Below are 144,179 nucleotides of genomic sequence, written 5' to 3' on the forward strand. Positions count from 1 at the left end.
AATGCAGCAGTTTTATTGCCAACTTCAGTCAAAGACCTTAAGAAAAATTAGTTTATTTATATTAGTTTCGAAATCAAACTTAATAATTGTTAAAGACTAAAAACCAAAGCCTAACTTTAAGGTTGGGCTGCCCAGGTTTTGGTTCGAGCCTTGGTTCTCGCATTAATTTATTTAATGATTTATAACAAATTGAAATTGTTTATATCTACTGAGTTTTAAGACCTGAACCCATTCAAAATGGGTACAAAAAATGTATGCGACCGTCAGAAGAAAGCCTTTGCGACCACATAAGCAATATATATTCATGATCAGCATCAATAGCCGACTTCGAGTCGATCTAGTCATGTCCGTCTGTCTGTCCGTCCGTATGTATGAACGAAGCTAGAAAACTTTTCGAAATTTGGAAGCAATACAAGTTTGTTTCCGATAATCGATCATCGATGTTCAAGCAATCGATAAAAATCGATATCGAAACCCATTTTATGATCAAATCTCTACTGTGTTAATGGCTAGTTACAAAATTTCTCATATAGCTTCTAGAAAAGTATTTTCAGAGCAAGTATCTTTCATTTTATATCTTTTGTTTAAGGTTTGGCTTAAGGTTTAGTTTGGTAGTCTAGTATTTGCCTGTTAAAAGTGATGTTCCTTTTAAAGAAATACGTTTTTTTCAGAGATTTGCTTAAGTTCAAAATTAAACCAGTAATAGGTTCTAGTCGGGAGCTCCCGACTAGGGGATACCCTGAACCCTCTTCTTCCAACATTAAATGCATATATATATTCTATTTTAGAAGCCATATGTCAAGTTTGGTGACTCTAGCTCTTATTATTTACCAAAATTGCCCAAAAAACAGGATATCGATATCGATTTTTATCGATTGCTTGGAAAGAGCAAGTTATCGATTATCGGAAACAAACTCGATCTGCGCGGGAACTAGGAGCATCTACATCTAAAATTTCAAGTATCTAAGCTCCTATAGGTTCTGAGATCCTTGCGTTCATACATACGGACGGACGGACGGACGGACAGACAGACGGACATGGCTAGATCGACTCGGCTATTGGTGCTGATCAATAATATATATACTTTATGGGGTCAGAGATGCTTCCTAGAAGGAAGCCTGTTACATACATTTGGATTTTGCACAAATACAATATACCCCTATACCCATTTTTAATGGGTTCAGGGTATAAAAAAAGGTTTAACGAACTCTACTTGTTTTCATTCAGTTTGTGCATTGAATGTTTTTCCTGTACCTTTGGTTATTTTTTTTTTTTTTAGAAAATTCCTTAATTAAAATCGTTGGCAAGCAATTCAAAATTCTTAAGATATTTTTTATCGGTAGCAAGAACCTTTCTCTTCGGTTTGCTTTGTGTCTTGCCCTTTTTTCCCTCAGCCCGTCTCCATCAAATTAACACCTTATGGCTGCCTGGGACTGGGAGCTATAAGAACCGACGCCGTGGCCACTGGGCAATTAACAAGCGTGGAAAAACAGCATAAAAAAAACAACATCAGATATGTAAATGTAAACTTTTAACTGGGCGAACTCTCATTGATGGCCAGGGGCGGGGGGAGGTCATTCCACGTGGCGGGGCATTCAGCTGAACGATTCCATGGTCCGTTATGTGCTCTGGCGGTGCTGGAGGTGCCGGTGGTTACGTCATTTAAAGACACGCAACTCGGCCAAAGGCGTGTGTGTGTGTGTGTGTATGCCGCTGTTGTTACTGTTTTATTGTGTTGTTTGTTTGTTGGACTCCTTGACTGACAGCAGTGCGTACGTCAAGCCAAGTGCCCAAATTCTTGACGCACGCGGCATTCATTCAAGGCATGTTACATGCATAGCTCTGCCTTTCCTTCTTTATATATGTATATATATATATATAAATATATATATATTTTGTAAATGTACTTTTTTTGTGTCTTTTGCTACCTTTGCAGCTGCTGTTGAATTGTTTATTTTATTATTTGTAATTTTTTAATATGTTGTTGCTGCTGCTCGGGCTTGTTTTTGTTGTTGTTTGGGTTCTTGTCGCGCTGCAGCTTTTAACACGCATACAAATGCGCATAACACGCATACCAGTGCAGCTGCTCTCAGTCCGTCTGCGTGTGTGTGCGTGGTGTGGTGTGGTGTGGTGAAAAGCTTGCTCGCTCGCTGCTGGCGCGAGCGTCTGCTGTGTTACGTCTTGGCGTGGTGAATTTGCTGTTCGTCCTGCGCTAGTGTGCGTTACATAAGTCGGTTATGAACCGCAGTCCGCCGCTTCACATGTGAGACACGCACCAACAGAGCGACGGCAGCAGCAACAACAACAACAAGAGCAACAATTCACCACGGGCCGAGTTGGCAGCTCCGTGCAGCCATTCATACAAGCCAGCACTTGTGTGTATGTATGTATGTTAGGTGTAGGTTCTTGTGCTTGTTATTACTGAACGCACACACAGACACACACACACACACACACACACACACACATACACAGCGATTGAGAGACTGGGCAACGAGGCACACACTCTCTCATCTGGCATGCTATTGAATGTTTGTCGGTTGGTTCGTTCGCTCGTGGAACGTGGCAACGCTTTCAGTCGTCGATTTGACCGCCAAACAAACGCAACGCAACACGAGTGCGCCACGTTGAACGCACACAAACAACAAGAGCAGCAAGCGCAGCCAACGCAGCCAACGCAGCCAACGCATCCAACAGCAGCAACAACAACAAATTGAAAGCCAAACGGCATAAAGAATATTTAAAAACAACAGTTTGTTTTTTTTTTGTACTGCAATTTTTTTTTTAAGTTTTAACAGTTTTTTTGCACAATAAATGCCTTAAAAATAAATTTAAAAAAAATTGATCGCCATAAAGCATAAAATGTAAGCAAAAACAAGTGGAAAGTACAAATATTTATTTAAAGCAAATAAATAAATATTAATATTCAAAATAAACACAAAAACAAAACAAAACGAAACAAAACAAAAGAAACGCAACAAATTGCTAATGAAAACATAAAACAGCCATTAGCATTATCAAAATAACGATAATAACACAACAATAACAATAAGAAACAAAACAAAAGTCCAGCTAAGCAGGCAATGATAAAGCAGAGACACAAAACAAAAGGACCAAACATCAAGTGTTGTGTTTTTATATTTATTTTCATGCTTGTTATATGAACATAAGAAATGTGCAGAAATGTGTTGCATACTTTTGTGATAGAGCCAAAGCCACAACATGTATTTGTTATTTTTTGTTTTTATATACCATATAAATTCGCATATATGCATATTTATATATCTGTGTGGGGCTTGGCGTTTGTAACGCTTACAAAACTTGACCCAAATTAACGTACTGCGGTCCAGCAGTTGCCGCTTTTCAAAAGCAGCACGCATTGGCTGCAGGTGGAAGCTGCGATTTGACTGCCACACACAGGGGCAGTAACACACATACACAGGCACACATGCACACACGCACACACACATACGCACACACTCTTACAGACACAAGGGGACAACGTGCAAGGATTATGTAAACAAAAATAAGTTGATTCGCTCCCGCTAGCGTAGCAGCTGCTACTGCCTGTCTGCCTGTCTGCCTGCCTGTCATTCAGTCAGTTTGTCATTTTGTCGTTTTGTCAGTCTGTCACTTTGATGAGATGTCTTTGCTCTGACCCCTCTCTGACCCCTTGCAAGTCACTATACCTCAATGGGTGCAATCACCCACACAAATGCGATGTAATCATAATAAACACAACGCGAAAAAAAACACCATCGCACAACTAAGAGTGTAGGTAGAATAGTGTGTGTGTGTGTGTGTGTGGGTGTGTGTGTGTGGGAGTGGGTGGGTGGGTGGTTAGTTGCCCTAATGCAACTCAATCTGTAGCCGCTTTGCAATCTGTTTGCGTGCCGAGCGTCAATTGCCGACTGTGAAGCAGTCTAAAAAGTAACAACAACAACAACAACAACAACAACAACAACAACAATAACGGACATGAAGTGCCTTTTAATTTACAACAATTATTTAATAATTGGTAATGCAACAAATCTCTGTAAATTAGCGCACAAAACGCAACAAAATTCCACTGACAGCGCCGACCAACTCCTGCCACACCAATTGTCCCTCAATCACATTTGCAATTAAATGCCGCAACAATTTCTATCCAAAATATTTTTATGATATTTATAGCTTCGCTTTACCTCAATTCCGTTGAACATTAGCTTTGAGCATTTGCCGTGGCAGCTAATTCCATAATTATTATTAAATAATAAAAACGCGACACTTTTGAATGTCTATTCATATTTCATTTGACCCCATTCTTGAATTTTTAAAGCGCAAATCAAACCCTTTTCACACACTCAAATTTCGAATTATACATTTCTCAAAATTTATTGATCATATTTTTAAATCCCTACTTGAATATTCTTGAAAATTAATTCATATTATAATATTTGTATAAAAAACTATAAGAAATTTACCATATGTTGTGACATACATTGCCAGTTCTATGCCATAACATATATTGGCATATATATGTCATAAATTCTCTCAATATCTGAGGAATTATTTTTCGTATTTCGAATACAATTTTTTTTGCAACTAATTTAAATGTTTTGAAGTAATAATAATATTGTTCAAATGGTGCCAATTTATACAGTGAAAACTCTTCTGGATGGACAGCGACCGTCGGGTGATTTGACCAAAAGTGTTTTAGTGAAATGTTTTTAGTTTACTTCGAGATCCTGTTTTTTGAGCAAATCTCCATGGTTTCAATGGCTAGAGCCACCAAATTTGAATTCTTTCATTTAATAACTTACTTTAAATGTTAGTAAAATAATATGCAGGGTATCACCTAGTCGGGCACTCCTGACTAGAGCTTGGAATCTTCTGTCTAATTTTTTTGGAATATTTACCATAGTTGGTTCGTGCTCCAATGCTGTCTAATACTGTTTATCTCTATACGACTGTTTGTCCTAAGTGACTGATTGATTGACTGACCGACTGACTGATTGACTGACTGACTCGGGGATCAAGTTTATATTTGTGCTCTTTATGCTTTAGACAGACTTTTGGAAATTATACCTGCAAGTGTGGAAAAGTCGTGAAAAACGTTTCAACGAAACTTTTTAGCTTAGGCTCAAAACTAATTTTTAAAGATCTTTGATTAAATTCATTTTCTGATCTCGACAAGCACAAAATTGAAATTCATTTGGGAAGTGTTGCACACTTTTTGCAAAATCTATTCCACTTTGGTCGAAATGAAGGTGAAATATTTGATGTGTAATGTTTCGGACTAAAGCTCATTTCTAAGGATATTTATGAAATTCATTTGAGACGTGAATTTTTCTCATAATCCAATCCTTTTCGATGAAATACTCGAGGCAACGAATATTTTCTTACAAACGGTTTCCAACTATTTTTTAAGCCCCACGTGAGCTTCTCAACGAAGCAACTATGTTAAATTGCCGAAAAATGGTTGCATAAAAGTTTTTTTGTTTACTTTATAGATTTTTGGTAAAAATTCATGTGAAACGTGTTTCACACTTAACGTAAAAAGTCTCCCCCCTTCTTGGATGAAACATATGCTATGTTTCGGGTGAAAGCTCATTTGCAAAGATCTTTATGAAAATTTGGTCCGAGCAAAGCTGTGTAGTTCCCGCTAGTATATGCATACAGAAGAATTGTATCTTTTAAAATTATCCTATTTAAACTTAGCCAAGCACATCTGTTGGGCGCAATCAAGTAAACAATTATGGCTATGTGGATCGCTACCATCGTGTAGTTATTTCCCATTGGAGCTTATACCTATTCCATACAAAACTGTATAGCTCTTCAGCAAGTCGGACTCGGCTGGCCAAAAATATTAAAAGATAGTGCGGGCAAATTGTGCAATTTTAAGGCGTGTCGTGTATAAAAATTAATGTGGCAAAGACACTTGAATACTCGTATTCGCATTCCTATTCACATTCGCATTCACATTCATGTGAGCCTTTGTTATGACTGACCTGTCAATCGAGTGCTGCAGAAATATAACTTACAATCCATTTAATACAAATAACTCGCTGGGCTATGGGCTAGAAGGCAGCAGCGGCAATGCGACAAAGTTGGCAATGCAATAGTTTTGTTGGCAAGTGTAGAAGCAGCAGCAACGGGAAAATACAAAAAAGTGTAGCATACGCGCAGGCTGCATCGTTTTAGGGACAGCCGCCGCTGCCGTGAGGCTAAAGCAATGTAAAAGATGAACACAGAAATGCAGCAATAAAATTGCAACAGCATGAGATATAAACGTTGCAGCAACAACGAAAGCAACACACACAAACACACATACAAACACACATACAAACACACACACAAACAAACTGTACACACACAAAGACAAAGTTAGAGAGACATTCATTCAGATAAAAAGAGTCGAGTTACACCTACAAGTCAGCATGAGGCGCGGATTTGGTTAGGTAAGTTTGCTGGCGTGGCGAAGGGGCTGGGTGGGTGGGTTGTGGGGCAGTGTGAGGTGAGAGGTGCTCTGGCCATCTATCTATCTCTGTCTATCTCTGTCTGGCACTGCATTAGCAGCCAGCTGTGAACGAAATAAACGTAAAAATATACGTAAAAATATTTTTAGTGTGAACAATTCCGCAAAAGCGAGAAGCGAAAACTGAAATGCTGAGAAAACTTTTCGCAAGGCATTACACACGAACGCACACAGAAAGAGACACACGCACACACACACAACCACACAAGCACACATATAAAGCTGACAAGATAACAGACACACACATACACACACACACACACACACACACACACATATATATGCACACAATAAGTCGTGTTTAGTTAGGAAATGCTATGTGTGCCAAAAAAAGGGCAGCCAAAGGCAGTGCTTTCATGTGTATGTGTATGTGTGCGTGTATGTGTGTGAGTGAGTCAGGTGCTGGTTTTGCTGTCAGTTTTGTAAACAAACAAAGACAAAGGGATTTTAAAAATAATAGTCTAGGAATGCAATTTAAATATATCGAATATATATATTTAACGCCTTTGTTCCCCTAATGCAGTCAATATGTTCTATTCAGGGATTAAACAAAACAATGCAACAACAAAGCACAGTATATATATATATATATATAGTACAAGCTAGCTTGCCATTTCGCGCCTAATTCTGTATACATCAAAAAGGTAACATACACACCGCCAACACTTTAGATAGCACCTCTGCCGTGTGCCTTTCCCAGTTCCACATGATGAAAAATGTACCTTTAAATAACTTTTGTGTTAATTGGCCGATAATTGTAAGATTTTTGGTGCCATGGAAATATGTGCATATTTATATATATAAAATAAAACGAATATGTTTATATAAAAAAGCCCACATAACGAGTCAGTTGTCTCGAGAACTTAAAGCTTCTGATGACCATGAACAGATCGACTTGGCTGTTGATGATCATTCGGTCTGAATTTGTCCATTATATACATTATGCTTGTATTGTACTCTATTCTATTCAAAAGTAGTTCGTTTAGTTTTAAACACAATTCTGATAGTCTATAGCTGACAGCGTAAATGCTTTCAATAGATTGAAAAATCTACAAAAACCAAAAGCAAGCAGACGTGCTCACAAAGATAGTGTCCCACATGGGAACAACTGGCATCCAGCTCAGAACAGAAGCAGCTGCTAGACGAGCTTTGAATATGGTTTTAAGCACAAATAAGTTGAGAGTTTATGTACGGCTGACTCTGAAGTTCGTATAAGTGTGATACACGAACTGCTTGTGGCCCATAAAAAAAGCGTTGCATACTTTTGTGGGCTGGCTGAGTGTGTGGTTTTGATTTTAGCTGTTGGCCCGCACTTGACACTTTTGTTACGGCTTTACGGCCATTTTGCATGCCACAACTCGGTGGCAGCCTCGCAAACTAGTTGTTGCTGTTGCTTTTGTCTGCGTCTGAAATTAACAGCATTTATTTCATTGCATTTTTATGCGCCTCATTGCGGACGACATTGTCAACGTCGTCGTCGTCGTTGTCGTTGTCGTCATTGTCGTCGCTCGAGTCTGTGCCTGGGAAAACAAAGGCAACTTATTTTTATGCTATGCGCGTCAGCCGCAGAGGCAATAGACAGAGACAGAGAGAGCGAGATAAAAAGTGAGCGAGAGGGAGAGAGAGAGATGAAGTACAGTCAACGCCCCTCTTCACCCAAATATGCAGGGTTAAGTTTCATTTTTATGCGCTTTTGTTAGCAGCAGCATCTCTTTCTGGCCATTTTTAGTTGTTGTTGTTGTTGTTGTGGTTGTTGTTGTTGTTGCCGTTGGCAACTGTCATGCAAAGTTCGAGTCTAGAGTTGACCTGAAATGTGAAAAGTGTGAGCTGTTTGGGCGTGTTGTTGTGTTATATTATGTTTTGTGTGTGTGTGTGTGTGTCGGTGTCTTCATTATTCGCTATTAGCCATGGCAATGCCGATTACTCAAATTGAACAGCCAACTGGCCACGCCCACAGTTCTGCTGCTATCCAGCTTTGCCAGAGTCATCAAAGTGTCGACTGTCAGCTTAGTGTTGGATATCATGCAAATTGCACAACTGTTCCACACTCTAACACAAACACACAAACACACACATATACAAACACATTCGTAGCAAATGAATTGTCAACAGAGAGAAATGTAATCCATTATGCCAGATGGATGCATCTACATACAACTGATCAATCTGAAAGCCATGTCAGTCCGTCAATTTAGCTTGGGTTTCGTGCAATATACAAATGTTTTGATTGTCATTCCCACAATTAATGTACTAAAGTATTTTATTTGTAGTCATCTATAAATACTAGTGATAGTCCGTCGACACTTTCAAATTTCCATTACAAATATTCGTATTGATATATAAATACGCATATCCATATTGAACAGGAACAAGAGAAAAATAGAGAACAAGAGAGAGAGAGAGAGAAAGTAAGAGAGGGAGAGAGAGAGAGGGAGGAACAGATTAACAGCTGACATAAATCTCTTTTAATTGCCAACAAAACTTGTTTAGATAATACTTAAACCATGTAAGTCCTCTTGAATTCATGAGAATCGCGTAGTAGGGCAGTCAAATAAAAATATTATACGTACAAATATACACAAATGCATACATACTCACACACATACCTACATTCATTATAAATTAACATCCATAGATGATGTCCACTGGATCGTTCACATATATTCAAAAATACAGCTTTTATAACAAGCCAACAACACCAATAATGAACCGTAAAGACCTTATTGAATTCATGAGAATCGCATAGAAAGGTACCATAAAAGAAGATGTTATTTTATTTAAATATGCAGCACAGCGAAAAGCGAACGTGATCAGCGCTTGGTGCTAGAGGTCATACATGCATACATACAAATATGTATACATTCTCACATATATACATACACATGTGCATACATACACGTAAATATATATATATACATAAAATCATGCACACATACAACCTATTCCCTAACTTATTAAGCTAGGCACATATTATCGTCCAAAAGATGAAGTCTAATCGACTAATAGTATTTTCCAGAAGGGGATCCGAGAGAAAATAGAAACAGGAGCAAGATAAGCTTATCAGCAGTCGTAATCTGCTAATCTAAGCATTTGACTGTCGGAATACCCGACAACCCGACCAGACATAGTATCAGCTCTTGGGGCTAACAAGCTGACATAAAAATGTTGTTAAAATTAGAGCTGACTGAAGTTAGAAATAATTTTGAATGAAATTAATAGACTTTGCGAGAATTGTCGCAAATTTTTCGTAATACTTTTTATAGTTTTTGTGTCTCTTTGTTGTTTTTGTTGATTATTTAAAGAAATATTATAAAGCATATTAAAAAACTTATGGAAAAGTTTTGAAAAAAAAAAACTTGTGAAACTTAAAAGTTTGGCACTAAAAAGCAATAGCAGTCAAGTGCAGCCAAAAGGTGAAGCTTCAGCGGTACCAACTGCAGTAAAAAAAGCAGCAACAGCAGCAGCAACAACAACAACAGCAGCAACAACAGCAGCAACAACAGCAGCAACAACAGCAGCAACAGCAACAACAGCAACAACAACAACAGCAGCTGTAAGAGCAACAACAACAACAACAACGACAACATGGGAAAAAAGAGCTCGAAATTGAAACAGGATACCATCGATCGTTTAACAACCGACACATACTGTGAGTATACACCCATCGATCAAGAATATTCACAATATTATAATAATATTTTCGGGGGCCTAAAATAATTATTTGATTGCCATTTTTATTTTGCACAAAATTTATAGCTCGCATCAATCAAAATAAACAATTGGAATGCTACACAAATCTTGTAGCACTTGTGGCACTTAAGAAGCTCTGTGGAAAAGAAAAACCATTTATTTAGCTAATTTGCCGAATTTTCCAGTGCCTATTCAAATGGCCTGGCACTCAATGCTTGACTAAGGAAACGCATAGACCTTACCTTGGCTGCTTGGCTCAATCCAAACAATGTTGATTGAGTTGAGTTGCCTGCCGCCTGTCAAGTGCTTATATTTTATATATATTTTTTGTTACTCTGCCGAACCGCGTTAAGAGTTCGCCCATGTTTCACAGTCTTTTGAGGCATTTATCTATTAGAGCCGTGGGCAGGACCAAGGCACAAACAAAAGATCCGAATCGCTGTGCATTATGTAAAAGCGTGCAGTCGGATGTTGCCACAACAACGCCAACAAGGCAAATTTCACTTTGTGTCCGCTTATAATTCGCAACTAGTTAAAGAGCCGACTTAGTCAAGTTTGCTGGCAGAGTGCAGTGTGAGGGTTGCCAGGACAGCTGTTTGTGCTGGATAATTCCAATTCAACCAACTTATTATGCTAATGAGTCCTGTTGCTCCTGCTGTTGCTGCCACGGATAAGCTGGGTCTTGTCTCATTTTTTTTTAAATACCCTGTAACCATAAAATGAACGTAAAGAGGATTTAATGCGCAAACAGTGAAATGCTTGCCAAGTTTCATTAATAGGCTTAAGAGTTGTCAAACAAGAGCCAAGGACTGATGGACGCATAGGAATGAATATATAAATCTGGCATATGTCTGTCGGTTCGACTTGTACAGTCCAGTGTAGAGGACATATCAAAGCTGCGCCGCAGTTTTAAATAGAATCTTCTTGCTTGCTTTATTTGTTTATAAGTACTTTATTTTTATTTCTAGTTTTATTCTCTGTGGGCTGCTTAAAAATGCAAGTCACCAAGTTTGCGCCTAAAAACTTTGTTGACTAATTGCTTTTTAAAGTATTTTCGTATTTCGTGCTCCGCTGCTGCTGCTGCTGCTGCCTTTTGCGGTCCAAGCGAGGAAGGCGACAGACGGGAACATAAATAATTACGCCGCCGGGGGGCATTCGGTGCACCTGGTTGGGCTTCAGCCAGAGTAGCTGCTGGCGCCCTCAAAGTGTTGACAGATTGCTGCCAAGTTGCCAGTTCTTAATGTCCTGGTCCAAGCAATTTGTCTTGGGCCCCTTGAGTCGTGCCTGCCCCTCGCTCCAGTGTTCTTGCTTTCCTTAAAAAAAATAAGACACACACACACACAAAATTTCTTGAGTTCCATTTTACACTTTGCTATGCAGCTCTATAATCTGTCCCATACAAATACTTAAAGCTGGGTATATATGGCTGGCTGATAAATATTTCATTTAATAGAGCTAGAAACGGCTTTGGCAAATGAAGAAGAAGCTAAATAAGTTTAAGCCGTGCTGTGTGCGGGCTTCTTGGAGCTTTTGTCTTTTGTTCGGCAAACTCAAATGCAATCAAATGCAGTTCTGGCCAAATTTCTTGGAACATAACTTTCTTATAAGCTGGCCACGCACTTGGCTTAAAGTTTGCTGCGCAAAACTTTGGCCCAAGACATCATTCGAAAATTTCAAATTACTGTCTGCACCTGATAGCAGCTGAAACAGCAGCAACCACAACAACAACAACAACAAAAACGAACAAAATTTTAGTTATTCGCCAAACAAATGAACTAGAAGTCAATTTATGAACTTTGTGGGACAACGGGTCGTATGCGCGATATGGAAAAGTTTCAGCCCTGGACGCGTTATCGTGCTGTTCATTGTATTTGCTGGCTGGGCAATCAATTGGGAATTACACAAATACATATTGTGCTCACATATAGTACATACCATATATTTTTCTGCATATCTTTGGCTGCAAGGGGCAACGTAGGGGCAGAGAGCCCCACGAATGAATAAATAAATAGCTGGGAATTTGATTAGTTTCGGATGGGTTTCGAAAATCGAATGACCCCTAGCAATAAAGTGCAAATCCCAAAATTGTGTGTATAAAATAGATACAAATTACGGTCAACGCAGTGACGGGCAGGGCAGGGCAGGGCAGCAATCGGTAAGGGGTCAGCGTTGGGTCAGCCGTAGCCACAATCTTCCATAAATAATACGTATGTATGTGTTTGTTGTGCGTACGTCTGTGTGTGTTTGTCTGTCTACCTGTCTATCTATCTGTCTGTCTGTTTGTCAGTTTCTCTGTTTGTCTGTCTGCTTGTCCGTCATGGTCTACAGGTGTTTGTCTTGGGCCATGTTTTACAAGCCTGCGTATTAACAAGTTTAATTGATTTTATAATTGTTCCACAAACAAAGCGACAGGCGCAAAGCACATTGACACACACCCACACCTACAGATGTGTGTACAATTTGTCAAGAAGACAACAACATGGTCATTAGTTGGCCGAACTACGATTTTATCTAACATATATTGGGCATTTGTACAATGATTGCCATTGCTTATTTGGATTGCAGTTGAATCAAGATTGGGCGCCTAATAGCCAGGCTTAGCCAGGGGATTTGAGGCCTATGTTAATATAAAGTAAAAAACATGTGCAGATGCCTTGCGCCAGATACAGCATATGCCCTGGAACTTGCTTTGAGTACAGAGTGGAGAGAGGTTTTTGAATAACGCTGCCTTCGGTAATAAATGAATCAAACTGGGTGCAAACTGGGAGTAATATACAGATGGCAGATGGAATTAAAAGAAAAATGAATTTACTTTTTATTACTAAATGGAGCCAAAAATTGAATCACTGTTTAAGGCAAAGCGAATTTGAGCACTTGATTTAATTGATATGACATATAAATCTGAACAATGAATCAAAAACGGATCAATGCGTAATGAATTATGGCTAGCCCCTGTTATAAACCAGCTCTGCAGCTGGGTTGATGTTTAAATTTGTTGCATTGTGTCTGGTGCACTTAATTTTCATTCTGTTACCATCACAAGCCAAATGTTTGCTTTTGACATCGCCTGCAACTTGAACTAATTTATATGCCATCAATGGCAGCCAACAATTGTTGATATTTAGCTCAAACTTAATTGGTCTAAATTTGCAAGGCTGCAAACATTAAATTGAAACTGGCCTATGCTATTTTTAAAATTTGAATAATTTTCATACGTTGTTCTAAATGCAATGGTCGAGTTTATATTATTTGCTGCACTTCAGTTTGATAGCTCTCAGCAATTAATAAAATGTGTCACACCTCGTCCGCATCGCTTAATTTGATTTTGTTTTATATATTTATTTGAAAAATTTGTTGGTCCTGGTTTAATTCTATCATAAGCTTTAAATATCGAGCTGTGTTACATAATATTTAAAAAAATTATGTGCAATCTGTAGTGTGAATAGATTGTACCTTAATCGTTTTGCAACACTTGTGCATAAAAGCCTTTACGCCTTTAAGCTCAGGTCTCACAATCCTAAACTGAGGCTGTGTTTGACATTTATGCTCAAAAGTTTTCTGAAGCAATTTGGTTTTTATTAATCTTTTGCACGGCCGACACTGAAAATATTGCAAGCCTTATATATGTTCTGAAAGCTGTTGCGCGTTAATATTGACCTCTACCCTAAATCGGGATTAACCATCCGTAGGTTGATAAGCTAAATGGTTGGAGCTCAAGGCATATAAGCTCTTAGGCTGAGTAAGATTCGATTTTATTTTTTATTTAAACTAAATTTTCTTCATTTTCTCTCTTCTGCTGTTTTCTTGTGCAACTGATTTGGTTAAAATATTGGAGTTTTATGTTCAGAGGGGTTTGGTTCAAGCCTGCTTTGGTCTCAATGAAATATGCCAAACTCTCTACCCTCCGTCGGAAACTTATTGTGACACACTGTTTTCGACTGTACTGTACTTTTGATTCAGTTAAAGTTGTCTTTAAAACTGGTAACACACCTGGCGAAGCGGTTAAAGCGTTCACCGCGACACGGCAGAAGCAAAAAAAAGACACAAATGTTGCCCAATAGTAAAATGAATGGAGATACAAGTATTACAAAAAATAAGCATAAACCGAATCTGAAACGTTTCCAGCCTTTACACAGACAAAATGCAATTAAAATCGCGTTGTAAGCACACATATTGATGGCGGCGATTACACAAATATTTCATGTAGCCGCTGCCCATGCCCGTATATCTCGTACATGATACATTCCCGTATATCTATAGATATGTACGGCCGTATGCCCAGGAGTGGGGAGTGTGCGTGTGTGAGCGTGTGTATTACGAGGCATGGCAATCAGAAATGCAGCGCGGCTCTCAGTTTCGCATGGGGCGCGGTTCTATTTGAATGCCAGCGACAATTGCCGCGGAATTTTCAATGCCCCATCAAGTGTGCAGCATGCGCCCGCCTGGGATTGGTTCCGGGTGGCGCACGTAGTCCATGCGCCTGGCATCCGCCTGGCCGCCCCAGCCCAGACTTGAGCTCTGCCAGTCAGACAATATGCATGAGTATCAATCGGAAGAGTTATTTCAACTATGCCACAACATGCCTCGCACTTAACATCAACAAATTTCATATACCAGAGGTTACAGTACTTATTGGCATAGAACTAAGTTTATGTTTTTCTTTTTTTGTGGTGCATTAACAAAATACTCTATGATTCAGAAAGATTCCACATGCAATGCTCATGGCAACGGTATTTGTATTCCAACTAGGGGGATTCAAGCTAATTTTTGCACAATTGCTAAAACCACATTTTAATTTTTAATTAACAATAATTGACTTTGGAAAATGACTAAATATAATCTTAGTCTTCTCTCTTCCAACTGCGATGCATTTTCCAAAATGTGCCTAAGGTAACTTTAATGCATTTTACATCTGAGTGAAACTTTTAATTTGAGCCGAGCCTTGAACCAAATCTCAATGCCAGGCCATTGAGACAGAGGCAAGGCATAAGAGACTTCAAAGTCAATTGGTTTCTTTTCACAGGAGAGTTGGTTCGCGCTGTGAACCCAACCAGAGAAAATATTGTTTGGACTGGCAGCCCTGACTTTGTGACAAATATTTGAAAATTATCTTATCGGCTGGTAAACAACAAAAGTGTTCTCTCCACACGCTCGGCTGGAATTTTCCAAAGCGAAACATGATAGTAGACATCTCTGATCCCATAGAGTATATGTTTATTCTTGATCAAGTTAAGCAGCAGTTATAGCCATATTTGTCTGTCTGTCTATCTCAGTTAAAAGTTATATGTACCTTATATCTCAAAGCTGCTTTGGAAACTTTCAATAAGACTTCGAATTGTGCGTAAGTCATATTCATGTAGTTGCTTTAGTAGGAATCTCTTTTAAATTTAGATTAATTTAGTTAATATATAATATTATATATTTACTGTCCCATCAAATAGCTTAAGAATCTAACATATTAGCACATACCGACGGAATTTTGGCCGCGTGGGTTTTGATTGGGTTAATAATATAAGCATTGCAGTTGACCAATGTTAGCTGCCATTAATTCATTCATGGTTTTCCTTTATGGTTTTTTTATATAATTTTTGTTGAAACAAACCCTAACACATTAAATAAGCAAATATTAAAGCTGACGAGACCCACTGAAGTGGAGCCGGCCCGGCGTCTTCTCTTTGACGCACAGACGAACTCCCTCATAGATTTCCGGAAGAGTATCTTCTGTACGGCATCGACAAGCGATGTGCAATGCATGATGATTTTTATTTTTAAAAGCGTACTTCGAATAAAAGCATGACTTGGGAAGCATATAAAAGGATATTGTATGGCAACCATTTGGCGGTGACAGTGGCGCAACTTTATCGACTGACAGCGACAGTCGGCGGTGGCAACAAGTCGTATGAGCAATATGCGCATTATTTACAATCCACACAAAACGCACACACATCGGTTCGGTAAATGCTGTTGTATTTTTACATGCCACACGTCAATAATAGACGCAATACCAGCGGACACAAAGCCCTGCGGAATAGATAGACGGGATGAATGTGAACGAGTTGTGGGTAGCTTACGCTCTCCTTAGCCTCTCCACTTTCCACATTGCGCCGGGCGCGCGCTATCGATTACCAATCAATTCCGTATCAGCTTTGGCAATTGTTGATTTTATTGCGTTGACGACGCCCCTGGGCCGGTGCTGGGATAGCGGCCAGAAGGGGTTGCTCACTGCACCACATAATTAATTAAAACTCAAACGTAAAAATCTGCTGCTTTTGCCATCAAAATGGAAAATTACAAGGTGGGCAGCAAGAAGCGAGCAGCGAGCAGCAGACAACTTCAATTTCTTTATTGACTGTGAACCAAACCTTAAACCTAGCCAAACCTAAGCCTAAACGAAACCAAACAACCCAAGTCCTTTCCTTTGGGCTGAAACTGAGCATTATTTAAGCTAACTTTGGAAAATGAGAAACATGAGCCACGAGGCAGTCGTATACATGGGCCAGCGGGAGGTCGCTGCTTCAAACGGGTGCTAACAATAATTAAAATGTTTTGTTTGTTTTGATTGTTTTGTCAACCACAAGACTGTCATGCGAATCCCTTGGCAAGCTCCAATTAATCACTTGCCTGGCAAGGTGGGCCAAGTTTGCAGTTCGAGCCCCCGTGAAGACAATATGTGTATTTTTGAATTCGAAAAGTATTTTTTTTTTGTTTAGTTAATAATAATAACAATGCCAATGGTAATGGCATTTGTGGATGGAGTGAATTATATATGGATGTATATTATGATATTGATATGGATATATAGTAAGATATTGAATATTAATATTGAGCTTGTAATTGAGACCTGGTTTCACACATGTGAATCACCAGGTTTTTCGAATCGAATCGCCCAGAACGTTTATGAGGCTTGCCGATGGTCACAGATGCGGCATTAAAGATGAACCACAATGGCATGAAAAATGACAGTGGTCGGCTTTTGGGCAGCCAGTTGAGCGTGCAAAGCAGTCAATACTCTAAGCCTCTGCCTCGCTGCTCTGCTCTGGTGCTCTGTTGCTCTGTGGCTGCGGTAGCGACCTCCCCCTGGGAGCCAGGCTGTGGACATTGGCCCCGGCCCCGGGCCCCGTTCCTGGCTCCTGCTTCGGCTCTTAAAAGCAATTCCAATGTGTGTAATTTTGCGTGAATTTATGTTTTGGTCTTAAACTTTGCTGCCGCAAAATCCCTCACTTGCTCCCAGCACTTCTCACTAGCCAGAGCTTGTGGGCGGGTCGGCGTAACATGTGCGTCATTCACACGCCCATAACGGTCACAGTGGGAGCTGGCCGGCCCGGCCGGGGATCGGGAGACCGTAGCTTAAACGTTTCATAAACGGCCATTAGGCCACGGTGATGGCAACCATGGCCGAAAATAATAATAATAAGAAAAACAAAAAAAAAAAAAAAAAAATAGAAAAAACAACCAGCCAGTATATAGAAATTGTAATGCATAGAGGTCAAAATTTGTTTGTCTTGGGCGTGGCCACTAGACAATGAGTAAAATGTAAGTACACACGCGTGCATCAGCTCCTCCGGCATAGCTCATAGGTAAGGGGCTGACGGGCTACGGACATGTTTCTGTAGAAGTAACACATGTGGCTTATTTTCAATTGTTTATGTGTGGAGTCTTTTAAGGAAAGAAAGTCAGCTTGGGTCCGTATACCTATTTAGTCAGGGATGAATTATGAACAAAATGAATACCTTGGCATTAACAAAAGTCATCAAAATGAACTTAATTAAAACTATCTTCAATATTAGGAATCGGCAATTGTTGCTCTGACTCAGAGAAAATCAACCCGAAATTGCTCTAAAATTTAGAAAAAGTGCGAAAATTTATGTGGAAAGCATGAATTGTTTTCTAAAAAGCAGAAACTTATTTGTAATATGTGGAAGAATGTTTTAGAAATTAAATTTATTTTAATATTCAGAATCAGAAATGATTTGTGGCTGAAAAATTGTTTAAGGATTAGATTCGACTTTTCTTGATTCAACTCATCCGGTTTGAGGTTCCTGACAAACAATTTTCTTTAAGAATAATTAAAACCTGATTTGAAACAATTCCGAGTCAAACTAATATAAATGATATAAAACGCGTTCTATGTGTGTTTAAATGTTACTAATCTCAGCTTCGATTTTTTGAATTGGCATCGCCAAAGCGTAATCGTCTAAGCCCAAGAAATGTTGGGGAACATGCAATACCCGAGCTATATGTCTGACAAACTTTTAGCATTAGCCAAATATTACGATCGGACCTCCGATTTGCAGTGCAACAATCGGAGCTCTGGTGCATAAGTGCATACATTTTAATATTAAGATATTGATTTGAAGTTCCTGTCAACAAATGTCTACTTTCGTTTCCTATTTCACATGATATTACGTATTGGTATTAAGTATATGTGGATATCTGTTCTTTGCCCATCCGCATACTCTATACATTAAATGTTCAAGCATTTTAATAGACATAATTTTTCCGTTTCGATTTCAGTTACAGAAAAAGAAATTCGTCAATGGTGAGTATGGAAATTGGAAATGAGCGTAAAATTAATAAATTATGCGTTCTAATTGTAAACATTTGCCAAACACAATTTTAGGCACAAAGGATTTCTAAAAGACTGTCCGAATGGTTTACTCACTGAGCAAGTAGGTAGCACACACGCACACACACACACACACACACATACACACACAGACATGCACACTAAGCACATGTTTAAGTTGATTCAATTCATTCAAGTCATACAGTTAATTAAGTTAATCTTCTCAATATGTGAACACTAATTTCTTAAAACAGCAACGGATCCAACAGCAACCAGAGTAACAGCAACAACAACAGCAGCAGCAACAACCACAGCAGTTGCTGCAGGATGTATAGATTCGCCCATTCCCTGGAGCCCTAGAGGCACATCCTGCTACCAAAATGAATGACAGGCCATTTCCAATGTGTTGACGGCAACAGTTGTTGTTGCTGTCTCTTTCGCTTTCACTGTTGTTGTTGTTGTTCTTGCTGCTGTCGACTGCTGTTCATATTAAAATTTATTAATGCGCGCCTCATTGAAAGACAACTTGAAATTCTCACACACACACACACACAGAGACACGAACACGAACACCTTATTGAGCCACACCCGCAACGTCCTAATTGTTTCTCATCTCTCTGCCAGGGTTTTATCAAAATCTACAAACAATTTTTCCCACAAGGCGATCCCAGTAAATTTGCATCGCTTGTGTTTCGTGTCTTCGACGAGAACAATGTGAGTATTAAGGCCATCAGCTCATGTCCTTGTGGCTGTACAGCTGCCAACCTGCCACCCCGCCACCCCACCATTCCGCCAACCCGCCATTCCGCCCTCCTGCAGCCATCACACAACAGTCAGCCAGTCAGGCAGTCAGCCTGCCAAGCAGTCGCTTTGACATTGATGAATTTGTACGCAACTCGAGCGCAAAAGTTGACGATTTAGGCCAATTAGCCCAAAATACTTCGAACAGTAGAGTGAGGCACGAATGAGGCACGTGTATGTGTGTGTGTATAAATACCCTGTAAAGCGTTCTAAGGTTCAATATTCAACATATATTTGAAATCTGAAATTAATTCAAATCGAATTATGAGTATGATTTATTCCGAATAATAGAAACCTGGGTCGATGTAACAAGTGCAAATGCTCAACGTTCTTTTTATACATTTAATCTTCTTCGTTTCTTTGATCGACCAGTGCTGGAAAACGCATTCTTGAAGAACTTTTGTGCTCATAGTCCGATATTTATAAGACTTGCAGGGCTTAGATATGACATCTGAGTGTATTTATATACCACAGCGCCAAGCTATATTTATACAATTTTATTTGTACTCTTTGGTTAAACGGGAAGATACGAAAAAATTTAAATATTATGGATGTGTGCCTACTATAGTAGAACCTAAATACTTTAATCGAATTTCTCTAACTCTTGTAATCTCCGAGTTGTTTCAAAATTTAATATTTATTCGTATTATCGAAAGGGCGAAGATGTTGAAATATATGATATTTGATTAAGTATGATATATAGGAATATTTTTGTAGCTTATGCAACCAAAGAATATACAGTCAAGGGATACGCTTCCTTATTCAAGAGATACAATATTCAAAAACTATATAAAAAATAAAAGAAAGTGTGGACTTTACTTCTTTTGGACACAACCAAAAACTTTTCATTATTAATAGAAGAAGTAGAAAAAGAAAGCTTTAAAAAATCTAACAGTCTGAGCGTCAGGTCGCGTTAGTTTGGATTAGATCTAGAAGCGAGTCGTAGCTGTTATCCTGTGTGCAAGTAGCGCTCATAGAGAATTTATTAGCAAGTTAGTCATAATACCCTTGCTTTGAGGGCAAACCCGCTGGAGACTCATAAAGATTTATTTATGACTTGTGGTTAAGACGGCGGCGGGGGCTAACGCGGTGGCTTTGGCGATGGCGATGCCGTCTTCGATGGCGCCCTAAACTTGTTAGCTGTCTGGGGTCTGCACTGATTTGCTCTGCTGTCGTTTCTCCTTCTGTTTCGCTTCTTTCTTTTGTATTTTGTTTCTGTTTGTGCTCCCCAGGATGGGTCAATCGAGTTCGAAGAGTTCATACGCGCCTTATCCGTTACATCGAAGGGTAACCTGGACGAGAAATTGCAGTGTAAGTATTTTGCTTCTGCCACGTCATGGAGTGAGAGCAATCATTCTGATGCCTGCCGGACTGTGGATACGGCCTCCAATTAATGCCGATTGGCATATTCCATTTGCTCTTTATCTCTGTAGGGGCCTTCCGTCTCTACGATGTGGACAATGACGGCTACATAACGCGCGAGGAAATGTATAACATTGTGGATGCAATCTATCAGATGGTGGTAAATACGATTCCCCCTCCATTTATTCATTCCATTTTGGTTTGGTCTTAACCCAGCTTTTGTCATATGTTGATATTGTTGGTAATTGAGCAACTTGATGGTATTATTTATGTAGGGCCAGCAGCCGCAGTCGGAGGATGAAAACACGCCGCAGAAGCGAGTGGACAAGATATTCGATCAGATGGATAAGAATCATGATGGAAAATTAACATTAGAAGAATTTCGTGAGGGTAGTAAAGCTGATCCACGTATAGTTCAGGCGTTAAGTTTAGGTGGTGGTTAAACAAATCAATAGTAACGCGCAATAACAACTCTAACAAAAAGAACAACAACAACAAAACATAGAAAAACGCAGCTAAAGCTATAAACAAAAAAAAAACAACTTCAACACCGCTTCTGGTTTTTGGTTACCATTATACACTCTCTCACAGAGAACTAAAACATATATACTTATATATACATAAATCAATGAATTACTAAAAATACAAAATCTTTAAAGCAATCAGAAATCAGACTCGCCCAAATCTTGCAAAAAATAAAAAACAACATCAAAAAAAGGAAAGAAAAGAAATCATTTTTTTTCTCGATTTCGCGCGTCGATTAACATTCAAAATGATAATAATTTTTTGATATATAAGAGTACGAAAAAGCAAAATGATGAAAATGCAATTAGAAAAAAAATATATATATGTAAATATTTCCACATATATATATGTATTTACAAATATATGTATGTGCATATGTATGCATACATACATATGCGTACTTACAAGATATGGCTAAAATCGAACCGAAATCGTGGCGTAAGTAGAACGCAGTTCATAGCGATAAAAACTTAAAGTAAATTAAAAAACAAAAAAAAACGAAGAAAACATAACAAGTTTATTGAGAGTAACGTAAATCAATATTTGAGCATACACCAATTATTAGTAAACAATATAAAAATCATAAAAAAAAAATAAATAAATAAAAGAAAAAACAACAACAATCACACAAGAAAACGAAATGCAAACTAGCGCAGCCTTCGAGACATTTATAAAAATTAATGAAATTTAATATAAAATATTTAAAAGTAATTGTTGATACACAAAAGCAAGAAACCAAATGGATTAAACTTAATACCACAAATGCTTATACATATATATATATATATATATATATATATATATATATATTTATATATATATATATATATATATATATATATATACAGCTCATATGAATATGCAGCATAAAGCAGCAAAATCAGCAGCAGCAGCAACAACAACAATAAGAAATTAATTAATTAATTAACAAAACCAGGCATTAATCAATGACAAGTGCAAAAGCCGCGCAAAACTGAACATAATTTTTTCAACGAGGCACACACACACAGACACACACACACTCACCCAAACACACACAAACATAGACACGCACAAGAGATGGAAGCGCAATATTTTATTTGCTTTTTGGAAATTGAACTTATTGATTTGCGCTTTTATACCTAAGTTAACGTAAATTTGACAATAGACGCCTCAAAAAAATATATATACAGTTTTTTATATAAAAAAAAAAAATAAATAAAAATAAAAAAGTCAAATGGAAACTAAATAAGTTAACGCACAAACCTTCAACAAACCAAACAACAAATAAAAGCCGAGTAAATAGCAGCACGAAAATGATACAACAGCCACAGAATATGCTACAAAAACAACAACAACAACAGCAACAACAACAACAACAACAATAGCAACAACAACAACAATAGCAACAGCTACAGCAACAAGAACAACTACAATAATAGTCAGCTCTCTCTCACATCTATCTTTCTGTGTAACTAAAAGTCCCGTTTGAGAGCCCCAAAAACAGATCCATCATGCGATTTAATTTCTATTCTATATGCGGTTCAGCTTTATTATTGCATTAATTTAATAACCCAGTTAATATTTTATTACAATCTATTTATATATATTTATATACACACATATATATATATCTATCTATATACTTGAATACATAGTTGCTACTTCTTATGGCTAATCATGCACACATACACACACAGACAGACTCAATTATTTTATAAACATAAACAGATTCACAGCAAAGCCCCGAAATGACGTACATAGTATATACAAATATATGTATGCCTATAATTATAGTGGGTCGACACATGCTTAAGCACTTCAAGCCAAACAATATGACCATACTCATATACCTATGCTCATATGCCATACCCATTATCACATATATATACATAGTATATAATACCATATAGCATATACCATATCCCATATATCGAACTTTTGGTCATGGCTCACACGCATTCTTATTGTTTATTTTGCTACTTTTGTGGCCTTGACTTACAATTTGTCCGAACACTTCGAAATTTTGTATCGGCACCTGCATCGAATCTATATATATTTCAAAATATTTATATTATTCAGTCTTATGTGCTTATCGGCATTAATAATCGTATAAAGTTTTCTATGCAATTGCCTCAATACTTTCCTATTTCATTTACTTTTTATTACAATTCTTTTCGACCTAGTAAAAGTGCACGCCAAACCAAGCAATTTGAACACAAAAATTATACCATAAATAAGAATGAAACAAGAATTAGATGTATAAATAGAGAAACACTGTCGCCTAAATTCAAAAAGCTATAAACTTAAATCAAAAAAATAACTTAGATATACATATACACACACATACATATATATCCATATAGATATATATATCTATATACATATACATATATGTATATATATTTGTATGCATATAGCTATATACCTACCTATATACTGACACACGCCAATATATATATATATATATATATATATATATATATATATATATATATATATATATATATTACTTATAGTAAGCACAACAAGAAAGAAACAAAACAAACGCTTCTAAGAACCTCACTGAAATTCTTCGAAAAACAAGAAATAATTATATACTAACATTTAAATAAATAAAATACACACACACAACAAACACACGATTATATTAATAAAAACAAAAAAAAAAAAACAAAGGATATAAAAACTTAATCAATAATTAAATAATTCGAAAGTGATATAGCTGACAAAAACAAATGTGTCTGTAGTTTAGTAGTTAAACGTAACAAAAATTGGGAAAAAAAGAAATATATAAAAACTAAAAAAAATTAACAAATATATGAGAACGAAAGAAAAACTTATTTTCAATTTTTTTTTTTCGAACACAAAGACGCATAAAATATTTATAAAAAAAAGGTGTAAATATCACTTAAGAACATGAAGCCACGCAATCACTGTCACACACACTCACACATACTGACGAGAAAATACACACACACACATAGATAAACTAAGGCTTGGACAAGAGCCTAGCCCAGAACTACAAAATAAGTTTGTTAACACCAAATATGACGGGTCTTAAGTAAACAGTAAGTAAGTTATTTTTTTTTTTTTGGCATCAAGCAAGGCATTAAAGTCAATTGTAATACAAAGAATGAGTAAAACATAGTTAAAATACGAAATGAAAAACAAATACAAAGAAAATACTCATAAAAATTAAATAGAGAAAAAAAAACGTACTTAATAATAATTTTGCAATGCGCGGACTCATATTTCAGCCGCGGTTGAAAACACACGAATGTCAAGTTAAACGTTTCACAAGCAATATTTTACAACAATTATATATGTATATATATATACATACATATGGGGAATGATAATTATATATATACATATACATATAAATATACAAGCAAGCATAAGCAAATAATATACATACATAGATACGAGCTCTTAAAGTGTACATCACGATTGGCATATTAAAAAAATTAAAAAAAAAAAAAAAATCAAATATTGTAATAAATTGTTTTTTTGTGCAATGTCTGAGCCAAGCAACATTTACATTAAACAATAATAAAACAAATATATTATATAAAAAATGAAATAGAGGGAAGGCGAAGACAAAGTCGAAGAAGTTAAAAAAAAAAACACATACGACACATTTTTAAATATACTCTTTAGCAGAACTCGAATCTGATTTCTTTGCTAAAAAAAAAAAAGTTTAAAATACAAAACTAGAAATTTAATGAAGCAAGCGATACCAAACAAAATTTCAGAAAAGATGAAAAACAAAAAAAAAACAACAAAAACAAAAACAATAAAACGATTCCCTTTCGTTTTGATTTCACTTTTTGGTATAACTATTTACTGTTATTTATTATTACAATGATTATTATGTATACACATACTTATATACATACTAACTTATAAACCACAACAATGAAAAAAACAAAAACAATGCAAATTCTTTTGCCATCTTTTTTTTTTTTTAAGTAAAGAAGAAGAAAACAAAAACAAACAAAATCCAAACGGAAGGAGAACATTTATCTTGTTACTGTCAGAAATATTACTTACTTCAAATAAACATTTTAAAATGATATGCCAAATCGGTGTCGAGTACTTTTTACCGTGATTAACTTAAGTGCCCCAGCCATTAAGTCCATAAAAAATGCATAAAAGGTAAGTCCAACTAACAAAACACACAGCTCCAACCCTCAACCCCAACCCCAACCCTCACCTCCACCCTCACCTTTGCATTTCGCCACAAATAGTAAGCACTTACCACAAAAGACCGCTGCGAAATGAACAGCTGCATTGGGGGCCACTTACAGGCCAAGTCCTGGCCCCCCCCCACCTAGCTAACCATCTGGCGTTATTATGAATCTTTGAATAGTTACGTCAGGCAAACCAACATTCATCAGTTCTGTGGGTATCTGAGCGATTTGTGCGACGGCAATTATGGGCAATAAAATAGAAGCGTGCATTTCGTGGGCACGCATTCGCTTGCATTGCGAATTAGCCCGGTCGGGGAGCTCAGGTAATTGATTAAAATATTGTCTAGGCCGAGGCTAGTTGAATCGGGTGTTAATTCAAAAGATATCAAATCTACTTGAAAACCACACAGTTCGATTTCGGATTTGTTGGCATTGCTCTCGACATGTTGAAATTCGCAACTAGTTTAGGCTTTGATCGATTGACAAGGCGTGCGCACAGTGTGTGTGTGTGTGTGTGTGTGTGTGTGTGTGTGTGTGTGTGTGTGTGTGTGTTGGGGTCAATAGCAAAGTCTTTAGATGTTAGAATCGAGAGGGTTATTATAAAGCTATGAATGTTGGTAATAGATAAAGCCAGTTAAATAACTTTTTGTTATTTCTTAAAGAGTTAACTTAAAGCTGTTGAGAATTATAAGACCAATTCGCATACTAAAAAGATTTAAAAACTAAACTTAACTTTTAAAGGCGTATGCTATTCAAATAAAAGCTTGATTTCCCTTAAAATTATTAAGAGTTAGGAGCTTACTACTTTCAAGTGAGTACTAGTAGATAAGAAGATTGTACTATTTTAAATTAAAAGAACCATGTGGAAGTATTACAAGTTACACCTGGGCTTAAACTAAGCTATTGTAGTCCGAGCTAGTTGTAATATGGCCTCGCAATAATACTAATAACAGCTATTATCTTAATAATTACACAACGGTAAGCTGTTATTAAACTGACCTGCAGCTGCGCTAGCTTCACATTCGCAGTTCGAAAACGTTTTGTTGTTACATTTATATATTGAAAACTGCAAAATAAGAAGGTATATATTGTTATGTATACCCGAATGCAAGTATTAGAAGACTTGTATCATTGTTTCTTAATAACTGGAATAACACGTTATTATATTGTACTTACATTGAACTAACTGTGCCTCCAACCATTTCGAGTCCTTGGTTATGACTTAAATAGGCATTACAGGATAATCGGTTGGAAATCTTCTCTAATAAACTATTCAGCACAACCATACTCTTAGCCCATAAATGTTTTTGTACTCTGCGGCTGGGAGTGCGCACTCGTTCGGTGGAAAAGAAAATGTAATTATATTTAGGAATCATAAATTGTCAATCACATAATGTGGCCAAGGGTATGGCTTTAGAATGCGATAAGCTCATTAATTTCTAGCACTTTGCGGTAGTTTTTGTGCCAAAAGGAAATTAAACGGACGTCTAGAGTGCGGACTCCTGTCATTTGCGGTTAGTGGCCGTTTGGCACTCCATTCACTCCGCTTGGCACATTCAGAGTTCATTCAGCACATTCAGTACATTCGGTGGTCAGTCATTAAAAAGGCTTGGGGCTCAGTTTAGTTCGTTTCTGGGTTTGTGGTTTTCAGAGTTGATTTGATTATGCTTTGGACTTTTGCATATTTTTAGTTCACATCGTGCAGTCAGGGTCGGGGTAGGGGTTGAGGTCGCTTCGGCTGATATGCAATGTATGGCATGCCCCTCACATTCAGCTAACGCCCTCGCAGTGCCCCTAGAGCATGTGTGAGTGCGTGTGGCAGAATGTTAACACTTGAATGCGGTTGGCCTGGGTGTGGGTGGTTTAATTACCGCTTGCTCTTGCGGTTTTAAATTTGGAGCTGGCAAATTGAGCATGAAATAGTAATAGAATCGGGACGTACGCATTTTGCATTGCGGAGGGACACGCTGCATGTACGCGCGGCTGGGCCACGTGCATAATTAATAAATAAATACACTGCAACAAAAACCTGCTGCCAGATACTTACTAGCTGCCGGTCGTCTGTGGTTGTGCGGGCATCGACGCTCGGCGTCTGTTTATCTAGGCAGCCCAACTATTTATAATGGAAAGGCTGCCAAATAAAAATGAAAATAGCTTTCTATCGTTTTTCGTATTCGTATCTATAAAATTGGCTCTGTCGCTGGCAGCGTCGCTGCCGTTGCCGTTGCCGCTGCTGCTGCTGCTGCTGCTGCTGCGGCCAGCATTGAGCTAACAAGCAAATTAACGAATCAGATAAATGTAGCTACTATGCAAAACAATGCCACGTACATGAATTTCTCTAGATGAACAAATTCAAATTTAACAATTTTACAGCATAGCATTTCCCGCACTGCCTGCAAAGCACCGCATATGCCACCCACACCCAATTGCACGCCTAGCCAACAGCCACCCCCACTCCGCCCCGCATAGCACCCGTGGCACCCGTGGCTATAACGCGCCCCGATCAGTTCAGCTAAAACAAATAAACAATAATTGGCTGCGTTCAATTCCTCAGTATTTCGTTTATGCGTTCCGTTTATTGCCAGCGCGACGCGTCGCTTCTGCCGCTGTTCTGGCCAACAACAGCAGCAGCGGCAGCAGCAGCAGCAGCAGCAGCAGCGGCAGCAGCAGCGGCGGTAACCAGCAACCAAGTCCGTATCCGCGTCTGCGTTCACGTTCGAATCCGCTTTGGTACGTCGATTGCGGCCCATTAAATGCGCCTCTTACGTACGCAATTCCCAATTTATTCTTTGCGCGTTCGAATTTTGGAAGCGCTACGCAAAAGTCGCTGGGTATGCGGGCATAGACTATAACATATACATATAAGACTATAAGATGTGTACAGTATATTGATGTTGTTTAAAAAACAAAAACTTTAATAATTGAACAAATATTACAAATAATTTCTATATCCGGCACCCATGGAAAGGCTTATTTCCGTAAAAAAATGACCCAAAGCTAAAAACCTCAGGAAATTTATCTCGCAATGGCAGCTATGCCCTTCTTCATATGAGTCGATCATTTAATGTGTACTTATAATCTAAATATTGCATTTGTTTTATTTATAGTAATGTGCTCTGTATTTAGGTACATGTATCTAATGTGTGTATATATATATATTTTATATATGGTATATTTATTTTGCAACTGTGCACATAATTGAATTAGCTTAAATTTTGTTGTACAATTGAGATCTGAATTTGTTCTAGAATCTTACATTTATTTACACTGTTTAGATTTCGGATCTTCCTGTTTGAAAATTTGCGTTCTTATGATGAAAGATGCGGGGCAAGTTTTGTTATATTGTAAGCGGAATATTGCTCAGGCAAACACATCAATTTTGTAATATATTTGGATCAAGGTTGTGTTTATGGGTTGGGTTTTTGTGTCCAAAGCGGAAGCAGTATTTTCTGTTCCAATTCAATCAGTTTGTTTTGCTTTGAGAGGTTAATTTGAAAATTCGGGAAATGTGTATCAATTTAAATTGTTATTGAATTGAATGATTTTCTTGTCTTGGTTTGTATAAAGTTTCCTTTCTATACCCTGAACCCAATCCACAAAAAGGGTATACTGTTTTATGGCAAATGTATGTAACAGGCAGAGTAAAGCATACACTCTCCCATAAAGATCAGCATAAAAAGTTGAGTCGATCTAGCCCGGCCCGTCCGTCTGTCCGTCTGTTCAAACGGTCTCTAGAGGCATGAAATTTAAAGCCTTGAGCATTTCATAAAGATGGGACTGTAAACGTCGATGTTTTTTAAGAATACATTTTCCATAGCGTGGAGTTAAAGGAAGAAGCACAGCAGCTGAATGTGTGTGAATATCTGTGCATAAGTGATTTTTGTTTATGTATGAGAAAAAGATAGCTAGGCTATCTAGAATTCAGGGTATCTTCTAGTCGGGAAAAAGCTCTAATTTTGTATATAATTTAGCTATTACCCTTGAGTTTAAACATGTTTTTCTTCTTTGATAATTTAATTTAAGGTATCCCCAAAGTTGCTAGCATTTATTAACCAATATATTTATTTATTTGGTTGACTAAAATACTGTGCGACTTCTTAGCGCATTCTAGAGCAGCATGTTATAGTCTTTTATTATAAGATTATTTTGTTTTCTAGGTCGTTAGAAATTTGTACGCATTGCACTTTTTCCATCAGACCATTTATTTTGACTATATTCTTACAAACGAAATCAAGCCCGGAACTGTGTCCACCTAATATTTGACTCCTATTCTCCATCACGGCGAAGAGTGTGAAGTCTTAATGATGTTCACAAAGATCTTTTAAAATTCGTGAATATTCCACAACTGCGTGTGGAATTTTCCGTCCTAGCCTGCAGCTATCAGATGGTACCTTGGGTGCTCTACATAGAAAATCCCAGCTTCTAAGCGCTAACGCTCTGGTGAGCACGGGCACAGGCCACCTGTTGTCGGGTAGCGGCTACAGAATTCGTCGTAGTGCGAAGGCGATGGGGTTTTTATGGCAAACAAATTTGCGCTTTGCTGTATCTGTTGCGCTTGATTGTTTATTTGTAGCTGCGCCTTTTGTTTTTAATGCTCCGACGATGGGCGTCTCGTACGCTTTTAATTATTTACTATATTTAGGCAGCGAGCCCGATAGAAGCTAACGATGCTACATACCGACGATCATACAGACGGCATTGTTGCTGTAAGTTTGCCGCAATTAGTCAGCAGCAGCAGCAGCAGCAGCAACAACAACAACAGCAGCAACAACTGTCGGCACCTGCACAAAAATGCAAAGTAAATTCTCAATTCTCGATTCTCAATTCTCAATCTACAATTTCTTATTGTAGTTCCGCCTACGTCGGCGCTGTGGCAGCTCTTCCGCTGCTGCTGTTGCTGTTGCTGCTGTTGCTGTTGCTGCTGTTGCTGCTGTCGACGCCGCTGCCGGCTGCCACCGGGCGGACTGGTTGGATTGGTGCCACTCGGCTGCCGTTTGCCATTCGCACAAGTTGCATGTTAGGCGCGTTTTTGGCTGCCTTCTCATTGTTATTTTATTTTCGGTTCGCGTGCGTTGTGCATATTTTAAAGTACTATTTTTTTTTTGTACTTTATTTTATATTGTACTTTTGGTCTCTCTCTCGCCAGAGTTGTTTAACTTGGTGCTGGCCGCCGTTGTTGGCGATCTTTTGTTTTAATTCCTATTTTATAATTTTCTTCATTTTTTTGGGGTTTTTTTTTTTTTTTTTGTTTTTGTTTTGTGTGGTGCCGTGCAAATTTCTCAAAGTTCGTTCAGTTTTGCGCGCCTCGTCGCTTTTCTAATTAAATGTGCGCGCTAACCCGTTAAATGGTTTTTGGCCCGTTTATTTATTTAAGCCGCAACTCTGATAACTGTTGGCCGTAGGTTTCGAGCTCTGAATTTTGTTTGTGCGCGGCTTTTGCGGTGTCTATACGAAAATTGCCAATAAATTAAATTGCATCAGTTTAATTAGAATATTTATAATTGTTTCGTTTTCGACTGCTCAGGAAATAACAACAAGCACAACCTTAAAAGCATTGACCGCAATTGCGTGTGGGCGTGGCCACCACTAGTGCATACAGGTTCGTAAATACGCTTTATAATTAGTCATTTACTGACGTCTGCCCTTTATAGTCACACACTCTCTCTCTCTCTCTCGCCTCCTAACACACTCGGCCACAGGCAACGCGTGTGTGGATTATGTGGTATCAGAAATCACCCGCTTTACATGATTTAATTTTCCAGGTAGTTATCTTATATCAGTGAACATATCATGGGATTAAACAGATTTCTTAAGCGCTCATAATTATAGGCTTGAGAGGGATTAAGAGAGAGAGAGAGAGAGAGCGAGAGAGAGAGAGAGAGAGCGAGAGAGAGAGAGAGAGAGAGAGAGAGAGAGGGAGTGAGGTTTAAATACCGCATTAAACTCAAAAGATTTAATCTGGCGAAGGTCGCCTTATATCGGCTGGTTAAATTATGTCGTATTAGCGGCTGTTAACCGGCTTTGTCCGGGCCAAGTGGTCACTCTTCTACTTTGATTTCCGCTTCGTGGCAAATTTAAATGTATACTTAATAACTTAAGCCTCGTCTTCCATACCTTTTGCTTGTATTTCTGTTCGAAGGCTGGGCATTCTTACTTAAGGAATAAATTTCTTTACTTGCATGTCGGGGGAGGAAAAACGAGTTTAATTTAATCTCAATAATTTAAAATATGCATGTACACCTGTTTATATATATACATATATATCTGTTTCCTATTATTATTTAATAAGCTGTGGGAAATATAGTTTTGGAGTCCACAGTTCGCTGAATGCTTGTACTTGGACTGTATTAACGCGGCGAGCTCTTTTCAATATAAGAGATATATTCTGCCCATATTTACAACTCAGCTATCTTGATACGAGCACGAGGGATATAGAAATATATACAAAATTGAACATCTGTTGATAGCTGGCATCAATTTACTGGCCGCTTGTTGTGCGGCTCACAATACGATAATATGCTACTTAACGGGAGTGATAAATTATGGAAGGAACTCTGCAAAGTTTGGACAATACGTTAATTTTGAACGGATGGAGACTTAGACTGATGACGTTTCCGCCGGCTGCGCTGCACTGCATTTGCTTGGGGCAGCTGACCCAGCAGCAGAAAATCAATTGCCAGACGCCATTTGACAGCTGCATGAGTTGGTTAATAGAGGGGTTGGGCGGTGGTTAGACATGCTTACCTGCACTCTCGACGGCGAGCAGGAACCACGATAACGAGGCCACAAAGCGCATAAAGTAGAAAGCATCGTTAATCAGCCAAGTGGAAAGTCCGGGACAGTAATGGAATATGAATTTAGCCCACGCCCACTTGGAATGGCCCAGAGCGTGCAGCGCCTGATCGAATATGTTAAAAAATGGCTGCCATATGGAAAGCAGCACATAATCCACCACAAAGAGCATTACGAACAGCTCGAGCAGCAGCAGGAGCTTCCGCACCACTGGCGCGTACCGTTTTAGCCGCTGCGGTCGGTACTGGGCCAAGGTTAGCAGCAGGCCGTTGGCAAAGAATATGGTCGACCAGTTGAGGGCCTGCGGCTCGGGCAGCTCATCGGGCAGCTTCTTGGCATTTAGCATTCGTATTACATGCCACTGGTTCCACTGCAGCAACAGATCCAGCGTCAGCAACAGCATCGATTCATAGAAGTCTCGCACCAACTCCTCCGCTCGCATCTGCATTCGGCGCATGCGCAACTGTGTCATGGCACTTGAGGGGTTTCGTCGAATTTGGAATGAGGAATACGGAATGGACAATTCAGAGTTTGGAGTACGCTATAGATGCTTTGTGTTTGTGGGAGTATCGAAAGATTTTGTGTGATTTGTCGGAATATACAGAAATAAATACATTTGAGAGTTGAAAGTCAGACTTTAAGCCACCCTTGATATCTCTGGCAGTGACATTGACCCCTCTCTACATCCACCCTTCGTATAAGGAACAAGACAACCAGTCGAGTAAAATATGTTGGCACAGCGAAAAGTAAAATCAGGAAAAGTTTTGAGAATGCGTTAAAGGCCCATTTGCAAAAAATAAAACATTTGTCCGTATATTCTGGGAAAAATAAGAGATTTTCTCAGGGAAAGGATTTCCGAAATCCTGTCAAACTTAGAGAATTTTATGTCTCAAGCAAACGAATAGATTTCTCAATTAACGATTAGGGCTGTAGTATTTTAATTTTTATTTTGGACTGATCTCTTATTAAAGCCTTCATTACGTTATTGGGCATGGAATGTAATAAATATTGTATCGTGCATATTTTTATTTAAAGTTTTAACTCAGGGTCTTTCCGCTTGCAAAACGTAGGAAAGATTACGCATGCATTTTGCACGCACGTGCTGGTTCAGCTCGCAGACTGGGAACTGGCCACGAAATCAATTTCTCTGTCAAATCAGCAGACTGAATGAATAGGGGGCGCCCATATTTGGCTCCACATTCTATGCCCGCCCCTACCATGCTAAGCTGCCATAATACATTCTCATAGTAAAAAGAGCGGAAAGGACACCCTAATCCTCCCTCTTTAAGTCAGAAACTACAATTCCCGACTTTCCTTTGGCTTGCTGGCTGTTTCAATCAAAGCAGTTGTTGTCATACCCTGTACTCACATGGGCTCATATGCAGTCCCACAGAAATCACATTTCATTCAACATATTACAAGCTACAGACGTATATCCCACGAATTTCAATATCATTTTATAGCTATTAATATGTAATATATTTCTTATCTATTTGTATTGATAATACCCTATAGTATCCGGATTACGAATAGGGTATGTGTTGGTCGAGCAGTCTCGCTTTGAGTATTCTAGCTTATTGTTATTGCTCTTGTTTTTCGCATTTTCTGCACAACAAACCAGCAGACCCCAAAGTCACCGGCGTCAAGTCAACAAAGCCTGCCACCGACTACAAAAATATCCATGGCAACGGCTGCCCAAAAAATAAGGTGCACCACACAAAAATGTTCGAAGCATACGCATTTAAAACTCCTTTGATATCTCTCATATGCGAATTGCCTATTTTAATGTTCAATTTTTATTTAAGAATCTTATCTAATATAATTATAGAAATGAAATTCACCCAATAAGATCTTTCATATATAACACATAGCATATGCATTTTTCTTAACACTAGCACATGCAAATTTGGATATGATAAGAGTGAGTTATAAGAGAGAAAACGTAACATAAATACATTTATTTGTATTAACAAGGAAAATAAATACAATTTGAATAAAATGTAATAACTTCATCTCTGTCGGTTCAATTATACATTTCTTTTATGCTAGTCTCATACTCTTCTCTTACCATGTTACCAATATATCAAATCTATTTACTCAATAAGTTATTGATTTCATATTACAAATATAAGTATAAAAAATAAGACACTGTAATTAGAATAAAACTTACTGTGTTTATACGTAAAAACGCAACTTCAATTGTGACATAGTGTAGTTGTAGTTTGAAATCGACACATTTGTCGCCTGTCAATCGTCAGTTGTGCTGTTTAAGTGTGTGCGTGTGAGCTTCTGTGGTTGCCATTGATCCTATCCATTGCCTTCATCTTGGGTTCTGCATTTGGAACTGGTCGTCGTCATATTGTGTTTGGCAAATCGTTTGCGATAAAGCCAACTTCATAATGTCTCTGTGTAGGCCAGGGTGGGGGCGGTGTGTAAACGTGGTCGGGGAGCATAAAAATGCTAAACCAGCGCTATGCTGGCGTCGCAACGACGCAAACACCCGACTTATATGTCCATATAGTAATGTGTGTGTGTGTGTGTTTGTTTGATTGTGCGTGTGAGGGTAGAAGACGGTTGGGCGCAGTATAATGCGCGTTATCCTTGATTGCCTGCTTCGATAGCAGGATATGAGGCGGCTGCAAACAAGCCGCACAATGCTTCTTCTTCTTTTTATACCCTGTACCTATTGCAACTCGTCGGTCCTGATCAATTATATATATATTCTCCATTAACAACAAAAGGCGGGTTTTCCCAGCTTTGTTCGTTGCTCGGATCGATCTTAGTCTATTAACTAGATGTTGAAAATTTGGAAAGTAGGATCGAGCTACCGATAGTTCGCCCCGTTTTCATGCAGTTGGTATATATTTTTCACCATATCTTAGAGCTTAAGAATTAGAGATTTCATATATGTTGATTTCCATATGGAATTTACAGATTCGGTTGATTTCTTTAAAAAAAGTATTCCTAAGAGTTTTTCATATGACGGCAGGGGGTATTTCCTAGTCGAGCGCCACAAGCCACAGTATTTATACCTTTTTTTTAGTGTGACAATCGTGATTTTGCTCTTTTTTTTGTTTGTGGCTCCTGTTCCTTTTTCTTGGCCTTTGGCCTGTCTGCTTTGTGCTGCTCTTGTGCTCATCATCATTTGCCAAAAGGGCAAGCAAAGAACTCATTGGGATTTGATTGGTGTAACACACGGCTTACAAGTTGCCAACTTGCCAAGACTTACCAAGTTGCTGACCTGTTCCATCCCGGGGCTAATTGATTTTAGAACTGCAGACTGTCAATGATGTTCGGCCAGGAGGTAACACTGTGGACATGCCCAACTAAACAACTAAGCAACAATTTTTAATTGTGCCCGGGCTAAGTTGCCGTCATCGTCGCCATCATCATTGGCGAGGCTGGGGCCAAAGGCAAATGAGCGAGCGCCCCGAGAAATATGAACGAGGTCAATGATTGTTTACACAACACTCGAATGCTGTTTACTCGGAGCCATCCAGCGAACTAGGCAAAGAGCTAGGGATTGGGTGAGACGGCGAGACGGCAATACGGGTCGACAGGGCGACAGGGCGACTGAGCGACTGGGGCACCGGATGACGGGGAAAACAGAGGCTGACTATGGGCGTATGGGCTCGCCCACATAATGCCGCCGCTAGACACCTTCCAGAGCTACGGCCTGTGGTTTGGCGAAGGGCCCCCACCTTTGGTTAGGGCCACTTGGCTCACATGTAGTTAACTACCTCTCGCTGACATGCCCAGCAGCACGTGTGTGTTTCCCTCTGTGTGTGTGTGTACATACGTATCATAAACATAAATATGTGCTTATATAGATTTAGCTCTTGCAACACTTACCCGCCACGACACGGCCCTAAATAAGTAGCCTGATTACTCCACAATTGACTGGATCAGGTGTCATCTGGTCATTAAAAGGTCACAAGCTATTTTATATGTGCCTTAAAATGTTTAAAAAACTCGCTGTCTAATGAGTGGCATCTTCTGTCTTGGTTGCAATGGCAGAAATAAATCGTGTATGTAACGATATACGTTTTCTAAGTTAGACGAACTAGAAAAGTATTAGAGATAAAGAGAATATTCGTATATGCTCACATTCCATATATTAGTTCAAAATAAGTCAATAATTTGTTCGATAAATTTCCCCATATTCAAGATATCGGTAAATATCGATTTTGAAACTTAGCATAGCTCGAAGCTTATATGGAAATTATTGTCCGAGAAAGAATATTTCGCTTCTTGGATATCTTCCTCTGTTCCCCACAAACTTCGAATAAATCCTATTTTTAAAAGTAGACCCCTGCACTTTGGGATATGCATACAATTGGGTGCTTCTATTCTTGCGAATAATATTCTTCCACATTTTTCCTCAGACCTACGTCCTGCTTTGTCTTCATCAAAGAGAGGGAGATAGAGAGAGAGAGGGTAGACTATTTTTTAATATTGATACGGCTCAATAGTTTGGCATATGTCTGGCTATTAAGATTTATTTAAATGTGCGCTCGATCGTTGCTTACAAGATGCTGCACGTGTTTCGCCGTCCGCCATGTCAATCAAATGAACAAAGGTCGCTTGGGTGCAAAGTTGAACGCAGGTCTCGAAGTCCACAAATGCGTGCTGCAACGTTGAGGGGTCATTGTAATTGGAGGGCGTGACAATTGTGACTGTAATGAAACAAGAAGAAGTAATGGCAAATGGCGCAATCCTTTCGCGCTTTGTCTATTCCGAATGTTACGTATACGCCATGGTTAACGCTCCACGTTGAGCTCATCGCCTGGGTTTGACATTAAAGTGCTGCCAGTGCTGGCGCCGGCATTTGCCAAGTGTCTGAGCTCTCGCCCCATGTTCAGTCGCCAGTTCGCTGGCCAATTTACAGTTATCCACACACTTACGCACCCCCGACCAACCCATTCAAGCTCCTGCACGGCTGTCCGCACAGGGAGCATATTGCGCTTGGCTGTGTGCGTGTGTGTGTGTGTGTGTGTGCTATCATCGCTTAAACCACTTTGCAGTGCGTCCATTCATTTATTTCCATTTCGCGGGCATATCTTCATAATAATGTTCTGTCTGGGCTAATGCGGCCACGCCCATAGGATTCGTTTGCATTGCCGTCGAGTCATTTGCCAAATTTAAAAGCCGCACGCAACAAATTAAATAATTAGGCGCTTAATTATTTTCGGCAAGTATTTTTTACGTGCAGTTAATTTGGTTCGTGGCGTAGAGGGTGGGGGCGAGGGTGTTTGACTGAGTCTTTGAAATCTTTAATTGTATTTTAATTTGAATTTTACAATATTTGAAATGCCAGATAAACAGACAGACAGCTGGCCAGGCATTTAATGCGAGCCCCGCATTTATTGGTAGAAGAAAGAGACAGCAAATCTGTGTGTGTGAGTAATATATAGTAAATGGGTGGAATGAAAAGCAAAGCATATTAATCCATTTGAGCTTCTTGGAGCCAAATTGATTTCCGAGCTCAAATGTTGCCACACAAAACACAATATGATCTAAATTTTAAATATCATTGTTTCATTGAATTTACTCGTAAAAATATACATTCACACAAAATCAAACACATATATACACAAAAGTATCTGCAAGCTGATGTGCCACGATTTCATTCTCTATTTGCACTTCATTTTTGCCGTCTTGTGCTTTTAGTTTCTTATTGGAATTTATCAAAGGACATTTTTTTTCTCCTTTTATCTTTTATATACATTTTCTCTCTCTCTGTATGAAGAGATAAAGCAGCTGAAGTGAAGTGCTCCGATATGCGAATCGTGCTTAATGACCGATTCAATTGAGTTATCGGAAAACAAGAAGAAACTGTTTGCTTTGGCATGCCGAATATCAAATACCCTAATAGACACATGGCTTTGATGTGCTTATAGCTCTATTTTCAGCCGATACAGTAGTCCGATTTTATACGGTTTTGATAGATAATAGATATAAAAAGAAGAATAAATATTGTTTTCGTATGAAAACATATTTGTAGACCAAGTATTTCTATATAACTTCATGATATGGTATTCCGATATTCCGACAGATATTCTTGATCAGTATCAAGAGCCGAGTCAATATAGCCACGATCGTCTGTCCGATATTTTATGATTGTGGGGTATATAGATTTTTGGGCTTGGAGTGGACAAACAAATGTTAGCACTTAGACACAAATTCCTAGTTCCAAATCTCATATAGATAAACTACGCATTATTACTTATTGAACCGAACCTTAGGATCAGGTATTTTCGAAATGTAGAAATACAATGCAAAATCTTTTCACAATGTTTTTCAGACAAATGTTTTCGACTGTTGCGCAAATGGCAATGGCCAGCATTTATTAGCTAAGTTCCTATATAAGAGGATATAGTATGTACTTTGAAGATGATCAGATATATGTGATTTGCTGAAAATTGGTAAATAATACTTGCATGGACCTAGCTACTATAATGAGTGAACTCTTGTTAAATGCGTAGCACAAATTGCGTTGCCAATAAGCGAGTCAGTTGTTGCCAAATGCACTTGAGCTACTCGATGCAACCAATTTAGAGATACAAGAGCACTGCTCAGCATGTCACGTATTTATTCATGTCAGCACTTGAGCTTTAACTGGCTCTTGAGAGGCTGCCGCCATGTTTTGCTCTGCTCATTAGACAGCTTAACGACTGTCGCGACTTGGCAGACTTGCAGACTTGCCGTGCTCGGTGCTTGGCAACAACTGGGTGCTGGCATTGGTGAAAACCAAATTGCAAATTGCATTGCCTTAGTGTAAGCGGGTCGTCTTCGCTGAATGCAAAACTTATTAGGCGAGTTTGCGGGCTTACGAGCTGAGCCCAGATGCATTACCATCACCAGGAGCAGCAGTTATATAAACACCATTACCATCACCTAACATTCTGTTGTCCGAACGTAGTCGCCGCCGCCGGCGGCATTTGCCATAAACTCAACGGAAATTTAGCCGGCCAGGGCTAGGCTCTACTCGTGGGCCATGTGCAGGGAGTGCAGTGTGCAATGTGCGCACTAATTACGACAAGGTCGGTGCACTAATTAACAATGGCTTTGAGGCAGCTAAACGATATGCCGCCCAAGCGACCAGGCGGACGCTACTCGAGTTTAGCGCAAACATGGCCCAGCGACCGTCAGCCAGAGCCCCACAGACCAGCGACCAGAGACCAGCGACCAGAGACCAGCGACCAGAGACCAGAGACCAGGAACTAGGGACCAGCCACCAGCCACCAGAGACTAGAGACCAGAGACCAATGACGACTGCCACATGCTCATGCTCTATACACCGAGCCATACATAAATAAGTATAATTAAATGTGTGTGTGTTTGTGTGTGTGTGTGTGTTTGTGTGTGTGTGTGTGTGTGTGTGTTGTGTGTAGGTATGATTGCATCTACATTTTTTGTAGTTGTGGAAGAGGTTCTTATTTTTACACAGGTTTTACGTAACATGAATCATTTTCGCGAAAGTGTGTTTCACAAACTGGGGCTAGAACCTTTTATTTCTGTATTAATTAGTCTTGCGGCAGGGCTATAATTACAATACCTTTATTTTTGCCCTGAACCCATTGAAAATGGGTTAAGAATATATAATAGTTTCATGCAACTGTATGTAACAGGTATTCTTGGGCAGGACGCCTCGTCATGCGCGTCTGTCAGTCTGTAGTCGAGCAAAGAAACTGCAAAAGCTATCGGACTATAAGAACTGGAGTTTATAAAGAATTCAAATGCATTTAGGGTAAACGAAATTAGAAGGAGAAGAAGAATCTGCCTCATGTGTATGCGTTTTTTTTTTTTTTTGTGTAGGAAGCTTAGAGCGAAAGCTAGGTTCACGGTATGTCTTGGTCGGATACACCCGACTAGTGTTCTCTAGATTGTATATTTTTAAAACAAAGCTCAGCATACCATATATATTTATTATACCTATGAATGTTAATATTATAAGAGTGGGTTATAGGTACAAATCGCTGGCAAATACGGCCTTTGGCCAAGATAATACAACACCAAACCCCAGCCCGAGAGCTTAACTAATGATGACTGCGGCTCATCATCTAAGTTCTGAGTATATTATTGAAAGTATGTTTTCAACTTACAACCCCGCTGTATTCTTGGATTTGATTAAACCAAATCGTTGACTATTTGCAGACTATATGTCCTATCAATCTTAAATGTGTACTGGGATCGAAACCTAAATGGCTGTCTATGCTCTGTTTTATGAGAGCTTAGCAAATAGTTTGCATGGTTGGCAAAATCAAAAAACCCATCATAACGGCTAAAAAATATTTAATGTGATAGAATATGATGATGAATAATCGTATTTCATATATCATATGGAGAAATCTTTGTCTTGGGGTCCTCACATATCAAAACTAAAGTTGGACTCTGCCGACGACATCAATTCAACTGTCAACTGCTTTCAGCGCTATGATAAATATATTGCTATGATAAATATATTCCCAGCTGTAGCTGCTGCATCGTAGATTGTTGTTGTAGTAGTTAATAATAACTGGAGGGCCTGGCAGAGGACCCAAGCTGGGCCCGGGGCGCGGGTGCTGCTGATTAGATGCGATTAGATGGATAAGATTTGGGTTTTACTTTTTGCCTTTTGACTGCGGGCAGGCGCCAAAAATGGATGCCGCTCTTTTAACGGACGAAAGCTTAAAAGCTCGCAATTCAACAAAAAGCTTGTGTTGAGTAAATCGTCGAGAGAGCGTCAAAGCTGCCGGAAGGGCTGCGGAGGGGTGGCTGGGTTGAGCGCGTGGGAGTTAGCGCTCGTAATGTCAATTGCTTGGGCTCTAAGTCTGTGTGCAGCATTTTTAAGCCTGTGCCTTTTCTTAGCGTTCGTTTATATCCCAGACAAAAGAACGCACTCACACACACACGCACACACACACACACGGAGGCATACACTGTCCGCGGAATTATTAATGCGATAATATTGCGTATACGCCGCATGGGCTGCTGACTGTTTCCTTTTAATTTAATATTTGTTTTGTTAGGCAAAGGTGAGTAAAATTTATCAAAAAGAAAATAATAATAAATGAAAATAACAAATTTCTCAGCATAATTAAAGAGCATTGTCAAGCAGAGGCGGAGCGGAGAGCACATTTAATATAACTCATAAAGAAATATTATTGAAATAAATTGCCGAGCATTGTGGCAACAGCCAGACAGGTTGGAGTCGCGACCCAAACAATGCAAATGTGCAACCGCAGCCAACCACAAATCAGCGTAGATAAACTTTCATTTACATTTTAGCGAAATGAACTGTTAAGGCAGTCCTACAACAGTTAACAACAGGCTCCGTACTTGGCCACAAAATTCACAAAATTCAAACTTCGATCCCATACTATAATTCCCTAGTTTATTAGAGTTCCTTTAGATATATGTTGGAGAACTTGAAATATTATTAAATAGATACTTTTAAACAATATCTCGACTTGAGATCATTTACTTTTGCAATGTGTGAATTCCAGTTAATTGTAAATTATTAAGATTGGATAAATGGATAATCATATTCTGAGCTAATATTTTTCATATATGGACTATTATTAACATTATCATTATTAATAATTCCAAATATCAAGCAGACTTGGAATCGAAAATGTTTTCACGCTTTTAAAATCACTTGAAAGAAGTTTAGAAATAATATGAATAATTTCGCTAAACGTTTCTTTAAGCTGACCCAAAACTAAAATGCATTTTTACAAATTTTTAAAACTTTCTAGGACAAATTTTTTTACATATGTTCGGTATAATCTACTTTAATTGGAATTCTGTTTAGCATAAATTGGATAAACATTAAAAAAAGAAGAGACAACAAATACGGCAAATGTTGGGTATATTTGGTGGCTCTTCTTCTTCTTCTTCTTCTTTGAAATTTGCCCTAGCCCTGGTTATAAAATAGTTGGTGGCATTGCTCATTTGTATGCAGGCTGGGTTGCAGAGTGTGGCATTAAAATAAATCGTGCATTTATTTATTTATTTAAACTATTCCGGCGATATCAGTGTTGTTTTGCTAACACATCGACGGCGACTGCGACGCTGGCAGCGACTGCGACTGCGGCTGCGGCTGCTGTGCCCCGAGCGAGGCTAGGCTTTTTTTCGGCTAACGTTCGAAAGCTCGCTCCAGGAGCATATCCGACTGTAACGATGCGCGTCTCTTCAACTTCACAGTGTGCCTGTGTATAAGTGTGTGTGTGTGTGTGTGTGTGTGTGTGTATTAGTGTTGAACTTCCTCGTCGTTTGGCGTCCTCGTCGGTGGTATCAACAAGGACATTCGACCTACTGTTGATTGCGCACCGAAGCTTTTCAGTTGATTTTGAGACCGTGCCACGTACGGAACACGAGGGCTGCCAGTTGCCGGAGTCAAGAGCGAGCGCCCAAGCAGCATGCAGCGTGTTTCTTAAGTCCAAAACATTTTTTGCCATTTTTTATCATAAATACGGTGTGTGTGCGTGTTTGTGTTTGTGTTGCCGTCCGGCTCAAATCCAAGCATAAAGGTATATTATTCAAGCAATTGCTCGACTCTTGTGTAATTTTTTTTTTGTTTTTTTTTTTTCTCTTTATGTTATTCATAAACGTTGTTTATTGTTTTTTCTTTTTTTTTCTGGTGACATGTGCAAAATAAAGTTGGTTTCGGTGAAGTGTATTTGGGTGTGGGTGTGTGTGTGCGTGTAAGCAAAAATACAGACGTCAGGCGATGTCAGACCAAAGAAGAACGCGGCTGCTATATTGATAAAGCCACAAACACACAAGCAGACACACACACACACACTCAGAGAGAGAGACAAACAGACAGACAGGCAGACAAATAGATAGACAGGCAAAGGGACAAGCGTAGGGAGACCGCACTGAAAAACGAGTCTGACAACTTAACGACTTACTTAGTCAAATAGAGAGAGGTACGACGACACAAAATAACATGGCCCAAATATAACTAGTGGGCGATAGCGTGTGTGTGCGAGAAGGAGAGAGAGGAAGAAAGAGAGAGAGAGAGAGAGACAGAGATAGATTTGGCCAAATGCTGCTTAAGTAGAGTAAAGAAACAACCTAATGGACTGGCCAAGCAGGCCATAAAGGGTAACACTCACACACACATATGCACACACACACGTTAACACACACACACAAAACGTTGTCTGATAAAATATTCAATTTTTTTTAGTTAGTTGGCAAAGGTGTCCGGAAAAATGGGAGATGCTGCCTTTCGACCTTTTACTCTTCACGATTTGCTTTTACTTCTGTTGCGCTTTGTCGTCGTCTTTGTTGTTTTTGTTCTTGTTGTTGTTGTTGTTGCGCTGGTCGCGCTTACGAAATTGAATGAATATAATCAAATCAGAATGAAAGAGGTTATGTAAATGTTTCGGGGCTCACGTGTGTCGGCTCCAATGCTGCGCTCACTCGCGCCGTCTCTTCCTGTTTTCTGTGTGTGCTGCCTCTGCCTCTGCCTCCGCCTCCGCCTCCGCTTCCGCTGTTGCCCCGCTGGCCAACAAGCATATTTATATGGATACACATGTATGGGGAAAACTTGTATCTAGCCATTGTTGCAGTCGCCGTTGTTTTTCATCCCAGTTGCTGTTGTTTGGGATTTTGCATAATTTACAGCGCAAGTTAATAGCCAAACACATGTGCTGAAACATTTGGGGCCTGGTGTTTGAGGCGGCGCTTTGTGTTTTGGTAAACGGTTTTTGGGTTTATCTCTAGATAAACTCGTGTGGTTATGCGTATGTGTCTGTGTGTGTGCCTGCGAATTTACTTGGAATGTTTGACTTTCAACACAACGTAGCAAAGTTTTTGCTGTCACATATAAGAGACCATTAGCTGGACTTTATTCTCAGTACTAATAATAAAATGTGTAGTACACTCGGTCATAGAGTTTTGCAGCCACATAATAATAAAAGATTTACGGCATGCATAACATCAATCAATCACAGCGAGCACACACACACACACACAAACACACAGTGAATGACTAACAAAGTCCGAACGAGTCCGGAATTTGCAATTTGCGTTGTGAAGCAAATATTTCGCAAATGAAATTGAAAAACTTCTTAAGAAACTGAAAAGTGCAATCACAGCTAAAAAATTGCACAAAATGGAAGCTGTATACGTTCTTTGCCTATCGCATGCCCACAGTTGGCTAAGCCCCATGGCAAAACTCTTTAAGCCAAGTCTTTTTTAGACATCTGAAAAAAATACAGCTCAAAAGGGCAGTCGGTGTCTGGCAATGACAATAAGCTTATAGAAAGGCAAAGATGTGACACGCGAATAATTGTCTGCTTAGAAATTCCATTTAAACTGAAGCCGCATTGGAAGAGGAGAAACTGGTTATTCCAAATTTTAATTCTTGGCGTTCGTACGTATCTGTTGAACTATGCAGCTAATAACGTATGTAAATAGGTTGATTACAGATATTTTACAATCTATTCAACATGCTTGCAGGGTATGCTCATTTAAGCAAATCCAATAGAGCACTTAAGAATGCAGGGTATGTTCTTATTGTTCACAAAGTTGAAGAGAACACATTTGCTAGACACAGTTTGATGTTCGCTGCCCTGAGGTAACAGTCTTAGAACGACTAGACCTAAGACTCTTATCGACCTGTTTTCAATTGTGCTCCAAGTCGTTGAATAGCATACAAAGTCGGGTACTGTTACGTAGCATTTTGTATCCTTACTTGTATCCTCAGCCTCAGCCTTAGTAGTTTGCATTTGATTCGATTAGATGCTGCCGCTGTCATCCCGAAAGCGGTGGATTGCACAAATTCCGAGTATTTAACCAGATGCAATGATTTCATCCTGCTGTGCCGGCATTTTAGTTATTTGTTAGGATGAACTTTTGATAAGATACCTACAGAGTCAGGTGGGCAAGGAAGTGTGTGTGTGGGAGTGTGTGTGGGAGTGTGCGTGTCGAGACATAGTCGGCCGATTTGTTGAGCAACCACGTCAGTTGCTGCCCTGGCCAAAACAAATTGGCATAGGAACTCGAACTCGGACAAAGTTCTGGGCCAGTCTTCTTCTAACTTGTTTACAAGTCGTTTGGCAATTATTCAATTAAATGGCGACGCCAGCGGCAATTCTATATAATTTTGACGCACGAAGCGGCAAAAGTTAAAATACATTTAGAGCCAACCGGAAATCGCGTAATGTCTGCAGCACGTTACACTTGGCTGGACGGCAGGGCGGTTCAGAGTTCACCTGCAATTTGCAATTGTGCTGCTGCCGGAGGCCTTAAAGTATGTTCAATTTTCTTGCCTTTCAATTTCCTACACTGACAGACACAGACACAGACACAGACACAGACATAGGAACAGACGCCCTGAGCCTTGGACACAAACAACTTCCGCCAGCAATGCGACTAGATGCCCAGATGAGGATGATGCTTGGCCAGCTCGTTAGCAATTGCATCACAGACAACGCTGTAGATGCCATGTCCATGTCCGTCTCTGTCCGCCTCCACACAAGCTCGTGCTATATGCCGCGTCCCGGTCATCTCGGTTCCGCATCATTTGTACTTTTTGTTTACCTACCCGAGCAAGCGGCTATTTCTAGGGTGACTAGCGTAAAATACATATCCCATACACATACATCTATTTACTTGTGTGTACATATGTAGCACAGGACTGCACGGCCATTAGGCATGCATTTCTAATGATCCTTGAGAACTATCATAGAGATGCGCATTTTACTCCATTTTTTTTAATAAATCTCCAATTTATAATGTGATGCAAAACTTAATTAGTTTAATTTAATAATTATGTGCCTGGGTTGGGCCAAGTATTTATGCATTTCTTTTAAATTACAACATTAATTTTCCACCCATTTCCCGCCAGTGGAAAAATGAAAATACTTTCCTGATACGTTGAGCCTCCATTTGCTACTAGCGCATTGGATTTCCGCAAATAAAGAATCGCGTTTCAAATCAAAACACGTTTAAATTTTATATAAATGAAGAATTTTAAATGCATTTAAAGCGGGCTGAGGTAAAATTAAACTTGCGAAAGATATATGATTTGAGCATGAGAACGATACGATTGGTTTTTTTTTTAAAGTACATTGCGTATGTATTTCTCATTTTGTATTGAAAATGTTATTCTAGCTTAATATGAAACTAAAATAAGCATAAAATGCTCCCCAATAGAAATTCACCACATATTATTACATATCAACACATATAATGCGAATTATTAAATTTTTTTAAATTAAATTTATTTAATTTAAACATTTTTATGTGCAGCTGAGTGTGCCGTGCGGCTCCTGCAAGCGAATTTCAACTTGGGGCCGCATCCGCGGAGAATTCTTGTTGAGTTTGAGGTGTTCGTGGTGCGGAGTGTGCCTGGAGAATTTCATCAAAACTTGCCGGCTGCGCCATTTCTTGCTGTTACTCAGGGTTTGCCTTCAGCAGCCATCAAATTTGTCCGCAACTCGTAAAATGGCGAGTGTCCAATGCCAAATGGAATATGGAAGTGGCAGCGAGACAAGGGATAGAATTCAAGCGAAAAAGATGAGAGGCAGATGAGCTAGGGAGCGAGACAGCGAGTCAGCGAGACAGGGAAAGAGAGAGACTCTGAGACAAAGACTGAGAATGGCAGCGTACACTTTTATGATTGCGTGCTGCAAGTTTTGTCCAATTTGTCATTCAGTTAAATGTTCAAATGTTCATGATTTGTGCTGCAGATTCTAATTATGGCCGGGCTTTGAATCTTTATGGCTGTTGCGTGTATAAATCATGATTATTGCATTTTAATGCCACATATGTATGTACATGGAGACCCAGAGAGACAGAGAGAGAAAGCGAGAGAGAGAGAGAGAGAATTGTACTCTAGTACTCGCGTGTGTGTGTGTCTCTAATTGCCTTTCGGTTAGGTACTTAGTTTCAATTGCCAATTGAAAGTCAATTAAAGCCTCACACAAATTTTGCAAAAGGAATTAAAAAAGTTTTGCGCACAAAACTTGCACGAGTAATTATTAAAATTTTAATTACGTAACTTTATGGCAAACTTGTCGTCATCCATCCCATCAGCAGCCTCGGTATTGTCCTTGTTGCAGCAACCGCAAAGGTAAAGGAAACAAACAGGAAACCAAGAATTCGAGCTTTCGCAAGGCGGCCACAAGATGCTCTATTTTTTCTTTAAGAGAACCTAACAATAAAGCTATTAAAAATAAAAAAAAAAAAGATTGATGGGCTTGGATCAGTTATAGAGCTTTCCAGTAGTCCAGCTGCCAAAATTGAGGCCTGTTGTTCTTCGTGAGCTTTATAATTTTTAAAAATAAATAAACAATATAGTTAGAGACATTATGATTCTCGCATTGAAGAAGAGTTGTAAACTCTTCGTCTTTAACTTATTGTTGAAAGCTAATAAGTAAAATGCAAAGGGCTCAGAAAGTAAGTCATAGTAGCAACTATGTGCAATATGTTAGCATATAGATTTATTAACTTTGATCGATAGAATTATTGATTTAAGTTAATTGAAGCCATTCTGATGAGAATGTGAAGACGCTGCAAGTTTAGCCACAAAAATTAGGGAAAACTAGCCGAAAGAGCAGCAACTGACTAACTGACTAACTGACTGGCTGAATGAGTGACTGACGGCAGCTCCTTTTGGCATTTCTCGGCATTGTGAGATGTCCCTAGATGCTGACGCAGTCGACGCTGCTGCCGGCGTCGTCGTCATGCTTTTGGTTGGGGTTGCACACACACACACACACACACACATAGAGATATATATGTATAACTGGCTCTGACATGCTTAAATATCAAAGTAGCTTTCGCTATTCATCAGCAGCGCCGACGGCGCACGGGTTTGGCGTGGGTATTGCTCTGGCCCTGGCAGGTGCATGGGCTGCGGCTACTGCATGATGGATGATGGCTGGGCTTGACAATGTGCCTGGCACACAGCTGATATGTACATATCTTTAATATCCTCCCCACTTGCTCTTTCAGATCTAACCAGTGGCAAATCGGGATAAGACACGCGCCTCCAATTACCTGTTAACGATAACAGGCTGCCAGTTGCTGACCCAACGCCCGTACGGGCATACGTATCTCTTTGCCACTCACACACACACATAACCGCAATCTACACGGCCGCACAATGGGCAAGAAGAACTCCAAATTGAAGCAGGATACCATTGATCGTCTGACGACAGACACATACTGTGAGTATATACCAATAATCCACACTAGCCCCTGTTACGCCCAGGCCCAGGCCCAGGCCCAGGCACCCTGAACGGGCCACAAATCATGTTGGGCGCCCTCCAGCCTTGAACTCCATATGAATTATTGTGGCAAGCATTAAAAACTCTTGAAAGCCATTTTGGCAGCCCAAACGTGCGCAAGTTTTTTTTTTCGCAAATAAATACAGGAAAATACGAATATGTTTCTGCCATGTAACATTTAAGTGCCTGCATCGCTCTTAAGTGCTAATTTCGATTGGTAAGCCCGTAAGCGACAGGAATCGATCCCGTTTTCTCAGGGTATATCAAAATTGTATATATTAATAAGCAGACAACACGAACATTTATCTTCTTGTTAAATTTGTAATATGCGGATTGACAGCTTACTACAATTGAAGAGTCAGCAAACGAAAACGATTTAAAGGATTTCTCTAGCCTTGTCAGCAAACAATAAGAAATTGGACTGACTGACATATTTAATTTTTGGAGTTAAAACAGTTTCTGAGAATTGAAAACCATATACGAAACTCTCACATAGTTGCCTTATATGTGGGCTGAAAGTATTCCAATACTGCGGCAAGTTCTCTGTGTGTTCGCTGCTTGCGCTTTTGGAGAGTGCTCCATAGCCATATGCCAGCATTAGGGTCCTTTTTTATTATTTGCTGGTCTTGCTGGCTGCCTTGGGGCCTGTCGCTTTGTGGCAGTTAAGCTTATATGAGTATTGGTACAATTTTTGAGGCACATACTTTCCAACAGTTGCACATGGCAAAAGTTTCTGAGTGCAATCGTCTAACCCGCACACCGCCCCGTCTAAGGCCCCAGCACACATCAAGAACGACGCTCCATCGCATTTCGATTGCATACTACGATTCGCAGTCTGGTCGTGAGCTTTAAGAGCTAAGGAGTATTCTTTATTGTTCATTGCCCAGAGTGGCCATATTATTGGCAATCCTTGTTGCCTGAATTGGTGCTTACTGTACTGGACTGTGTTTTCATCTGGGCCTTGCGTTAAGCTGAGCTTTTCGAAGCAAGTCGATATCTACAGAAATTTTCATACCCTGTATGTATTGAAAAAGGTTAAATCTCAAGGGCTGTGCAGGCTAGAGACTCTTAGGTTTAAATTAAGTTATCGATAGCTTTTCCTTTTTACTCATAGTCGATAAGTATCGATAGCTGTCTGTTACATAAATGTAGTAGGGACATCAAATTTGGTGGGTACATCTGTTCTTGTATAAATCGAATCAGACTACTTTATTTTTGGGAGCAGAGAAAGCACAGGCGCGCAGACATAACAGATTTGCTGTAAGCAATGTTTTATTCCCCGCCACTTGTATGATAAATGGCCATTATATCTGACAAAATGGCAAAATGTTTTAGTGCCCTGTTTAATGTTATCTGTTGTCTTTTATTTTCTTTTCAAATGTCAGTCTTATTAAGTTGTTTTTGCGCCGAACTTGATCTACTTCAATGCCGTTCTAAGAATCTTTGCATAAAATGTGTTTGATTCGATCATAATATTCAGTCTATTCAGATTTGTCCTATATTTATACATTAAATTTCTGACTAACTGGGTGATACACTGGGGATTAAATAACAAACGAAAGAGAAGTTTGTATTGTGTATGCATACTTAGATGTGAAAAACGGTTGCTCGGAACCTTTTGCATACTATGCGATCAGCTTCAAACTTATTTTCACAGATATTTCTCACGTCTCGCCTATCTCAGAGGAAAATAGTGTTCACGATTATCTTCAAATTTAATTTGAAAGGTCGAAAATGTGCGTAAATCGGTTGTAAGCAATTTTGTTTTATTTGTCTGATCAGATATAATATAATAACACATAGAGATCCGCGCAAAAATGAATTCAAGTTGTGCTTCGCGCTTTTCGTGACGTTTTTAAAGGAATTTCAATACGCGCAGGCAGTTGCTGTAGCTAGTTATGCCCTCAGAAAATAAGGCTGCAGCGAAGAGCAGCCAAGAAAAAAACTTGCTGAAATGTGGCGAACATTTGATTACTTTTGCCGCCGTTGTTCCCAGTGGTAGTCCTCCTATCCCTACGAATGTGTGTGTGTGTGGGTCTTTTATGTCAATTTGTGTTTGTGTTTCGCTTTGACAAACAGTTGCTGGAAGGCGGCGGCAAATCGCTTATAAAACTAAAATGCAGACAATGTCGTTCCAGACTCGAACGGAGCCCCGACGCAGACGCAGACCCAGATTCAAACCCATACCCAGACCCAGACCCAGACCCAGACCCAGACCCAGACCCAGACAGGCTTCCTGCCAGTCGCAATGTCATATTGCAATGCCACTTGAACTGCATTCATTTGGCACATACTCTTTGCTATGCAAACACACACACATACACGCACACTCATAGATAATATGGGGAATATAGTGATGGTCCTTTTGAGTGTTCTAAGTCGTATGTCCTATGTCCCATGTCCCATGTCCCATGTCCTGTGCCCTGTGCCCTGTGCCCGTCTATCAGTTCATTTTGCACGCATTGGCATCCAGTCAGTTCTGGTACTCAAAATTCAATTCAATGTTGAAATTATTATTTCACTTGTATTTGTGTTCAATGCTCGTCGGGGGTTGCCTCATTGTCACGTTATGTTTCACACACACACACTCTCCCTCTCTCCGTGAGTGTGAGTGTGTGTGCCATTAAACGGCTGCCTCTGTGTGTGCATGTGTTTGAGTGTGCGAGTGGGCACTCAGCTTGTCTCCTCGTGACAGTTTGTTTGGCATTTAGCAGTGGAAATCAAACGTGTAAAAGCAACAAGCAACCAGAGCAGTAAAAACACACACTCAACGACACCTCTCCCCACACCCGCAACAGCACCTCCTCGTCAAATAGCTGCTGCCAATGAAGTCTCCAGCGCTTTTCCTGCTTCTGCTCCCATTCCCCCCCACTCTGCACTTCGAATGTTAACGCCAGCTGCACACTGGTTCGAGGGGTAGCTGAACAGGAGAGGAAGCTTTCAGAGCTGATTGTTGACGCAATAAATCAGAATTAATATTATATTATTCAATTAATTACGTTAATATTCCATGTCAATCTGTAGTTATTTGTGTGTTTCATCATTATCAATTATCTACACTTCGTGTTTGTGTGGGCGTATTCTTGAACTGAACTGCGAGCTAAGTCGGTATACCTTAAACAAGAGAATATATGTATATATATAATATATAAATGGAATATTGCAGATTACCTGCAATCAAATTGTCTGTAAAAGTCATCAATGTGCAAAGCTAAGGCAAAATTTCCAGCCTAAAAACGCTTTTCTTTCTTGTATCTTATCAAATGCATTATTTATTTTCCAAACTATAATGCATTTGCCTCCTAGCGTTGTTGCTAACTTTTAATCCGTTTCACTTAGTTTTGGCTTTTGACACTGTGTGCTAGTCGTTGTCGTTGTGCTTGTCTCTGCCCCAATACCAGTGCCAATATCTGTTTTCATTCCAGTCCCAGTCCCAGTAGCAATACCAATCCCAGGCTAAAAACATGGTGCACATGTTGTAAATAATTTGCTAATGGCGCCATTGAAGCTTTTGCAGGACGAGACGCAACGACCGGCAAGTATTCAAGCACATTAGCTCTCCAGCGTTATAGTTCTAAAAGCAGTATATATATGTTACGAGTACACTCAGTTCGTCAGTTAGTCAGTCAATCAGTTAGTAGTTAGTGGATCATTCAATCAATCGGCTAGTCAGTCAGTCAATCAGTCAATCAGTAATTAAATCAGGCAGTCAGTCTCAGTCAGACAGTTAGTCAGTCAGTCGGTCAATCAATCAGTCAGACAGGAATTTAGTCAGTTATCCAGTCCGTCAGTCAGCTAATCAGTCAATCAGTAAAACAGTCAATTAGTCACACAGTAAGATAGTCAGCCGATCAGTCAATCGGCCAGTCAGTCTCAGTCAGACAGTCAGTCAATCAGTCACTCAGTAAGTCAGCCAGTCAGTCAGTCAGTCGGGTGGGTAGGTAGTCAGTCAGTGAGTAAGTCAGTCAGTCAGTTATTTAATGAGTTAGTCAATCAGTCAGTCAGTCAATCAACCAGTCAATCAGTCAACCAGCTAGTCAATGAGTTAGTCAATCAGAATAGCAATCAGTTAGTCAGTCAGACATTTCATTTCCTTGTCCGGTTGTAATGGTTACACAAACATATTGATTAAGCTCCAACAGACAACTCCAATTGGGAAAGAGGGAGATGGTGGAAGAGAGAGAGAGAGAGAGAGAGAGAGAAAGGGAGTGACAGAGAAAGAGTGGGAAGGAGAAAGAGGCTGAGAGTGAGAAAATATGGGACAACATTAAAATTGACAGGAAAAAAGGAACAACATAATTAGGGGATAGTAAATAGAACTACATTCCCGTCAACTTTAACGGCAACTTTAACAAGAACGGGTCGAGAACCAGTTGTCCGTGACAGGCAGAGTAATAAGCCCTTCCCTCTGCCATGTATCCAATTCAACTTTTCTGTCTCTGTCAACTAATTTCAGATATGATCAGTGTAAGTATCTATAAGCCCAGAATAAGTAGCATAAGATTGGACCTGACTGTCACATATATTTTTCTCTCTTTGTCTCCTTCAGTTGATATATGTATGTTCTTGTTCTTTTTCTGACCAATAAGGTCTTATCTCCGTTTAGCCTTTGCAATCGCAATTGGTTTCATATTTCCAAATCGTGACATTTACAAGCAGCACGCGGAACTTGAATTAAAGTTGCATGATGAAATGTGTCAAGGCGAATCGTGAATTTTGATACCATTGCTGCTAATAATTAATTATTACATGGTTAAGTGTTTGCCACGTGAACGTTAAAATGCAGTGCAACAAAGCTGCTGCATAGGTCATGAGAGATGCCTTAGGCTGAATTGCTAAACAGCTTCAGTTTTCGTATTATAAAGATGTTGTGCAATATATGAGGCAGATACTGACGAGCCGTTTGTCGATCAACGCACAGTCCATGTTTTCGAATGTTCTACTCCTAAGTGTAAAAAGTTGGTGGGATTTTCAAAGTTATACATGAGAAATTATGAAGTCCACCCAAAAGCTGGCTAGGGCTCATTTTTTGCAATTAAAGATCCAAATGAAAACGATTTAAAGACAAGTAAACGTCAAATCACCTGCAAACTTAATGCCAAACCTATGCACCTATACGGGCGGAAAATAGCTGGAATGATGATAGCGAAGGCTGGAAGAGCTTGAACACTTGAACCATGCGCTTTGCCAAATCATATCAAGTTATTACAGACAATATTGATGATATTTTCTGCTATTGTTCGGCGACTTTTGCTTGTCCGCGAATCGTAGTGCAATTAGGTGTTTGATTAATGGCGCATTTGTTGCGCCGTTAGGTAGCGTGTTTGCCACATATTTAAGCCCTGCTTGTTTACAGGGTATCCTCATCACGAACTTGTGAGGCCAAAGCAAACAGCTACAAAAAGTTTGCCGTGACACGCACACAACACACACATGCATGTGCACACATGTATGTGCCCGCATGCAAGTCGGGGCTTGTTTTCTTTTCGCCCTTATTTCTTAATTTTATTTTTTATTTTTGTTGGTTTTCTGAATGTGTGAATGTTGGCAGAAGCTTTGGCAGCCATTCATTAATTAGCATGTGGGCACTCCCAGGCGGCGACTGAGTCCTTGCTACTTGCGAGGTGTGTGCCTGCCTGCCTGTGTGTGTGCTTATAAAAAAGTTAAATTTAATCAGTTTAAAATTAAATTAAATCCAGAAAAGTCAAAATCGCAGGACCCGTTGGCCTTTTTTATTCCGCTTGCGCCTAAAAGCAGGCAACGAAAAATGATTAAATAAACACTGCGGGCCACAAATAACTTTTGGACAGACAAATTCGCAAAAAAAAAAAGAGAAATGCCGCCTTGTGCAAATAAACATTTAAATCGAAATAATTTTTTGTTTTTCTTTTTGCCAGCCAGCAGCATTCTAGGGCTGGGTGGCGGCAGGGTCGTTGGGTCGAATTGGATCTTTGAGTAGCTCACTCAATGCGCCGGGCTATGAACTAATTTGCTTTACTGCTGGCGGCGCTTTACACACACACACACACACACACAGAGAGACACACACATACGCATACAAATACACACAGCCATACAGACACATACACATGTATTATTCATATAGCCGCAGTAAAAGTCCTTTAACGTCGACATCAACATGCCCAGGAGCCAACTTAGCCGACGCGTTGGCGTGCGTAGACTTTTAAAAGGGGCGCCAGTGGTTCGATGGGTGCGTGGTGCCCGGGTCAAAAGGGGTGCCGTTTCTGCTTGTGCGGCTTATAATGAGTTATATTTTGATGCCAGGCAACTAGGGAGGCTTTTCAATTTGTGCTCAATGGCTGCCGCTGACTTGGCTTGCGTGCAAAGACTATGACGGCCACTGCCTCAAGACGACCCAACTCCCAGACAGAGTTGTGTGGTCCGAGCCAGCGCACGCAAAGGATGTGTTGCAGACTAACCCCAATGCCATTTTCCAATTAGTACTGCAATTCACATATGCCACAATTTCAAATGAGTTCGCTGTCTACTTCGTTACAAGGCGCACTGTTAAACAAAAGCTTAGATCAAATCTGCTCGAGCTCTTTCGACAGCTGTTAAATAAGCATATATAAGTTTCTATCAATGCCGTTTTACTTTACAATTAATTAGAGGCGTCTCCATGAAATGTGCTTGCCAACCCCACAAACACACAAGCATTTCATTCCTGCTTTATAATTCAGATATCTATTAGGTGCTGCCAATTAATGCTCCATTTTTGTACAATTTTACACAAGTTTTTTCCAGATATGCCCAAGCTCGCCCAATCCACAGCCCCATAAAATTAACTCAACAAATAAATATTTATAAGAGGGCTGCAAAAAAATAAATAGCAGGTAGTTCGGCTTGCGGTTTGAACCAGCGCCCTGCCATTGGTTTCGTTTCGTGAAGCTCTTCCATCCTTGGTTTTGGCTTAGATCTCGGGTTGTTTGATTTTCCGAACAAATGGTTAAAGGCACAGCTCATAGCGAAGAATTAATTGGGGTGCCAGAGTTGAAGCGGGTCGGATTTAAACTTGAGTAAAACACCATATTTTATAGTTGGGATGTGCTACTCAAAGATTTGCCTGGGCTCGAGGCCAATCATTGAATAATTTGTTAGACATGTCGGAGGTTAGACGTGGCCTGTTTAGTAGTAAATTTGAAAGGGTATTTCAAGTTCGTTACACCAACTAGTTAGCTTGAGTCTTGCTTTTCAGTGTTTTTCATTTGTAAAGTGGCACAGAACACAGTTCCGTACGCTCAGCCTTCTAAGTGCAGACGTGCATGCACCACACGCGCCTCTTAGAGTACCATATGACGATACACATACACGCATACCCACATGTATGTAGTTGGAGGTATGTGCCACAGCTGATAGTGTGTGGGCGGTGTGTGTGTGCGTGTGTGAATGTCTGTGACTGCGCTCGACAGCTACCTGGTAATAAATTAAATGATTTATTAAATGATATGCACTTTATGCAACTCCACACACACACACACTGCACACAGTTGCTATTATGTTTCCGGCTGGCTACCCCGTCAATTTCATAGCTGTTTAGTGGGGTCTGATGCGCCTAAGCCTGTCAATGACACATCATCAATTTTCGTGGCAAGTTGATAGCCAAAAGCCGTCCGAATTCGAGCTAAGCCGCCATAACTCAGCGGCTGAGCCAAATTATTTGAGTTGGCATTACGTTGCCTGTCTCCATGGCTGTGTAATGTCAGCGATAAAGTAAGAGGTAAGCAGCTCAATGGGATGAGTACTGGGATCAATGAGTACTTGCGACTTGGGGACGACGGCCAACGCTCGACTTATGAATTATTGAGAGTATTTGCCAGGGCTGTGGGCCAAAAATAATAGTCGCTATTTCGGTTTACAGCTCGAAGCAGCTTCCTGCCGGATTGTCTATATCCCTAGCCCAAATCTTGCTTCAAACCTTGATTTGTTATTTATTTTCAATTTGAATGAAACAAATTTCTTTTGAACCTACCATTCGGCTTCTGTTCTGCTAAAAATATTACAAGCCGTCGATATTTTAATATTGAGAAAATTGTAAGAAATAATTTGGAATTCCTGACACGGTTCGCCTCCGTCTTGCAGCCTTATATATAGGGGCTAGTTATGTAGATTGCAACGAGCGTACGATTATTCTGTAATTTCAATAACCAATTTTTTCTTGAATCTCTTTCCAGTTACCGAAAAGGAAATACGTCAATGGTAAGCACATTGCTGTCACAGCTCGGCGGCAATCAGCAACTGTTTGTTTTTTTTTTTTTTTGTTTTTTATTATTCCTAGCGTCTGTCTATGAGTATGTATATATGTATGTATGTATACACATGCCATTTGCCATATTTGAATTAAATGTAATCATTTTGCTCATTTGTCGCTCTGAGGTGCGTGTGCATTCGTTACGAATTCGAAATTACTTTAAACAATTTTGCTGTCAAATATGATTAATTGTAAGTAATGCATTAAATGAGATTCGGGGCTATTCGAATGCGAATGCGCCGCAATATGTAAATATCAGTTGGCATTCCTTGAAGCGAGGCTGCACAATCTAATTAGCATTAAATAATGCACCAAATTGTTGACATTCAATTATTAAATATTTACATTAACTAATTCATGTGTACAATTTTTCTCATTTGTGTGCAACTGTTTTTTTTTCGCAGAACTTTGCTGGTTCTATCAATTTACCATAGTATATGTACAAATGTATATATAATATGAATACGATATATTTTTGTTTTCATTAATTTAAATTTACTTTTTTTTCTTCTTACATTTATTTAACGTATTGTCAACAACTTTGACTACTTGTGTCTACTCTATGTTAATCTTGAATCGACTCTTTCTCTCTCTCTCTCCTTCTCTCCCTATCTCTTTCTTTTCCTCGGCTCTGGCTTGTTTTTGAACTCGTTCTCCTTATCTCACTGAACTGTAAACTGTGCTATCAAAACAAACTATGCAATTTTGATCCTTGACTTCCGAATTCCCGCCCGTGAAAAAGGCACAAAGGTTTTCTTAAAGACTGCCCGAATGGTCTGCTGACTGAACAAGTAAGTACGAGACGTGAGTCCATCGCTAAATGTATACATCATATTTTATTTTTAACTACTAGTATTCAAACAACTAACCGCAAAATAATCCTATTAACAAAAACCATAAAACCATAACAAAATTTAAAAAAGTCTGTTCCTTTTCATTTTCACCAGCCTCTCCACAAGAGAAATACACAATTGTTAACCATAACTATTTAAAACTGAAAAGCAAAACAAAAACCAAGCTGCAAACTACTTGGCTTTTTTTATTTACATACTATATTTTTTTATGATTGTACTCGAAATTTTATGTTTTGGTTTAATGTTTGTTTGGCCTTCCCACTCATTGCCACCGCCATTATTGGTGCCGCAGTTTTGTGGCTTTGTTTTCGGCCAGTTTGTTGCCACTTAAACTTGCCGAATTTTTACTGATGTGCCAAATGTGGTGTGCCGTTTTTTCAAGCACTCTCCATCATTTTTTTGTTTGACTATGGCATTGGCTTTGTTTAGGTTGTCCACATATCATATTTTGTTCGCATTTCCCCCAGTGGAAAATTTGATTACCGCTCTCGCTGGGGTATTCGCGGGTGTAATTATCCCAGTCATGGATGGCTTAACTAGTACCGCCAGCAACTATAACTATGGTAAAAAAAAAATCTTTGGATATACTAGTAGCTCACAAAATATTTGATTTCACACTGCGTCTCATTATGGCGCCGTATTCACAGACATTTTTAAATTACTTTCTCGGAAATTCATCAGAATAAATTCAATACTTTTGCTATTTTGATGTTGCATCGAAAAATTGCTTTATTTTGTTCATTTCCAAACTGAGGGCTGAATTTCATAATTTAATGAACTCTGCGTGTGTGGTAATGCATTGTTTAAATTATGTACTTGAGGGTGGAACCTACTGTTAAAGTTGTCTTGTCGGTTTGTGGAGCCTACAATCAAGGTAGATCAAGGTAGATTTTCTAATCAGATTCGGCCTACATCTGAAAGCAAAAACGCATAAGTGATCTATAGAATAATCTTGTAAATAATGAAAGTGTAATGTATGTACTTTGATAATAAACCATTTTATCACTAAATATCCATTTCATTAACATTTCCCTTAAAGAATTCCTCTTTCACTAGAAGCAAGATCTAAACTTTCAATTTCATGTATGCGTTTTTATCTTAATGCTTCTTTGCCGATTTTATATGTTTTATTGTGTTTAAATCTTGGCTGCAAGCCGAGTGGAATCTTCTTTGAGCATGTAATGAACCGGAACTGCAACGTTACGCGAGGCATTGGTTCGAGCCGTGAACCGAACCAGCGAACATTTTTGTTAGGTTTGCAGCCCTGGCTTAAACTTAAAGAAATTAATAAAATGCATTGTAAATAAACGAAAAAGAGTAAATAATTATTGAAAGTTGTTTGTCTATAAACAAAGATTTTTTCTGCTCCATTTTTTTTTTATAACCAATTTTTAAACATTCGTTGCAACCAGGGATTCATCAAAATTTATAAGCAATTTTTCCCGGACGGAGACCCCAGTAAATTTGCCTCCTTGGTATTTCGAGTATTCGATGAGAACAATGTGAGTATATGAATATAAGCAATTGATTGATTCCCCTATTGGCCAATGGCTTAACTATCGGCAGGACGGAGCCATTGAGTTTGAGGAATTTATTCGGGCTTTATCCATAACATCACGTGGAAACCTGGATGAGAAGTTACACTGTAAGCTATACAAATCATGTGCCATCACAAATAATGTAAGTGTTACCTTCTCTACAGGGGCCTTTCGTCTTTATGATGTGGACAATGATGGCTACATTACTCGAGAGGAAATGTACAATATTGTTGATGCCATTTATCAGATGGTGGTAAGTCTTATCACTCCAGAGAGTATCACAATTACCCATAAGAATAAGTAAGAGTTGACTAAGTAAGAGAGACTGTAATGAATGTAGCCTACATATACATTTTTCGTTGAATTATGTATAATATATACTAATAATATTTATATATATTATTGATAGTAACATATACTAATAACATTTCATGCCATTCACGAGCAGGGCCAACAGCCGCAAACGGAGGATGAGAATACACCGCAGAAGCGTGTCGATAAGATCTTCGATCAAATGGATAAGAATCATGATGACCGCCTCACCTTAGAAGAGTTTCGTGAGGGTAGTAAAGCTGATCCACGTATAGTGCAGGCGTTAAGTTTAGGTGGTGATTAACCGCAAGAATTGTAATTGCGCTTAAATTCGAGATTGTCACAGAGTTGGAAGCATGAAGCAAAGACAACGAATTCGTGCACAATAAATAAATATGGTTTGATATAATGGTTAAGTAACTTTGCAAGAAGTTTATACATACAGAAACACATCCACACACACACACACACATACACAAGCAGACCTACACACAGACACACATATGTATTATATGTCATTTGTCTAGTGGCAGCTTGTTAGCCCCAAATATCGAAACGCAAATTGAAAACAAAAACTGAAACTTGAATTTGTTTAAGTGAAATTCCAAATAATGCAGATATTTAATACATATACATATACTACAACGATAAAAATTATAAAAACAATTAACAATGCAGCCCACAGAGGAATGTCATGCAAAATTCGTCAAAAAACACCAATTTAAATAATAGCGTCGCTTTTTTAAAATTACTTACTTATACAAGTATGTGCATATATGTATATATAAGAGTATGCACTACATACCATATATATTCATTTATATATATATATGTATATATTTATATGTATATATATGCATATACATATGTATAACTTACATTAGGCATTTGTTCTATTGTGAGAGCATTTTTATTGAAATGCTTGCAAAAGGAAAGAAATCAATTTTAAAGCCAACAGAAAACAAATTAAATAAATTAAATTTATAGTTGAATTTTTTTTTTCATAAATTAATTACATATATGCTAATATACATAAAAATCAGATATTGTAGGCAAAATGCGCCAAGGGCAAAATATTAATACATATAGTAAATGCCTAAAAAGAATGCTAATGCTTTTAAAAAAAAAAAAAATATATATATATACACAAATACATACAAAAACTTACTCGTACTTGTATGTGCTCCAAGGCAAACCCTAAATACTATGCTAATAGATGCTTTCCCATCTCGATTGTTTAGCCTTTTGCTGAGCCAGTTGCAACAGCAACAACTGTTGATAATCGAACGTGCTGATATGCGAAGTTTATTAATGGAAAATTTGCTTATTGGACTAATTATATACGACTCATATATACAATTTATATATATATACATAGCTGTCTAAACTAAATGTCAGTAAACGTTTTGTGTTATCAAATTGAACAACTCGCAACTCAAAAGTCATCGAGCACAAAAAGGGGCAACCCACCACTGAACAATTGGTTTAACCTATTGACACGAACACGAAAGCTTATTGCATGGGGCATGGCTCTATAACTTATTCGAAACCCCTCTTTCAGCTATTAAAATCCTAGCAGCTGGACTAATGTCCACGAGCGTGTTCCTTCGGCGTGACTGTGTATGTGCGTGTTTTTTTGTTTTCTGTTCAAATTTATAGATATGTTTAAATATATGTGTTTTAGTTGCTAGGCTTAATTTTCATTGCACTGCAGCAAAATAATGCGCAGACAATCAATTTGGTTCCAAACTCTAGACATTGCTCCAAAAACATTGCTCCGATAATGTTATTTGAAAACATGAATACTTTTAACGAAATCCTTAGCGTAGGCACATTTGTAACATTTTTATTCATTATTTTCATTTCGTGGCGTACGAGTATTTAACGTATTATTGGAAGATAATTAAAATTGGATTTAAGCTAAATTAGCCTATTTATATGTTGATCGTTTATACACATAACATACATACATGGTCTGCTCATGGATACTTCAAGTACAGTTTGCAGTTTAAATAAAAGCTATTGAAATATGTGCTTATTTTTTTTTTGATTGAATATTACCATTCATAACTATAACATATTTCTGCATGCCTTATTAAACGATATCAAATTTTTCGACTACATTTATTTTGGCATTCTTTACGACAACTACTTAGAGCTTGCAACTTTCTGAAAACATATTCAATGGAAATTAAAACGATATATTTACATACAATATTTATACAAGTATATACATTTGAAATGCCTTGGGAACTATCGCATTTTACAATCATCTCCGTGCAAACTCTCTGGAAACTCTCTGGTAAACAAACACACTCTACACACTCTATACCTTCTATACACTTTATACACTATGCATAACACTTTATACTCTTCTGTTAATTTTCTGCTTTCGTATATTTTCTTCTCTACAACAATCTAATCGCCATACTAAAATAATTTCTATTTTATATGTGGTTCAGCTTTATTAAAACAAAACAAACAAAAAAAAAAAAAAAAAACCAAAAAAAAAACAAATATAATTAAAATAATAAAAAAAAAAAATAAAAAAAACATTTAAACAACACTTTAAACTATGAACAACATTGACTTCAATAAGTTCAAAGTAGCAAACATTTAAAAATATCAATAAAACCTAAGTTCAAAGTCACATGAATATAAGTTAAACAAAATGTTATAACCAAACTCCACATCTATAAACAAAAAGAAAACCTCGATTGTACATTCTCTATTGCAATATGCTTTACCTATACTCTATCATACCTACAGCCACGTAATACTTTTCTCTATTCGTAAATATTGCCTTGTGTTTCTCTTTATCTTGCTCTTTCTCTTTCTCTTGGTGTTATCTTTTTTACCGTTCAGAGCTAATTATATCTTTTGCTATATATCTAGCCCTATATATAATTTGTTTTCAAATTGATTAAACGTGTTTTCTAAATAGCTTGCGTTGAATTTTGTAGAATTTGTATATACAGTGATCGTTCAATATGGTAAATAGTAAAGAAGATACTAAAAGTTTTTGAAAAGATTTCGAAATTTAATTGTCATTTATGGGCATTTAAATTGATGCTACAAAATATGAATTGATTTCATCTAGTTAACTAGTTACTCATATTGAATGTTTATTGTATTTCAGTATGTTTTTTTTCAATATAATTTTTACGCTCACCAAATACAACTACGTACAGCAAATCTTAATGCAATCGGTAACGTTTCCAGGACTTTAAGCAATCAATGTAAAAATCAAAGAACAAAACTTCAGACGCTCAAAACTGAATAGGAAAACAGGTCTGGTTTTTTAAACATGAAGCAAAGAGTTTAATTGTGCAAATACTTGTAGATTGATTAGAGCTTAAAACCAAATCAAGTGCAATGGCATTAAAAAAAACTTGTGTTTTCCTCATATGGCAAAAAAAAAAAACCAAAACAAACAAATTGTGAAAATATAAAAATTACTCAAGACTTTTGTTCTAAACTAATACCTATATATATATATATATATATATATATATATATATATAATGAAAGTTTGCTACTTGTACACAATATTGTTTTCTACCGTTCTGTTAATTGCCCGGCACGAGTACAATTATGTATTTTAAAAGCCAAAATTGTGTATTTACGTATCTGTATCTTAGCTAATACTTTTCGATGAATGTAATGCGCAGTTTGTTTCATTTCGAAACTATTTAAATTGAAAGGGAAAAGCAGCCTAAAGTCTTAAGTTGACAAAGTTAGTTAAACTTGCATAATGCACAAAATATTTGCATGTCTTTTTATCCACACTGAAATTCTTTAGCAAATGCAACAACAAATAAACACATATTTATATTATCAAATTATTTATATAGCTTTAAACTATATTATTAGCTAGCATATAAGCTGCTTACATGACGAAATCCACACTAAAAGATGTCAAAAATGATGATGATATTAATCAAACTAAATTCTGTCGATTAAATTCTGTTCATTAAAGAAATGTGGGAAAAAGAGAAACTGCAGCAACAATCAATTTTTTGGCGCTTATTTCAATTGACAAGGAATATTGAAACAATTGTACATAGAAAATTGTAGCAGCTAAGTTAAAGAGGAATAACAACAGCAACTAAAAGAGAAACAATACCCAACAAAATATATACACAGTTCTAATCCGATAATCTATTATTATATAACATATATACTCTAATACTTATGATAATTCAAAGAGAAGATTTTTTTTTATATAATTAAATAATCGTCAACTAAAGGCAATTATTTTTATTGTGCGGTAAATTCAAACGTAAGCAATATTTTTGTTAGCATTAATGTGAATTAAGCAAATGTTTTTTAATATTTAATTAAAGCCCAACGCGCTGTTAAATTACCATTAAAAATGCAAATCTTATTTGCTCTGATTTTGCTAAAGGAAAAACATGCACACAAAATGAACCTAAGAAAACACGCAACACAAAAGAAAGAAAAATAAACGTTTTTTGAAATTATTATAATGAAGCAATATAATGTTTTATTTAAAACATTTCGTACTAGTTGGCCATAAATATTTAATACACTACAAAAGTGCCATGAAGTTCAATGAAGAATATGCAATGGTATCTTCGGGCTGTCAACGCTTGACTTCATTTGATTGCTCTGATACTTAATTTTCTGTAAGTAATTTGTTCTTAAACCCAATCTTTGCAATAATTATGACGTTTAGTTACTGAAGCATCATTTTTAAAATTTGGGAAATAAAGTCGCCCAATATGTATTCCACATAAGTTTTGCAGGTACATATAAATGAGAAAGTAAATCTTTAATGACTTTTTCATTTGATTTCAGGGAATCAATATGATATTCCAATATTAAAGTAGTTAAATATTTGCCAACCCAAACTTGACAGACGTTTTAATAGAGTGATATAGAGGCAGACAGACAAAACAGCTTGATTTGCCCTGAAGAGCTGCGAATTATAAAAGTTCCCACTTCAAAGACTTCAAAATGAGAACTTAGGTACAGTTAGACACTGTTTGCCATTTTTACCTAAACATAACATTAATATATTTATATAATATTTAAATATCTGTAAATACCAACTTATGTTGAACACATTCCATCTCTTCCAGTATCCATCTACCAGGGTCGCCAAAAAGTTTCCGGTCTAGCTGGCATCAGCTGCTGCATGGCCCCTAGGAACTTGCCATTGAGCTGCATGTCATGAGGATGTAAAAATCGTGCTACTTCTAGAATGCACTGTTGAGATCCAAACGCAAAGTGCTGAAAGCTGTGCCGTGCCTCCAAGTGGATTGGCCCCTCACTCTTCCTGGGGATGCTAGCGGGCTTGAGCTGTCTGTGTAGATGATGCACAGTCAGTTCCAGTATGTCAGCCTTTTCCAGCTTGGACAGCGTCCCTCATCCTAGTTATTATGAAAAAACAGGTGTGATATGTGCTTTGCTGAGCAAGGGCGACTGTTTACCAACTGCACGACCTCCACTATGAGCTGCTTCAGTTCGTCCAGATATCTGTTGATGCGCGCTCGCCGCTTGCGCTCGAGCAGCGGCTTCATGACCTTGCGATACTGATGCGAACGCGAGACTGCGCCCACCGGCAAGCCCCGGTCATGCATTGACATGGTGCTTTGGATAACTATTGGGCTTATACCTTGGCTTTGGCTTACAGGCTGCGCACAATCTGCCCGCTAGCGTTCGACTGACTGTCGGCAGCTGAGACAGCAGCAGTCGCAGCGCCGCGTCGCAATTTATATACCCTTCTGAGAGGGTAGTCGAGTTTTGTCAGTAAATGTGTAACGCATTGAAGAAGATATTCACAACACAGTCGAATGGATTTAATCATATCCATCTGTTTGTCCCTCTATTTCTATACAGACTTAGCATAGGTTCGTCTTTTTGTAGCAGCCAGTTCATACAGAGTCGGCTGAACTTCTGTATTATATAGCTGTCAGAGGCATGATTAGATGTTAATTTACTAAAAACATTCTCCGTCTTCTGCCTCATAAAGCCACTGGTTATTTTAAAATATAATCTTAATTCAAGTCTCATAGTCAAATTAATTCTATCGCAACACCTAATATCAAATGTCTGCAAGGGTATTTAATCTTCGGCATGCTTAAGCATGCCGTTCTTCCTCTCTCTTAGCGATGCTGACATCAGCGCATGCGTGTCTTATTCAAAAGCTGCCAATGCCGCCGCTATAGCTCGTCAAGCTGTTCTTTGGGTGGCCACTGGTCAGTTGACTGTTCAGCGCAGTTGTTGCCGCGGCTTCACAGTGACGCCGTCGTTTCCTGTTACGCTACGATTTTGCTGGGTTCTTGCTCACTGTATTTACTGTACTCGTAAGCAGTTCGTAAATCATTTTTTTCTTATACATTTGTGAATATTTCATTAAAATAATATGCGCATATATGTATGTATGTACCTATAAATGTTTGCCTTAATGACAAACTCATTGATTGACAAATTGATTGTCTGAACTGTACGTTGATCATCAATCAGTAATAATTAGGTAGGTCTATACATATGGGTAGTCTAGGAGATAATCTGTAAAAATTGAACTATCGCATTTTTAAAAGAAAGAAGCCCCTGCGGGCTGGAATGCTCCAACTAGATGTGTTGGCAATATAATAACTTTTTTTTCGGTCATACTCCCATTATAGTTTATTCTTTTGCCCTATTTTCTCTCTCTCTCTCTCTTTCTCTCTCTCTCTCTCTCTCTCTCTCTCTCTCTCTCTCTCTTTCCATCTCTTATTTTTTTCTCTTTCCTGCTCCTATCTACTTTTCTGTTCTTAAATGAGGTGCTTATATTGAATTCTGAATTTGACAATAAAATAATTGTGCGTGATTTATGAATTTAGTAAGTTGGGTAAGTACATATATATATATATATATATATATATATATATATATATATATTTATATAACTAATAACAACAACTGGTGATTGAGCATGTTTTATAAATGTACATCTGAGTACTATGTGAGGTATATGGCTATCGTTATGTTATATTATGTTATAATTCTAGTTTAAAATGTTGTAAGATAGGTTACCCTATATTTTCTCAATTCAGTCTTATGAGTCTGGTAATGTTTTCAAATGGATATTACTTGCAAGCATTTGCCCGTATCATGCTCAGGCTCGGTTCGACTTGGCTCGACTCATCAGTTCAGCTATGAATCTATTGCATTCCCTTCTGTCTCGTTAGGCAATCCGCCTGCGGACTTGGCACGATGTTACCAAAGAGAGACGCGTGTGCCGCTGTTGGTTGCTGTTACCCTCGATATCTTTGCCATTGACAGTTGCAACTCCGCTGCAGTTGCAAATGCTGTGCGCAATCGAGAGCAGCGCGTCAAACAGTTGAAATTACAGCAGGCCCAGCAACGCGTCGCAGTCGACGTCGACGCTGACACTCTGTTGTTGTTTGTTTCCCCTTTTGTTGTTGATGCTGTTGTTGTTCTTGCTGCTGCTGCTGTTGTTGTTGATCTTTCGACGCTGGCAAATGGCTTTTTGAGATTGCGGCAAAGTAAAGTTTCCCACGGTCACCAATGTTGCACGCGAGCAGCGGTTGTTGAGGCGACACTCTTGGGGCAGTTCCTCTTGGAACTTGGTGGCAACAACCGCTCTTAAATGCTTCTCCTCCCCAAGAGGCTTTGTCTGCTTTGCGGAAAGTGGGTGGCCAGCAACGGGAGCGAGCAGAGGGGCTTCAGCTCACATGTGTTCAACTCAGAGATTTCTCGCTATGTATGTGGCCTCGTTTTTATTATCTTGTTGCCGTTTACTCGTGCCCACATGAACTTGAGATATCTGTTAAAGATGGAGCATATGAGCCCAATGACACAGCTTGGGGTGTCAAATTGGCTCGAATCTGTCATAGATATATTTAGAATACATATAAGTCGACATTGATATCTATATCTATATCTATATCTATATCTATATCTATATCTATATCTATATCTATATCTATATCTATATCTATATCTATATCTATATCTATATCTATATCTATATCTATATCTATATCTATATCTATATCTATATCTATATCTATATCTATATCTATATCTATATCTATATCTATATCTATATCTATATCTATATCTATATCTATATCTATATCTATATCTATATCTATATCTATTTCTATATCTATATCTATATCTATATCTATATCTATATCTATATCTATATCTATATCTATATCTATATCTATATCTATATCTATATCTATATCTATATCTATATCTATATCTATATCTATATCTATATCTATATCTATATCTATATCTATATCTATATCTATATCTATATCTATATCTATATCTATATCTATATCTATCTATATCTATATCTATATCTATATCTATATCTATATCTATATCTATAGCTATATCTATATCTATCTATATCTATATCTATATCTATATCTATATCTATATCTATATCTATATCTATATCTATATCTATATCTATATCTATATCTATATCTATATCTATATCTATATCTATATCTGTATATCTATTTTAGTTTTAGAGTATTGAGCTTGGATCAAATCTGGCATATGCTGTCTGGCAGAAATCTGTTCCTTGCAAAGTTGTTTTAAGCTGTTAATCCTAGTACTTTGAGGCTTAAATACTTGATTGAGTAAAGTTTGTAGAATCTTTGCACCAAATCGTGGCATTGTATTTCACCCTACACGCGGCTCATTAACACCGCTGCTGACAGCTTGGCAGATGCTTGGGGGCCCCCGAGATCCCTTACCGAACTTTGGCAAATTGCTGCGAGGGACCGTGAGAAATTGTGCGTTGTGTGGAGTTGTGTTGAAGATATATATTTTTATGTATGTATAAAGTTGTGAGGTCGCCAATCTGTACAACAGCCGGTGGCCGTGGCCCCCAGCGAGTGACGGCTTCCTTCATCGAGCCTCTGAATATGGGCCAACGCGTTGGGCGCCGCTCAGACGCTTCAGAGTCAGCGATTGTCCGACCGTTTTGAGTAATTAGTGGGTCAGCTGAGGCTGTGCCTGAGCAGCCGGCCAATTATTCCGCCATCGTAATGTGTGGAATGTACACAGCTTATATTTTTATTTGTTTACCACATAGAACAAAAAAAGAAAAGACAAAGAGAAGCCAAAAATAAGTTTCAGACTCCCATTTAAGCGGAAGTACTGAAATAGAACCAAAGTAATACACAAATTATGAAAAGCCGAACAAGCAGAAGGCCCAATGCATATCGATTAGCTTCAGAGACCCGGAACGAAATCCATTCCAGGGCTCACCAAAACCCGAGCAGACAGTGCATATTTTTATTACCCACTCAGCACTTGTTTGGTTTTCTAATGAAAAAGGGAGATTCTCCCCGCTCTCAGAGCAGAGCTGAGCAGCGTCTGTGCTCGCTGCTCAATTATGGGAAATGTTTGCTCGGACACACACAGCTAATTGTCACTAAGGGCTGTCGCACCACCAAAATCCAGAAACCACCGACAATTTTAAGAGGCCCAACTTGAAAATGCGACGCTTGAAATGCATGAATGAAATATTTAAATTACATTTATAACAGACATTTTAACCGACTGCATCAGCGGCTAATACTCGTGTACAATGTACCACCAAATGAACTCCAAGTGCAGGCACACTTAACAGCACACTCGCACACCTATTCACATAGGCACAGAAGAAAAACACATTCTCATAGACAGACGGGCGCACACGCGCATTGAAAATTGATCCAACTGCGTCGCAGCTTGGCTCCGTTTACAACCCTGACTCAAAGTTTAAAGAAACCACAAAATACTTGAACTGATAATATAAACAAAGTTTTTAGAAATACTTCTACAAATTACCACGATTTTATCATCATTGCACATCTGAATATTATATTCTTCCCTATATAAAACTGTTTCTTCTGACTAACTGATTGACTGATTAAGTATTAGGTAAGAGCTAGGAAATTTGTTTTTTTAGTTACCTTATCTGATGGAAGTGCACGTTAAGATTCCACCATGTTCCCGCTATTGTATGCATGTATGTATGTATGTATGTATGTATGTATGTATGTATGTATGTATGTATGTATGTATGTATGTATGTATGAATGTATGTATGTATGTATGTATGTGTGTATGTATGCATGTATGCATGTGTGTATGTATGTATGTATGTATGTATGTATGTATATATGTATGTATGTAGTTATGTATGTATGTATGTATGTATGTATGTATGTATGTATGAATGTATGTATATATGTATGTATGTGTGTATGTATGCATGTATGCATGTGTGTATGTATGTATGTATGTGTGTATGTATGCATGTATGCATGTGTGTATGTATGTATGTATGTGTGTATGTATGTATGTATGTATGTATGTATGTATGTATGTATGTATGTATGTATGTATGAATGTATGTATGTATGTATGTATGTATGTATGTATGTATGTATGTATGTATGTATGTATGTATGTATGTATGTAGGAGTTGGAAACAGAACTAGGAGTGGTCGAACTTACAATCAGTTAAATTAAACAGGCGAGTATAATGTTGGCATTATACTCATTTGGTAATATAAAATCACTTATCATATGCAACCCTGCTATGGATATTTAATCCACGATAGATTTATCGATAAAAATACAAGAAGGAGAAGCTCAGTTTTAAGCTAGAAGAGTCAATGAAAAGTTGTCTTTGAAATACATGTCGGAAAATGTACAATAATCATAAGTTTACGCTTGTTCACCAATTTCTCTAAATAAAATAATATGAACATAAAGAACTCAAGTGCTTGTGAAGACCATCGAATGGTCATCCCTACATGTATGTATGTATGTATGTATGTATGTATGCATCCATGTATTGATGTATGTTGTCTGCATGTGTGTATATTATATACATGTATATACATATGTATGTGCGCATTATGGATATGTGTGTATGTGGGAACTTAAGTTTGTATAAACGTGTTATATATGTATGAGTGTATGTGTGAATAATTATGTTTGTATGCATGTACATATATGTGTATATAAGAATTTACGTATGTTTGTATGTATACATGCATGTGTATATTCATGTATACATGTAAATGAATGTGTAGAAATCTTTTGTATGTTTATATGCAAATTAAAAAAAAACTTATTTTTACTAGTGCCCTTCTACTCGATTCTCATAAATTCAAGTTAGGTTCATGTGCTTCACTGCAGTGAAGGAGGCGACGTCAACTATGGATGAGGCGGCAGCTTCAGCAAAGGAGGAGGCGGCACCCTTCAAGATGTGCCCTTGTTCAAAATAGAGGAGACGGCGGCCACAATTACAATAGAGGTGCTGGCCTGAACAATGGAGGAGGCAGTGGCTATGGCTTTGGGGATGGAGGCACCAATTTAAAATGTGGTCATTGAAAAAACAGGTATGTATTACCAATATAACTATGTCTTATTATATTTAAAATTAAAGTAATAACAATTACAGTCGTATGCTTTTTTTCAACATAAATATTTATTTGTAAAATCTGCACGCTGTTTGGCAACAGTTGTATGTGAGCATTTTTCTTATGTATTTTTATACATACATGTATTTAAACATGTGCGTAGTTGAGCTGAGCTGAAATTCGATTAACAAAGAAACATACTTATAAATATTGCTCTACTACCCGATTCTCACTAATTCAAGTAAGGTTTAACAAGCAAGCTGAATTTAAGCTAATAAACATTATCTCTGCTTTTTTGTTCTTTCAGTGATGTGTTGATATGAAATTTCGTCTCCCGCCTACTGATAGAGGACGATAAAATAACCGTGCGTATGTATTTACAGGTGAGAACATAATTACAAATATATATTTATTTATATTTATATATTTATATTTAATTGTGTATTTTTAAGGCCTTAGATGTTGGCATCAATTATAGATAAAATATATCAATAGTATTTATAATATATAGAAAAAAATTAAGTGCCATTTTTTATAAGGACTGCAAGCCCAAGTTATTTATCCGGTTCACTGCTCGTGAAACTTGTTTCGTTAGAAACCTTGGTCAGCCAAATGATTTCATATTTGATTTGATATGAAAATTATATTTTTAATTTTCAATTGCGCTTTACACTGAAAATATTTCATGCCGTATTTTCATATTCAAGATGCTGGCTAAATTTTAACGGCAGCTACCACGGACGGAAAATGTAATTGTTGGGATCAAAATCGTGTATGCTTTGGTTATTTGGCTTAAGTATCGGGAAAGTGTTTGTAGGCAAAAAAGATAGAGTTTTAGGCTAGAACCGGCTTAAACGAATTGAACTCCTTTATGCGTTCATCATCCGAATCGACATTGAGCTTCACTGTGTCGAATAATTTAATTTAATTTCAAGTATGACTGCGAGTAGCTAATGCTTATTTAAGCACAATTATGGCAAAATAGAGCGTGTATCGTTATTCGCTCATTAAGCATTATTAAATTTGCCCCTTTGAAGGGGCTCTATGTTATGATTTACGTGCATGGAGAAGCGCCTTAGAGGAACCGCCTTCTGGCTGGCGGCCTTCTTATCTGTCGTATTCCCAAGCACCTAAAAATAGACACAAATTGTAACGCACTTGAAGTGCACTTTGAAACATCTTGACGCTCAAATAAAAGAACAACAAAAATACAAACAAAAAGAAGAAAATATAAAAAAAAATGCGGCACGACAGGCATGTGATAATATGTGTATATATAAGACGCCAAGCGACGACCCGACTGGACTAGTAAAAGGATCGGGCACGGGCACGGGCACGGGTACGGGAACGAGAACAGGAACGCACATATGAGCAGGCAAATGCAATGCGACTGGCAATGGAACATTCATGTGAATGCGGAGTTCAAGTGCATGGCATGACACAGACACGCAGCCCAGAGGAAGGTTCTGTCTTTGTCTATTTCTATCTTTCCCGCTCGCGCTCGCTCTTTTTGTGGCAGTTTGTGAGTGCGCCTGTCGCAAAGTGTTTTTTCCCAGGCGCTATTTATAAAGTTGTATAAATATATATTTTGTATGATATATTATAAAAACTGCATTCAATAATTAAAAATAAAATAACAAAATATTAATAAATAGATTTTGAAAATGTTTTTATCATTTTAAAGAAATAAACTAATGAATACAAGAATTACAAATAATTTTTAAATCAAATCAATCGCAGTTGAGTAGAACCGACTATGCAATACTCTGTTCTGTAGTCAACGTTTGCTGACAAGCTAGACAGCGATTTATTTATTTTATTTATTTATTTTTAATTTGAGTAATTTATTATTATTTAAAAACTTGTGTATTCAGCTCAATCCATGAATTTGTTTTCCAAATGCAAAACGTTATTTGAAATCAAAATCATGTAAACATTCGAGCTTTTTAGGACAGACGCAAGTAGATACAAGGCAACCACAAGATACATTTTATCTACATTTATGAAAGCCCAATTTGAGCGTAATGTCAGTGTTCCTTTTGCGTTAATAAGTGCATTCGAGAAAAGGCGGGCTCAGCAGCGCAAGTCGACACTTGGAATGGGCGCCAAACATGCGGACATGCGGCCGGGAACAGGGAACGGGGCTGAAGGCGTGGCTGCATGCGCTGACAATGCCACGAAAGTGTTGTGTGTAGGCACACACTGTGTATGCGTATGCGTGTGTGTGCGTGTGTATGCAGTGTGCTATTATTAGCTATCTCGGGCTCGCCACATGTGTTGTTGCTAAAGGCATTGTAATGAGAAGAAAATAGTACTCCACTTGAGCAATGGCTCATATGGCAAGTTGAAGTTTGGCGCGCAATGTGCCACACCGACACACACAAGCACACGAACATACACACATATGAGCCCTGAGTGAGTTATGGTTTATTTTTATTTGTAATTCTTTTTTTGGTATGCATTTTCTAAAAAACCAGCAACCGTTCTCACACCCGCTGTCGCTCTTATTCAGATATTCATTCTCTGCCGCTCTCTCGGGGAGCAGCAGGAGCAGCAGTCGCAGCTCATATAAGACGCTGAATATGGCAACAATTTTGGACAGTCTGTGCCAGCAGCTCGGCGCGCGAGTACAAGAAACCAAAGATATATACCAGCAATAGATACCATGGGTGTCATTTACAAAATACTAAAACAGCATCGCCAGCAGCAGCAGCAACAGCAGCAGCAGCAGCAGCATCAGCGGCACCAGCAGATCATCAAAGTGGAGCTGAACACGGCGACCAAGTGCAAGGTGCAAGCGGCCATCAAGCAGCGCCAACTGCAGCGGCTGGAGGAGCAGCGGCAGGAGCAGCGGGTGCAGCAGGAGCACGATGATACACTTGCCGAGCAGCAGCTGCAGCAGCTCTGCCGTTTTCTCGCCGAGAATGCGGCACGCAAAAAGGTACGACTGCGGCTGCTCTATAAGCCAGAGGGAGCCGTTAGCTAATCAAAAATTTCTTTGTTACGTTCAGCGTCAGCGCCTCAAGCTGCAGTATGAATACAATCAGGGCGCGTATGCGGAGCAGCCTGCAGCGCACTCGCCGGCAACCACTCACGACATGGATCTGCTCATGGAGCAGCTGAGCACGTGCAGTGAAGACGCGGGCAAAGCAACGGCGATGGCGACGGCGACAGCGAAGGTACCGTCGGATGAGCCACGGGTTAGCATCTTGTTGAAGATCCGCCATCAGATCTTTGAGCGCAAGCGACAACGGCAGCGCCAACTGGCGGAGCTGGTGAAGCAGCGTTTGGTGGTTTGGCGACCATGGTAATCGGCCAACTATAGATTGCCCGCAGTTACTTGTAGGCAATGTTCACTGTATATTCCTCTGCCGTGTGATGTTCACGTTGCTCTTCCATTTTCTAATCACAAATTACTTTTATTAATTTTTTTTTAATTTTTTTGCTTAGTTAATAAATTTTTTTTTACTGTAAACAAAAAACGATTGGTTTGTTTATGCATATTGCAGATATGAAAAGTGCATGCGAATAAAAGAGAAATTTTTTTGAAGAATTGAATTAATTTATTAATCCTTTGCTTTGACGGCATCGGGTTTGTAAAGTTTTCGTTTGACATTTATATGGAATTTGAAATGTAATATTTGCTTATTTATGTTTATTTTTTTTTAGCATTTTCTTGAATTTTTAATGTATTTAATATTGAACATTGACACCAATTTAAACTGTTTAATTCACATGTAAATGGTTTATATGGCTGGTAAATGTTTATGAACTGTGTATTAAGCCTCAGGACGCAGCTCTCGCTGTCGCGCCTTCAGCATTTCTCTTGTGTATGTAGTTATTTAAATCTTTATTTAATATGTTTGCAATTTGCTTTCCATGCTTAATTATGCGTTTGCTGTCAAATGGCTGCATTCGAATTTTAAGTATTCACTTCCGTGCCTGCCTTGCATTGGGTTTTTATGTGTTTAAACTCATTTTGAGCCGCAACTTACACATATATATGTATATATATATTTAGATATTTTTATTTATTTTTTAATGTATATCTGTATAGTAATATATCTTCTTTCGTTTTTTGTTATTGAGCTGCGCTCGCCAAAAAAAAAAAAATTCGAATTCATAGTTTGCATATAATTCTTCGCATCAATATCTCATCTATGCTGCTGCCTAGTCGGAATATTATCTGACTTCACAATAAATACTGTTGTTAAGCATATTGTAGACATATATATGTATATATGGTTTCTTGTATAGTAGGTTCTGTTTTAGTTACTTGCACGTAGACAACATTTTGCACAGTTATTTTATAGGTACACACATTTATCTTGAAGTTTTCTACGAGTGCTGCAAGTGTTGGGGATTTCTAGCGTACATATGGTACCTTCATTAGTGAACTAATTAAAATTGTTGGTAAATCAAGTCTTACTAGAGATGGTCTATAACAGGATAGCTACTTATAAAGGATTCTCATCGCGAATCGTTTGATCGCCTGATCGCCTGATCGCCTGATTAGACCCCCTCACAATTAGTATGTAAATGCACTCAATGTGTTCGATTTCTATCAACTAGACATAAATATAACTTAATGTAATAGCATACAAATATTAAAATTAGTTTAACAATATATTATTTTGCAACAGTTTCGTCTGACGAAAGTTTTCAGTGTGCCACAAAAAATCGAAATCAGGAAATCCACTTGCACGCACTTAAATACTACAATCAATAGATACATATACGTATATATAAATATATTGTGTTTACTTGTGTTTGTAGTATATATAAATACACCAGTTTACATAAATATCATCGATAAATCGTTCTATGTTGATCAATTCTGTCTGTTCTGCTGTCATTGAAATGCATCTAAAACTAGACTATTCGTACATCTATATGGCCACATAGAAGTACATACACACACATATCGTTTATATTGTGTTTCATTATGAGGGGTAATTCATTATATCGATTTGAAACTGTGACACACAAAAATATGTAATATTATTTAAGTTTTTGTTTATGTTTATGTATTGAAATACTATGACGACCATTTAAATGCATATTGATACTTTATCGTCCGCTGCCTTTATTTTTTAGCTAAGCTCTTGCTTATGCTCTAAAAACTAAAGGGTCGCGAGCTCTATCATAATACTCTCTCATCTTTTCTGTTCGCCTCGCAAGAACTGACTTCCGTATGTTTATTTTTTCTGCTCATGCAGCTGCTCTAAGCTCTCTTCAGTTCCTCAGTTTATTCACCTTAACTCCAAAATTGTTCGTCTACTAATCGATCTTGCCATAACTGGTCAAGGCCGGACAGCCTCAGCTCAGTTGGCGATCAATGTCTAAATTCTTTTGCTTGCAATTTTATAACCTGTAATGAATATTCAATCTAAACATATATAAGATATATGCTATAGATATATGTAGTATGCATATTTGGTATATTTGCTTCAGTTTTCTAAAATGTTTTTTTCTAGCATAAACCTTGAACAACACCAATAATATTCGTATATAAGTAATAAATGCATGAATGCACATTAATATAGATAAGAGCCCCATCCTAAAATGAAAAAAAAAAAAACAAAAATCATAAGATATATTGAAATGGTCGAGTTGACTTGGGGCAATTACAAGCATAATTATTCCAGTGTCATCTGATCGATCAGATATATATCGTATACTGCAGTAAGGGGCTCTGAACACATCTCCTCATTGGCTCAATGTGGGTTTCTAGAAGTGTAGCTAGGTTTACGTATGTGGCAAATGTTGGGGGTATTCCGGCATTTAGAGTTACATATATATGGCGAAAAAGCACCGGAACTTATGTTCAATTCGAACACATTTAGCATTCTAAAAGGCAGTTCGGGATGGGGATCGATTTAGTTTGACTTGGAGATGGACGTAGGCATGGTTGTGGGCATGGTCGTGGGCGTTGGCGTGGCGACGGGCGTAGGAGGAGGCGTTAGCCTGGACTATATGCTGCTCGAACGTCCAATGCCAGATGTGGTGGTAATGTGATGATTACGCAAAGTCACCTTATCGAATCGTACCATTGGAACGCCCTTTATGGTCTGTGTCTGTGTGAAGGGGCGGGCAAACTGGATTACAAACAGCAGCAGTGGCCGTAGCTGGCGGACTAGCACTCACCTCATCCACCTGGTGGCACAGCTTGCTCTTCAGCCACGGCCACTTGATGGTGCGCATCAGAGTGTTGCGAAAGTCCTCACTGAACAGACAGTAAATATAGAACGTTATCGAATAGTTGATCAACTCCAGCAGATTGGCCAGCGCCCGAAACACCTGAAACGGAAAGCTGGGCAACACTTCCGATGCAATTGTCATATGTAGTATGGCCATGGGCGAGACGCAGAGTAGGAACAGAATCGATGTGCTGCCTAGCAGCAGAAACAGACGTCGCTCTTCCGCAAACTTACGAGGATCGTCGTCCTTCACATAGTTCGCCCTGGTTAGGACCATTTGGCGGCGCCGCTCGCAAGTGCGACGATAAACCAACATGATTCGCAAATTGAGGCCCGCTATCAAAACCGTCGGTATCAGCTTGAATATCACCTCCAGCATTATCTTGTACACCGAGTAGAAGATGGTGCGCTGATAGATGTTGTTGTCCCGCCGTAAGTACACGTAAACGTTGTTCGATGTCAGCATGCATTTGATCAGTTCGCCTCGGAAGATGCTCGGCAAGTAGATGATGAATGTTGCGAAACAGGTGAGAAAGACAACCACGCTGTGGCAAACAATCACAGTTAAACGGAGCTGTAAGTTAGCAATCTCATCTTCAATACTCACCCTGGTGGACCCATCACGGGTCGAGTAAATCCCGGATGACAGACGGACACATACCGCTCGATGGTCAGCACCAATAGCATCATCACACCAACGCCTGGAAGGTCAATGGACGGATTGGTAAGAGTTGTATATACAATATATTTGCTTTGCAGGTCTGTATACTCTGTTCACATATTGAGAGAGGGAGTATATTGGTGGTGTGAAATATTGTTTTTGCTTTCAATGGCTATCTGGATGCAGATATGCAATTAAAAAGTGGTTCACTCAATTACATTTTATTTTGAGCTTTGAAAATAAGTTTGAATGGATACAGGATATGAAAACCTTTCAACGATATTTATTTTAATTTCAGATTGTTTTTAAGTAAGTCAATTTTAATGACAGTAAGCCCTGATTAATTTTATATTTTATATACAAGGTATCTCCTAACGAGCATTCTCAAGTAGTCAGATATAATTTAATGTTTTAATATTTATGTATTTCCCTTTTATACTCCAGATATCAATGTTTACTGAGAACTCGAATAGTTGGGCGTATGTCTTACAACAAGCTGTTAAGTTCTTAGAAAGCTTTTGTGGTGCCAAGCTTTATCCACACTTACCCAAACAACCATTGCCAAGGAAAAGCTCCAAGTGTGCCGTATAGAATGCCGGTCCAAATTCCTCCCACTGTCCGCGATCCTTGTGCACCAACATGCGTATGCCAAAGGGTATGGCAAAGACAATGGCAAGCAGTGCGGCCGTGGAGTAGGCTAAGGAAAACGAGAAGTACAAAAAAAAGCGGGAAAATTTGTAAAGCTCACATTATAGCAGTTTTATGGCTGAGTTTATGGCATAATTATGGCGTCGCTTCCGACATGGCCGCGAACAGGAAGCTAACGAAACTGGAACCGGCACTAGACAAATCCCCCTACCTCAACCAGAATGAATGGCTCTGAGTTCCTGTTCCTTTTTGGTGGTCGGTTCTCTGTTTGCTTAATTTCGCGTTCCTTTTTCGGAATAAATAATTTTTCTGTTGTTGCTCGATGTTTTTGTTGTGATATGTAATTTCTACTTATTGCCGAATGCGAATGTGCGTGTGCGAGTGCGCGTGTATGTGTGTCCGAGTGTATGTGTGTGTGTGTGTTATTTATTGATTTACGACTTGTTTATGGCTCTATAATTACATTATTACTTTATATGTTTTGCTCGTGAGCGGCCACTTGACCCGCTCTTCTGATGCCACAAATTGTCGTGCCAACAAAGCTTAATGCTAGATATATGACTTCCTGCGATGCAAACACACAGCAATACACACACACACACATACATACACACACGCGCACACACGCACACACATATGATGTATTATGCTGTTCATCTAATTGGGTACATGCCGCATCAATATAAATGTCAGTTTTGTGTGCGCCAAGCTTGATAAGTGTCCATCACATGATGATTCGTTCATCAGCAGATGGGCCTAATTTATACAAATCTGTTCTATTGGCAGTCAACACAGGAGTTGTTTGTAGTGCAAACTAACTGACTAGAAGGCCGAAAGGATTGTCAGCTTGACAGTGAAGGTCAATTGATTGAGCATTCACTTGAGGCCAACAAAGAGCAAATATTCTATATGAAATACGGAATGCCACTCACATTAAGTTGTTGCTCTTCTTCTGGGAATGTTTTTTTAAATTGATGTATTTATTTCAGCAATTTATTTAAAACTTTGCACAAAATGTATAAAAGAGAGATATCCTGTTTAAAAATTGTCATATATTTATAAATTATTCAATAATTGAGTTTTTACATCTTTAGACGGGATGTAGATTTTCTTAAGGACATCACAACCACTTAATTTCGCTTGAATAGCTGTAGATCTTTTTTCTCGAATCATTAGTAAATAACATAAAAAAGAAGGCCCAAATTCAAGTGGCAGTAAACCAAGAATAGTTATTCGATTTGCTGAGCTGATGTTCAATGCGTAAAGTTGGGCATTTGCTGTGTCCTTTGAAAGTTGTACTCTAGTTTATTATAGAGCCGATAACTTTCCCCATCTATTCCCCTGTCAGTCATAAAGCATGGAAGCCCCTACAAAAAAAGAGCTTTCATAGCCCAAGTGCATAACTTTTGTTTTTCTAAACTGGCACCAAATACTGGCAGCGTGCTGTGCCTCTGATACACGTTACAGTATGAGCACACACACACCCGCACACACCCGCACACACATTGAAAGAAATACACATAAAGCAGTCAGACAAACAGTGGAAGGCATTGACCGACAAATGGCAACGGACCGCGTCGTAAAAAGGCTGCTGGCAGCAAAATATTTTTGTTATTTTAATAAAATGACTGCTCTGATTTCGGTCATTATTACTCAGAGGCCTTGGCAACCAGCTGTAAGCTTACAGTTCTGGGATAGTCCAGTTGTAAGTAGAACCAGTTTCAGGTTTGGCACTGCTGCAAGGCTATTCAACTTAATATTTACTGCCATGCCACTCGACTTGCCTGTTGAGATGAGACTGGTGATATTTCAAGCGGAGGGCCTCACTTTGCATTTATCCAGCCACCCAGCTACCCAGCTACACAGCTTACGAAAAGCCGTAAGTGGCAACCATCTAACATTTTCCATTTTCCAGTTACCAGCTATCACCTATCAGCTAGCAGTTGCCATCTCGCTTGTCGCATTCCGCCTCCCGCATCTCGTGTCTTCCGGCCGCCATTTGGCAAAGCTGGCAGGCAGGCAGGCAAAAGGCAATCAATTATGTTGCCATCGCATGCGTATTACATTTGAAGCATTTTACATTTTATACGCGTATTTGTGGAGCTGCTTTCTTTGAAGCTGAAGCTGGCAAATAATGTGAGTCCTTGCCCCAGTCCTTGCCACAGACACACAGCGCACACCGCATGACTGATTGCCGGCCGGAAGGCGGACTGAGGACTGCGGACTGCGGACTGCGTACTGCGGACTGCACAAGAATTGGCAACATGCTGCGCCGTTGACATATTTCATTTTTTGTCGGCCATCTCATTAATCAATTAAAAGGCCATAAAGCGAGCGAGCCTCCAATATACTTAGTTGGTTGCTTGCACGTACTTAACATCCTGTCCAATACATTTCGCCATTTTTTGCGCGTATTTCCTTTTTGGCGCAATGCTGGCCGGTGTCCCTCCTTTCGCCGGGGAGCTTAGCGGCTTTACATAAATTTCCGAAAGCCTAATCAAATAAGGTTCCCTAATGCCAGTTCCTACAAACATATACGCATATACATACGCATATTCGTTTGCCATAAGCCATTACAGCTACAGTTTGCCGTTGTCATTGTTGGGGCAGGGTCAAAGGTTATTTTCTTAAGTATTAGCAAGTGTGAATATATGCATGATAATAGGAAATTCATTGAAAAGATATGTTTTCTTATTTTTATACATTTACATGAATTTAAATCCCAATGCATCGATTCGAGAGGACTGAAGTGTGTCATAGTTAAACTACTCAGGTTCGAAAAATATTTGGAAAAAAGGTAAGCACTCAACATTGTATCTGCTTGTATCTGGAACATACCTTGGTCAAAGTACACCATAAAAAATACGAGCTATTATAGTTACATTCTAAAATTGGATTTAAATTAACTTGAATGGTTATTTGTATGGCCTTTCCGCATGAATGCACTATATAACATTAATATATGTACATATCCTAAAAGTCAGTGCTCAACTGAGATTAAAGTAAACAAATGTTGAGAATAAACAAAAATGTTCGTCTGCCAATTTAATGCAATTACAGTGAAGCTGCGTTGAGCACCGAAACCCTACGCTTCTGCAAACTTCAATTTAATGGCTGCTCTCTTAAAAAGTATATAAGTTGGTCCATAAGTGTTGCTAGAACAAACCCGGTGAAACTCCCGCCACCCACTGCCGCTTTTCGGCTGACCCGCCCATGCTCTAAGCAGGTCGTCAACTAGATTTGTTATGTGAACTGAACAGAGAAATTAAATTAAGTTGAAATTGTAAGGGGCAGAGCATTGAAGTTATGACTGAAGTTTTTTTAATGCCAATTACGGTTCTTGTTTAAAGATATTTAATATTTGGGCAAACCAACAAATTTTTGAGAAAATCCCTTTTTATAGAATTCAAAATATGAATTTAATTGGAATCATTGGGAATAACATTTAGGCCCACACTAAGAGGTCTAAGCGCCTTAGCTGGAATATATTTATACTAGCGTGCTTAGCCAGCTTTGCTCGCGCCAAGCTCTAAGCTTTAAACTTTTGGACACCACGTTCTCCATCCATATTCAGAAATTGTATGTACACTTTCGGTTACACATTTCAAAAATGCGAAACAGCCATATTTATAGAGCTGCCCATTAAAGTTGCACAGCATCATTTTGTATAAGACAAGAGCAGGTCTTGAATATAAGCTCGATGAAAAAAGCAGTATAAATAAGGATGCCCATCGAAGCTGGCTTGATTTTAAGCTGTGAAACGACCCGGTGCAGATGTTTTGACAGTGTGTGTCCCAGATCAGTAGATTACATAACTGCTTTAAGAATCATCAGCATAATTTAGAGCTTTACTATGGAAGTCATTGTTAATTATACATAAATCTTTACCAGAATTACAAGTATGTATATCCTTAGCATATGATTTTATTTTCATCAACATTGAACCTATTTAGTTTATATATTTACTATATGAAGAACACTTTGCAAGGGAATAACAACAAATCCTATTTTTATGCACACACCAATTTCATTAAATCAAAAACTCCGTATGCTTGACTGTGCAGGGTTTGCGGAAAAGTCAATCGTTGTATTGAAAACTTTTTGTTTTTGCAGTTATTTTAACCAAAGTCAACAGTTCTTTATTTGATTATGATGAACAAACTCTGGCCAAGGTTGAAAAATTCGGACTGCGGAAGCATATTGCTTTCCATAGGTTCTATGTTGCTAGAAAATGAACAAGTGATTTAAAAATGAACTAAGGGTTTCTACTTAAGATTTTCTAGTTGACGATTTTATTTATGAAAAGTTTTGGTTTTATCAAACTCGTTCATTTGCTGTTTCATAGTGTAGTGGCCCCTTATTATTATTATCATTAAATTCTTGTTGGTATTATTATTATCATTAATTTGGAGGGGATGCTAATTCTTCAAGTGTATTTTATGTTATTTCTGGCACACTGTAAATGTTTTTGTTTTTATTCTTTTCTTCATGGTAGCGATTTAGTGAGAAAATGTAATTCCGATGCATACAATTTGAGTGTGGAATTTGGAGGCGCTTTAAGTGAATGAAATACTTTCAACACACTAAAATTGGCAATTATTCAGTTAAGTGGCCATTTGCAGACAGTCAATGAAATTGAATTTCTTCGTAATGACGTAACAGAAGAAGAAGAAAAGAAAGAAAGGTTTCAAATGTTTGGGCAAGAAGCAGGCGGCGGCTGACTTACCTCGCATGTAGATGTAGGCGGTGCCGCGCATATTGCGACGGGTGAGGACAATTAGGTTGAGCACATTGCCAATGATGCCCAGGGCGCAGATGATGGGCAACATGAGGCCGTAGCAGTATTCGCGTAGAGATTCGGTGCGCGGATCCTCCACGTCCTGCGATAAACAGAGGGAAAGGATGGCAGACATTTGAGCGACAGCGCAACCAATAAAAAGTAATAATAATAATAAAAATAATAGTAAACAAAATCGCCATGGCTCATAAATCATGCAGCACTCCCTCTCGCTCTAGCACCCACTCCTCCACTGACACTTTGTCTCCCTCCCGCCCGCTGCTGCTCAGTCGGATGGGCTGCTACAGATAAAAATTCAATAGTCAACTTGACACTTTTATTTGCGACTTGTTATGCTCACGCACCCACACGCCCATGCGGACACACTAGTTATATGCTACACACTAGAGTGCTGGCTTTTTCTCTATCACACTGTCTATCTAAATATCTCCCTCTCTCTCGCTCCCTTTGTCTCTGTCATGCTCTCTCTCTCTCTCTCTCTCTCTCTCTCTCTCTCTCTCTGTTTTAACACGTGCCCCACTGAGTGGGTTGGCTTTTTCGCATTGTAAATATGTTTTGCATGCTTTTTTAGCATGTTTGCTTTTGCTTTTTGTTAAGTTTTTTATTGTTGATGCTGCTGCTGCTGCTGCTGACGTTGTTGTTGTTGTTTTACTATGGTTTTTGTGCCTTACGCCGAGATAGACAGGCACCACCAGTTCACTTGAGTTCGCCTTTTCTGCAGCCTTGAGCGAAAGTTGCACACAAAGCACCTTTTGAACGGCAGCAGCAGCAACACCCGCAGCACCAACACCAGCAGCAACAGCAACAGCAGCAACATCACTCGCAGCAGCAACAGCAGCAGCAACGGCAGCAGCGGCTTGTGTGCAAACTTTTTGCACGTGCTGTGCTATGAAATGAGTTATTTCGCTTTTGCCTTGAATAGGACTTTCGTCCTGGCTGCCACCCAGCCCGTACCCCATTCCCCGTTCCTATCGTTTAATAAGCTGTGTTAGAAAAAGAGGAAGAAAAAACAACAGCAACCACATTATGAGTGTGCCGCTGAAAAGTAGGCAACAGCTCTACTGCAGCTGTTCGCAGCAGGTGCCTTCCCCTGACATAACTGATTGTAGCTCAAAGAACAGATTGAAATGAAGCTGCTAATATGACATGATTTTCAAGAAAACTCAGTCATAGTTTATGGGAGAAAAACCCGAGAGATTTACTGGTATGCAGCTGCCACATATTGCTGCAGGAACGTTCCTTATATATAATATAAATTCATATCAAACCACAAGCAACAGGCTTGTCATTTTTAATAAAATTCTCTTCTTTGTGTACAAATAGTAATTTAATAGCAATAAAAGCAAGAGGTAAACAACATAGGCATCTGCTGTGAGCAGCTGCTTTTGATTTTAGCTCAAAGAACAGATTGAAATGCAGCTGCCAACGTGACATGCCTTTAAAGTAAACTCAGTTATAGTTTATGGGAAAATTGTGTGATTCACTGGAATACAACTACCACGTATTGCGGTATAAACGTTCCCTACATAAAACTTGTGATGTTTAATAAAAGCCTGTTAGTATATAATATGTGTTTGTGTGTACAAAATGCAATTTAATAGATATATTTGCAATAGGTACACAAAATACTTCTTACACTCAAGTTTTTGCTAATATCTAGCTGATGGGCCTGGTAGTTGAATAACTTTTGCAAGTAATAGAAAAAATAGAGTAAGCTACTAAGCACGTTATACAACACTGGTCTGCTCTAATTTATGTAAAGGCTTAAAGATATTTAACAAAATAAAAGAACAATAAATGCATGTTGTGAAAATATTGTCAAAAAAAACAAAAAGTGAACACAATAAACAGAACTCAATCAGTTGAAATTGGAAAAGTTAAACGGAAAATAACATAAGCTTGTGACGTTGTACAGCATTGTTTCTTTAATTAAACAACACTTTGACTTTAAATTAATAAGTCCACCCTGCGTTAACTGTACATCCAATTTAATACGCTTTTTTTTTGCTGCCGCATACCTTACAATAAAGGTGAACAATGAAAATTGTGCGCCCAAGCACTGACAATAATATTTTGCTGTCGTTTGGTTTGATTTGATTTTATTATTATGCTAATCTAAGTACATCTCGTGTTACACACTGAGAGCATTGCAAACATATTTCTCTAAGATTTTCCACTTACCGCATATAAGTCGTCTCGCAAGTCGTTGGCATAAATGTGGGTCGAATTGGCGGTGGTGCCCAGGACGAGGTCATTGCTGCTGGTGAGATTCGCGCCCCAGATGAATGAGCAATAGGCGGGATCCTCTTCGGTGTTGTATAGTCTTGTTATCATAGTTTTGCTCTGACGGATGCCAATGATTGTTGTTGCGTGTGTGGGCCTTCAAGGATCCGCAATGAGATTCTAGTTTCATTTGTGTAAGTAAAGAAAGCGAACAAAGGCGACAGAGTCAAAGAAATTGCGTGTAAAAATAGCTGGCGGGACGAGCTCATGAATGAATGCGGGCCCTTTACCATGTCGAAGCCATGTAATTTAAATGGCAAGCCGTAGACGACGACGGCAACAGCAACAACCACAACGACAACGACATCGACACCGACGGTGTGCGAATGAGATGGAGTAAGGAACGAGAATCACAACAGCGAGAAAGAGAGAAAGAGAGAGAGAGAGAGAGAGAGAGAGAGGGTCAAGACTAGCGGAAACGGAAGCGTTCACTTTGCAATAAAAACAAAGCGCTCTCTAAAAGCTGAAAGAGGCTAGGAAGCTGTCTGGAACCAGATAGGAGCCTGATACCTATGGAGCCTAAGCCCGCCCAATGCCCCAAGGCGTAACAATTGGGGCTTTGATTGCCATTGGTACGAACAAATCATCGAAAAATTGAAAATCAACTGTCAGCCCAGAGATATAAAAATAAAATGCTGGAAATAATTGCGGGCTGTAAATATGTTCAAAGTGTATAAAACCTATCTAGGGAACCCGCTCCTTAACAATGCCTAAAACGGTCGCTTGGGGCTTGCGAGCCGAAGCAGTTCACATCGAATCTCAGCGAAAAATGTTTGCGTCATTTGAGTCAGCTAAGCGGAAATATTTCTTTATGGGCATAAACAGAAATAAAACTATTATAGTACAATTTGAAATGCTGATTACTTTGTGCTACGATTTCTCTTACATAATATTCTGTGTCATTGGCTTGGATTAAATAAGCTGTATTCATGCTGTTCACCAAATTATTAAATAAGAAATAACTAAATGTGCTCTAAGCGGGCATGCCCTACTGGGATTTACCTCGCAATCAGCGCCGAACTGCTGTACTTGTGTACTTGTGCTAAAGTTGCACAGCCCATGCCTATTGCAACTATATTCTTGTATAACTTTGGTATTTTTATTTGTCTGAACTTTAAGAAGGGGAATATATGAATATATATATTTGGCGGCCTAAAGTACTCAAAAATGATATTTTATTAAATTTTATAGCAAACAGGGGAAGTCATCCAATCGTGTGACTCGTTCGTACAAGTTCCAAGACGTGGATCAAATATGAAAGAAATCTATTTATCGATTTCGCAGAATCGAGGCAAGTTGCGCGGGCAATAAGGGTATCCAAAAGGGCATTGAAGTTTTTAAGATCTAATGGTCAATGGGCAGACAATAAGATAAACAGGCAGACCAAGAATATTTGTATATTATATGGTCCAAAAAAGCGCCATCTACGGAACCTGTGACATACAGTTGCACAAAACCAATATACCCTTTTTCATTTTCAATGGTTTCCGCGTGTAATAGTATATATATATACATATGTTATATAGGAAGTAATCCCCGAATTGTCCCCTTGAAAAGGATTACATACATGGTAGCACTGACAAACTAAAGCGATTGTTTGCAGTTGTCGATGAGGTGTTGTTAAGTTGACAAGAGGACATCGTTGACAAGCGGATGAGAACACAAAACGCAGTTTAACTTCTTGTAAACCAAACGTAAGCCTTATAAGGCTCAAGGATGAACGGTCCTGTTCATACTATTATGTGCAAATGCGAAAAATGTTTTTAAATTGAAATGGAAATGCGTGTAATGAGAACATTTGATTAGTATATATGTGGGATGGAAATCAATATGATACATACTTTATAGCTGATAGAGCTCACCTCTGGTCTGGACTGCCCTCTGCGGCGATTAATCTGATCTGGGCTCAAACGATCAGTTAATTGTTGCCACAGCTGGAAGCGGGAACAAGGTGTAAGCACTTTTACACCCCTCTGTGAGGATCTCTAGCGGTCCTTAATGCCAACTTCTGTGTTTGATTGAAAGTTTCTTAGTATTTGAAGCGCTCGAGCGGATGTCGAGGCAGTTTCCGTTGCTGTTGAAGTTGCTGCTGCTGTTGCTGCTGCTGCTGCTGCTGACACATGTTGCATGTTGTTCACACGCTGCTATGGACACTCTGCAATGATAGCATTAAATGTTATGCGCTTAGTACAGAGTCCCAGCAAACTTCATTTTGTTGCCCCTGCTTGACAAGTATTTTATTTATGTATTTTATTGTGCAAGAGGAAGCCCGCAAAGTACACCAACACCCGGCGTTTGATCTTGGCAAAGTGAGCTTGGAGTAGGGGTTAAGGACCCACCTTACGTATCATACAAACGACGCCGTCGACGTCGCACGTAGTAGCCGAGGCCCTGGCAACAGGTGTGTTTTATATTCACGCGTCACTGAAAGTCAACACGCGCCTGCCACACCCACCGCCCGCCGTCCACAGTCCATATGCACACCCACACACAGATGGAGCTTCACACAGCAGCAACAACACACTAAGCGCTAAAATCAACGCTGACAGCTACAGAGTTTCGCATAAGATATTTGATAAATTGCCCAACCAGAAGCCGGTGACGGCAGCTAGCCAGGCAATAAGGACGAACGCCTTTAAATATAGCGGGCAAGGACCTCCTGAACAAATATGAAATATGCGCGAGTGCTCAGTACCTCGAGCTATAAAATGATGGCCAATAGATGAGTTTTCTTACAACTTTACCAAGCAATAAACGTGCTTATGCTTAAAGGTGCTTGGCTACAATTGACTCTGTAAAATGTTGGTTTAAATTCAACTTAAGTAGCTTCTTGATATTACTAGGTAGTGAATCTTCGAGTATTTTGTCAGACAAGTGAGTGTATGTATTTGCAATAATCGAAATATTATTCAGCATGGCCCGCATTTGAAATAGCACTTGGTTTGCCTTGCAGTAAAAGTGCGGCGGTTATTTTAGGACCAAGCTTTTTGAATAATACAATTTTGGGTACAAGAGTATTTCTCCATCGCAAAGTACAAAAGGTTAGGCAAAGACTTAATGTACATTCCAATGTCATGCCATGTTTTGCAAGACAAGAAAACGATTTGAGGTTAAACTTCAGAGAGGCTAAGAAATATCCCCGTAAGCTTCCATCTATTTATTCTAATATTTACCTATTTTTTATTATTTTTTTATGCTCTCTCCCTATTTTGTATTTTATTTAATATATATTTATTTTTCACTTTGCCTTACTTCATTTTAGTTTATAATAATATTTTTTTTACTTCTTTTGACACTCGGCTTGTTAACTATATATAAAAAAATATAATTTGCGGTAATCATTTAAGCGTAATTTCTAGGAATATCTTATTGCACATCGCAGTTCGCTTAGCTGCACGCGCGCATAAGTATGCAACACTTTGTGCTATTTGCATGTGGCACACATCACGCATACGCAGTGTGTTACGCTGAAGTGCAAATCTCCTGCTGCCGTCGGGGGAGATCGAATGACACAAAACATGACACAAACTTAATTTCCCCAAGGCAACCATAAAAGCTATTCCCTCTCCAGCTAACTGGCTGACTGACTGGCTGACTAGCTGACTAGTTGACTGACTGACTGACTGACTGGCGGACTGTGGGGAAGAGTGAATGAATCGCGACTTAGCAACACTGTTGGCACTTCAAAGGTGCGACAAATGGCTGACTAGCAGCTTGGCAGACTATTCGAATACCTTGGACACGGAGTCTACGCTGTCGCACGCATCGACGGGTCAGCTTTGTGGAATATTACAAGCAAGCTGTCATATTGCATTGCTGGCTGGGAAGGATGTCGCAATGGTTTTGCCAGCGATTATCATAATAATTCGCCAGCCAGGATACTCGACACACACGAATGATTTGTGCGGGTTGCGGGTGGGCTCGGACCTCTGGTGCTGTGACCGGGCAAGGCCAGGTGATGTGCGTGCAGGGTGGGCAAGGGGGGAGCAGAGGTCGCTCTTTAGTTAGTGTAGGCGTTGCCGTAGCTTGTTAGTTTTGGGCATTTTGGACTCTGTTTGCTGAGCACTTACAGTTATTGCGGTCTAGTTTCGGGCCAAAAGTTTTCATTTGGTAAATAAATAAGGTTCTGTAAAAAGCACAAAACCACCTACCGCCGCCAGCCCGTGCCTTTCCCACCTTCCGCTTTGTCTGCCATGCTTGTGCACTTTTTCGTATTTTCAATACTATAGAGTATAACTAGGGTATATCTGAAAGACTGAAAGCGACGTGCTTGAGTATAATTATGACCTGTATATATTTCAGAACACATCGTTTTGACGTACTTTGAACAAGAGCCCGCGGAATCGTTCTATTATTTTTTATACAGTTCAGATAGTTTGTTTGAGAAAGAGTGTCTATTGTTTATTAGCATGCAAATTTGGTTGTCGTTTGTTCTATATGTATATATGTACATTGGGGTCTGTCTGTTTTTTCGGGGTTGTTTCATTTTTTTTTGGGGCCTCTGTTTAACCAAAAACAGTTTGTCATTTATGAAAACACACTTACACACACCCACCCACACATACGCACACACACACACATGAGTGTGCAATGTATGACGATGATTTTCGCTGTTAAGCTGGGGCATATGAGGCTATTGCCAATACCCGATATAATGACCGCAGACACAGTGAGAATCTAAACAAACGCTTAGTAAACCCTCTGAAGACTCCATTTCGCTTAATTTTAGCCAGCTAAGTGTACCCTTCTGTCGCCCTCTCACTCTCACTGCGTGTCGCTTTTTCTCTATGTTTGTATATAATATATTTAACATATATATATAGATATATATATATATGTATTTCGCTCCACGCTGGCATGATTAATGCCTTTGTTTGTGTTTCCCGCATCGCTTCTTGGTGTGTGTTTTGCTTCATTTTTTTTCTTCCTGTTTGTTGGGCCTGCCAACCGAATGATATGTTTAACAAAAAAGTTTAACGCAAATTAAGTCAAACTGGCAGCGCTTAACGATGTGCGACATAGATGAATATCTGTGTGAATGTGGCTGCGTGTGTGGTGTACAAGTGTGTGTGTGTGTGAGAGAGAGTGTATGTGTGCTTAGTCGTGTGTCCTGTCCGGGACAACCCACAGTGCCTGCAGTTTTGCCTGACAGCGGGTAGATGGCCAATGTCCCCTAAATTGTAGAGCTGGCTTTAATTTACACACAAAACGAGCTTCGTTCAAGGGACAGCACACAGGACAAAGGACCAGAGGAAATGGAATATTGTAGAACATTCCCACGCTGGCAGAGCGCAAATTAAGTTTGTAAGAAATCCACATATCAAAAAGGAAATCAACTCAAGACGTCAACAAATAAAAAAAATAAACCTTGACTTTAAGGCGACAACACACTGCGCTCTGCTGAATCGAAGTTTATTGTACTCTGTGCCCCATAAAGTTAAACGAATCTAAAATTGTATTTAATTGTGTTTTTTGTTTTATGTATTTTTAATCAACAACAGCCGCGTTCAACTGGCATGGAAATCGCAAGTTTGATTGAAATTTTGAATACTCAGTAGAACACAATCGCAGTTCGCCTTTCACTCCCTAGAATATACCATATTCCTAATCAGAACGTAGATCTAATTGGGCATGGCGAGAAATGTCATTTGTCTGTATGAGCCTGTCCTTTCGTTTTAATCTGCAAATTATATAATGATCACGTATTCTGGTATATTTTTCCAAGAAGCACCAAAGACCCTGTGCGATCGCAGTGTACAATGGGTAAATTAGATGGAAAACTGAAATGTGTGAAAAAAGAGGCTCTTACTTGAACTAATGAAGCTCTAGAAACAGGGCTGCAAGCCCAAAATCGAACTGTCGGCTATTTGGTTCACGGTTGAATCTAACTTCCTGCCTTGAGGTTCCGTTTGTGACTTTGGGCATGAGATGAATATGTTTAATTGTTTCTAAAAAATTATTTAATACAATCGCATCTTGAAACCAAAAAATCATCATTAGAATAGATTCTATCTCTATTGAAATAGACTCTATTGTTGTTGGAACTACGTCCATTACACTCTCTGTCTTTATGTATGAAAAAACAAGTGAGCCTAACTATAATGAAATTTCAGTATTCGAATTTTGTACAGACTAATATTGTTCTACTGCAAATGCGCAATTATCAATGTGTCTCGGAAAATTATGCTGTCAATATTTGCATTGAACTCAGCTGTGTGAACCTACGCGTACTTCACGTAATAAAACGTTGTACAGATATTATTCCTGTTTGACATCCTGCCAAATGGGAGAACTGTTGCCACACACTGTTCATTTTGCGCGTCATTGGCATATGTATTTGTGTGTGTGTTTGTGTGTGTGCGTGTGTGTGCCCGGGTGTGTGAGCGAGTGTCTGCTTGCCAGACCATTAAGTTTTTAATTTCTATGCTGCCTGTACGAGGCGTCAACGAGTCGAGGGTTCAAGGCGTGACTCTGACTGCCAGACTGCAGCTTTTTGGACCGTAAGACAAATATATACATATATACTTATATAGATATATATATATGCCATATATATTATTTTTATATATTGTATGTATGTATGCAACAACTACAGCAAATTCGTTGTTTTCTTTTAATTACGCAATCGTTTTAATATTAATTTTCTTAGGTGTGGCAACCAATTAAGCTTTTAATTAAAATTTAAAAACAAAAAACAAAAAAAGCGTGCCAAAAAGGAAAAATAAAAAGATGTCGAGGAAGATGCATACTCGCAGGCGCCTGCGAATTGGTAAAGTTGCCGCCAACGTCTTCGAATAAAAAAAGACCCAAGTAAAAATATTTGAAAAAAAAAACTACGATGAAAACTTGCCGCAAAACTTTTGCTCGCAAGGACGAGCAAAACTGCTGAGTAGCTATTTCTGATAATGGGCGAGTTTTTAATCGAAGACTTATCGCAAAGTCATCAGAAAAGTCGTTCAGGGTCGCGCGGTTTCATTGTGGCACGTGACACGCGTGACACGCGTGCAACGCCAGCCATGCCCTGCCCTGCCCTGCCCGATTAATTCTCAATTGAAATTTACATTTGTATGCACAGCAGCGTTAGCTACAACAACGCCAGCCACAATAACATCAACCACAAAGACAGCCATAAATTGGGTTGACCCGTTGACGTTGTCGCTGGGCAGTTATCAAAATATCTTGCGAGCGACTTCTTCGGTCGTGCCGCCAGAATAAGCATTCAAAGTGTCCATTGTGACTTTTTAGGCTTTCTAATATCCTTCTTGAGGGCATGAGAGTCTTGACACGAAGTTTGTAACGCCTAATATGGGACATAAAGTATATAAGTATATTCTTGTTCAGTATCTTTGGCCGACTCGAGGTAGGCATGTCATCCGTAAGTTTCTATGGAATCTAGTACTTTGGCAATACGTGTCAATTCATTTTGCTCATCAATATATTTTCAAGTTATATCAGTTACGTGCTGCACTATTCTTTATACATGTGCGCAAATCCTAATCAAATCGGACTACTATATTGCATTGAAGCAATCGGTCGGATATAAAGGCACTTCTATGCCGCATGCCTTACAAGGGTATTTAATCTTCGGAGTGCCGAATTTAGCCGCAGCTTCTATTTTTTCTTTCAGGTCCATCGCGCCAGGCACTAATGGACCTTGAATGCCACTGTGGCTGCTTGCTTTCAAATCTTAACAGTCATCAGTCAAGTGACATCCTTTTAAGGATTAACCTGCATTGTGGCACTGCAGTGGCACTCGGCAAGCTATTTTGGTACATTCATAAGAGCAGCCAAGTGGTGCAGGATGGGAATAATTAGCAGCTTATGACATGTGTGCTTATTATGCTTAAAAGCAATTTAACCTCGCAAGAATTGTTGCCAAGAGTGCATTGTATTTAGCTTCAGCTCAGCGCAATGGCTTTTACTAATTGAATCAAAAATAAGTGCACCACTTAAAACTGGGTAAGGATGCGATTTTCAAGGCAGGGTATGACTATTCAAGCTAATTGCCATAGAAAAATAAGCTCGGACTTAAAATGAACTGCTGTCAGACTGTTCTCAGAAAAGTGAGTCTAGATCTTGATTTTAACATTGGTTTGTGGACATCGAGGATAAATCGGATAGTTATAAATAAATTTGATGTTTACAAGCTCCCCTACTTTCCAAATGACGGACAGGCGAACAGACATTGTAGTCAAATTGTCTACTTTTGACAACTGCATTTATTCGCACGACCTTATGAAGAAAATAAGAAAAAAAAAAATAAAATAAAATGACGAATGGAAGATTTCTGTTTGTATTAAAGCTTAATTCTATTCAAGTACCATTTTTTATTGGGCGTATAAAATGTCGTCTATCCATCTACTCGATATGTACATTATAATTTGTAGTCTTTGAAAATGCGAATAGCTTATACTTTTATTACGGGTCAACAATGTGCACCTACTTACTAACCGACACACACACACACACACAGCCACACATGAATTTTGTTGTATCTGTGTTCAATTTAGTTGGCTCCGCTCGTAAATGACAATAATTGGCCTTGGCTTGATGAAAGTTTCTCCGTTGCAGAGTGCAATAAGAGAACTTGGCCAATTGCTATCAGTGGCAGCAAATAAGCAGCTCGATGGTTTAAATGAAAAGCGAGAAAGGGAACGAGACAGAGACAGAGATAGAGCAAAAGTGAGACAGAGCGAGGGACAGAGTCTAAGGCAAAATTAGCTTTCATTCGTTTCAGTTCTGCTTCTTGTTCTCATATAGTTTGTTGTTTGGGGTCCAACTAGCAGTTGCCATTGCCATTGCCATTGGCAACGTGACTTTTCTTTACGCTGGCTTCTGCTGTTTTTACGGGGACAACTGCAACAGTGGCATCAGCAGTAGCATCAGCTGCCTGCCATTGTTAGATTGTTGGCCTGTTGGCTTGTTGGTGCCATGCCAAAACGCATAACTTGTAATAACGCGCTGACCCCGACGCCTGCACACAACCACACACACAACCACACACACAACCACACACACAACCACACACACACAATCGCACACGCACACAACAACACATGCTAACATGCAGATGCACTTAGGAGTCAAGCGGCGTTAGGAGCTTGTTGGGGAGAGCTCGAACAAAATGCCGTTGAAAGTGCACTCGAAATCGCAATGGAAAATGAAAATGGAAATGGAAATGGAATGTCAACTTACCACACGGCGTGCAACGGGAGCAGCGACTTTAACGGAATTATGAACACGTTGGCTGCTTCTAAATTGTTGTTGCTGTTGTTCTTGTTATTGCTGGAATGGGGCACTTTCTCAACAGACAAAAACAAACAAAACAAAAATCAGAAAAAAAAAATGTTTCTACAACAATTTAGTTGTTGTTTTCTTGCTTTTTGTACATGATTAAGTTTTTGGCAGTAATTTTCGTTGCGTTCGTTGTTAAATGTTTGTGGCTTAAAGTTTATTGTGGCAGTGGACGTTCCTTAGTTGGCAGTCCGTCGGTGGGATGCTGGCAATTCTATGAGCTGTCTGTTTGCTGAGCTAATTATTATTATATTTTATTTTGCCCAGCACAGCTGTCTATTAAAAATACATAAATTTGCACTTAAGTCGTGGCACTGTAACTTATGCAGTAACACGCGCGAGCACACACACACACAGACACACACACACGCACGCACACACGCATACACACATGAAAGCGACACTTTCGAAATGCCAGCCAAGCTCGGTCGGTTGCATTTCCGTTGCCTACTTTTAAGCGCGCAAAGTAATTCTTTTTGTGCGCCTAGCGCTCGCTGCCAATTTGAAATGCACAACACGTAACTACACACGCACACACAATTGCGCACAGACACACGCGCGCACGTACACGCTTACATCCACACACACACACACACACTCAATATGCTTGATATTTGCCACAGAAATGTCGCAGAATAATGAATGTTAAAAAAAACATCTTTTTTGTAATATGCACATCTGCATGTTCATGCACTTCTGTTTTATTCACTCTAACTTTTTGCACGGTCGCTCGCGCTGCCAATCAAAAGTCATTCACTTTGCTGCCAGCCTTCAGTATTTATCAGCAACAAGCAAGAAATATGTATTTATAAAAAAAAAGCCAAAAAAAAAAACAAAACGTTTTGATTATTATTTTTTTTTTCTTTGAGATTCTCCTGATGCTGCTGACCGTTGTCCATTCAAAGTTTAAAACTGCCAGCCAAAAAGCTGCTCTGCTGTTCTCTCTTGCTCCTGAATTTGCTGCTGTTACTGCTGCTGCACGCCCAAGCCGTTCGGTTGCTCGCTGGCAACTGAGTCGAAGGCTGACTGGGACGTGCCTCTTATCAAGTGGTGGGCGGCATGCGTGCGGGATATTTTTACTGTCACTGTTATCTGAAATTTCCCTGCTGTAATGCCGCTGTTAACTGAAAGGACCGTTACCGAGGTCCTTCAGCCTTTATACTGTGTAAGTTTGACTGAAAGCTATGTGGCACAAGATCAATTCCAAAGTAGCTATAAGTAATTTTTTTTTCAAACTCGATCTGGAGGTACATAAGTTCATTGTGTTGCCTGTTGAATTGAAAGGTGTTCAGGCATAGAGTTGGGTGTCTGTTTTAATGAATACGAGCTTAAATACAACTTAAAAAGGCTCAATTTTCAATATTTAATAACTGTTTCGATGAAGTCTTTAATAAAACGCCCTACTATGCGATTCTCATGAATTTAAGTAAGGCTTTCAGTCTTGAATGCCAGGCATACGGTTGGCTGACTTTTTTAATGACAACGGGCTAGAATCTAACTTTGAAGCTGCGCAATATAAAATATTAAATATATGTCTCGTAGGAATCTTGAATAAAACGCTCTACTATGCAATTTTCATGGATTCAAGTACAGCTTTCAAGCTTAAACGCTTTGAATTTTTGAGTTTTTAGTGCTACTTTTAACAATATTGTTTTGCGGATCAAATAAACCATAATCTTTTATATCTATGCAGGTACCAAAAGGTGACCAAGCCAATTTAAAAAGTATTTTTCAACATCGCCCGTCTACGCGAGTCTATATGTTTAAATATATATCTAAGTATGATGTATGTATGTATGTTTGTACATATGGACGCTTTTCATAGGAAACGCAGACCAAGTTAATTTACCACTGCACTGAAATGCGGAAATTAGAATAAGCTTTATAGATTTGACCGTTAATTACAAGTGTTTCATTAACAAATTATGTTGGGGAATCGCATTAACTTTACCTATGCTTTCACACGGTTACTCTACTCTTTCTTGGCCTTGCTCACATTCTAGTTAGCTCTCTACTTCTTTTGTTTCTCAGTGATGTGGATATATTAATGACTGTCTTCGTTTTTCTTATAATGTATGTGATTTTTGGTTTTATATATATTTAAATGTTTATCAACTTATTATAAAAGATCTATGTTAATTAAGGACGTGCTTTACCCTTCTCATAATAACCACCCCATGGACGCAATATAGGATGAAAGTTAAATTTTGTTTTGTTAAATCTTTTTATAGCGCGTCCGGCCAGCTATACCCTAATTGCTTATGATGAAAATATATTTTTTAATTTAAGCCAAAATGGAGTTGCTCTTAAAAGTAGAATCTGTCTAACTAAAGATTATAATAATTAGTTTTCTTTGAAACGCGTTGAGCCTTAAGTCTTGGGCAGTGTTCAGCGCGTATTTATCAAATGCATTAAATGCTGCCTCGCGTTGAAGGAGGCTGAGATGCGAACCCTTTGGCATTACTCCCGTTGATGTAAAGTCGTGGTTGTGCCCCAAGTGAGTTGCCTGCATGTAAGATGGCTTTGTGTATGGGTCCGTTTCCGTAGCGGTATTCGATTCGGCCTCAGTCTAAGTTACAATTAAAGCCCTGTTCGCCCAGCTTGTATCTCCTTCTTACGCTATCTCGCTGCTTGTCTCAGCTGTGGTTAGCGGGCTCTGCTATTTCAAGCCAACAACGGCTAAACAAGCTTACAAGCTACGAAACGCACAAAATCAAAACATGAACCACACGGCAAATGGCAATGGAAAGGCGGTTGGCGAGGACAATAGCCTGGTTATGGTGGCAGATGCAGATGCTACTTGGCTGGACTTGAATGCTGGAGCTGGATAGTAATGGTGTATGGGGGAGCTGGCAAGTGTTCGTAAGCTATTCTGCTTATCTTCTTAGGTTACGTAATCTCTACTGAAACATCAACAGCGTGTTTTGAGTAGAAGCGAACAGTGAGCGAGAAAAGTAACATATAACAGTGCTCCAGTCGGTGATGTCCGACCATAAGATAACCTGAACCCAACGCCAAGCTGTCATTGCCAACATTAAATACATACCCAGTATTTAAACATACTTTGCTCAATATTCCCATACATAGAAAATGTTATTTTGAATGTGTTAATGAAACTTGCAATGTAATCGAATTCAGATCGACGCGCTATATATGGGGCTGCAGATGTACATATCTTGCAAAATATAAGGAAGCCAATATCGATTGAAAGATACCCGGTTATCACCTATCACCTACTTATATCCCACCTTGCGTTTTCCACTGCTTTCGGTACATGAATAAATGCCACATACATTTTTCAAGCACTTCTGAATCACAAACTAACTGCTTGTCAATTTTCAGCCACCTGCACAGTAACAGCCTGAGCAATTATTAGCACTTATGAAAATCGCATAGAGAGGCCGTTTGAGACTTGTATTACATTTTGCAAATTCTGCTGAGTCACTTAACAATAACCAGCCACCTGCGCTATAACATGCATAGCCAAGGCCTTATAAAATTGACGAGGCTATGAAATTATTACCATTTATGAAAATCGAGTAGAAAGGCCTTTTTAGGCTTCTCTTACATTTTGCATGCCCTGTTTTGAAACCCATGGCCAAATATAACACAGAAGCAGAGCCTGGTCATTTATTAAAATCGCAAAGAGAGGACGTTTAAGGCTAGTTTTATGTTTTGAAAACTCTGCTGAGTTACTAAATATCAGCCCACCGATGACCGGCCACCTGCACGCTAATAAACATAGTAAATTCCAGAGACAGAGTCAGAGCCTGGGGTATTATTAGCATTCATGAAAATCGAGTAGAGAGGTCTTTTCAAGCTTGTGTTACATTGCGCAATTCCAACTGAGTTACAAGCTAACAGCCTGCCAATAGCTGGCCACTTGCATAGTTCACCCATGGCCAAATAATAAACAAAAGCAGATACTGAGCAATTATTAGCATTTATGAAAATCACATAGAGGAGCCTCTTAAGGCTTTTAATACATTTTGCCAATTCTGCTGAGTCACTTAATATCAGCCCACCAATAACCAGCCACATGCACGGTAACCAACATACCCAAGGCTTAGGCAGAGGCAGGGGGTGACCAATTATTAGCATTTACCAGAATCGAGTAGAAAGGCATTTTGAGGCATCTTTTGCATTTTGCATGCCCTGGGGAGGCACCAGCTAACAGTCTGCCAATACCAAGCCACCTGCACAGTGACAACCAAAGCCACATTATAGATTATAATTATTTATGAAAACCGCATTGACGGGCCTTTCGCGGCTTCTGGTGAATTTTTTAAACCATGCTGAGTCACCAAATAACAGCAACCTGGACAGTAACACCCAAAGCCAAGCCAAACAAAGGCACTGTCTGAACGTTTAGCGTTACTGAAAAAGCAGTAACTCGCAATAGTCATCCATCTGCACAGTCACATACAAAGCCAACGCCTCAAGAACGGCAGAGTCTGAGTAACTGCAAGCATTTATGAAAATCGCATAGAGAGGCCATTTATGAGCTAATCAATGAAGTCTTTGCCGCCAGGTTGGTTTTGCATTAAATGAGCCCTGCAGCTACGCCTCTGGCATCTGCCTCTGGCTTTTGCCCAGAAAGGTCTCCAACGCATGCACCCTACTGCTTGCTGGCTTCGTTAGTGCAGATTGTTAGCTGAACAATTGCCGGCTACTAAGGCAATGGGTAAGTGCTAAGAAATAGGGGGGCTATGTTTATGGCACTCGCTGTGGCTTGGGTCCTACTACAACAAGCGCCACTGCAACTGGGTCTATTGCCCCGCCAACTGGCATGGGGCTGACACTAAAGCTTACGTTGTTGCTGCTGCTGATGCTGTGGCTGCGGCTGCTGCGGCTGCTGCTACTGGCGTCGCCGAGCTCACTTCAGAACTATTTCAATAAGCGTTACGTTAGGAACGCGCATTGTCCTTCACCCTGTTTTCTCGACTGTCGACTGCCGACCGGGTACGTTGTCGAATGTCGTTGCGTTACGCTTTTGTCATCTGCCGTTGTCATCGTCGCAGTCGCTGTCGCCGTCGCCGTCGTCGTAGACTGCGTTGCCTACAAGCAATTTACAGCGTTTTTTACATTTTGCATTTTGCGATTCTCATTTTGATTTCGGTTCCTATCGTCGTCGCCGTCGTCTTCATCACTGGCGTCGCTGGCAGCATTGCTGCAGCTTCCGTTTCCGTTGTGTGCATTGCGCCGTGTAGCTTTGTTGATTGTCAGCGACCTGTATGCCTCCACTCAGTCTCTCTCAGTCTCTCAGTCCCAGCTGCTACTGCCCGTGACATGTCAGGCTGCGGCCATAGTTAGGGACGCTAACTCAACCCACTTCAGTGTCGCGCCTGTTTCTCGAGTCCTAGATCTTAAGTGCGACACCTTTCCGCAATCAGCCAACGCTATCTACGACTGTTGCGACTTTAACTTTGAAATTGCAGCCGCTGGCAGACAACACCACTGGCTGTGGCATTTGAGGCGCAGGCCCAGTCCGCGTCATAGCAACAATGCCATCGATATGTCTAGGCAAGTCAAACAAAAACAAAGCATAGCCAAATTTTGTTATTTCCTCTCCGCGCCAGACTCAGCCGTGCTCGGTAACTAGGTCAGTGGCAGTATTTTTACGAGGGTTTCCCAAAAAGTGCGTGCTCATATGTTGGGCACTTTTTTCTTTCCCAAGTATCTTTTAAATGTTACACAACGTACTCGATTGAAGTCAGTGAACCTAAAATGATTTAATGAAAATCGCATAGAAAGGCCGAGTGAAATTGTGTGTAAAAGATAGCGAAACCAGACAGAAATAGAAATAGATAAATATGTTAGATAACTCACATAAAATATTCCATGCTTAGAACCTAATAACCCACCCTCGCATTGGTATTGTTGATATTATTGCTGTTGTCTTTTGGCACTCTCCTGTCTACGTCTGCCGCCCAATGTGTGGCGTCGCCCCATTCAATGCCTTCACCTTCAATTTCTATGCTTCATTGCTCGCCGTTTTTCGCTTGTTCTATTCAGCGCTCACTTCAGGCCTTAGCCAAAAGAAAAAATAAAAAAAAGAAAAAATAAATGCCTTGACGCAGCATGTTCTACATTTTGAGAGTGACATAGATTAGCTCGGCAACCGCAACCCTACCCCACACCGAATGCCTAACGTTGCCTCCATGCCATTTTGTTGCATGGAAATCAATAGTGTGCGACTGCCATATGCTCATCAGAGCAGTCTCAGCCTCAATCTGGACCTCAGCAGGAGGCTAGCATCAGGCACTTGGCCGACTGCAGATGATTCTCTTGATAGACGTGGTGACTGTCATTCTTGTTGCTGTCCTTTTGTCAGTCGGAATGCTTGCTGCAGCTGGGTTTAATTAACACTGGGATTATGTTGCAGTGATTAGGAGATAGGTAAAAGTTGCGTAAATTAAGTCACTCACTCCACCCACCTAACCGCTCTGCAGAGTATTGCATTTTGAGATGGGACTTTGGCTGTGATGATTCTGCCAGGCAGGCCTGCTAGCAGGGCTTCCCTTTCACAGCTGCATAGAAAATTGGCTGGAAGACATTATCTTTTCAGTTGAGTCGCTTCAATTTTAATTAAACCCTGTCTTTTTATTGTTTCAATGCCTCCAACCGCCCAAAAGTATGTAAAAGTGCCTAAGTCGAAGGTATGCAGGTAACAGGCAGATAATAATTTTTTCATATGCGTGCAGCTTTGTGATACTGCAAAATTAAGTGAAAATAATTTAAATGTCATGCAGTTTTTTCATGCAATAACTTCAATATGGGGTCAGGATGTCTCCTTTTATGCGTTACGTATTTCACGACATCATTTCAAAACAAATAAAAGTCAGTTTTAATAGAAACTTTTGATTAAAATCTAAAGCACATGTGAGATTTTTAATGTCAAACATACGATCGGGCAAATTGGATTATGCGAACTGCTGGCTGAGCGTTCATTTTAGTCATCGCATCTCTGTTCCGCTTTATGCTCTACGTTAGCCAATTAATATATCAGTTGGCTGCCAGTCCGGCAACTGCTGGAGGGATTAATTAATGAGCGTTAACAGAGAATTTACCAGAGCTCGCTCTGCCCTTGCGCCAACTAAACTACTGTCCAATAATCGTAACTATCTGGCCAGCAGGACGACGCCTCGCCGACTGCTGGATAACTGGCTTGGAACAGAATTACAATTATATCACTCATACGAGCTGCTGGACTTATGTCCTGCCAAGCAGTCAGGCAGCTAGGCAGCCAGGCAGCCACTGGGACTAGCTCCATAGCTTACTTGTGCTTTAGGCCCAAGACCGAGTGACCACAGGCGACTGGCACTAATTGCCAGTTCTATGGTCTTGGCTTTCTTGGCCCCACTGGCGATTACTCATTATTCAATCTGGTTGCTGAATGCTTTAATTACGTTTGTTTTGCCAATTAAAAACAACACGCAACACGTAACGCAGTAAAACGGTGACCGAGCAGAATCCGTACCGGACAACGGCCACGGCCACTGCCAATTGTTGGTGCATTGACCTCGGGCCTCGTTTACCGAGTGCCAGTGCCCCAAAAAAGTGTGCTAAAAGCTGAAGCAACGCTCAACGCTCAAGACGAACGCTTATTTGGCACGCAGGTGCCGCAACAACACTGCCCGCCCTCTGCCCCCAAACCCCACCGCGACATGTAAAATCTCTGCCAGCTCACTCGACAGCCGACTGTCGTCAGTCAACAGTCGACAGCCAACAAGAGCGCGTTGACGCACTTTCATTTCCACTTGCCACTTACCACTTACCACTTGCCACTCGCCACCCCCTTTGTTACCCTACCTTCACGCAGCTGTGCCGCAGCCTTTGAGAAATTAATGCGGCCATTGTTTGCGCCATTTGCCGCTGAATGATGCCCTCGCACAGTGGCAAACGTTGACACGCCATTTTCAGCGGATTCCAGCGATGATTCTTGACCTTCAATAGATTAAAATCTCACTCGCAAATACAGAGCTACAGCACCGAAAAAAAAAATGAGTGGGTGGTTCGATTCCCGCTTCGAGCAGAATCTCTTATATAAGGTTCACTTCGTGAGGCTGCTTTTCCACATTCATTTACACAGATCTTCAATACAAAATATCAATTTTAATTACAATAGCCCGTTGTGCTGAAAATATTGCAAGCTGTAGATATTTTCTTATACAAAATGCAGGCTAAATTAATACAATAAATATCGCTTGGCACATCCTGCCAGAAAACAAAATTGGAGAATTTCAGACTTGAGTAAAATAAAATTAAATTAAATTCGAGCAATCTCATTTCAAGAAGGATTTCCCATATATCTTATGATTAATACATTGTTTTTCAACACATTAACAACTAAATTATTTGGTTCCATATATTGCAACAACTTTGACGAACAAAATTGTATCGAGTACTTTGTTGCTTTTAAGCCTAGTTGAATTCAATATTATAACGAAAAAGTATCGATTATCCATTTAAGATTCGTAAATGAAATATCCAATGCCTTCAAGCTAAATATTAACCAGCAAGCCAAGAAAGGTCTATAAGTAACAAGAACTTTGCGTCAGATTGATTTAATCCAAGTTGAATCAATCTACGCAAATTGAAAATATAAACAAATTTGCCGACCACAAGTTACTTGATTTTAAGACATATTCCAGGAATTAACCTGGCAATTTGCATGACATTAACATATTTTGTATAACTCGCATATCGTTTTATACCACTGTACCACATAGTTGGCAGAACTTCATTACCAGGCGGCTGCGTAGGCTGAGATTTATTCAATTTAATTTGAAATCGGCGTCAATGGGCTCCTGTTTAGTGGGACGTGGGCTACGCGTTTTACGTTGTGCGCTGTGCGCGGGGCATAGGAAATAGAGTTCGGGGCAAAAGGACATGTGATTAAAAATTGTTTTCAAAGTTCGTTGACACGCAGTCAACGCTGATGCCGACGCTGACGTTGACGTTGACGTTGCCGGTGCCGTTGCCGTTGACGCAGCCGCGACTACTGTCGGAAGCCATTCACAAGCGAGGCGCAATCAAAGACTGCCTAGCAATTTGGCGCCTATTTTTTTGGCACAGCTGTAATTGATTTTGTCCCTGGAGAATGGCTCGTCAACATACGCGAAAACCAAGTTAGGTCGATCGACCCGACAGCGATTGACTGCAAGATATCCTTTAGCCACATACTCATACACTTATGAGTTGAGCATTCGGAATTACTTTCCTGCAACTTTAGCAGAAACGTTTGGGAATAACGAAATTGATTGATTTGATTTGTGGAGCACAGTTGCATATCTCCTTCTGATCGACAGATAGAGCATAACTAAAAGCATAGATTGTCTAAGCACTGGTCTATGCTTTCTTAACTGGGAGCCATGTGTGCGAATTAGCTGGATACTGGCTGATAATCAAACGGGGCAGACTCCTCTTAGCAGCCTTCTGTTAACAACACGAAGTGCGTCGCGACTTTGCCAAATAGGGGACTGTAGAGCCAAAACACGCACACAATGTGACAGATTAAGTATACTTTTAGATTTAAAGATATTTTAAATTGGAATGGTCAATGGCGACAAATCATATCTATCAATATTTGTCAGAGCCAGTTTTCCATATCTTAAGAAACATCATTATTTATAAACCAGACCTTTTATGGCCCTCGCCCGAACTGCCCTTTCACGAATGTTGTTGTTGATGCTCTGCTGTCTCTGCTGCGTATTACAGCGCATATCACTCATACGCCTTGTTGTCACAGCTGCTCAGAAGGGGAAAGGGCAGGCCTGCGGAAGTCAGACAAAAAGATATCCGCCTGTCAATGATCTTCATTTTTTATGTGTGCCAAGGGGGCGAGCCGGGTCATTATTAATATTTTTATTTTACTGTCAGACGCTTGTCCCTTGCCTCCTTTTCTTTTTTTATTTGCCACTTGGCTGTCTGGGTGATAAATAGCGGGCATAATTGTCGCCTTGGCCCTCTCCCCCAGAAGCATCAGGCAGCCACATGCCGCTGGCAGTTGGCAAATGTTTTTGATTTACTTAACGGCTACCAAAAGAGTCCCAGTTTATACTTTCCAGACCCAGACCAATCTCAGTCCCAGTCCCAGTCCCAGTCCGATTCCCAGTCTCGCTCCCGGTTCCAGACGCCAGTTGACCCAATTTCGGCCGCTCTTGCCATTGTTATGGCTGTGGCTCGCATTGGCGCTGCTGTCCTCTGTGGTTAACTGCTCAAGGAATAATTCATTATGTATTTGGTCGGCATGTCACTTAATTTGAGTGGCCTTCGTTACCCCATTTCCCGATTCCCATTCAGCGATGCGGGCAATTTGGCTGCAAACTAATTGTCCACGTTGGAAATCGATTAAGCCTCTAAGCGAGACACAGTCACACTCCATATCCACATCCACACTCACACCCACGCACACACACACACACCTCAGCCAGTCTGATGGACAGCTGTTTTCGTGTTTTACATTCAAGTTAAATTGTTTATTTGCGTTACTTTTATGGGCTTCGTCGTTGACAGCAATTTGTTTGCCCACAAGAGATGTCTGCACAGAGACTGACTCTGCGTGTCTTGCTTCCTATTGTTGCTTTGAAGTGGATAAGCATTTTGTTCGTTGAATGTCAATTGACTAGTTTTTTAAGATGCAAAGCAGAAGGAAGGAAAGTATTAGAGATACCTGATATGAGAATTTATCGATTGAAAGCACTTTACCTCGGCTATCTCTCGACTTCGTTGCCGGAATAATGCTTCAACTTAAGACCCAAGCGCACGATATTCACAATGGATGCTTTGTACACCCATGCATATTCAACTACTTGTCCAGTCTGATTACCGACTGACTTACTGACTGACTGATTGGTGACCACGCACAGCTTCAACGGTGAAAGCTTAAAAGCTTCCTATTTTTTTACAGAAGTTTCCTCATGTAATGTAAGACGCGGAAAAGGGTTGTATAAAGTTTCTTTGTTTACCCTTCCATCCGCTTCTTATTCTTCAAATTTACCAAGATCTGCATCTTCCGACAGACTTCAATTTAGTATTTAATTATCTAGGTATTTGAAAAGTGACTCAGCTTTTGCGGAAATCAACTATGCCGGCAGCAAGTCAGTAGTAATGAATTTAGATTTAACATTTATTACAAAGCTACACTTTTTAAAATCTAAAGATAAAAGTCTAACCCGAACAGTGCCAGGTTAAATTTTTAGTATATTCCCTGTCTGTATGCAACTCTAACATACAAGAGGCATACATGAATTCATAGTATCAACAAATCGTGTTCGAATTCTAAAAAACATAATTATGTATGAATTAATGCATAAACTAATGTTTACATGTATGTTCATATGTATGAGTACCGACATGCGTTCATGAATGTATGTATGTGAGTATGTATATATTCTTGCGGAAAGCCAAAGTGTATATTTTTGTTGTAAGTATTTATGTGTGTACGAATGTATGTGTATATGTGTGAAAATATGTTCACATGTGTATATATGTATCAATGTTTATATGAACATAAATATCAATACATTTCAAAGGATATAAGTATGCACATGTGCATGTTATTAATACAAATGGCAGTTAATCGTAGCACTACAAATAAAAAGAAAAAAGGAATTCAAAATGCTGCCTTACTATGCGATTCTCATGAATTCAAGAAAGGCTCACAGACAAGTGGTGCCATCACAAATTGTCTCACTCTTATTCAAGTTTTGGCTCTGTATCTTTCTTTCTCTCTCTCTCTCTCTCTGTCTCTCCTCACACGCTCTTTTTCTATCTCTCCCTCATTTTACATCACTTTATTGCTCCTTGTCTTACTTTAATCAGCTGTTTTATTTTATTTTCTTGACTTAGATATAGTTAAATCTGCCTCACTCCAACAGATCGATATCCATCTATCTGTCTTTTTGCTATATCTTATTAAAAGTATGCTTCATCAGAACATATGTTAAGTCCCTGGATATTTTTCTAAAAGGAGATCACTTTAAATCATGCTAGGGATATAACTTTTATAGTTTAATTCCGCGATAATTAAAAGTTTGTAAAAATCAATCAACACTTTTATATATCATTTTATTTTAAACACAGCTCCCTGGCTAATTTTCAACTTACATTTAGCAAAAGCTTAGACCACATTATTAAAGCGAATGCCACGAAACACAGACATAGACGGGAATGTGCTCTATCAGCAAGCAGCGCTGTCCCCATGTTTCTAAGCTTGTCGAAAGTTACTTCCTCTAATAGTTGCAGGTGTTGTTGGTGCTGTTGTTGTTGTTGTTGTTGTTGCTGTTGTTGTTGTTGTTTTTGGTGTTGTTGTTGCTGTTGCTGTTGTTGGCCTTCGTTGAGCTGGTTGGCTGGCCTTCAATCCGCCACCCTGTCGCATCCAATTAACTTTGTTTGCCTAATCAGAATGCAACGTACATACGCCTTACATCGTCCAACGACGAGTTCCTGGAGCTCTGCCTGGGCCGCTGCTTGAGCCTTTGCCTGGCGTTGGTCGGTCAGCCATGTCTGGCTTGCCCTTGCCCAACTGCGTGCGTGCCAGGACTTTTGCCAGGAGTCTGCTTCGCCGTCATACGCTGCGAACTACTCGTCTGGCCTTGTCCGTTTTATGGACTTTTATTAAAGACCCACTCACACACACACACACACACTGCCCCGCACGCATTTGCGAAACTAAAAGCTTGAGTCCCCAAATAGTTTAGCTTTCAGCTGTCTCAGACGGCAGACAATATTTGGGCTGAGCACGAAGGCGGCTGCCCCTTGTAACGCATTCATTAGACACCAACTTGACCCAATTTCTACACTTTTTATTTGGGGAATCTTTCGTTCTTTCTCTTTCTTTCTCCCGTTCTATGCTGAAAGGTGCTGTGACTGGCATTTTTGTGCCCTCTCCCGACGAGAGAGATTAACTTTTTTTATGCATTTCAACCGTGAAAGCAAAACTGCTTTAAGATGGCTTAGGGATTTGCCTAAAAGAAGACATAAGTCACGAAGGGTTTCACCCATTTCCATAACAAAAACGTAGATAATATTTTAAGATTTTTTATGAACAGCAAAGGAAAAATGCATTTAACATGAAATCTAAATCTCCAAGCCCAATATCGCCTGCAGTCAGGGTCGTGGTTGGGTTAGGTCAGGCCCCGCAACCCTGATGATGTTGTAGGCAAGGGCTTAGCATGCGATGCGTGCCTGTTGTGCGTACCTAACCCCCCTCCGGCAAAAAGTTGCTGATCGGCGCAGCAGAAGTTTTGCCAGAGTTTGGTTATTATCCGCGCTTAATGAGCGAAATTTAATATTTTGCGATGGGTAGCTTTCAAAACTGAAAATAGCGAATAGTTCATTAATTAATTCTGTTGAAATGTATAAACATATGTTGTTAATTGGACTTTTAGCTAGCTCGTGGTTGATATTGTGCTGCACTCGGCGGCTCTTTTACCTGCGCCCGCACCAGCACCCCTCACGCTCCATTTATCGCCGCCGCAACGTCGAACTTCCAGGTATTTTTTGCTCTCAGCGGGGCTGCAACTATGGCGCAGTGTTTGGATTGTGTTTCTGTTTTTGTTTTCCTAACTCGTGGTTGTAGCTTTTACTGTTGGTCTAGCTGAAGGCCTTAGGGATAAGCCAGCCGAGAACGTGCACCGCAGGGCTCCACGAAGTTGAGTCCCAAGCCCGGTCCCCAGTCCCAAACAGCAAGTCAATGTCCAATCAATAGGGAAACTTAAAATCCATTGAATTATTTGTACGCCATCCGCCAGCAAACGGCAGACAGCATTAACTAATGGCAATAGCCGGACCCGTTGTACTCCATCTCATCCGTTATGTATCTATTAGGAGACTGGACATGTTGCCAAATTGCCAGCCTGTTGTCAATGCTAATTTTAGGCTGCTTGTTACTGAACGGCAGCGCTCAATGATGCTGCAAGTCCACAGATTCCCAGCATCAAATATTGATTGACGAACATGAATTCCCACGCACACACAACTACACACAACTACACACATGCATACACGTCCAGGCACATGCATATATGTATACGTATCAATTATGCACATGCCAATTGAAGTTCTGCATGCTGCAATTAAGTCCCAGCTGCATTGCCTCAACTGGGAACCGCTGAGCGGTTGAACTTTTAAGTCCATTTGTGCCATATGCACGAGCAAAACCAAACACACACGTCGGCGAAACTAATGAAGGCTAAATAGCGCATTGTTTCCAAGTTTGATTTCTTACAAGATTTCTTGTTCTCAATTATCCTTCAATACGACTGTCAGTTCAATTCAAATGCATCCACTGGAAGACAGAATATGCTCCCAGCAGGGCCGCAGGCGGGATTTGAGTGAAAGAGGTTTTCGAGGAAATCAGAATTCCAAACATGATTACCATGAAACGAACCTTCCTTCAACCAGATTGGATGGATAAAAAACTGTCATAATTATTCATGGCTGCGCATAGAATTTGCCACAGTCTCAACTTGAGGAAAATGCAGTTGAAATTGAACTGTGTGTGAATCAACAATCAATTAGTCAGTCAGTAATTCAATCAGTAAGTAAATCAGAACAAGCCTTTAAGAAATATGTAAATAAAACCATGTCAGATGTGACACTGGCCACTGCAATCCTTTTAATACTGGCTCGGCTTGGCGATTAGCCTACGTAATTTCCTGTTGTGTGTCACTTAAAAAACCCAAATGAAAGGATATAACTTAAGCCTGGTCAGCGAGTGTGCCGCATGTCGCATGTCGCATGCCGCATGCCGCATCCTGGGTGCCGCGTGCCGCGTGTCACAGGTGCATGGTCCGTTCAAGCACGGGGGGAAGCCGGGGATACTTGATGCAAGGCGAGCTGAGCCCGGCTTGCGGCGTTTATGTGCATAATTTAGCCAACTTGGCACATTCGCATGTAAATACGCCTCAGGTCCGCGGCACAGGATGCCCATTTCTACGCGTTGCAGATCCTTTAGCAGCTGTTGCTGCCGCTGTGGCATTTGTTGTTGTTGTTGTTTTTAGTGCAGTGCACATATTTTAGTGAGCGGCTTCATTGTCGGTCGTCAACTCGTCGCCCACGCTCAATTTGTCAGTGCAGCACTCACGTAGCGTGGTCAAAATAATGCGCCTGGCCAAAGAGTGTGCCCGTGTGTGTCCATGTGTGTCCGGGCGGATTTGAATTCGGTTTTCGACTTCGGCTTTACTTGCGACTAGACTTTTTCTCATTTTGTTTTGCAACTAGCCGCACATTTCTATTCATTTCAATTGTACTCATTCACGAAGTAAGCAAAATTAAAGTACGTGCCCCTTTTGCTATGCAATGCAATTTTTATTGAGTGCAGCCCCAGAACGAGGACATTGACGACGATGACAATGACGACGACGACGACACTGACGTGGACTTGGACGTGGACGCTGACGTGGATGATAAAGATAACTAGAACGTAGAACGCAGAACGCAGAACGCAGAATGCAGAACATAACAAATCCCATCAACAGCAAAGCGTGCAGCTGGCTGGAAGCCCAATTTGCTGACCAGCATCAGCTGAGCTCGGGAGCCGCCAGCAGGTGGATACACGCAACTGCACCTGCAACTGCATATCTGCATCTCTGCGTTATTTCTATAAAATATTCATTAACCTGATATTCATTAAAATGATGCCGCCTCGTTAGTTTTAATGGCGCCAACGATACCAGCAGCCAGCAGCCAGCAGCCAGTGTCGTCATCGTAGCCATGTTATAATCCTTAGCAGCATAGCAGTGCCTGCTGCTATGTAGGGCAGCAGCAGTAGGTGGAGGCGAATATTAGGAAGCTGGAGTGTACTGTTCCGCTATTTCACCTCTCTCCACTCTCTCTCTCTCTCTCTTTCTCTATCTCTCGCTCTGTCTCTCTCTCTCTCTATGTATATGCATACAATGCATACATATATGCGTACATAGTTTGTTTTTCGTGCATCCTGCCAACGGATTTGGTTTGATTTTCATTTATGCTACGGCTCCCGAATATTCGAGCGAAGCTGTCAAGTTGCCTTTGCAGCGAACAATTCCGAGAAATTTTTTCAAATTGTCGTGCATTGTGCATCGTGTGATCTGCCATTTGTTTGCGCAGCGGCATCCTTCATTTCATGGTCTAAAATGCAGTTGTCCTTTTCCACATTCTTTGTTCTGCTATAAACAAAATTAATTTTCAATATCTGCCAGCTGACTCTTAATTAAAGTGGTATATAGAGCCCTTTCTGTGCCATTGTTCTGCAAAATGCAAAATGTACTCGCACACACACATATGCTCTTTGCATTGTCCTTTCATTTCTACATATGAAGTCAATTTTTGAATAATCTCAGCATGTACTGTCCCTGTCCATATTGTAGGCGAGCCATTTTTGTCCTTTAACATCAAAGAACGGACAAAGAATGCACAAAACGAATATGAAGCAGCAGAGCCCATAAATAAATTCCCAAAATGCAATTAATATTTGCTTTCTGCTTTGAATCAGATTTTTACCATTTCACTCATGCTCATATATGCTCAAATCTCTGTCCGTATGTCCTGTATGCATAAGGACAAATTGAGTTTTTGCTTTACCTTACACATCTGCACAACCGTCAGCTTTGTGTTAAGACAAGGGTCTCGAATCCTTAGCCTGCCCAAGATAGCCGTTCCCTTAAGTTCTTAGTGCCAAATGCTCGTCAATATCTTAGCCATACTTCCGCGAGCTCCTACAAAAGTCAGTTAACGAGTCAAAGAGCGAAACGAGGTCTTGCCTTTCATCACGTGGAAAATGTGCGACCATCAGGTGTCGCAAATTATCAACGTAAGCAATATGCATTGTAAAAGGTTTTTCTGTCTGTCTTAGATGTGGTGCATTTTTACGCTAAGATCAAAGCTGCTGTTGTTTATTTATTTTTAATTTGTTTATGAACAAGGAAGGACACCCAAATATCTATTTAATACAACAACAACTTAACGACTTTGTTGTGCTTTGGCTTCAGTGTGTTGACTCGTTTCAGAAGGTGTGACAATATTTACAATGGCTTGTTAATTGAATTTAACACGTAAGTGTGTATCAGAACCTCTGCGTGTATGTGTGCATGTGTGTGTGTGTCTATGTGTGTTTGAGTGTGCCAGTGTTCTCGGAGGACATTTTAAGTACAAGATTATATCTAACCCTTAAGAAATCATCAAACATTCAACATTCACAATTAGCGACTTTTAAACTGGGCCAGATATAGACTTTGCGGTTAGCTGGGGCGAAAGTGGGCGTGGCTACAAATCATAGCCCATAAACTATGAATATCCATATATGGATATTTTAAATTTTTAAGCTAACAGAGAGCCTGGCTGTAGCTCTTGACAGGGAAATGTTAGGCTGAAGGGAATTTGTACAATAACATTTTCCTAGGCTCTTTCCCGCCAGGTTAGCGGCATTGAAAGCTCGAAAGCTTAGCCGAGACAGCACAATAACTTCAAAGTCGGATCACAATTGCGTTGCAGCTGGCGCCATCTGTAGGCTAACAGTTGGACGCAGTAATTTGCTATAAAAACTTTAAGAAATCCCTGCCAAACCAAGCAGTGCACTGCTTTACTAGTGTGTCCCCAAAAGTATGCAAGGCTTTTTGAATGCGACAATGTGGTTAGTGTATTCACTAACCCATGCCTGTGTGTGTGTGTGTGTTTGTGCATCTGCTATGGCGCTGCAGGTGAATCCCGGCCCACGCGTCGAATGAGTACCATGGCCAAGCATTCAGTTGATACGATCGCAACTATTTTAATCCCAGGCAGACACTTCACACTAGTGGCCCGTTGAGTGATTGAGGCATGAATAATACGCTATACCGCATCGCCCCACTGCATCCGCTTGCGCTCAACGTTGATAAGATGCGCAGATATTGAGGTATTGCGGCCACCTTCAACTGTCTACTTTTGTCAGCGCGTCCGCATGGGCGCGTGGAGTGGAAACGGAAATGGTTGGTATTTTGGAACGCATCGATGTCTGATTATGGGATCAATACACGCCACTTGACCAAGAGTAGCGAATCCGATAGCAACATTTATTGCTCAAATTGTTTAGTTATCGCGCCTCACTTAGTTGCGAACGGAACCCTCTTTATATTGGTTTCTGTTTAACAGGAAAATCACAATTGAATGATCCAATACAGATATCATTATTTTCAAGTTCCAAAATCCAATACACTCCACAGAGCAAATAATTAAAGTGCGTCAAAAGAACAAACAAGAAAACCACATTGCAATCGTATTGAGTCAGCAAAAGCTCTTCACTGGACACTTGACCCCAACTCAAATTCTTTGTGCTTTATTTTGACAATTCAATTTATTATACCCTGAACCCATTAAAAATGGGTATAAGGGTATATTGTATTTGTGCGAAAGCCAAATGTATGTAACAGGCAGAAGGAAGCTTCTCCAACATCATAAAGTATATATATTCTTGATCAGCATCAATAGCCGAGTCGATCTAGCCATGTCCGTCTGTCTGTCCGTCCGTCCGTCCGTCCTTCCGTCCGTCCGTCCGTCTGTCTGTCCATCCGTCCGTCCGTATGTATGAACGCAAGGATCTCAGAACCTATAGGAACCTAGAGGCGTGAAATTTTAGATGTAGATGCTCCTAGTTCCCGCGCAGATCGAGTTTGTTTCAGATAATCGATAACATAGTGGAGAGAGCTCGATTGGGATAGTACTTAGTTTAGCATAATTTAATGAATCTCACTTGAGATACTCCAAAAAAGGTGGACTTTGCAAGCGAAACGTTTTTTGGCCAACAACTTTTTTTTAATGAATGCCATATAATAGTAGGGATCCGTACGCATTCAAAAAAGGTATAACATTTTATAATGAGAAGAGATTTTCAAAAAAATCGTCAAACAAGTTGAGATATTCGAACCTGTCCCGATTTTGGAAAAAAAAAACATGATGTAACCCCTTGCTTTTTGATCGATTTGGCTCAAAATTTAGATTTTTATTTTTATGATGCCAATCGATAGTACTGATCCTTACGAGTCAAAAATAGTATAAAATTCCAAAATCTGAGATTATTTGGCCGAGATAGTCAAAAAAAATTATCAAAAAAGGTTAATTTTACAAACAAAACGTTTTTTGGTCAACAACTCATTTCAACCCATCAATTTTTAATTTGTTTGACTGCCGTATGATAGTAGGGATTCGTACGAATTCAAAAAGGTATAATACTTGAAAATCAGATTATATTTACCCGAGATTTTCAAAAAAATATTGAAAAAAGTTTTGATATTCGAACCTACCCAGGATAATAGCGGAATATAGCTCCGTGCGGAGATATGACGTTCCAAAGCGACATAACTCCGCGGCGGAGATATGACATTCCAAAGCGACATAACTCCGCGCCGGGGATATGACGTTCCAAAACGACATAACTCCCCGCGGGAGATATGAAGGTCCAAAACGACATAACTCCCCACGGGAGATATGACGTTCCAAAACATAACTCCGCGTGGAGATATGACGTTCCAAGACGACGTCCTTCCGTCCGTCCGTCCGTCCGTCCGTATGTATGAACGCAAGGATCTCAGAACCTATAAGAGCTAGAGACTTGAAATTTTAGATGTAGGCGCTCCTAGTGCCTGCGCAGATCGAGTTTGCTTCCGATAATCGATAACTTACTCCGTTTCCAAGCAATCGATAAAAATCGATATCGAAACTCTGTTTTTTGGGTAATTTTGGTAAATAATAAGAGCTAGAGTCACCAAACTTGACACATAGCTTCTAAAATAGAATAAATATATGCATTTGATGTTGGAAGAAGAGGATTCAGGCTATCCCCTAGTCGGGAGCTCCCTCATACTTGTATTTTTAGCTTAAACTAGGCTCACCAGCCGCATACCCTGCCAGAGGGTAACTAAGTTCATCTGTTCTGTTTGTTTGTTTATGGTAATTGAATGTGTCTGTTTTGCAAAGCTACAGAAGCAGCATATCAGCTACAAATAAAATAATGTTGGTCCCAAAAACAAAAAAATCGATTGCTCCCATGGCAGCTACATATATGATATTGTTGTCCAGTTGCGACATATACACAGAAAGAAGGATGGCTTTAAAACTGAGAGACGGGCAGACGGACGGACAGACAGACAGACGGACAGACAGACAGATGGTCATGATTATATCAACTCGGCTGTTTATGTTGATCTAGAATATATATGCTTTATGGGTTCGGAGATGTCTCCTTCTATGCGTTACACATGTCATGGCCAAATGATAATACCCTGCACAAAGAAAGTAAACAAAAATACGATATTTGATTGAATGTTTATTTCACACAAAAAATATTGCACATAATAGTTGCGAACTAACATTTATTTGATATATATATACATACATATATATTTTTCTTGAATTTTTTTTTTTAGCATTTTTGCCTACAATTTGAGCCAACGTGAATCAGTTTGAATAAGTTTTACATTTAACATTTGCGATGTGGGGTAACAGCAAGTCTTTCACATTTAGAAAGCATATTGTATAATTTAATTCTTGAGATAGATAAATTCAATGTGGCTCCTTTGCAGCTTTCTTTTTCGAGCAGGGTGAGCAGCGAGTCTCTGGACGCCTGCACATTTATGATGTGGCCTGCCAATGGGACATACAGATCCTTAGCTATAGCGCGCGCGCCTAGCTATAATTGATCTGTGCCCAAAACTGGCAACCACGAAAGAAGGACTGAACCTTTTTTTACTTAGCTGCTGGCTCGCTCTTAAGCTAAGCTACTTTTGAAGGTTATTTTTATGATTTATCGAACAGTTTCTTAACTAATTATCATGCAGACAAGCTGCATGTCAAGTTGCATGTCATTTAGTCAAGAGAATTGTCTCTTTTTCGGTCTACTCAGCTGCGTGATACCCTTTTTTTAATTTATTTAAATTTGATTAAAATTGCATTTTCATTTTGGATTTGGGCTTAGTGTAACTTTGTTTTAGATAATATCGTTTGGCAGCATTAAATAGTATCTTATCTATTTTTTTTTAGTCAGGAGGAGGGTCTCTTTCGGTCTGCCCAACGGCTTGATACCCTTCTGTTATTGAAATTCAATTAAAATTGCAGCTTGATTTGTCTTTGTCTGTACTCAGTTTATTTGCATCAGATAGTTTCAGATAGTCCCTTTCGAGTTTAGCATCAAGTTTCATTCGTTTTCCTATGCGTATGTACGTTTATGTATATATATATATATACATATATATATATATATATAAGTTTAGCTTGATTTGTAGACTTCATATTATTTATGTTAGATTGGCTTGAACGATTTTTGTATCAGAGTTTCAGTGGCATATTTTTGATTTATAAATACTTGTATAATTTACATAGTTTGTTTCTCACTAAGAACTATTAAAAAAAAAGTTAATTACTTAAAATAAATCACAGTGTATTTAAGCATTTTTCATTTGTATTAAGTTTTCGTTTTGTATTGATTTGATTTTGTTTTGTTTTGTTTGTTTCTTTTGTTTTTTTTTGTGTTGTGTTTTATATGTTGTATAAATAAATTGCAATAAATAAGAATAGGAGAGAGAAAAAAAAAAGTGTAAATAAATAAATAAATTACTCTGAATTACAACGAATATTAAATTAAGACTTAGAAATTAACTGGGAATGGTCATGTGTAACTTTGAACAATAAATAAATACTTGAGTGTGCGTGTGTGTGTGTGTGTGTGTGTGATCATAAATACCCGCTCAACGGAAGTAGCAATGATTATAATACGATATACTAATACTAAATAGTTCTAGCATAAATGGCAAATAAATAAATAAATAACTAATACATATGACAAGTGCGTGGTAGAGTGGTGGGTTTTGTGGGAAGGGGCTTGGTTTGGTTTGGTGGTAAGGGGGGTTTCTCGTAAAATTCTAAAATGGCATTCGACAAATTCTTCGATTCGTTTTGATTTTGATTTCGTCTGTTGTTGACTCTCTTTTGGCAACCGCAACTGCAGCTAGGAACTGTGCACAGCACTGGGCGCTAATACTGGGAGGCTTCGTACTTCGAGGAGGCGTCTTTGGGCAGAGCCGGAGCCAGTGGCAGTGGCAGTGGCAGTGGCAGTGGCAGTGGCCTAACACTCGGCAGAGTTGAGGCAGCCGCTGTCATTGGACGCCGCCGCCACCACGGACGCTAAGCCGGCGGCGCTTTCGGAGCTCTCCAGACTGAACGTCTGGCGGGAGTTGGCGACAGAGGAGATGGCTGAGGCGGAAGCGGAAGCGGCGTGTTGTCTGCGCTCCATGCTGCCCCTGTGATGCTTGCGCAGCGCTAGGCGCAGCGATTTCCACATATTGTCCAGGAACTGATAGTAGAGCTGTTTGGTGAACTTGAGATCACGCTTGTCGGCCTCCTTGCTGCCATCGGCGGGCGTGTAGAACTTGAGGCGATCGAGCATGGCCGCCCTGCTGATCTGGCTGAGCTTGGCGACATTGCTGTACGGATAGGAGGCGTTGATGGTCGTCTCAATCTCGCAGAGCACGCTGCGTGCGCTCACCAGCAACTTGTGCAGCTCCTCGGTGCTCTGGCCCAGCGGCAGCTGGTGATCCTTGTGGTACTTGTACTGCGCCTTGCCCAAATACGCGAAGCTTCCCACGAATGTCTGGACGTGGCGGTACCAGGTCTTGAGCTTAACCTGCAATTGGACAGTTCGAAAGGGGGGAGGGGTTAGTCAATCAGTTGCCTTTCAAAAAAGGGCAAATGCAAATGCCGTTCAGCGAGTCGAGTCGAGTCGAGTCGCAACAAGGCGAGGCGAGGTGGAAACTGGTATAAGCCGCCCTGGGCGGAGCAGGTCCGACGCGACTGGCGACTCGCGACTCGCTTATTGTCAGCATAAAAAGCTGGCACATCGAACGCTTGCACATCTGTGAACACACTTACCACATCTGTGGGCCGCGTCATGTTTGGCAGGAACTTGTACTCGCGCTGCCAGGCCTGAATGTCGCCGTAGTCCAGATTCGCGTCTTGCCGGATGTTCCAGTACTCGATCCGCGTATTGTTGCGCAGCGCAATCAGATGCTGCAAAACAAATGGGAGCACATTAAAGCAACTGCAGGCTAATCTTCACTAGCTCTAAGCACATTCAAGCTGCATTACTTGGAATCAATACCATATGCATCCGCACACCCACCCACCCTCACACACACTCACACAGACACACAGCTGATTAGCTACATCAGTTTGAATCATTCGCTTAACCCTAGGCATAGGGTGGGGATAATGTGGACAATTGCCTACCTTGCGCTTGGCTGCACTGGAGACATCCGCTTCCCTGGGCTGGCTCTGGTCCGGCTGATAGACGCCACCGCAAGGGTTCACCCACTCGGGCGCCGCGGCCTCCTGCACTCGGGCAAAGAACCTCAGCGTATGGCTGCGTCGGTGTCTGATGCGCTGACGTCGCAGCTCGTGCAATGTGGCATAGACTGCAGCCTGTGCAATCTTCTCGTAGCTGCTGTCGGTTTCAGCCTCGACGCTGCTGCTGCTGCTGGCGTCGCTATCGTAGCTGGCATCGCCGAAGCTATCGGCCAGTCCATGGAACGGATTCACGTGCCAGGCCGGCAGCGAGTCGCTGGATTCGGAGCTGTTGCTGTCGCTCTCGCTCTCGCTGTCCCCGGAGTTGAGGCTGAGGCTGGCGCTGCCACTGGAGCTGTCCGCGTCGTCGTAGGCAAAGCCTAGCGCCAGCTGATCGTGCAAATGGCGGGCCTGTGTCAATGGCAGCAGCAGCGCAGCCAGAGTCATGATCAGCGTATAACTGTGAATGCGAAAGCTGCCGCTGTGGCTGCCTCTGCTGCTGCTGCTGCTGTTGCAACTGCAAATGTGTTGTCTATTGCTGCTGCTGCTGCTAATGCTGCTGCTGCTTTGGCTGTTTGTTGTCTCGCTTTGGCAATGCTTGGCTGCAAGGAAGAAGAAAAAAGAAAAATTAACCTTATTATTTGTGGCTTTGCGGAGCGTTCTCTGGCTGTCGCCTACCGTTGGACATGAGACTGGGCGCTAGACTAACACGACTGCACGAATCGTAAAGGCAACACACAAAATAACAACAACAACAAAAAAAAACCCCCCAAATACGAATTACAAACTTAAACAATCAACTAACTAGTCAATAACTAGACGGCAATTGAGCGTCAAGAGACTTGTTCGATTTGGCGTGTGCGCTCCGCGGCATCTGCTCGGCAACTGGCCAGTCGCGCACTCGCACTCGCACTCGCACTCGTACTCGCACTCGGATTCACATTCACATTCACAATGCACTCGCACTCGCACTCGGAATCGCACTCAAGACGCTCTGCCACTCGCAGTTGAGTGAGTGTGCGGCTGATAAGAGGCAGCCTCCAGCGGCGAGTGAGAACGCACGAGCGAGATGCCGCATGCGCTTGAACCGCTCGCGCCTTTTGGCCAAAATCAATTGAGCACAAATTGTTTTGCTTCTGTTAATATTGTTGTGTTTTTTTGTTTTTTGTTTTTTATTTTAATATGTTGAACGCTGTTTGGCTTTGTCATCAGAGGCGGTCGCAGAAATTGTGCTTCGCTTGAATTTCACAAGAAATTTTCGGATTACTCATCGTGTGAGTATTTTGGGTTTTTTTACTGCTCACATATCGCCAGCAGCAGCAGCAGCCGCAGCAGCAGCAAATGCAGACGCTGACCAGACAGACAAGTCGCGAGCAACAGCGACGTCATCGTTGACCAATTGGCCGCGGGCAACACGTCGTATGAATAATTCATACAAAACACAAATTCATTCAAAACCCGCGCTCGTGCCGGACCAACAGCTCGACTGCGACGGCGACGGCAACAGCGACGGTAACGGCGACTGCGACGGCAACAGCAGCAGCGGCAGCAACAGCAACAGCAACAGCCACAGCCACAGCCACAAGCTCAAACGTTTGTTGTTGACGTAGGTCAGCGACATCGCATTCGATAACGAAAACGGCAGCAACAACAACAACAGGGCCAGTGCCGGTACCGCTGTCGCTGCTGCTGCTGTTGCTGCTGCTGCTACTGCTGCTGCTGCTGCTGGTGCAAGCGCACGTGCTGCTGGCCATGTCCAACAAGTGGACAGGTGTCTCCGCAGAAGTTTCTGGTCTGATTGCATAACCGAAAGTGTGATTAATCGGAGTCTATAAACTTTATGATGGGAATGCATTTGGCCAATGCGACTGCAAGTGCTGGCCGAAGCTGCAATTGTATCCAAGGCCCAGTTAAGAATGACATCATATGATGAGGGTTATGGTCCGCTCCGCTCCGGTTCCCGTGACCAGCAAACATTTATAGCCCTTATCAGAGAGCGTGAAGAAAGCACAAAAAATAGGCAGCAAGCATGTGATTCGATTGATTGATTGATTGATTGATTGAACGCTCGGATTAGCACAAGACGGATTAGTACAGGCAGATTGTAATTATTGCTTATTAATTGCCGCTTGATTCGAGTGTCCAGTTGTGTGTTTATAATGAATTCAAGAATCTTTTAAATTATTTAAAAGCCATCTTTAAGAAACATATTGATGATGTTGAGCAGCGCGCTTTGTACTGTGTGTTCGGGGAAGTCCCCGACGCGCCTTTGAATAAACTATGCAAATGCGGCTAGACAATTGTTCGATATATCATTGGCTTTAGCTGCGGGTCTTATGGCAATATCTTTGCATTGACCTCCATTTGAGAAGTATTATATTTGATTTGATTTGATTTGATTTTATTTGGACTTAATGCGTGCTTTTAGCGCTGAGAACATCGCTCTAAAAATGATTAAATTTCACCACGTTTAGCTGTACGATCATAAATTTTGTACAGCCGTTAAAAATTGATATGCCTAGGGGCTCTTCAGTTGACTTTTTTGCTTTTTCAGTTTTGGGTGGGGGCCTGGTCTTAAGGGGACCTAAGAACTTTGGACTTGGCACTCGGCTGTGCGACAAACACTCGTACTTACTTGTATGGCACATTTTCGCAGTCACTTGGCACTGGGCTAGGTTAATGTTAATGTTAATGTTTATGTCTATAATACTGACTGGGGCGTACTCATGCACTGCGGGGAAGTACACTCGCTTATTGTTTAATAATGCTAACGACTCTTCGATTTTTGTTTAAGTTTCAGTTTCAGTTGAGGTTTGACTTATTGTTTGAGTCTCAGTTTGAGTTTTAGTTTTAGCTTTAGCTTTAGCTTTAGCTTTGTTCGGTTCGGTTCGGTTGGATTCGCGAGCCGACGATTATCATTGGCGTGCGTCTAAATAAGACTGATTCATGTTTTCAGCTGGGCACATTAATTTATATTTATACGAAATCGCCGTGCTGCGTGTGAGGCAGTCCCAGACGCAGACGCTGGCCGCGTCGTTGGCGTTGGCGCAGGCGTTGGCGCAGGCGTTTCTGTTCCATTTGCTTTCATTGATTGTTCGGAATGGTCTCCAATTGGCCGTCGCTGTAGTTGCTATCTGCTCATTGCTCGCTCGCGGTCTCAGTCTCAGTCGCAGTCGCAGTCGCAGTCTCGGTCGCGGCCGACGTCAGCGTCAACGTCACAAACGCAGTCACCGTCGACGTCAATTCCAACGTGCGAAAATATTGTAATCAGAACTCGCGCCATGCTTATAATTATTATTTGATTTGATTTTATGACTCCCGCAGCAAGCAGCATTAGGCCCACTCCCCCACCCCCATCCTCTAGGCCGAGCACCCCACCTGCCGTTCAACCAACCCTCCAACTCGGAAACACTGTCCCCTCCCCTCCCCTGCCAACCCCTCTCGTAATTATTTATAGTATTTATCCATTCATATTCATATCGTATTTACCTTTTATCAATTGCGTATGCCACCGCAGCCCTGCCCACCCCCAACACCCCCACTACCTTTTGCCACTACCCCTATCACATGTATACGCTCATACATTACGTTAGGGGGAACTTTTCCAGCTTAATGGTGTCAGCGCCTACTCCTTTGCCTTTACCTCTGCCTTATCAAAGACGCTCTGAAATTGCGTCAATGCGGCCACCGACTTCGATCGGCTCATTCTTAATATTAACTCCGTTGATGAATGCGCTCCAGGTTTCATTATCATTATCATTATCATTATCACTATCAAAGCTGTATTCAAATGACTCTTGAGTCATCCAATATCACTATATGACGTCTTGTGGCTTCATCGGAGCAGCTGCAGTATTGCAAATCGATAGAAAAGGTGTTCAAGTTTTCTGCAAATGTTAGTTCGTCAGCCTGTCCGTCCGTTCGTCTGTATGAATGCTTCGAGTTCGGGTATAGTACCCGAGTCTAAAGGCATAAAATTCTCTATGCGAAAACAACCCATGTCCTTCCCAAAATTGAACATTTTCACCTTTGGAGGTACAGAACAGCAGCTGCAAAACGTCAGATTACGAAATAGGAAAAATTTTGCTTTATCAAATATTGTGAAATAAAAACATGATGCTAAGATTAATATTTACACTTGTTGCTTTATTCATTTCTTAATGTTTATGGTGAAGAATTTAAATTATTTTAATCTGAGCTTAGAAATAAGACTCGTCTGAGATTGTGAAATACCTTTCAACTTAATATAAAGTAATCAGCTTAATATGCAATTAAATTATGCCCAATCGACGAAAGGGCCCAACTCGGATTTTGTTACGTCCATCTGTCCGTCCGCTTCTCTGTCCATGTTTATTTTAGTTTTCGATAACACTTGTTATTTACAGAGTATCGATAAATATCGATTTTATAGCCGGCTAGCCATACGTCATTTTGACGTAGACGATTTGAAAATAGGAAAAACTCCCTCCCTTAGGGATACACACATATCTTTGCTTTATTAATGTACTTTACACTATTTCATAAATGTTATATATACATCTTAAAGATGCTTATCAAAATCAAAACAAATAAATCACCTCACTTATCAAAAAAATATATATTTTACAATTTATTTGTTGAGCTAATTTGTCTTTAATGTATTGTGTACGGTAGATCAGGGACTACTTCTGGCTACTTGGCCAGCTCGGTGGCTACTAAAGTCATCGGCCAATTCGGAGTCTATCTTGACCAATGGCTGGCGGATTTATGACCCCAAAGCATTGATAACAAGTCCGAAAAACTATCCGCTTCTGCACTGAGCAAAAATATGGCTCTTAATTCGTTGATGAACCGAAGGTATTTAGTTAAATTATAGTAAATGTGGCCCTAAGTTAAAATATATTATAGCTGAAGGCAGTCTCATATATAGATATATGTTACGGCTCGATCACTTAAATACCGGCTATAATTTTTGCTAAGCATTTCTTTATTTATAATTTCATGTGCACAGATAACAATAATTGTGACACTCTCAGGTACTTGGGGTGCAATGTACAAATCCGAAAGTAAAACTCGTGTTGGCCACCTTCTCCTCCTCCTCCACCTCCGCCTCCGCCCACGCCTTCGTCGCACACTTATTGCCATAAAAGTGCTCATATGATATCGCATTGAGCCCCCACAATTCGTTCTCACTTTCGCTTGGTACGCGTCGCTGATAAGTGATAAGGTACTAAGTCCCATGGAAAACTTTTATATGCCAAAAATGATCGATAATTACTTCGTTATGCTTAAACGCTTAACGTGTCTTTTGTTTTTGTTTATAAATATGATTATATTTGAAATGATACATGTAGCTTAATAGTTGGCTGTAGAAGACATCGTGCCATATAGTATATACAAATTAAATAGGCTATTAAATTAGACAACATAGAAATTACAAACTATTTATTGTGTCATTCCCATCATTTATTTTGTCTGTATCTTAGAATACTTTGTATTGTTTGTGTACTTGGGTGAAAGAGTGAAGACACATTACGCTTTTAATGTAAACAAACAGTTTATTTTATTATAAGGCACAGTGCTGCTGGAACTCATGAGTTTGCTAAGAACTTAAATCTACTATTGCTAATAATTCTATTGTTAATAAATAAGGTAAGTCTGCTTGAAACTGTGGCAACAACTCCAACAAGGACTTCAGCATATTAACTGTAAAGGTACAAGGTTAGTATGTGTTATCCAATCTTAAGAACCTCAATTAACAAATATTATTGAGACATAAATATGTTACATATACATACATAGGCTGCATAGCTTTGGTTTGGCTCACAGTTTGAGCCTGCTTATAAGCCCAGTTTCAGGTTCGAGCCTCGTTTCGTCACATTCGTTGCCTATTTTAAATGGAAGAATTAAATTAATATATTTGTATACCATTCAGTTAATTGTTCGTAAAAACCACATTTGAATGAAGCTATGGCTTGTTTCACGCTAAGATTATTCAACTAATCCGGCTTTATGTTAAATTTACTTCGATAAGAATATGATATTTCGTTTTCGCACAGGCCAGGCTTATAAGCTTATAACACACGTAAAACTGAATGAACTGTAGTAGCTTATTATTTATTTGTAAAGGCGATAAATGATAAGTGCCACCAAGTGCTATCAGAACTCGATTTGAGTCACAGCACAATTAAGTGCTCGTATCTTTGCAGCTTTATTGCCCGCTTTTCAAATGGGAGGCGCCCGCCCACTGTGTGCTCTCAACTCATGACGCTGCCTAATCAGATTAGGGGCAAAATGGGCTGCAGGGTCGCGGGAAAATTACACTGCGCAACACAATCAATTTCACGCCCTTGCTGTGATTAAACACACAATTTGAGATGAGAGCTTTTCTGTTTGGTTTATTGAAATGACAAGGGAAAATATAGCTTCGATTGTATGTTTTGTAGTAAGCCGTACATTTTAGAGAGCTCTCAGCTTATTCCCAGTTAAATAGAATACATATATAGATAATCCATTAATGGGATTAAGACAAGTCGAATTACCAAAACATATTTTATCCAGCCCACAGCGATTCACAAAGTTTGCTGGACAGTGTAATTAGCAGAACTGTGTTGTACAGAGAATTTGGCAGTGATTTAACAATTACTTGGCTAGGATTGCCTTATCGCATTGTGATTGTAAATTTTGCCTGATCGCTTTAATGAAGGAACTTTGAACTAGCCTGGGAGTCACATGGGAGCATATAGCCCTCGGGGTTGACTAATCAGTGACACACACATATGTATCATGCTAAAGTAGTTACCTGGCTGCGAGTATGTTGGCCCAATTGGCGGCCCATTAAGGAAAGTTTTATTGAAAGATAGAAAAGCGTAGGTTGACTCATTGCTGCAAGGGTGCGTGGGGGCTGGGCCGGGGGCAGTTGCCTGTTGGCTGTTATTTGCAGGGTTGAGGTGCCATAAAGTCAGCTGACGCAACATGTGTAGATAGCTGTCCAGCGAGCGTAGTCAAATTAAGTGTTGTTTTTTTTTTTTTTTGGGGGGGGGGGGGGGGGGGGGGGGTAGCAATCTATTTATATTTACAATGCTCACCCAGCGCTATATGTATATCTTATATTTATATATATCACTGGGCCACGGCAACGGCAACGGCAACGTGACGTATACGCCCTGTGACGTAGGCGTTGCCAATTGCAAATTCGCATTAATTGCCGATTTTATCACCTTGGCACACAGCCTACGTCGCTTTGCTGTTGTGTTTGCTATTTGTATATTGTTGACATTTAATGCCTACAAATCGCACCCCTAATGCGCGCATTTTATTTGACGATTTGTCTGATTATATTATTAATAATTGCCGGCATAATTGAATACGATGCTTATCAGGGCAAAATCGCGCCCAATCAGCGTGTGTGATTGCCGTGTGACATTTGCAGCAACTCGAGCTGGCAAGTTGACCATAGCGAACCGGTGGCATTTAGCAATCGGTGACGCTGCCGCTGACGGGGCAGGAGGGCAGCATCGGCCGCTTCGTCGCTGCCTGATGACTAATTGATAACCGGAGCGCGCTTTTTTATTTTTTTTATCGCGTGCCAGCGTCGACAGCTCTGCGCGCTGCTCGCGTCGCCTCGCCTCGCCTCGCGTCGCCTCGCGTCGCGTCTAATGTGTCAACAAATGTCGCGTGCGCTTCTTGTCATGATTGTTGACACCCATTCGCGAGTAACACTCAATTGATGACAGTTGCGGCAGCAGCGGCGCCGGCAGCGGCAGCGGCAGCAGCAGCGCAGTGGGGCAAGCGAACGGAGCAGCGGCACACTTAGTCACCTGGCTGGCCTGCAGCCGCATTTGCATAAGCTGTCTGGCATGGCCAAAACTCATGTAATGCACCAAACGATGAATCAAAGATCAGACACTGCGCTGCATTCACAAGCTGCAAGCTTGTTAATTTATAATTAAATAAACTTGTGAATTTCATTTCCTTATGGATAATTAAGTCAACAGAGTGAAACCTTATCACTTCCAGCTTGCAGCCCAAGTTGAATTGATGACGTGACTTTGCCTTGAAGATGTATAATAATGATCGTGCTCTACTTGCTCGCGCAGACATCAGTTGCCGATTTTTCATGGCTTCGTTTCCACAGCGAACTCTGAGCCAAATGCCAAGTTTAGAGTCCAACTCATCGCATGTGAATTTTCTCTTGAGCTTTGCCTCTCTTCGACTCTGCGTCTCTGCCGACCATCTGAGATATCTGCCGAGTATCTTACACATCATGCAAGCACTTCCGTTTTGAGAAACTCGACGTCATCATGCTCATGATCAGCGCTGCCAAAAATATACCCATCCAATTGTTTGCACCCGCACCGCCGCCCCAAACTTTGCCATGCCCCCTCAAGACTTAACGGCGCAGAGCAGAGTAAACAGAAATTGTTTGTGTGGGTCAGTTCAAGTGAAGACCAATTGCCGAGCATTTATTGTGGGCAAGCATTCCAATTGCATTCGCTGTGGCAGCCCCAGCACATCTCGCCCCTCCAGCTCATATAGTGCCATAATCAAGTTGCAAATGAGTGACTGTATTGTGTTCTGATAGATCGCAGCAAGTTAGCTTTTTCCTTATATGGAATCAAAATAAACACAAGCCATGCAGTCGCAAGCTACTGACTGCGCAATTCTCTGTTCCTAGTTGCTCAAAACTATCGGGATAAGTTTAAAATATTATTATTGTGACTAATAATATTATAATTGTTACTTATATGAATTATACTATGATTATAAGTAGTACATAGTACGTAGACCTTTTGGCGAAATCAATATGACATCCACAGCTAGCCTGGGATTCAAGCCCCCAATTCCTGTTCTTGGCCTTGGCCAAATCTGACGTCAAATATAATATAATATCTAATCAAAAACCCATAATATATTTTACTTTTACTATGTGTGCTGCAAATGCTGCAAAAATGGTCGAATTTAAATGAATTATTTCAATTTGTAATTTATATTTGCCCGCTGTACTGAAAATATTGCAAGCCATAGATATTTTTACACACAAGAGGCGGGCTAGATATAATCTTTGCTTTTGCTTAAGCTGGTTCAGCTCAAATACAGTTTGCTGCCTTGATTATAATTTATTTCATTTGACGAATATACCTTTCTGCCTTTTTGAAACAGTGTATGAAGTTACACGTTTGCAGCCCAGAGCACTGACCCAAAGATAAATACTCTTGCCCTAGCCCTCTCCTGTCATAAGACATACACACATATGATCAGATCGTAAACCTTTAAAATTGCACCTTAAAGTTAAATTAAATCGCAACAAAGTTAGTTTAACTTTAATTATTTTGCTAATTTCAGCCAAATAACCAATCTGTGTATAGTCAAGATGCTTTTCTTCATCCTATGCCGTGCATGTGTTGTGCCGTGTGTCTCAGAGTATGCCGTTTGTCTCTAATTTGAATTGTTAATAAATGAATAATCTTCGCATTAGAGTTGAATGGAAAAATTCATCTAACCAACGAGAATCCGGGTTCAAATCTCAAGCTAGCGTATTTCAGACGAGTGTCATAGATGCCAGTGCTATTTAATTAAAATAGTTAGGCAAAAAGCTCGTAGCTCTAGCCAAAACTTGTAATAAAAATACAATAATGAAAACTAAAACAAGTAAGAGGTTCTAGTCGGGAGCTCCCGACTAGGGGATACCCTGAACCCTCTTCTTCCAACATCAAATGCATATACATATTCTATTTTAGAAGCTATATGTCAAGTTTGGTGACTATAGTTCTTATTATTTACCAAAATTTCCCAAAAAACAGGATATCGATATCGATTTTTATCGATTGCTTGGAAACGGAGTAAGTTATCGATTATCGGAAACAAACTCGATCTGCGCGGAAGCTAGGAGCATCTACATCTAAAATTTCAAGTCTCTAGTCATGTAGGTTCTGAGATCCTTGCGACGGACGGACGGACAGACTGACGGACATGGCTAGATCGACTCAGCTATTTATGCTGATCAAGAATATATATACTTTATGGGGTCGGAGTTCCTTCCTTCTGCCTGTTACATAAATTTGGCTTTCGCACAAATACAATATACCCTTATACCCATTTTTAATGGGTTCAGGGTATAAAAAGCCAAACTTCATGAAAATCGGATGAGATTTGACCGAGTTATGAGGGTGGTAAGTTTTGACCCATGTCTATATACAAATCTTGGGGTTAGATTTGGACATGAATTTCGACCAAAAAATCGGTGTTCAGATTTGAATGCCACATTAATCTAGAGGGAAAACCATGAAGAAAAAGCCAAACTTCGTGAAAATCGGATGTGATTTGACCGAGTTATGGGGGTGGTAAATTGTGACCCATGTCTATATACGAATATTGGGGTTAGATTTGGACATGAATTTCGACCAAAAAATCGGTGTTCAGATTTGAATGCCACATTAATCTAGAGGGAAAGCCATGAAGAAAAATCCAAACTTCGTGAAAATCGGATGAGATTTGGCCGAGATATGGCGGTGGCAATTTTTGACCCATGTCTATATACGAATCTTGGGGTTAGATTTGGACATGAATTTCGACCAACAAATCGGTGTTGAGATTTGAATGCCACATTAATCTAGAGGGAAAACCATGAAGAAAAAGCCAAACTTCGTGAAAATCGGATGAGATTTGGCCGAGATATGGGGGTGGTAATATTTGACCCATGTCTATATACGAATCTTGGGGCTAGATTTGGACATGAATTTCGACCAAAAAATCGGTGTTCAGATTTGAATGCCACATTGATCAAGAGGGAAAACCATGAAGAAAACGCCAAACTTCGTGAAAATCGGATGAGATTTGACCGAGTTATGGGGGTGGTAAATTTTGACTCATGTCTATATACGAATCTTGGGGTAAGATTTGGACATGAATTTCGACTAAAAAATCGGTGTTGAGATTTGAATGCCACATTAATCTAGAGGGAAAACCATGAAGAAAAATCCAAACTTCGTGAAAATCGGATGAGATTTGGACGAGATATGGGGGTGGCAATTTTTGACCCATGTCTATATACGAATCTTGGGGTAAGATTTGAACATGAATTTCGACCAAAAAATCGGTGTTCAGATTTGAATGCCACATTAATCTAGAGGGAAAACCATTAAGAAAAATCCAAACTTCGTGAAAATCGGATGAGATTTGGCCGAGATATGGGGGTGGCAATTTTTGACCCATGTCTTGGGGTAAGAGTTGAACATGAATTTCGACCAAAAAATCGGTGTCGAGATTTGAATGCCACATTAATCAAGAAAGCAAACCATGAAGAAAAATACAAACTTCGTGAAAATCGGATGAGATTTGACCGAGTTATGGGGGTGGTAAATTTTGACCCATGTCTATATACGAATCTTGGGGTAAGATTTGGACATGAATTTCGACCAAAAAATCGGTGTTCAGATTTGAATGCCACATTAATCTAGAGGGAAAACCATGAAGAAAAAGCCAAACTTCGTAAAAATCGGATGAGATTTGACCGAGTTATGGGGGTGGTAAATTTTGACCCATGTCTATATACGAATCTTGGGGTAAGATTTGGACATGAATTTCGACCAAAAAATCGGTGTCGAGATTTGAATGCCACATTAATCTAGAGGGAAAACCATGAAGAAAAAGCCAAACTTCGTAAAAATCGGATGAGATTTGGCCGAGATATGGGGGTGGTAAATTTTGACCCATGTCTTGGGGTAAGAGTTGAACATGAATTTCGACCAAAAAATCGGTGTCGAGATTTGAATGCCACATTAATCAAGAAAGCAAACCATGAAGAAAAATACAAACTTCGTGAAAATCGGATGAGATTTGACCGAGTTATGGGGGTGGTAAATTTTGACCCATGTCTATATACGAATCTTGGGGTAAGATTTGGACATGAATTTCGACCAAAAAATCGGTGTTCAGATTTGAATGCCACATTAATCTAGAGGGAAAACCATGAAGAAAAAGCCAAACTTCGTAAAAATCGGATGAGATTTGACCGAGTTATGGGGGTGGTAAATTTTGACCCATGTCTATATACGAATCTTGGGGTAAGATTTGGACATGAATTTCGACCAAAAAATCGGTGTCGAGATTTGAATGCCACATTAATCTAGAGGGAAAACCATGAAGAAAAAGCCAAACTTCGTAAAAATCGGATGAGATTTGGCCGAGATATGGGGGTGGTAAATTTTGACCCATGTCTATATACGAATCTTGGGGCTAGATTTGGACATGAATTTCGACCAAAAAATCGGTGTCGAGATTTGAATGCCACATTAATCTAGAGGGAAAATCATGAAGAAAAAGCCAAACTTCGTGAAAATCGGATGAGCTTTGGCCGAGATATGGGGGTGGCAATTTTTGACCCATGTCTATATACGAATCTTGGGGCTAGATTTGGACATGAATTTCGACCAAAAAATCGGTGTTCAGATTTGAATGCCACATTAATCGAGAGGGAAAACCATGAAGAAAAAGCCAAACTTCGTGAAAATCGGATGAGATTTGGCCGAGATATGGCGGTGGCAATTTTTGACCAATGTCTATATACGAATCTTGGGGCTAGATTTGGACATGAATTTCGACCAAAAAATCGGTGTTCAGATTTGAATGCCACATTGATCAAGAGGGAAAACCATGAAGAAAAAGCCAAACTTCGTGAAAATCGGATGAGATTTGACCGAGTTATGGGGGTGGTAAATTTTGACCCATGTCTATATACGAATCTTGGGGTAAGATTTGGACATGAATTTCGACCAAAAAATCGGTGTTCAGATTTGAATGCCACATTAATCTAGAGGGAAAACCATGAAGAAAAAGCCAAACTTCGTAAAAATCGGATGAGATTTGGCCGAGATATGGGGGTGGTAAATTTTGACCCATGTCTATATATGAATCTTGGGGTTAGATTTGGACATGAATTTCGACTAAAAAATCGGTGTTCAGATTTGAATGCCACATTAATCTAGAGGGAAAACCATGAAGAAAAAGCCAAACTTCGTGAAAATCGGATGAGATTTGACCGAGTTATGGGGGTGGTAAATTGTGACCCATGTCTATATACGAATATTGGGGTAAGATTTGGACATGAATTTCGACCAAAAAATCGGTGTCGAGATTTGAATGCCACATTAATCTAGAGGGAAAACCATGAAGAAAAAGCCAAACTTCGTAAAAATCGGATGAGATTTGGCCGAGTTATGGGGGTGGTAAACTTTGACCCATGTCTATATATGAATCTTGGGGTTAGATTTGGACATGAATTTCGACCAAAAAATCGGTGTCGAGATTTGAATGCCACATTAATCTAGAGGGAAAACCATGAAGAAAAATCCAAACTTCGTGAAAATCGGATGAGATTTGACCGAGTTATGGGGGTGGTAAACTTTGACCCATGTCTATATATGAATCTTGGGGTTAGATTTGGACATGAATTTCGACCAAAAAATCGGTGTTGAGATTTGAATGCCACATTAATCTAGAGGGAAAACCATGAAGAAAAAGCCAAAATTCGTGAAAATCGGATGAGATTTGGCCGAGATATGGGGGTGGTAATTTTTGACCCATGTCTATATACGAATCTTGGGGCTAGATTTGGACATGAATTTCGACCAAAAAATCGGTGTTCAGATTTGAATGCCACATTGATCAAGAGGGAAAACCATGAAGAAAAAGCCAAACTTCGTGAAAATCGGATGAGATTGACCGAGTTATGGGGGTGGTAAATTTTGACTCATGTCTATATACGAATCTTGGGGTAAGATTTGGACATGAATTTCGACTAAAAAATCGGTGTTGAGATTTGAATGCCACATTAATCTAGAGGGAAAACCATGATGAAAAATCCAAACTTCGTGAAAATCGGATGAGATTTGACCGAGTTATGGGGGTGGTAAACTTTGACCCATGTCTATATATGAATCTTGGGGTAAGATTTGGACATGAATTTCGACCAAAAAATCGGTGTTCAGATTTGAATGCCACATTAATCTAGAGGGAAAACCATGAAGAAAAAGCCAAACTTCGTGAAAATCGGATGAGATTTGGCCGAGATATGGGGGTGGCAATTTTTGACCCAGGTCTATATACGAATCTTGGGGCTAGATTTGGACATGAATTTCGACCAAAAAATCGGTGTTCAGATTTGAATGCCACATTAATCAAGAGGGAAAACCATGAAGAAAAAGCCAAACTTCGTGAAAATCGGATGAGATTTGACCGAGTTATGGGGGTGGTAAATTTTGACCCATGTCTATATACGAATCTTGGGGTAAGATTTGGACATGAATTTCGACTAAAAAATCGGTGTTGAGATTTGAATGCCACATTAATCTAGAGGGAAAACCATGAAGAAAAAGCCAAACTTCGTGAAAATCGGATGAGATTTGGCCGAGATATGGGGGTGGCAATTTTTGACCCATGTCTATATACGAATCTTGGGGTAAGAGTTGAACATGAATTTCGACCAAAAAATCGGTGTCGAGATTTGAATGCCACATTAATCAAGAAAGCAAACCATGAAGAAAAATACAAACTTCGTGAAAATCGGATGAGATTTGACCGAGTTATGGGGGTGGTAAATTTTGACCCATGTCTATATACGAATCTTGGGGTAAGATTTGGACATGAATTTCGACCAAAAAATCGGTGTTCAGATTTGAATGCCACTTTAATCTAGAGGGAAAACCATGAAGAAAAAGCCAAACTTCGTAAAAATCGAATGAGATTTGGCCGAGATATGGGGGTGGTAAATTTTGACCCATGTCTATATATGAATCTTGGTGTTAGATTTGGACATGAATTTCGACTAAAAAATCGGTGTTCAGATTTGAATGCCACATTAATCTAGAGGGAAAACCATGAAGAAAAAGCCAAACTTCGTGAAAATCGGATGAGATTTGACCGAGTTATGGGGGTGGTAAATTGTGACCCATGTCTATATACGAATATTGGGGTAAGATTTGGACATAAATTTCGACCAAAAAATCGGTGTCGAGATTTGAATGCCACATTAATCTAGAGGGAAAATCATGAAGAAAAATCCAAACTTCGTGAAAATCGGATGAGATTTAACCGAGTTATGGGGGTGGTAAACTTTGACCCATGTCTAAATATGAATCTTGGGGTAAGATTTGGACATGAATTTCGACCAAAAAATCGGTGTCGAGATTTGAATGCCACATTAATCTAGAGGGAAAACCATGAAGAAAAAGCCAAACTTCGTGAAAATCGGATGAGATGTGGCCGAGATATGGGGGTGGCAATTTTTGACCCATGTCTATATATGAATCTTGGGGTAAGATTTGGACATGAATTTCGACCAAAAAATCGGTGTCGAGATTTGAATGCCACATTAATCTAGAGGGAAAACCATGAAGAAAAATCCAAACTTCGTGAAAATCGGATGAGATTTGGCCGAGATATGGGGGTGGCAATTTTTGACCCATGTCTATATACGAATCTTGGGGTTAGATTTGGACATGAATTTCGACCAAAAAATCGGTGTTGAGATTTGAATGCCACATTAATCTAGAGGGAAAACCATGAAGAAAAAGCCAAACTTCGTGAAAATCGGATGAGATTTGACCGAGTTATGGGGGTGGCAATTTTTGACCCATGTCTAGATACGAATCTTGGGGTAAGATTTGGACATGAATTTCGACCACAAAATCGGTGTTCAGATTTGAATGCCATATTAATCTAGAGGGAAAACCATGAAGAAAAATCCAAACTTCGTGAAAATCGGATGAGATTTGGCCGAGATATGGGGGTGGCAATTTTTGACCCATGTCTATATACGAATCTTGGGGCTAGATTTGGACATGAATTTCGACCAAAAAATCGGTGTTCAGATTTGAATGCCACATTAATCAAGAGGGAAAACCATGAAGAAAAAGCCAAACTTCGTGAAAATCGGATGAGATTTGACCGAGTTATGGGGGTGGTAAATTTTGACCCATGTCTATATACGAATCTTGGGGTAAGATTTGGACATGAATTTCGACCAAAAAATCGGTGTTGAGATTTGAATGCCATATTAATCTAGAGGGAAAACCATGAAGAAAAATCCAAACTTCGTGAAAATCGGATGAGATTTGGCCGAGATATGGGGGTGGCAATTTTTGACCCATGTCTATATACGAATCTTGGGGTAAGATTTGGACATGAATTTCGACTAAAAAATCGGTGTTGAGATTTGAATGCCACATTAATCTAGAGGGAAAACCATGAAGAAAAAGCCAAACTTCGTGAAAATCGGATGAGATTTGGCCGAGATATGGGGGTGGTAATTTTTGACCCATGTCTATATACGAATCTTGGGGTTAGATTTGGACATGAATTTCGACCAAAAAATCGGTGTTGAGATTTGAATGCCACATTAATCTAGAGGGAAAACCATGAAGAAAAAGCCAAAGTTCGTGAAAATCGGATGAGATTTGGACGATATATGGGGGTGGCAATTTTTGACCCATGTCTATATACGAATCTTGGGGCTAGATTTGGACATGAATTTCGACCAAAAAATCGGTGTTCAGATTTGAATGCCACATTAATCAAGAAGGAAAACCATGAAGAAAAAGCCAAACTTCGTGAAAATCGGATGAGATTTGACCGAGTTATGGGGGTGGTAAATTTTGACCCATGTCTATATACGAATCTTGGGGTAAGATTTGGAATTTGAATTTCGACCAAAAAATCGGTGTTCAGATTTGAATGCCACATTAATCTAGAGGGAAAACCATGAAGAAAAAGCCAAACTTCGTGAAAATCGGATGAGATTTGACCGAGTTATGGGGGTGGTAAATTTTGACCCATGTCTATATACGAATCTTGGGGTAAGATTTGGACAAGAATTTTGACCAAAAAATCGGTGTTGAGATTTAAATGCCACATTAATCTAGAGGGAAAACCATGAAGAAAAATCCAAACTTCGTGAAAATCGGATGAGATTTGGACGAGATATGGGGGTGGCAATTTTTGACCCATGTCTATATACGAATCTTGGGGTAAGATTTGAACATGAATTTCGACCAAAAAATCGGTGTTCAGATTTGAATGCCACATTAATCTAGAGGGAAAACCATTAAGAAAAATCCAAACTTCGTGAAAATCGGATGAGATTTGGCCGAGTTATGGGGGTGGCAATTTTTGACCCATGTCTATATACGAATCTTGGGGCTAGATTTGGACATGAATTTCGACCAGAAAATCGGTGTTCAGATTTGAATGCCACATTAATCTAGAAAGAAAACCATGAAGAAAAAGCCAAACTTCGTGAAAATCGGATGAGATTTGACCGAGTTATGGGGGTGGCAATTTTTGACCCATGTCTATATACGAATCTTGGGGTAGATTTGGACATGAATTTCGACCAAAAAATCGGTGTTCAGATTTGAATGCCATATTAATCTAGAGGGAAAACCATGAAGAAAAATCCAAACTTCGTGAAAATCGGATGAGATTTGGCCGAGATATGGGGGTGGCAATTTTTGACCCATGTCTATATACGAATCTTGGGGTTAGATTTGGACATGAATTTCGACCAAAAAATCGGTGTTCAGATTTGAATGCCACATTAATCTAGAGGGAAAACCATGAAGAAAAAGCCAAACTTCGTGAAAATCGGATGAGATTTGGCCGAGTTATGGGGGTGGCAATTTTTGACCCATGTCTATATACGAATCTTGGGGCTAGATTTGGACATGAATTTCGACCAGAAAATCGGTGTTCAGATTTGAATGCCACATTTATCAAGAGGGAAAACCATGAAGAAAAAGCCAAACTTCGTGAAAATCGGATGAGATTTGGCCGAGATATGGGGGTGGTAATTTTTACCCATGTCTATATACTGGCTAAATTGACTTAGCTATTTATGCTGAACAAGAATATATATACTTTATGCGTTCGGAGTTGCTTCCTTCTGCCTGTTACATACGTTTGGCTTTCGCACAAATACAATATACCCTGATACCCATTTTTAATGGGTTCAGGGTATAAAAATATAATAATAATATTATTAATACTAATGCTAATGTTATTTAAATCAAACTTATGAAGTAGATTGTAATTCTAAATGGACTTATGGGAATCGTTAATATTTAAGTTCAATATCTATAAAGTAGTTTTATGTTATTGTTTAAACTAACCGTTGGATTCGTCTCTTTACAATATTATGCTAGCTGTACAAAAACGGGGCATTGCATACTTAAGATGAAGCTATCTACAGATAACATGATAATATATAATGATCAGGGGATACATGTATACATGTATTTAAACTATGGCTAATCAAAATAGATGCTGATAAAATTTAGCAAATAGACTAAAGTCGACAGCGTGTTTAAGCAGATGATGTATCGTTCATGCCTAGAATTATGGGCCCCAATAATTCCCCAATGAGCATGTAAATTTGGACTTGCGTCTATGCGGCTTCAATTTCGTTTGAGTTAATTTTTGCTTTTGCTGCTGTCGGTTGTTAGCGTATGATTTTCGGGTTTTGTCTTCAAGAGCAAGTGGCATCGGCTTGCAGCCAGCGTTGACTTGAAAGTGTTTCGTGTCTCGTTATTGAAATTGCAATTCAAGATTCTTCACGTACACGTACACGACCAGACGCTGGGCCATATACAATAGTATACACTATACTGACATATGCAAACATATAAGTACTATAGCCCCCCCCACACACGGTATTCCGCACCCAAAGCTTAATACGCATCGAGTTGATTTACATATGCGGCAACAACGGCTGGTCATAAAAATAAACCTCCGTCTCTGGGTTTGCTGTTAAAACAACCTGACCATGTCGTGCTGGTGCTTGTGCCTGTGCCTCTGCCTGTGCCTGGGCCTTAGCTGGCGTTTTTCTTTCCATTTGTTGTTTTTTCTCTTAGCGACAACAACGACAACAACGACTACGGTGACGACGAAGGCGGCGACGGCGGCGGCGGCTTCAAATGTCACTGTGTGGCACTCAAATTGGCACTTCAAGTTGGGCAAAATATGACCCAGAAATCAGAGCGCGGGTGTGGAGACTGGAGACTGCTGGGCGGCAACTTGGAGGCAAAGACTAAAAGACCAACCGAGAGACGTTCGATTTTCTCTAGGGAAACTGTTTGCCTCAGCAGCGGCAGCCGCCGCCTACGATGAGGTTCGGGTTCGGTTTGGTCTGGTCTGGTCTGGCCGTGGCAATAAGTCCAAGCCTGAATACTGTGTCTGGCTCCCACAGTTGTTGTTGTTGTTCATGTTGTTGTTGTTGTTGTTTATGTTGTTGTTGTTGTTGTTGTTGTTGCAGCTTGTGGCATTGTCGCTGCGCTCACCGTTTTCATGGACATTTCCATGGACATTGGCGAGTTCATTTTTTTTTTATACTTATTTTATTAGGTATTACTTCTTGCAGGCGTCTGCAGCTGCAGCATAGCAGCAGCTTCTTTTCGTAATTTGATGTGCCAGTGTAATAAGGCTAATGATCTTCCTAAGCGGGTAAATAGAACAGGTCTCCCATGCTGGGACCCAACCAACTGAACCTTACGCTCCGGCTGGGGGTTGAAAACCGATCTTGGAGTCTAAGTTTTGACATGCCACATCTTAATAACAACTTAATGGAGGGATCTCGTCTAAACTTCGGCCGACCTAGAAATACTTAAAGTTAAGTTGACAAAAATAATAATAAGCCAATATATAAGCAATATATTTTTTTATTTACTAATTCATTTATTTGTTGCTTAGTATAAAAAAAAAATAACTTAATATTCAATTTAACGTGAGCAAACGTCTTTAAAATGAATTGTATTTAGAGTTGGCGGGCAAAAATTTTTTATGAAATATTTAATTTAACTTTTAGACCTATTTTAGTAGAACATAAAATATTATGAGCTGCTCAGTTAACAACGGAGTTCAAAAAGTCAAAAAATAACAATCATGCCACGAAACTTTTACTTCACATAATTTATGTTATTATCATTATCATTATTATTATTATTATTATTATTATTATTATTATTATTATTATTATTATTATTATTATTATTATTATTATTATTATTATAATTATTATTATTATTATTATTATTATTATTATTATTATTATTATTTGATTATTATTATTATTCTTATTACTATATTTTTGTTATTTCTTATAATAACACACATTTCATTTTAATATAAAAAAATTATAAAATATATTTTAAGATGCTACTTTTACTTAATAACTTATAACAGCTAGGATCCCTGTTAAAAGAAAAAAAACTAGAATACTTTGTGCACTTATTATTCAAAAAACTGCCCTCGCAGTTGTGGCAGTTGAAAGCTGCGCTTCTGTTTGCTGGTTGGGTCCAACTTTGGTTGTAAGTATGCAATGGCCACCGTCAAAGCCGCACAAAAATCACGTCAGCCACACATTCGTGAGCCAAAAGAAGAGCTGCAACTGGCTGGAAGAGTCTTTAATATTATCGTTGTTGTTCTTGTAGCTGTTTTTGTTGTCGTTGTCGTTCGTCTTTTGGACAGACGGGACGGCTGTAAGTAGCCAGAGCAAATGTATCGATTTACAGCGCAAACAACTTGCACAACAAATGGAGCACAAGAACTGGAACAACAGCTAGCGGCTGCGGCAGCAGCAGAGGTGGGGGCAGAGGCAGTGGCAGAGGCAGAGGCAGATACAGCTGCTGCAGGAGTAGAAGATGAAGGTGCAGCAGTTGACAAGCTGCCAACGCAGCAAAAGCGCTTACAATGTTGAGGAATCCATGTCTGGCAGACGTGGGACGAAAGACGAACTCAAAGTTGAGGCTGAAGAAGAAGAAACGCAAGAGCAAGATGCCGCCGCCGCCGCCGCCGCCGCTCAGACAATTAAACAAATTTGATACAGCCGCAGACTGGGGGCTACGACTGAGACTGGGACTGGGACAGGGACCGGGACTGGGACGGAACGTAGTCCAAGTGTTAGTTGCATTTATTTTGAAGCCAAAAGGTTTTTGAACCGCGGTCGGTCTGCATGGTTTCGCATATGCAAAGCCCTGGGTTGACGAACATGAACATGGCTATGGCTATGGCTATGGCTATGGATATGGATATGGATATGGATATGACGATGGACGCGGCGAGCCACTCAATGCAGATTGTGTCCACGCATAATTGAGCCCCCCAAGGCGACAGTCGATGACACATGCGAATGACACGAAGAAGATTAACAGCAGCCAAAGCTAAATGCACTGCAATGATATGGTAGGTGTCTAACTGGTGTGTGTGTGTGTGTATATATGATCAACACTCAACGAGTGGATTAGATGGGGGTTGGAGCTTCAGCAAGGCTTATCAACATCAATCAATTAGTCAACGTCGGCTGTGGCTGCCTGCCGTCTTATCAGTAGCCATGAATCAGCCGATAAGGCGTTGGACAGCACCATGATACCTCAGATGCCCATGTGGGTGGCAAGATACGATGGGTGGATCAATATACGGGCAGTGAGCCGTGCTAATCACCTGGCAGGGTCCGGGCAGTCCTTGGCTAATTAAAACCATAGCAAAAAGCGAAAATAAATCAAACGTCGCGTCGTGTCGCTTGGTCGTCGCACCAAATCATTTCCTAATAACCCAATTAGAGCTTGCGACGACCTACGCAAAATCAGCGACAGCAGCAAAAGCTAAAGCAACGGCAACGGCAACAGCAACAACATCAATAAATCCGGCCCCATGCGTCATGCTCCATGTCAATGACGCCACAATACGTGTGAGAGAAAGAGAGAGAGAGAGAGAGAGAGAGAGAGAAAGAAAGAGACAATACCAAATCCAAGACCATATCCAGGTCCATGTCCAAGACGAAGATGAAGACGCTTGTCTTAATGACGTCACTAATGTTGCCAACCTGACCTACAAAATGCCCCAAATTGGCGACGTGGGGCAGCCAAAGCACCGGAGCCAGTTGCGTCCGACGCATGAATGAGCACAGTACCAACAACAACAACAGCAACAAACACACCAGCCAGTTGTTGTGTTGCCAACAAAGTTGCCCTCAAGTATAACCAGAAATAAAATTTCAATTGATTTGCCGCGCCGATCACAGCCGTCGAACTGAGACTCATCATAAAAAAATTTGACTCACTGATTTCAATGGGCGACAGGCGGACAGAGCGAGGCACATTAAAAAACCTAAATTATTTGACACCTACTGGCATCTTCAGATATTGCCTCTGTTGCGAAGATACTCTGATAATTAACTTGTTGCTAGGGTGGCTTAATAAATGACAGGGTAGTTAATCTGATCTTGGTTGAAAATGTTGTGAGTTAATTAATGTAAGCAATGTTCTATGTGCAACAAAAATAAATGAGTCCATCTATATTTAGCTCAGATACACATACATATATTGAGGGGGAAGGTCAACATTCATCGTTGTCGTATCTGAGAAGAAGTTGGTTATGAGTGTAGCTGTGCGCTTCTTTTGAGATTCTGCTCAAATTGTTTGCATTTTTTACAGATACATATGTATATATTTAGAGCAGCAACATTGTTTATTACATATACCAACTATTAATGTATATGAACAGGAAAATTAGTTTGAATACATTTATATTTACTCTTAATAAAAATAATTAGAACTAGGTCACTAAGTCTTTATGAATATTCTATTTCTCGGCTTTCTTCATGTCAGGTCTCTCATTTAAAATAAATTAGTAAAAGTAGCAGCTTGATTCAAAATAGGGCTTTTCAGTAATAAAATAAATTAAAATCAAATAAAATATGAAAATACAATATTTAAATCCTTTAACTATTTCTTCCTATAAATCAAGCTTGTATATCTTACTCAGATTAACTAAAACGAATATTAAGCATTTTAAGAGTTTAAATATTATGTTAATATATTATATTTTGATTACTGAACAACCTTTTCTTGTAATGCATTAATAAGAAGAGAGAGATCATTATAATTTGGAGGGAGAATTCATAGCAATAATTGCGAGGCACAATACATTGATTAAATGAGCTTTACATTTATTAAAATGTTTTAATTTGTACCAATTATTACTTTATTTAAATACATACAAGGCTTGTATTTCATTTTATTGCTGAGTACACTTAGTTAGACAACAAATGATAATCAATTAGTTTGTATCTATTGTAAGCCGAACAGCTCACACTTTTGTTATTTCATTATATGAGTTAGTTAGTTATCTTTATAGTTAGTTAGTTCATTAAACAACTTTCAGTTATCGATTCGCTTTCGCTCTTTCGGAACTATTTCACAATGTTACCTTAATCAAGCCCCGACAAGTTTCGCCATGTTTGGGTACGATACGAAACGCTCGGTACGTACTCACAATAGCTTTGGAAAATCCTAACCTAGCGCAACAAAAAGCACCAAGTGCCATGACAAATACTTGAGTGTAATTTGAATTGTTAGCTAATCTTTATCAGCAGATCGCTTGATTCAAGTAAAACTATTAAAACCCCAACAAAGTCACAAGCACTCGGCAATTATTTTAACGGCTAATGCATAAATATGAAAAATCACACACACACACATCAGCTGAAAACCCCGATAGAATTCTTGTTACTGATGTTGTCAGCGATTGCAATTTTCTGCTCATGATTAAGAAAAATAAATTCAATAAAAAAAAAAAAGAAAAAATATAAAGAAAAAGCGACCAAGCCCCAAAATCCTATGTGAACCCTATGTCAATTTCAACGGAATAGCGACCTTCGATTAACTGGCAATGACGTCAAGGCACGCGACAAGCATTCGCCGATTGAAATGCCGCAAAGTCAACTTAGTCTGAACTCAGTGCCCAGATTGCCAATCAAACTGTGTCGCTATGCGGGGCAACCACCGACCTAGCCACCGGCCGCTGACTCATCGCCCACGGCAAAGGTAGGCAATGCCCATTCAATTCAAATCAATTCGAAACAGAAGTGAGCCGTGGCGAGGGCCAGGTGCCAATTTGTGCTGATGCAATTAGCCAACTTTTGCATATGTGTACACACATACATGTACATATATTGAGTATACGCATGGGATTACACATACGTGTGCATATGTACACGGCTCTTATCAATCGCTGTAGTTAAAACACACCTTCCTGTGAGGGCTCGTCTATTGTTTAATTAAGTTATTTGACATTTAATTTATGATCTGGTATTAATTTTTAATCACATTAATTGAGCGATTGCAATGCCAAACGACAAATGACAAACAGCAAACAGCAAACAGCAAATGGCAAATGGCAATCGCCAATCGAAGTGCAATTCATTAACTTCCCAATTGTTGCTTGTGCGTCATTCGCAGCTGACGATCTACAGCTAAAAGTTAATCCCGTATCAATATTTTGTAGATACATATTCTACAGAATCTAAAGGACTGACTTTATTCGTATACTATTTAATTACATCAATGAAATATCAACGAATGTCTGTTAAGCTCGAATAGGTGTTTCTAAGTACACCTTACACATACTACATCTAGTATATGTTTCCCTGGAAGCCCATCGGCAACAGCTGAGTGGATATGGCCATCTCTCGTAAGTACTTATTGTATATTATGATTAACTATCTATCTATCTACAAATAGTATACTTAGTATACACATATATTGCAGATATTGTCAAATTTAAAGATATTTCAAGGATTCCTTAAAACTTTACTCAGAGCAAGTAAAATAAAAGCTTCCGTTTAAATAATCAGCAGCTGAAGGTCATTGACAAATATTAAACCTTTAAAGAATTAAGGGAAAAGAAACTGTCAGATTGTGCTAAGTCTTAAGTGCCGCATAATACTTACTGTTTAGTTACTTTACTAAAAGATGCATTAAGATCTATCAGATATTATTGAATTTCACAATTTCACATTTGAAATATCCCACAGCTTCTTTAATAGTACACAAGTACTTTGGCGCTTAGATAACTTTCCTACAGTTACATGTTACTCGTTAGGCAGCCAACTACTTTCTCTCTAACCAGAACAAGAACTCGAAGAAGAACAACAATCATGAAGGCATTTCGCTTTCATTGAAAGTAAAAGTTAATTGGCTCAAGGACCCTCGCAGGCTAAGAATATCAACCTTGCCGCATCCCACTCTTAAGGCGTCTGGGAACATATTGCTTGGGCAGCTTAGCGTTAAATGCCATGGTGAAATACACTTCAGAGCAACGTGAGGGCAACAACAAGAACAGCCTCTGGAATACCATAAATAAGCACTCGGAGCGGATTTTCGCAAATATTTTTGCACCGTTTAATTTGTATGCATAAATAATAATTATGTGCGCTTCTCGGAAATGCGCGCGGCACTTTTTGTCTAAGGGTATTTGGCCGGCGATCTGGGATTAGATCATCGATGAGTTTTCGGATCATATATAGAATCGGAGGCGCAAGCTCAAGCGCCTATCTCAAGGAAGTGCCCCAAGTGGTTTAGCGGTTTTCAAGTTCTCGGAATGCACAAACGCATCATCTGATACAGCTGCCGATCTGTATTAATGGCCGCCAGAAAAATATGCCAAAAGATTTATGTATGTGTTTTCTTCTCGTTTTTTTCTTCTCGCTGTATTTCAATGACTCAAAGCCAGAAATTTGATGTAATCTAGATGTATGTGCATATAAACAAGATATGAGTTTCTTTCCTGACTAATTTAAACGAGACTGTTTACTGCTGCTTCTTTGATTTGCCCAATTTGCAATCGGAAAAACTTTGAGCGCTTTTTATCAATTGAAATGAAATGAATTTCATTTAAAAGCAACGAGTATATTGCAGGGCTGGGCTCCTTTCTGGCGAGAAATGATAAATGCACAAACAAAATATTATTTTGTTCGTGAGAATGTAACGAAGTGTGACGTTAAAGCGATAATTTTTCATTTAATTTTTTTTTTCATTTTTCATTTTTACACAATAATCAAAATGCTTTGAAAATAAAGTAGAATACAAACCTAACAGGATTGTTGGAGCTCCAAAAAGATCAAACAATATTATTCTTACT

General features: G+C 39.6%; 7 protein-coding genes and 1 long non-coding RNA gene across 15 annotated transcripts; 3 read left to right on the plus strand and 5 right to left on the minus strand.

Annotated features, from left to right (window-relative positions):
- The first annotated feature begins 10,049 nt into the window (after positions 1-10,049).
- On the plus strand, positions 10,050-21,694 carry LOC115768703 (frequenin-1). The gene is made up of 7 exons (XM_030713392.1): positions 10,050-10,166; positions 18,722-18,746; positions 18,828-18,876; positions 19,398-19,487; positions 20,807-20,885; positions 21,008-21,096; positions 21,212-21,694. Exons 1-7 carry the CDS (start codon positions 10,103-10,105, stop codon positions 21,377-21,379), a joined length of 564 nt encoding a protein of 187 aa, XP_030569252.1. The 5' UTR covers positions 10,050-10,102; the 3' UTR covers positions 21,380-21,694.
- An 8,968-nt stretch (positions 21,695-30,662) lies between these two features.
- On the plus strand, positions 30,663-60,427 carry LOC115768709 (frequenin-1). Of its 4 annotated transcripts, none has more exons than XM_030713399.1 (9): positions 30,663-30,724; positions 31,161-31,235; positions 48,386-48,600; positions 56,853-56,877; positions 57,672-57,720; positions 59,196-59,285; positions 59,350-59,428; positions 59,486-59,574; positions 59,770-60,427. In XM_030713399.1, exons 3-9 carry the CDS (start codon positions 48,537-48,539, stop codon positions 59,935-59,937), a joined length of 564 nt encoding a protein of 187 aa, XP_030569259.1. In that variant the 5' UTR covers positions 30,663-30,724; positions 31,161-31,235; positions 48,386-48,536; the 3' UTR covers positions 59,938-60,427. The 4 variants fall into 4 exon arrangements, with proteins under 4 accessions (XP_030569259.1, XP_030569257.1, XP_030569260.1 ...); XM_030713397.1 differs by lacking the exon at positions 30,663-30,724 and adding an exon at positions 30,930-31,034; XM_030713400.1 differs by lacking the exon at positions 30,663-30,724 and having other exon boundaries at positions 31,081-31,235.
- On the minus strand, positions 31,840-33,064 carry LOC115768708. The gene is made up of 2 exons (XM_030713396.1): positions 32,381-33,064; positions 31,840-32,330 (listed from the first exon to the last, which is right to left on the minus strand). Exons 1-2 carry the CDS (start codon positions 32,898-32,900, stop codon positions 32,212-32,214), a joined length of 639 nt encoding a protein of 212 aa, XP_030569256.1. The 5' UTR covers positions 32,901-33,064; the 3' UTR covers positions 31,840-32,211.
- A 4,318-nt stretch (positions 60,428-64,745) lies between the features above and the next one.
- LOC115768700 (enhancer of split m3 protein) lies at positions 64,746-65,245 on the minus strand. The gene is made up of 2 exons (XM_030713386.1): positions 65,083-65,245; positions 64,746-65,023 (listed from the first exon to the last, which is right to left on the minus strand). The coding sequence occupies exons 1-2, from the start codon at positions 65,243-65,245 to the stop codon at positions 64,746-64,748; spliced, it is 441 nt and encodes a 146-aa protein (XP_030569246.1).
- Positions 65,246-73,444: 8,199 nt separating this feature from the next.
- On the plus strand, positions 73,445-74,516 carry LOC115768705 (serum response factor homolog A). 2 transcript variants are annotated; one of them, XM_030713393.1, is made up of 3 exons: positions 73,445-73,471; positions 73,569-73,997; positions 74,068-74,516. In XM_030713393.1, exons 2-3 carry the CDS (start codon positions 73,722-73,724, stop codon positions 74,365-74,367), a joined length of 576 nt encoding a protein of 191 aa, XP_030569253.1. In that variant the 5' UTR covers positions 73,445-73,471; positions 73,569-73,721; the 3' UTR covers positions 74,368-74,516. The 2 variants fall into 2 exon arrangements, with proteins under 2 accessions (XP_030569253.1, XP_030569254.1); XM_030713394.1 differs by lacking the exon at positions 73,445-73,471 and having other exon boundaries at positions 73,564-73,997.
- A 650-nt stretch (positions 74,517-75,166) lies between these two features.
- Positions 75,167-95,664, minus strand: LOC115768710 (probable G-protein coupled receptor B0563.6). Of its 3 annotated transcripts, XM_030713403.1 has the most exons (7): positions 94,842-95,664; positions 87,509-87,801; positions 85,545-85,766; positions 83,292-83,445; positions 78,465-78,614; positions 77,864-77,957; positions 77,017-77,801 (listed from the first exon to the last, which is right to left on the minus strand). In XM_030713403.1, exons 3-7 carry the CDS (start codon positions 85,695-85,697, stop codon positions 77,093-77,095), a joined length of 1,260 nt encoding a protein of 419 aa, XP_030569263.1. In that variant the 5' UTR covers positions 85,698-85,766; positions 87,509-87,801; positions 94,842-95,664; the 3' UTR covers positions 77,017-77,092. The 3 variants fall into 3 exon arrangements, with proteins under 3 accessions (XP_030569264.1, XP_030569263.1, XP_030569262.1); XM_030713404.1 differs by lacking the exons at positions 87,509-87,801; positions 94,842-95,664 and having other exon boundaries at positions 75,167-77,133; positions 77,204-77,801; positions 85,545-86,449; XM_030713402.1 differs by lacking the exons at positions 87,509-87,801; positions 94,842-95,664 and having other exon boundaries at positions 85,545-86,449.
- An 8,939-nt stretch (positions 95,665-104,603) lies between these two features.
- LOC115768704 lies at positions 104,604-106,053 on the minus strand. Of its 2 annotated transcripts, XR_004018594.1 has the most exons (4): positions 105,911-106,053; positions 105,651-105,838; positions 105,223-105,567; positions 104,604-105,156 (listed from the first exon to the last, which is right to left on the minus strand). It is a non-coding gene; the product is annotated as an uncharacterized LOC115768704 (long non-coding RNA). The 2 variants fall into 2 exon arrangements; XR_004018593.1 differs by having other exon boundaries at positions 105,651-106,053.
- A 10,965-nt stretch (positions 106,054-117,018) lies between these two features.
- LOC115768707 lies at positions 117,019-118,727 on the minus strand (the record flags this gene model as incomplete). Its single annotated transcript, XM_030713395.1, has 3 exons — positions 117,019-117,576; positions 117,822-117,959; positions 118,179-118,727. Coding segments are annotated over 3 exons (1,245 nt in total), but the record flags the coding sequence as incomplete, so codon positions are not given.
- Positions 118,728-144,179: the final 25,452 nt, after the last annotated feature.

Source organism: Drosophila novamexicana, unplaced genomic scaffold (genome assembly GCF_003285875.2).
Source record: "Drosophila novamexicana strain 15010-1031.04,08,12 unplaced genomic scaffold, DnovRS2.1 tig00001959-arrow-arrow-pilon, whole genome shotgun sequence".
NCBI lineage: Eukaryota > Metazoa > Arthropoda > Insecta > Diptera > Drosophilidae > Drosophila > Drosophila novamexicana.

Bases quoted from the DNA above. Each gene is read 5' to 3' on its own strand.
- LOC115768703 (XM_030713392.1), top strand. From the start codon at position 10,103: ATGGGAAAAAAGAGCTCGAAATTGAAACAGGATACCATCGATCGTTTA. The intron at 19,488-20,806 runs GTGAGTATTAAG...TGTGCTCCCCAG, and splicing joins GTGTCTTCGACGAGAACAAT to GATGGGTCAATCGAGTTCGA. The intron at 21,097-21,211 runs GTAAATACGATT...TTATTTATGTAG, and splicing joins ATGCAATCTATCAGATGGTG to GGCCAGCAGCCGCAGTCGGA.
- LOC115768708 (XM_030713396.1), bottom strand. From the start codon at position 32,900: ATGACACAGTTGCGCATGCGCCGAATGCAGATGCGAGCGGAGGAGTTG. The intron at 32,331-32,380 runs GTAAGCATGTCT...CAACTCATGCAG, and splicing joins GCTCGCCGTCGAGAGTGCAG to CTGTCAAATGGCGTCTGGCA.
- LOC115768709 (XM_030713399.1), top strand. From the start codon at position 48,537: ATGGGCAAGAAGAACTCCAAATTGAAGCAGGATACCATTGATCGTCTG. The intron at 57,721-59,195 runs GTAAGTACGAGA...CGTTGCAACCAG, and splicing joins ATGGTCTGCTGACTGAACAA to GGATTCATCAAAATTTATAA. The intron at 59,575-59,769 runs GTAAGTCTTATC...ATTCACGAGCAG, and splicing joins ATGCCATTTATCAGATGGTG to GGCCAACAGCCGCAAACGGA.
- LOC115768700 (XM_030713386.1), bottom strand. From the start codon at position 65,245: ATGTCAATGCATGACCGGGGCTTGCCGGTGGGCGCAGTCTCGCGTTCG. The intron at 65,024-65,082 runs GTCGCCCTTGCT...AACTAGGATGAG, and splicing joins GGTCGTGCAGTTGGTAAACA to GGACGCTGTCCAAGCTGGAA.
- LOC115768705 (XM_030713393.1), top strand. From the start codon at position 73,722: ATGGGTGTCATTTACAAAATACTAAAACAGCATCGCCAGCAGCAGCAG. The intron at 73,998-74,067 runs GTACGACTGCGG...TGTTACGTTCAG, and splicing joins AGAATGCGGCACGCAAAAAG to CGTCAGCGCCTCAAGCTGCA.
- LOC115768710 (XM_030713403.1), bottom strand. From the start codon at position 85,697: ATGATAACAAGACTATACAACACCGAAGAGGATCCCGCCTATTGCTCA. The intron at 78,615-83,291 runs GTAAGTCAGCCG...CGTTTTCCTTAG, and splicing joins CGCCTACATCTACATGCGAG to CCTACTCCACGGCCGCACTG. The intron at 77,802-77,863 runs GTGAGTATTGAA...TGTTTGCCACAG, and splicing joins CCCGTGATGGGTCCACCAGG to CGTGGTTGTCTTTCTCACCT.